General features: G+C 66.8%; 5 protein-coding genes across 5 annotated transcripts; all 5 read right to left on the reverse strand.

Annotated features, from left to right (window-relative positions):
• Positions 1–4,212: 4,212 nt before the first annotated feature.
• Positions 4,213–5,609, reverse strand: LOC142007541 (protein SPMIP1-like). Its single transcript, XM_074984217.1, has 2 exons — positions 5,185–5,609; positions 4,213–4,343 (listed from the first exon to the last, which is right to left on the reverse strand). Exons 1-2 carry the CDS (start codon positions 5,600–5,602, stop codon positions 4,234–4,236), a joined length of 528 nt encoding a protein of 175 aa, XP_074840318.1. The 5' UTR covers positions 5,603–5,609; the 3' UTR covers positions 4,213–4,233.
• A 2,990-nt stretch (positions 5,610–8,599) lies between these two features.
• On the reverse strand, positions 8,600–9,614 carry LOC142007542 (V-type proton ATPase subunit F). The gene is made up of 2 exons (XM_074984218.1): positions 9,409–9,614; positions 8,600–8,987 (listed from the first exon to the last, which is right to left on the reverse strand). The coding sequence occupies exons 1-2, from the start codon at positions 9,564–9,566 to the stop codon at positions 8,786–8,788; spliced, it is 360 nt and encodes a 119-aa protein (XP_074840319.1). The 5' UTR covers positions 9,567–9,614; the 3' UTR covers positions 8,600–8,785.
• A 24,693-nt stretch (positions 9,615–34,307) lies between these two features.
• On the reverse strand, positions 34,308–35,729 carry SPMIP1 (sperm microtubule inner protein 1). The gene is made up of 2 exons (XM_074976209.1): positions 35,280–35,729; positions 34,308–34,438 (listed from the first exon to the last, which is right to left on the reverse strand). The coding sequence occupies exons 1-2, from the start codon at positions 35,695–35,697 to the stop codon at positions 34,329–34,331; spliced, it is 528 nt and encodes a 175-aa protein (XP_074832310.1). The 5' UTR covers positions 35,698–35,729; the 3' UTR covers positions 34,308–34,328.
• Positions 35,730–38,700: 2,971 nt separating this feature from the next.
• Positions 38,701–39,782, reverse strand: LOC142001208 (V-type proton ATPase subunit F). The gene is made up of 2 exons (XM_074976221.1): positions 39,580–39,782; positions 38,701–39,089 (listed from the first exon to the last, which is right to left on the reverse strand). The coding sequence occupies exons 1-2, from the start codon at positions 39,735–39,737 to the stop codon at positions 38,888–38,890; spliced, it is 360 nt and encodes a 119-aa protein (XP_074832322.1). The 5' UTR covers positions 39,738–39,782; the 3' UTR covers positions 38,701–38,887.
• A 2,027-nt stretch (positions 39,783–41,809) lies between these two features.
• Positions 41,810–105,840, reverse strand: FLNC (filamin C). Its single transcript, XM_074976203.1, has 47 exons — positions 105,446–105,840; positions 95,745–95,993; positions 94,189–94,286; positions 93,201–93,351; positions 92,869–92,987; positions 92,484–92,561; positions 92,073–92,235; positions 91,590–91,790; positions 89,544–89,681; positions 89,179–89,305; positions 88,793–88,929; positions 87,963–88,156; positions 87,199–87,312; positions 80,884–81,027; positions 80,528–80,651; positions 79,918–80,078; positions 79,148–79,238; positions 78,305–78,474; positions 77,135–77,252; positions 76,425–76,687; positions 71,734–72,331; positions 70,504–70,677; positions 69,553–69,715; positions 69,228–69,388; positions 59,289–59,456; positions 58,942–59,065; positions 57,958–58,114; positions 57,575–57,764; positions 56,147–56,170; positions 55,621–55,868; positions 54,700–54,799; positions 54,341–54,481; positions 53,775–53,903; positions 52,589–52,762; positions 52,028–52,189; positions 51,119–51,322; positions 50,230–50,382; positions 49,406–49,528; positions 48,929–49,171; positions 48,086–48,355; positions 47,725–47,862; positions 47,071–47,186; positions 46,750–46,882; positions 44,620–44,796; positions 44,085–44,303; positions 43,591–43,800; positions 41,810–43,238 (listed from the first exon to the last, which is right to left on the reverse strand). The coding sequence occupies exons 1-47, from the start codon at positions 105,771–105,773 to the stop codon at positions 43,051–43,053; spliced, it is 8,055 nt and encodes a 2,684-aa protein (XP_074832304.1). The 5' UTR covers positions 105,774–105,840; the 3' UTR covers positions 41,810–43,050.
• Positions 105,841–127,315: the final 21,475 nt, after the last annotated feature.

The raw sequence follows: 127,315 nt of genomic DNA on the forward strand, positions 1-127,315 counted from the left end.
CCGGCTGCCCCCGGTGCTGCCCTGTGGGGGGACTGGGCGCCTGGCCCCCGCCCCCGGTGCTGCCGCAGCTGGGGGGCAGCTGGTGCCACCCCATGGCGAGGTGCTGGGCTCCCCACTGTGCCCCGCGCAGGCTGGCACCGCCGCGCTCCGCACCCCCTCGCCCATGGGGTCCCCCCACAGCAGGCAAGCGCCCTCCTGCTGCGGGCTCCGGCTCGGCGGGGGGCGGGGGGCGATCGCCTTAGGGGGCGAGGGGGGGGTCAGCTGCAGGGCTGGGGGGGATCTGGGGGTCTTCCCCACTCCGGACCCCCGGCCGCCCCCCACTCAGCCTGGCCCCTCCGTCCCCCGGCAGGAGGCCCGGGCGCAGCAGAGGGCGGCCCTGAAGGAGCACCTGGAGCAGGTGAAGCGGGAGCGGACCCAGGGCATGGAGGCCCGGCGCCACAGGCAGGTGGCCCAGGGAGCCGGGGGAGCCCTGGGGCCGGAGAGCCGCTGCAGGGGCTGCCCGAGGCTCTGGCTCCGTGCGGCGGCTGCTCCGGGCAGGGCTGGGGGGTGTCCCACCTCCCGCCTCCCCTGCAGCCTGCCTGGGGCGGAGCCGGGCGTGGGGGTGGGGGTCGAGCACAGCTGCAGGGCATAGGGCCAAGGGTGGGGAGCGACCCCCGGCTCTGGCCTGGCCCTTTCCACCCATCCTGCCCCCCAGCTCATTCAGGTCCCAGCGCCCCCCCGGCCCCACACTGACCCCCCCACTTCCATGCTCACCACACACCAGCCCCCCCGGCCCCACACTGACCCCCCCACTTCCACGCTCACCCCACACCAGCCCCCCCGGCCCCACACTGACCCCCCCACTTCCATGCTCACCCCACGCCAGCCCCCCCCGCCCCACACTGACCCACACTGTCCCCCTAGGAACATGCTGAGCTTCCAGGAGCTCTTGGAGCCGCTGGCGGTGCCGGGTGAACAGGACGGCGACCCGAGCTGGGCTGGGCAGGCCTGAGCCCGGGGGCAGAGGCGGGGACAGAGCGGAGCAGCCCCGGCCCCCAGCGCCCACATGGGCAGCGCCCCCCGCCGTGGCCGGCACTTGCGTTGTGCTGTGGGACTCGTGTGTGTGCCTCAGTTTCCCCAGGGTGGCTGATTAACTCAGCGCGGGACTCCTGCGCAGCCGGTCACTTCATAGCGCCCCCCCCCAACCCCGCAAGACGCCAGCGGGCCGAGAGGGGCAGTGGGGCCGGCCGCCTGCCCAGCAGACCCGCAGAGAAGAGCGGCGGCTGGGCAGGGCATGACGGGAGGCAGACGGCAGCAGAACAGTCACTGGCTTGGCAGGTGGGGGAGGGGGGCCTGGGCTCTGCCCCCCCCCCTCCCCCCAGCTGGACTTTGCTGCGAACTCCTGCTCACTGTGTTGGGCTGAGCCCCGCCCCGCCCCGCCCCCCCACTGGTGCCCCTAATTGTTTTCACACCCGAGTGGAATAAATTTTGTGGTGTGCACCGAGCCGCGTGCACCACCGACACACACAGGCTGCCGGCCCTGCGCACTCTGCCGACCCGCTGCGACGCGCCCACGCGCTCCGCTCACCGGGACACCCCCCCCCATATGCGCGGGGGGAAGGGGGGGCGCGGCTCCCGGGGTCCCAGCCGGGTGGGTTCTCCGGGGCCCAGGGGCCGAACACGCCCAGGTCGCAGCCAGGCGGCGCTGAGTGCTGCCAGCGGTCCTGGCCGACCCTCTCTGAGCGCAGAGCAGTGCCAGCCGCACCCGGAGCGCTGCGGAGTGCCGAGCCAGGCCAGCCCCATGGCCGCTGCCCCCCAGCTGCTCTGGCCATTGCCTGGGACCGGACTGACACTCGGCCGGGCGGTGCAGGGCCCCAGCTTTCCCCAGCGCATGGCTGGGACTGGGCCATGGGATGTGCGCGGCCCTGGCTGTGCAGGGGAAAGGGAGCGCGCGTGGGGATCTCCGCTGCTCGGGGGGGGGCGGGGGGCCCTTTGCGTGGCCCCAGGTGCCGCGTGGGAAGAACGGGCTTTGGCCTCCCACGGGGGCAGCCTGGAACGGGGCCTTGCAGCGCCGCTTTGCGCTCTGGCCCGGGGCGCGCGGCCTCACCCGCTCAACGCGCACCCCCCCGGAGGCTGACCCGGGCCGGGCCGGACGGTCAGCGCCTTCCAGGCCTCGGCGGCGCCCGCCGCTGGCTCCCCCACGGCTGTGGCCGGCCAAGGGGCCGGGGGGTGGGAAGGGAATCCCAGCCGGGGGCTGCGCGCGGCCGGATTTTACGCAGAGAGACCCGGGAGTGCTGCGTCCAGGAGCCCGTCCGCCTCCGCCTGCCGCCCACCCCGGCCGCGCACACGCGTGGAAAGGCAGCCGGCTCCGCGCACGCCTCTGGAGGGCTGCTCGGCCGGGAAGCCTGGCGCGGTCGCCGGGCGCCCACCTGGAACCAGCCCCGGCCGCGCACCGGAGCACCGCGCGTCAGGCCACCAAACCCCGGAAGAAGCAGCGCATAGCCCGGGGGACGGGCAGCCCTGCGGGCGAGGCAGCCGGCAGCCGAGGCGCGGACTGAGCGGGGACCCCCCCGCGCCCGCTCCCAGCGCCGGGCTCCGAGCTGTGTGGCCGGGCTGGGGGCGGCGATGTTCAGGCCGGGGCTGGAAACCCCGGGCCGGGGGTGCTGCGCAGGTCATTCCCGGCACACGCCCCTCATCCTCAGTGGCGTGGGGGCCCGCAGCCCCCTCACCGCCCCCTGCGCTGCCCGCCCCCGCCAGGAGCCGCCAGCAACCGGCACTGGGCTCTCCCCGCGTCACTTTCCGCCTGGGAACCGGCCGCCTGCGTAAGACGGCGCTTTTCAGCGCATACAGCTCCGGTCCCAAAGCGGGGCGCAGTCCCCAACTCGCCGGGCGCTGCTCGGGCCCTGGGGGGGGCCCAGCCCCCAACCCGCCGGGCGCTGCTCGGGCCCTGGGGGGGCCCAGTCCCGGGGTTATTCCTGCCCGTCTGGGGAAACATTGAGCTTTCTGGGCGCCGTGACGCGCCCTGGGGCCGCCTGGGACACCCCCCCCCGCCGCGGCTCTGGCGCTGAACGGGGCCTGGGGAGCGTCTCCCGGGGGCTGCGAAGGGCCCGCGCGCCGTTAGCGAGGCGGGCAGGGACGCGCGGGCGAAGGACGGGCCGGGCTGGCCGGGGCGCACCAGAGCCAGCGGGCAGGGCCCGGCGTCGGCGCGGCGCGCGTACCCAGCCGGCCCCTTGCTCCGGAGCGGGAGGGCCGGGCCCAGGCCTGGCGGTGACAGCCACGGGGGGGGGGGGGACCAGGAGCGGGCGGGAGGGGGAGGGGGCGGGGGACCGGGACCGGGACCGGGTTGCCCAGCGCAGGGCAGGTGCTCGCACCCCGCCGTGGCCCTGCGGCCGGTGTGAATACCCCAGGCAAAGTGCCGCAGGCCGGGTCGGTCGGTGGGACTAGCTCGGCCAGTCCTGTTCCGCCCCCAGGGCCGGGCGCCCGACCCTGCCGTGCCCCACGGCTGCAGCTGGGCTCAGGGTCCCACTGCGCCTCTCACAGGCCGCCCCCCGACAGTGCCCCCACATGCGCACTTTGGGGTCAGTCCCCGCTCCTGGAAGGCCTTGTGCCGCAGGGAGCCCCTGGACCTCTGGGGTGAACCCTTCACGGGCATTCATGCCCGACGGTGGCAGTGGGGGGACTGTGGGGCAGAGGCCTGAGGGCGCTGTGGGGCTGGGGGTACGGCGGAACGCTGTGGGGCAGAGGTATGGGGTGTGCCGCGAGACAGGGGCCTGCAGGCACAGTGCTATTGGGGTATCCAGGGACGCTGTGGGGCAGAGGCCTGAGGGCGCTATGGGGCTGGGGGTACGGCGGAACGCGGTGGGGCAGAGGTATGGGGTGTGCCGCGAGACAGGGGCCTGCAAGCACAGTGCTATTGGGGTATGCAGGGACGCTGTGGGGCACAGGCCTGAGGGCGCTATGGGGCTGGAGCAGGAGGCAGGGAGGGGCGCTGTGGCCATGCCCGGGGCCAGCGGGGAGGTTACGGGGTGCGGTGAGACCTCTCCCCCCTTGCACCCCCCGTATTCCCCAGCGGGTGAGCCGCGGGGAAGGGCGGGGCTGTGGGGCTGGCTGGGCCCGGCCGTCGCAGCCAGGCACCGCCAGTGAGGGGACCACAGCGGGCAGGCGGGCGCGCTGGGGCCGTGCGCGGCGGGTGGGCGAAGGACGCGCGGAGCCAGCCCTGGGCAGCAGCAGGCGGTCGTGTTCGGGGCCCCGCGCTCACACCGCCACGTCGCGCGGGTCCAGCAGCGAGAAGGCCCCGTTCTTGCGGAAGAAGCTCTCGATGCGGCACTTGGGGGCCGGGGGCGCGTACCCACGCGTGACGTCCCCTGGCAGAGACACGAGGGGAGGGGCTGTGAGTCGGGGGCGACCAGACCCCGGGGCCCCCCCGCAGCTGCCTCGCTGCCCAGGTCTCCCAGCACCTCGTCTGCGGCACAGGGGCGAGGCCGGGGGGGGACCCCGCCCTGCCTGGGGTAAGGGCTCTCCCCCCACCACACTGCATGCCCAGCCTTTACCCCAAAGCCTGCCGCCCTCCTGGGCTCGCAGCCGGAGCGCTGCCTGGAGCTGCTGGCATGGGGCGGGGGCACAGGCCGGGGGGGGGGCTACCATGGGGCAGAGGAGCGGGTGAGGGAGCAGCTGTGAGGCCAGTCCAGCCGGGAGCCCCCCCCGGAGCTGGTTTCAGCGCACGCAAGGTTAGGGGGGCACAGCAACTGCCATGATACCCCTGCGCCCCCCGGGACCCAGCTGCACGCTTGTGCGAAGGGGGAAGGGGCTGTCAGAGCAGGCGCTGGGCTACGTGCCAGGCCCCCCTGCGCTCCATGCAGTCCCAGCACTAGAGCCACCAGGCCAAAAGCCACATCCCCGCCGGCTGAGCCATCGAGGAGTCCCCATCGCGCCCCAGCAGTATAGGGGCTATGACACATAGCAGACTAGCGCTCATCGCACCCAGTAGGTGATGCTGGCCCACCTAGCTCATGGCAAGTCCGCCCTGTGCCGGCCGGGGAACCCAATCAGATGGCGCCAGCTGGTGCCACAAGACTAACGCCATGCAAATGAGCACAGGCCAGCTGTGCTGATTGGCCCAGCCCGCTGTGAAGTCACAGAATGGCAGCCCCGCCTCTCCCTGCCCCGGCCCGGCAGGGGGCTGGTGGGCAGCGGGGCCCAGCTCACCCAGCCGCCAGCCGTAGAGGAAGTTGGTGGTGACGGGGCTGTAGTACTTGGCCTCGGGCGGGCTGCGTGCGCGGCGCTGCAGGTACCGCTGGCGGCCCTCTCCGTCGTGGGAGATGCCCTGGTACAGCAGCTGCTGCACCTTCGGCGCCACCGGCTTCATCTCCGTGGCCGGGAGGCTCGCGGCGGGCCCGGCCGGCTCCTCGGGCGGCTTCTGGGGCTGGGGCCCGGGCGCCGGAGGGAGGGCGGGCAGCTTGAGGGGCTGCTCGGCAGCCTGGCGCCGCGGGCGCAGCTGCTCCTGGCGGGCCTTGATGGGCCCCCCGTAGCGCTGCCGCCAGCGGACGCGGAGCAGCAGCTCCTTGAGGAAGGCCTCCTTCCAGAAGTCCTGCTCCCGCGTGTCCATGCTCAGCTGGCGCGCCATGGCTGGGCCCGGCTCCCTCGGGGGCTCCCACTGCCGGCTGCGTCACGCCCTGAGCTCACAGAGGCCGGGGGAAGGGGGGCGGGGCTGGCGCCCCAGCGTAGGCCCCGGGGCTCCACAGCCCCCCCCGGCATCAGCAGCCAGCCGCCAGGGGCAGGGGCCTGTCTGTTCCTACGGGAGTGGGGGACCAGCTGCCCCCCTGGACTGGCTGGGCCACCTGCACTGGCACCCAAGGGAAATGGGGGTGCTGGGGAATCACCCCCTGCCCCCCACCCAGCTCGTTTCCAGGGAGGGCAACCACCAAACCTGAGCCTGGACAGGGTGGCTATAAAGCACCCCCCGAGGGCGCCTGGGCCCTGGCCAGCAAGTGCCAGCCTGGGCAGGCAGGTGTTGTGCCTAGGGGGACACTAGCAGCCAGGCCTCCTGCTTCCCAGCGCCACCAGCCGCCCTCTGGGGGTACCCGCCTGGCTGCGGGCTCAGGCCCAGGTGGGAACGTGGCTCTCCCACCCTGCTGCATTGCACGCAGGTGGGCGCCCCAGCCCTCCCGGGCAGGGCCCAGGACAATGAGGGACAGCTGCAGGCCCTCGGCGCCTGGGGCACGCTGAGGGCCCCTCCGGAGAAAGCAGAGACTCAGCCAGGGGCCACCACCTTGGGAAACAGTAGCAAACGTGAGCAAAACCAGCACTGCCGCCCGCAACCCCCAGCTGCTCCCGGGGCACTGGCCTGGGGACTGCAGGCTTGGTTGCCACGGCCCCTGGGAGCTCACCCTGGCTGCAGGAACCCGGGCCCCATCCGGCCCATTACAGCGAATGACCAGCACCCAGATGCGTGTAACTGCCACCCGCTTTCCCGCCGCAGGGTCAGTAAACGTGACACCTGACCCCTTGAAAACGATCCTGGGTGCTTCTTAGCACGACGCCCGCGGTCCCCATCTGCGCCCAGGAGGGCTGCGGGCTGCTCTGTGCGTGTGCCCGCCTGGGTCTGTTTGGGGCAAGGAATTAGGGGAGCACCGCTGCCCTCAGGCTGCATGTTTGCTTCTGGGAGGTGCCAGTGGGTATGCAGGTGGAGGGGCCCACAGAAGCTGGGGGAAATGCTGACCCACGTGGCCTGGGCCTCAGGAGTGTTCAGGCCGGCACGTGGGCCTAGGCATCCACCTGCCAAGAACTGAGCCGGGCTTGGATGGGACTGGACCCTGGCTTGTGGTCCTTGGGCCCATTTCTACCCCCTGTCCTCCTTCTAGGGGGGCCCTGTCGCCTGCAGCAGCTGCCAGGGCCGCTAGGAGCTGAGCCACATGCTGAACTGGGCCCATAGGGAGGCCGAGCCCGTTGGGAGAGGGGGAGGCAGGTTTTCCAAACCCCTCGGCTGGACTGGGGCACTGGGGGAGCTGGAGTAACCAGGGTGGGTGCTGATGTTTGGGGCTGGGCTCCAGGCTCTGCTGTGGGCATTGTGAGGGGCCGGCAGTGAGCTGGGCACAGGCCCTTGGACAAGTCGCTGGCAGCTAGGCACAGGGTGGGGGCCACAGCTCAGACACAGGGCTGGGGGAGCTCTTCCCTGTGAGGAGGATTCAGCGGGCGCTAGCACGAGGGACTGACCAGAGCTGCCCTCCAGGCTGGCCCTGAGCCAGAGCATAGACTGGCTGCCCAGCCCTTGAGGGGGCAGGGTGAGGGCAAGCTGCTACTCTCAGCACCCACCACTTGAGGGCCCTAGAACAGCACCCGCTGAGGGGCAATGCCCCTGTGCAGAGCATGGCAGCTGCTCCCGGCCCCAGGGAGGGAGACAGGCTGGCCACTGGACCAGGGCATCACAGCAGCCCCATGCAGGTGGGGGTGAGGGGGGTGTTCCCCTGGGGCAGACCCACAGCCCTCTCCCAAGCTCCAGCCAGCTGCCAGGGCAGAGTCCAGCCCACTGCTGGCTCCAGGCAGCCCAGCTCACCACAAAAACTGCCAGTAGGGGGCAGGGGGGAAGGACCAGGTACACGCAGGGCCCAGGCTGCTTACAACCCCCCTGACTCTGGGCTCCCAGCACCTTACCCACTCTCACTCCACTCTGTGACAGCAGCTGCCCCCTCCCACTAGCCCAGCCAGCAGCAGGGTCCCCACTTGGTCTGTCTCACCCCACACAGAGACACAGCCAGAGCCAGGCTGAGATCAGCTCTGACTGTCCAGCACTTCCCCCCTTGGACAGAAAGCCTGGCCTGGGCCTCCACCCAGCTCCACAGCCAGCTGGGACAGGGCAAAACTGATCCTGGACAGACCCAGCTGGGGCAGCGCGAGGAGTGGCCTGGGCCAGGGCCAGCCCCAGGGAAGGAGACAGCAGCACCCTGATCAGTGACCTTGGGAGCAGCACTATGAACTAGCCCGGAAGGGCACCGCCCACAGGGCAGCCGAGCCCCTGCCCAGCTCCCCAGCCTGGGGCCAGGACAACAGCAAGAGGCAGCTCCAGCCACAGGCACCTGGCAGCTGTGGTACAGGCCCTCCGGGCACCCCCCTTGGCCAGCCAGTAAGAGGCCCCAGCCAGGATCCCGCCAGCCCTGGGTGGGGCCACCAGCCCCGGGGCTGCTCCTGCCCACGAGGCAGCAGCTGGTTCCTCAGGGCCACGTGCGGGTGAGTTGCAGGCACTTCCTGTGGGGGCACAGGACAGCTGCCCCTGCGTCAGCCCAGGGAGGTTTGCTGGCTGTGAGTCACGGGGCGAGAGGGCTGCCGCATGCGGGGAGCCCCTCTGACTAGGGGGTGCACACAGGAGAGGGCTGGGGGGAGGGGAGTAAGGTCAGGCTGCCCCCACCCCACCATGTGTCCTGGGTGGCAGCAGGCTCCCAGCAGGCAGGGCGGGGCGGGGGGGGGGGGAGCCCAGCCCAGGCAGCCGCGGGGGCTCCCCAGCAACTGTTTTTAACGCAGGCCCTCCGGCTCGGTGCCCCCCTGGCAGCGCTGCACCCCGGCAACCCCCCGCCCAAAGGGGCCGGAGCGGCAGGATCCCGGCAGCCCAGCTCACCCTACACATCACCAGGGGGGACCAGGCTTTAATGGGACAGCGGGACCGTCACAGGAACACGGCGCGGCCGGTCCGCTGGCAGCCTGGGAGGTGGGGGGCGCAGGGCGGGGGCACAGACCAGCTCCCCCCCGCCAGCACGGGGCCGGGGCTCGGCCGGGGCATTCGGGGGGCTCTCCCCGCCCCCGGCAGGGGCGGGCGCTAGCGCAGGTCCTCGGCGGTGAACATGCCCTTGGCGCGGCGCAGGATGGAGTCCTTGGCGGGGTCGTAGGGGTGCTCCTTGGAGGGGATCTCCAGCACGGCGGGCAGCGAGCGCGTGTGCGCGTCGATGGCGTGTCGGATCAGCTCCGCGATGAACTGGTTGATCAGGATGATGCCGATGTCGTCCCGGCTCAGGAAGCTCCTGGGGCGGGGGAGATGGGGGTGGGTTGGGGGCTGCAGCAGTGACACCGCCCCCCGCACGGCAGCTTCCCCCCCCCCCCCGCCGCCCAGTGGTTTGCCCCACCTTTCCGGGCCGGTGGTCGCGCCCGGCTCCATTCCATCCCCCCCATGGTCCTGCCCGTATTCCCCCGCTTCCTACTCCGGTGGTCGCGCCCAGCTCCAACCCCGCCCCCCTCCGCCTCGTAGCCCTGGCCGGTTTCCCCCCTTCCCAGCCCGGTGGTCCAGCCCGGCTCCCCCCCTCCACCGGGGAGCTGTCTATCTCCCCCCGGACCAGTGGTCTCACCCAGCTTTTCCACCCCCTACGGCCCAGTGGTCCGGTCCGGTCCGTCCCGCCCGGCTCCACTCCCCCTCCCCCCAGCGCGGTGGTCCCGCCCGGCCCGCACCGGAAGGTCTCCTCGATCTCGGTGAGGCTGGTCTCCTTCTCCACCACCAGGAAGTTGGGCTTGCGGTGCTTGTTGAGCTCGCCCACCCCGCCCAGCAGGAAGCCCGTCACCGTGTCCTCGTCGCCCAGCACCGCGATCAGCTTCCCCCGCCCGGCCATGGCTCTGGTCCGCTACCGGCCACCGTCTGCGTCTTATAGCCGCGGCGCGCGGCACCTCACGCCGCCCCTCCCGCGCTCAGCGCATGCGCATCTCGCACACAGCGCTCGGACCCTGCGGGGCGCATGCGCCGCGGCTCCTGTCCATTGGTGTGTGCTGTGCCCTTCCCCCCCCGCCCCCAGCCGGGAGAGAGCCCAGGCGTCCTGCCCCGCCCCCAGCTGTAGCCACGCCCCTCCCCGGGCTGGCCTCGCCCACGTGGCCATGAGGTGTTGGGGTGGGGGGCCGGGTCCGTGGGGCTCAGCTGCTGCACACGTGGCTGTTTCGCACGAGGAGTCACGAGCGCTGGTGTGCGCCTGTTGCACGCTGTGCTTCTGGGAGACACCCCAGCTTGGCCGCCCACCCCGGCGGACGGTGCTCGGTGAATCACATCACAGGCCGCCGCGCTCTCGGCCGGCAGCCGGGGCCCCACCGGTGCCAGCCAGCGCATTCGCCCGCCACGGGAGGCTGACGTGGCCTGGCCCACGCCAACACTCCCGCAGGCGCCAGGGAGGGGTAGAGTGCAGCACCCAGCACCCAGAGCCCGGCCTGGCGCTGGAAACAAACTGTGGGAGCGTGAGAACCTTGGCCCCAGCCAGGCTGAGCGGGCGGCCGTTGGACGAGAAGTTCGACCGGTCCGTGGCTGGCACTGGGCCTTAGGAGGCACCGGTCCCTGCCTGGCGAGCCGTTCTGGGAACATCGGCCCAGTGGCGGCCTGCTGGGTACTGCCCGGACTCCGCTAGGCCACCCCCAGGCAGGGCGCTTGCTCGCGTGACAAGCTGCAGTTCGGAGCCACGCAAGACCAGTGGCAGCTCCACCACCGGGCGAGGACAGGGCAGGGCCTGGAGGCGGCTCTGGTTTGTCTGCACGCTGGCTCAGCCCATGGGGGGTCTGTGCTGTGAACCCTGCACCAAGCACTTGCTGGGTGGGTTGGAGTCCTATAGGCGCCGTAACTTTCCTTTCTGCGCTCGGCCTTGAGCAGCTCAGGGACAGGCCCCGCTGCTCTCTGGGGTAAGAGCCAAGGGAGGGATTGTCCTGTGGCTGGAAGAGCCTGTTGGGATTTGTTGCGCTGGGTTTTCAGACCCTCCCAGCTGTACAGGGTGTGGTGCCGGGGGGCTCAGGGAATAGCTGGGTGCCCACTGCTGGCCAGTGCAAGGACCAAGCTGCTCTGACAGGTTTGGGGCTGGAGAGGAGCAACCCAGCATTGGGCTGGAAGCAAGCCCTGGCTCTGAGCAACGGCCCCTGATCTGAGCCTCCCAGCAGGCCCCAGGACTCTCGCTGGATTACAGGGTGCTGAGCTCATAGGGCTCAGCTGCTGTGGGGGACGGTTGCGGAAGCTCCCTCACCTCAGGGCCCTGTCCTTCTGCCCTGGGTGACCCCCGGCTGACATGGCTCCCTAGCCGGACAGTGACCCTGCAGGCAGAGCTTGGGGGCCTGGCCCAGCCCCTCTGCCTGGGCTGGCAGCACTGGGAGACAGAAGAGTCGGGCCGGACGCCAGCGGAGGGGGAGCTGCAGTGATGGCGTCATGCTACGCAGCCGTGCCAGGAGGCCAGGGCTGGCGTAGGGGGCTGTGTGTGCCCTGGCTGGGCATCCCCCTGAGCTCAGCCCTTCCCTCCCCAGTGCCTGGGGAGCTGGGCCACGCTGTGCTGGGCACAGGGCCACCAGCTCCTGGGGGGAGGGGAGTGGCTCCAGCCCTGGCCCTGTGAGGCTGGAGCCCCAGCTCAGGCTTGGTCTGATTTAGCCCCCACACCCAGCCCCTGTGTTAAGGGGCCCATTGGGGGTTGGTGGCTGGGAATCCCCCCCACTCCTTGGCCTGGGCCTGCACCTGCTGTTTGAGCCAGGGGCGCTCAGGCTGCCAGCTCGGCCCAGGATCCCCAGCAAGCTGTGACTGGCTGCCCCGTCCTTGCCCCTGGCAGGGCAGGGCAGGGCAGGGCAGAGCCGGGCAGGGGCCCATCCCGGGGTCCCTGCAGGTGCACGGCGCAGGACACAGACGGCAGCACAAGGCACGTTGGCAAGTCACTTTATTTCCCGGGCAGGGCAGCTGCCCTGGCGCTCCCCTGGCACCTACAGACCCGGCGGCACCACAGCCCCTGCCCCAGGGACAGGCCCCAGCGGGGCTGGCCGGGGGAGGGCTTTGCTTTTTGAAAAGCAGAAGGCACTTTTGGCGGGTCGAGGCAGAGTAGCTCAGGCAGGCAGTGGGCGGCCCCGGAGGGGCAGATGGGCACAGTGGGCGCAGGGCTGGGCAGGGGATGAACAGCTGGAAGGCCTCCCAGCAGCTGGGCTCTCTGGGCTGTGGGTTTGGTGCTGCCAGCTCCACGGTGGCCAGTGGGGAGGGGATCACTCAGTTTTCTCGTCTCTGTGGCCTCTGCTCTGAGCTCGCCGAGCAGCTGCCGGACGAGCCATTTCCCCTGGGGCAGCACGGGTGGAACTGGGCCCAAACCTCCCCTGGAGCCCTGCATGGGGCCCAGCGACCAGGGCTGGGCTGTCCCTCCATGGCCCCCTATCCAGCCCTCCCAGCTCGAGACAGCAACTCCCTCCCTCTCACACAGCCCTTCCGCGCTCCCAACTAACCCATCTCTTCCGCCTCTGCCCTCCCGCATGCCCTTTAGCCCGGGCCTTACCCCTGCCAGTCTGTGCCCTGGCCATGGCCACCTCCCTGTCTGCCCCACGACCTTCCACTCTGTCATCCTGTGCCCCAGCCATGCCATCCTCTCTGTCTGCCCTATGACCTTCCACTCCATCATCCTGGGCACCGGCCACACCCTCCTCCCTGCCTGGCCCCTGCCCAGTCTGTGCCTGGTTTGTGCCCTGGCCATGCCCTCTGCCCCTCCAGGAGGGCTGGTGCCGGGGGAAAGAGAGAGAGCGGTGAAAAACAGCTATAAAAAGTTCCTCTTTCTTTCACCCAGCTCTGTGCCCACCTCCCAGCCCTGCCGCCAGGCATTGTGGGTAGTGGGGGGTGCCCCTGCTGCAGGGAATTGTGCATAGTGGGGGGGCTGCCCCTGCCGATGGGCATTGTGAGTAGTGGTGGGGGTGCCCCTGCCACAGGGCATCGTGGGTAGAAGGGGGGTGCCCTGCTGCCAGGCATTGTGGGTAGAAGGGGGGTGCCCCTGCCACAGGGCATTGTGGGAAGTGGGGGGTGCCCCCTTGTGGCGCCATTTGGCAAGAAGAGGAGTCCCTGTGCGGGGCAGGAGAGCTGAGTCCGTGGCGAGGCTGCACCCGGGGGCAGGAGGGGCGCCGGCGCCTGCCTAGGGCACGGTGACCTGGTAGGGGCTGCCCGGCACACCCTCGTCGCCCCACTTGAGGATGAGGACGTAGTCGCCCTTCTCCTTGACGGTGTAGGTGACATTGTAGACCCGGTTGCCCACATGCTTGACGTACACCTCCTCGCAGGGCGTCTTGGGGCCGTGCACGCCCACCATCAGCATGTTGGTGCCTGGGGGCAGAAGGCGGCTCAGCCGGGTGGGGGCAGCTGGGTCCCCGGTGCTCCCCAGTACAGCTGCCCCGACCCCCAGCAGTGCCCAGCCCTGGGGGCTGCGTTACCTCCTGCCCCCCAAGTTAGTGGGTCCCACGGCTGGGGGAGGAGTGCTAATTCCATCCCATATGTCAGGCCCCGCCCCTTGTGGACAAGCCCCTCCCATCTCCCCTTGGCCCCTCCCATCTCCCCTCAGCCCTGCCCCTTGTGGGCAAGCCCTTCCCATCTCCCCTCGGCCCCGCCCCGTGTGGGCAAGCCCCTCCCATCTGCCCTCGGCCCCGCCCCATGTGGGTAGGTCGCACCCCTCCCGTACCGGCCTTGCTGCAGTCCACGGTGAAGGTGTTCTTCTGGCCCACGAAGGCCTTGGTGAGCCCAGGCCCCCGGGCCACCACCTTGCTGGCATCAGAGGAGAACTTGGGCATGGCGCTGTAGCTGCCGCCCACGGAGGATGAGGACTTGGTGACCGTCTCCACCAGCACGGTGGACGTCTCGTGGAGGCTGTGGCCACCGGAGAGACGTGGCCCTGCAGAGGGGCAGGAAGTCACATAACCAGCCACCCCCCCAGCCGGCCCCATGCCCTCTGCCACACACCCGCCCCCTCACTAGAGCTTGGAGTGGCCAACCCGGCCCCCGGTGTGGCCAGGATCCTCCGCCACAACCAGCTGTTGGCATGGCTGGGACTCTGCCCAACCCCCACTACGGTCAGGCTCCACCCCCTGCCCCACCCCATGGCTAGGCTCCACCCCCACTGCACAACTTAGGCTCCTCCCCTCCTGCTGTGAGTCTAGGCCCCGCCCCCAGCTGTACCTGTGACCTTGGCTTTGAAGGGGCTGCCCACGATGTGCTGGGGGCCGCCGTATTTGATGGAGATGAGGTAGCTGCCGGGTGCCATGGGCGTGTAGGTGACGCGGTGGCCCTCGGGGCACTCCTGGCAGTCCAGCTTCACCTTGGAGGGGCCGTCGATGGTGACGGCCAGGGCGCCCGAGCCGGCGTTCAGCGTGTTGATGAAGAACTCCGAGGAGACGCCTGGGATGGGATGGGACGGGGGTCAGCAGGGGCAGGGACCCTCTGCTCAGGGGCTGGGAGCAGGGACAGCCAGGCCCTGGGACTGTGAGTGCCAGCCGCCAAAGGCAGAACCTCTGGGTGCGGGGAGAAGGGGACCGAGCCCCAAGTGCCATGGCGTGGCCGGGCAGCCCAAGGCACAGCACCCACTACCCACCCCAGCCCAGCCACCACCCCAGCTCTCCTGGACGGGCTTTCCACCACGGCCGGCTCCGGCGCCTGGTCCCTGAGGGTGGTGCCCCTCTGTGCACAGCAGCCGGGGCAGGGGCACGCGCCCCACCTGTGATGCCGCCCTCCAGGCCTGGGCCGTATGCGGAGACGAGGCCGGGGTCCGCGGCCTGGCTCTGCTCCCCCACGCGGATCTTGAAGGGGCTGCCGGGGATGTGACGCCCGTTGAACTTGACGTCGATGGAGTGCACGCCGTTCTCCCGCGGGATGAACCGGATGGTGGATTTATCTGCAGGGAACAGGGGGCTTAGACACCCTGTGCCAGCTCCTTGCTGGTGCCTGCCCTGCCCTGCCCTGCCCGGCCCAGCTGTGGCTCGGGGGACGAGGAACCTGCCCTGCCTGGCACAGGCTGCCAGGGCTGCTCACTCGCTACGGCTGAGAGGGCACCAACTATGAGCTCTGTCTTCTGAGCTCTGGCCAGCCCCAGGGCACCTCTTGCCTATGGCCTGACCCCCAGCGATGAAGTAGGGTCTGGGCCATTCACCTCCTTCCCTTGCATGCTAGTGCTGCTGTCCCATTCCAACCCTGTGCGTGCCTCAGTTTCCCCGGCCACGGCCCCAAGGGTGATGGGAGTTCGGGTGTGACTTCCCCCGAGGGTGGGAACCCAACTGCCTGCACATGAAGACCAGTGGTGGTCATAACCTGAGCCCAGGAGGGGATGCGGGCAGGGAAGCGAGAGAGGCTGGGGGAGCTCTGGGCGCATGGGGGTGACAGCGGGTGTGAGATGAATGTGTGAGTCACTGGTGTACGTTTGCACCCAGCGTGGGGCCCGGGGGGCCCGGGAAGTGTGTAAGGAAAGTGGGTGAGTCGCTGGACATTTCCACTGCTTGCCCGCAGGTCCCCTGTGGAGCTGGGGGCCGAGCGCTGGCTCTGTGCTTGTGTTGAACGTATTTGCTTCTGGGAGACACTGGCAGTCTTGGCCAAGCCATTGTGAAAGGGTGGGTAGTCGGTGACCAGCAGCTCTGGGGTGACAATGGGCCTCAACAGGGGCCAAGCCGGGTCTGGGGACCTTTGCTGTGGCTGTTCGGAGCAGTGCGTGAGCCGGGGCTGCCCTCTTCACTGGCCCGAGTCACATGCGGAGAGGTGACGCGTTCACATGGCGAACTCCAGGCGTGCGTCACGGCAAGGGTGACAGATTCCCACCACGTGAGCACGGCCGAGTCCTCCATTCATCTGCCTCCATCTAAGCACCAGTGACGGGTCCCAGCTAGGGGCTGACGCCTGAGGGACGTGTTCTCCAGAGATTTCTCTAACCCGAGGGAGGTGGTGGGATCTCCAGTCCTCGAGGTTCCTAAGTCCCGGCTTGACAGAGCCCTGCCTGGGATGACTGAGGTCCTGCTGTGGGCAGGGGGCCGGACCGGAGGACCTCCAGAGGTCCCTTCGAGGCCGAGGGGTCTGGGAGTCCAAGCCAGCGGTTCCTTCCATCCACCAAGAGCCTGCACCAAGCACGGGGCAGCTGGGGGATGTAATCCGGTTCCTTAAACAGTTCCAACTCACCCACTCTCTTTACTAATAACCCTTCAGACGTTGGGGTGTATGGGCCGGGCCTGGCGCTGGTTGGTGAGATTGGAGGCACAGGCTGACCTGGGGCTGGAAGAACCTGGCTGGATGTGGGGCGAGTGGGTTTCGGAACCTCTCGCTGCGTGCGGCGGGGACCGGTGCTGGGCCAAGGGAAGCTGGAGTGCCGGCGGGAACTGCTTGCAAGACTCCTTGCTGGCCGGCTGGCTGGCCCGCAGGGGCCCAGCAGCAGGAAGCGGGTCAGGCCGAGCGGGGAATGGGCAGGGGGAGGCCCAAAGCCGTGGCTCTGGGCTCCCCCTCGCCCCCCCAGGTGGAGTTGCTGTAACGCTGCTGGTTTCTGTGCTCACTGGCTGGTCCAGGCCGTGGCCTTGGCGGCTAACGGACCTTCCCGTTCACTCGCTGCCATGTCCTGGCTGGCACAGAGCTGGGGGGCAGGGCCCTCTGGCTGCCCCGGAGCCCTACCCAGGCGGGCTCACTGCTGGCAGTGTGGGGATGCTGAGTGCTGCTGGTCCTGGGGACCGTGCTCGGTGAGAAAGCGCTGCCCCAGGTCCTGCCTGGCCACCTAGGGAGCAGTGCCAGAGCATTGCCCGCCGGCGACCCAGCCAGCCCGGGGCCCTTCCCCTGCCCATGGCCTGAGCCCCGCAACCGCTGGGAGCCCGGGCCGGCGCCCTCACCGCTGTCCAGCTCCGAGACGTAGCACTCCTCCACCGTGCCCGAGGGCGTGTGCACCTTGGCGTCGATCACGCCCCGCGCCCCGTTGAGCTGCACCGCGAAGGACGCTGGCTGGTTGACCTTCAAGCCTGTCTCCTGCCAGGGCAAAGGGGGCAGCTGAAGGTCCAGCCCCTCTGGACCAGGCAGACGTTCTGGGGTCTGCCCAGGCTGCGGGCTCACAGCCCCTGCAATCACTCCCCCACTGGGGGACCGGCTGGGGCTGGGGGTGCAGAGGGGCCAGAGGGAAGGATGGACTCCAGGGCTGGGCAGGGGCCAGGCGGTACCTGGAGGCTGGTGACCGTCAGCCTGCGGGCGTCGTCGGAGAGCGAGGCCACTGGCACCACGAAGGGGCTGTCTGGGATGTGCTCCTCGTTGAACTTGATGGAGACCTCGTAGTCCCCTGGGAGCAGAGCCGGGCGACTGGTCAGGCAGGGGCCCAGCAGGCAGGGCACCAGTGCAGCTTCCTGGGCAGGCTGCCAAGATGGGCCAGGCGCCCGCGGCTGGGAGCAGAGGGGCTGGGCCCAAGGCCGAAGGGCATTGAGTCCGGCCACTTGCTGGCCAGGCCGGTTCCCAGGGGGCCCCACAGAGCTGAGCCAGGCCAGGCCGGTTCCCGGGGGGCCCCGCAGAGCTGAGCCAGGCCAGGCTGGTTCCCAGGGGGCCCCCACAGAGCTGAGCCAGGCCAGGCTGGTTCCCGGGGGGCCTACAGGCAGAGGCCGAAAGCAGCAGCTGATCTGGTGGGGGGAGGGCTCCTGTGACCTCCCTGCTGCGGGAGCCAGGCCGGTGGGACAGGGTGGGACCACACAGGGCTCTCCGGGGCAATGGAGCTGGGCGGCCGGCTGGCGACCAGGTGGCCCTGCACCTCCAGACCCCACAACAGGGCACGAGGGGTCCCACCTGGGCTGGGCAGCGAGGAGCCAGGGCCAGGCCCCCACACCCACCTGGCTCCTGGACGATGTAGGAGACGCCGCAGGACCCATCCTTCCTGTCCTCAAAGGCGATCTCGGCCTTGCTGGGCCCCTCGATGGCGATGGAGAGGCCCCCAGCGCCCGCCTCCCGCGTCCAGATGCTGAACTCGGCTGCGGGCAGACAGCAGTGTCGGGCGGGCCCTGGTGCCCGGGAGCCCCACCTGCCAATGCCCGTTTGCCCCCCGCAGTGCCAAGCAGCCTCCAGTGCTTGCCACACCCCCAGCACCCCAGCCACCCCTCCAGCACCCGAGTCGTCCCCAGTGCCCCCGCCTCTCCAGTGCCCGAGCCACCCCCAGCGCCCCAGCCGTCCCCGGGGCCCCCCAGTCTCTTCCCCACCCGTGGCGCAGCCCCTACCTGGCACTCCAGCCACGCCCCTCTCCAGGCCGGTGCCCCCAGCCCGCACCTTGTGGGCGCCGCCCTCGCCCAGGGGCCCGACGGTGAACTGGAAGGGGCTGCCGGGCACGTGCTGCCCACGGTACTTGACGTGGACGGTGTGGGCGCCCATCTCCTGGGGCACGAAGCGCACGCTGTAGGCGCTGTCCTCGCCCTCGATGATCTCCGCGTCGGCCATCTGCCCCGATGGGCTGGTCACCTGGGCCGTCATGGTCGGGGCGCTCGCCTCGCCTAGGCAACGAGAGACAGGCGGGCCCGTCAGCCAATCGCAGCGCTGCCCTTCCCGGCCTGGCAACCGCAGGCAGCCACCTCTGGGGTGGAGCACCGCCTGCCGGCCTGACACCCCCACATAACACTGGGGGCTGCAGCCCGACCCAGCCGCCAGGCAGCTGGGCAGGACACTGGGGCCAGTGCTCCCATGGGGCAAAGAGCCAAGGCAAGAATGGCCAGAGATGGGGCCAGCAGCAACTGGGGGAGTGTGTCCCCTGCTGAGTCCCCCCCCCAGCGCATTGCCCCTTAGTGCCACCCTGGAGCACCCGGGGCCGGCTCTGTCTGCAGGGGACATCACCTCCTGCCCCGCAGCCTGGCGCCCCCCCAGCCCCTCATGAGTCGCACACCCAGACGTGCCGAAAAGACACCAACACATCCGTGCGAGACACGTGTCCCCGTGACACCCCACGTGCCGGCCACACCAGGGAAGGGACAAGCTCCTGCTGCCCCGCGTGATGGGGGCCCGGCCAGCCGGGGCTCCAAGGGCAGGTCCCCTCCCCACGCCGGAGGCACTACCCCCCTGCACGCACGCACCCTCGGGGCTCCGGGTGATGCTGCCGAAGGTGCCGAGGCTCTCGCGGCCCAGGAAGTCTCCGAAGACGTTGTGGAAGGGGTCGCCGCCAACCTGCGTGGACTCCTCCACCCGCACCTCGCGCGTGGTCTCACCGCCCCGCGTCTTGCTGATCTCGGTGCGCTCTGTGCGGGTGTAGGTGTGGCTGCTGCGCGTGAAGGTCCGCGTGAGCCGCTCCTGCGCCGACACCATCTGGAACCAGTTCCCTGCGCCAGGCCGCGCCAGCTGTCAGAGCCAGGCTGGGCCGGGAGCTCGCCCTGCAGCAGCCCAGGCCGCCCCCCCCGCAATGCGGTGTGCTCCTCCCCAGAGCCAGCCGCATCTCACCGCCACTCCAGGGCCCTCCCTGCCCTTCCCACCCAGGCTCAGCCAACCCCCACTCCCCAGCATTCCTGGCCACCCGCTGTCCCAGTACCTGGGATCTTGAGGTTGAGGTCGCAGGTGCTGCCGATGGTGGCGATGGAGGGGGCCTGGCGCCGGCGTGTGATGCTTTCCTTCATGCGCCCCTCGCCCGTCACCTTCACTGTGAAGGGGCTCCCTGCACAGGGCCAGGCCCGGTCAGCCGTGCCCGCCCTCTCCCGCCTGCGGGGGGCGGCACAACGCAGCCCTGGCACGGCCACCCTGCTCCAGCCCGGGGCTCGCTGCCAGGGGGCACCCAGGCACCAACGCCGCTCCCCAAATGCCCAGGAGCCAACTGGGCAGCTTCTCGGCCTACAGCGGCAGAACCCCACACTCCCAGCACCACACCCACTGCTCTAACCACTAGGCCCCATTCCCTCCCAGAGCAGGGAACGAACCCAGGAGTCCTGGCTCCCAGCCCCTCCCCCACCCCCCCCCACCTGCTCTAACCACTAGGCCCCATTCCCTCCCAGAACAGGGAACGAACCCAGGAGTCCTGGCTCCCAGCCCCTCCCCCTCTCCCCTCACCTGCTCTAACCACTAGGCCCCATTCCCTCCCAGAACAGGGAACGAACCCAGGAGTCCTGGCTCCCAGCCCCTCCCCCGCCCCCCCACCTGCTCTAACCACTAGGCCCCATTCCCTCCCAGAACAGGGAATGAACCCAGGAGTCCTGGCTCCTGGCCCCTCCCTCCACACCATCCTAGCTGCCCCCCCAAGGGCAGGTCTCCGCCAGCCCGGCCGTGCCCGGCCACGCCCCCCACCTGGCACGTGCTTGTCGGCAAACTTGATGTTGATGATGTAGTTGCCGGGCTCGGTGGGGCAGTAGGTAACCTTGCAGGTGCCGTCCTCCATGTCCTCACAGTTAATGTCCACCTTGCTGGGGCCCTCGATGGACAGGACCAGCCCGCCGTAGCCTGGGGAGAGCCGTGGGCATGGAGCCTGCTGGGCCCCCCATGGGCACCCTGCTGGCCGGCCGGGCCCCACAGGCACACCGAGCACCAGCCGGAGCCCCTCACGGGGACGCTGCCCCCCAGCCAGGCCCCACGGTGCCAGCCAGAGCCCCCCATGGGGATGCTGCCCCCCAGTAGGGCCCCACGGTGCCAGCCAGAGCCCCCCACGGGGACGCTGCCCCCCAGCCGGGCCTCACGGTGCCAGCCAGAGCCCCCCACGGGGACGCTGCCCCCCAGCCGGGCCCCACAGTGCCAGCCAGAGCCCCCCACGGGGACGCTGCCCCCCAGCCGGGCCCCACGGTGCCAGCCAGAGCCCCCCATGGGGACGCTGCCCCCCAGTGCCAGCCAGAGCCCCCCATGGGGACGCTGCTCCCCCAGTAGGGCCCCACGGTGCCAGCCAGAGCCCCCCACAGGGATGCTGCCCCCCAGCCGGGCCCCACCGTGCCAGCCAGAGCCCCCCACAGGGATGCTGCCTCCCAGCAGAGCCCCACGGTGCCAGCCAGAGACCCCCCCAGGGACGCTGCCCCCTCCTTTATCCCAACCCACCCCCGGTTGGGACGTCCCCTGCCTGTCCCCTCCAGCCCAGCCCGACTGGGCGCGCGAGCCCCACCTGCGGTGCGGGTGTCCACGATGAACTCGGCCACCTCGAAGGTGCGCCCCTCCGCCAGGCCCTGGCCCCACACCTTCACCTTGCTGGCGTCGCCGATCTCCCACCAGGATCTTGAAGGGGCTGTTGGAGACGTGCTTCCCGCCCTTGCGCACGCTCACCACGTGCTCCCCCACCTGCCCTCTGCACCCCCAGCTCTGCCGTGTCCCCCGCCTGCTCCCCTGCACCCCCAGCTCTGCCACGTCCCCCCTGCCCGTCCCTGGGCATTCCCAGCTCTGCTGTGTCCCCTGCCTGCCCTCTGCACCCCTAGCTATGCCGCGTCCCCCCTGCCTGTCCCCCAGGCACCCCCAGCTCTGCTGCATCCCCCCCCCGCCCACTTCACCCCCCAGCTCTGCTGTGTCCCCTGCCTGCCCTATGCACCCCCAGCTCTGCTTTGTCCCCTGCCTGCCCTCTGCACCCCCAGCTCTGCCACGTCCCCCCCGCCCGTCCCTGGGCACCCCCCAGCTCTACTGCATCCTCTCCCTGCCCACTTCACCCCCCAGCTCTGCTGCGTCCCCCCCCCGGGCACCCCGCTGGCCCTACAGACACCACGTGGGCCCCTCCATGTCCAATGGGGATGGTAGAGCTGTGCTGGGGGCTCACACGACCCCTTGATCTCGTCTCCCCCGCACAGCGTAGTCCATCTCCCCCCACCCTCAACGGCCAGGCTGGGCGGGGCATTGCCCTCCCCCCCGGGAAAACAGCCCACTGCTGCTGCTGGCTGGCATTGAAGCAGTACACTGGGGTAGGGGACGGGGTCCTTTGGCTTCAGCCCCTTCCCTTGCTGCCGCCCAGCTTTACTGGGACTTCCAGCTGCTGGACTGGGATGGTGACGGCCACTTGCCCGCCTGCGACGCAGAGCTGCTGCTGCAGGAGGTGCCAGGGGCGCGTGCCAGCGGGCAGGCCTGGCACCATTTCCTGCAGGAGCACCGTCATGGCGTGACCTGGAGAGACATAGAGGTACCCAGCACCCCAGAGCTGCCCCCCGGCTGTGGGGAAAGGGCTCTGGGGGGGGCAAAGCACAGCAGTGGGAGCTGGGAGCCAAGACGCCTGGGTTCCCTTCCCCATGCCATGACTCGCTGTACGTCCGGCTGTGCCCAGCCTGACTCGTGGCCCTTGGCTCTGGGCATTCGGCTGCGATGGGGCAAAGGGGGTGGGTGCCCCTGGGGCCCTGCTGGCTGGGTTGATTCCAGGGGAGTGGCAACCAGGGCTCATGGGAGCCTGGCACTGCCCATGTGGCACTGGGAGCCCAGGGCTTGGTGGGAGCCTGGCACTGCCCACATGGCAGCAGGCGGCTCCAGGCTGCCCTGGTGCCGGCCCAGGGCAGTGTGTGTCTTCTGTCCCCAGGCCTGGCTCTCTGCTCACCTGCAGTCAGCCCGCGCCCCTGGGCAGGCCCACGGCTGGGGCTGGGGCTCGGGCCAGGCCCCCCCGGCAGGACGGTAAGGAGAGGGCGTTGCTGGGGCTCAGGGAATGTCTTGTGCCCGGGGGGCGGGAACCCCCTGCCCCTCCCGCCCCTCCCGGAGCTGAGCTGCCCACCCGTGCCAGGAGGGAGCCTCGTCCCCCGGCTGCCAGAGCCGCAGGCCACCCGGCAGGTGCGCTCGGCCTGTCGCCCCCATGCTGCGGGAACAGGGGGTGAGGGGGGCGCCCCTGGAGGAGCCAGTTCTGGGGTCCTGCTCAGAGCCGGGATCAGCACCAGCCCAGCCCAGGGCGAACGCCCAGCAAAGTGGTCACCCCCCACAGCCCCAGCACAGCTCGGCGAGCAGCACAGAGCTGGCCCCACACAGCCGTGCTGCAGGCAGCCCCCACCCCACCTCAGGCAGCCCCCCAGCGCAGCCAGCCCCGTCCCTGCCCCCCCCAGGCAGCTCCCCCAGCCCCCCCGCTGGGCAGCCCCCCCCCATCCACACACCCCCAGGCAGCCCCCCCCATCCCCGCCCCCCCCGGGCAGCCCCCCCGTCCCCACCCTCCTAGGTAGCCCCCCCCTCCCTCCCCTAGCCCCCCAGGCAGCCACCCTGTTCCCGCCCCCCCCCAGGCAGCCCCCAGCCCCCCTCCCCGCAGGGCAGCCTGCTCAGCCCCGCCCCCGCCACTGGGCAACCCCCAGCCCCCCCCCCCCCCCACCGGTCCCCAGCCAGGGCCCAGGTGCTGCACACAGTGGCCCTAGAGCCTGAGCCGGGGCTGAGCCAGCAGCCAACGGGGCCGAGGGGTGTGGGGCACCTGCTCCCTGGTCAGCCGGGGCACCCAGCGCTCACTGCCTGCGCCCCCGGGCCCGGGCAGCCTACAATGAGGCAGGAGCCAAGGACAATGGGCCCGATCCTGGGCGGGGGGGGGGGGGCGGGGCGGGGCAGTGAGCCAGCCAGGCCCAACCCAGAGCAGGGGGAGGGACACCAGGACTGACAAGCCCAGCGCAGGACAGGACCCCGGCCCAGAGGGGCCCGATCCAGGGCAGGACCCCAGACCAGATGGGCCCAATCCAGGGCAGGACGGCAGTGCAGAGAGGCCTGATCCAACACAGGGGAGAGGACCCTGGCTGGAGGCTGCCAGGGCAGGATGGACTGGAGCCCTAACACTGGCCCCTCCTTGGAAAGGGTCTGGGACACGGAGCCCATCCCGGTGGCGCTGTGGCCGGAGCCGCTGGCTGGGCCTACCCTGGCAGCAGGTCAACAAGCAGAGCCTGGGCAGCCCAGTGGGGCAGAGCCCCTGTGGAGCGGGTCTGTGCAGGTAGGAGGCGGGGGCGGGGGTGGGGGGTGCACCCAGAGCCCCTGACCTGGGATGAGCTGCCCCCCTCCCTCCCCTTTGCCAGGGGCTGGGCAGGTGGATTCCCCTGGGTCCTGGCTCACTGTCGGAGGCTCCCATCGGCACGGGGGGTGGGGCTGAGCCCTGCCTTGCTGCTTTGCCAGGCTCCAGACCTGGGGCAGGGCAGCCCTGCTCTGCCACCCCTTGTCTCCCCGTGGCAGGCGCTCCTGGACAGCCTGCTGCCGCCGCAGGATGGAGCCCGAACCGGCCCAGGCCCGCCCCTGCTCTGCAGTGCCCTGGGGAAGGTGCCTGCTGCGGGGGATCCCCCGGGCACAGCAGCCGCGGGTATGTCAGGTAAGGGGGCTGCAGCGCGTTGGCTCAGGCGGTGCCCAGCGGCCTCTGCTGGCCAGCAACCTGGAGGGGAAAGGCTGTAACACTGCTGCTGCCGGGGGCATTCTCAGGAGCTGGGCGGAAGGGTGTGCCCATGAGCAGGCGCTCCCTGGGCCAGCTAGGGGGTGCTAATGCTCCAGCAGGTGCCGGTCGCCCCAGGAGGGCTGCAACGCCCAGGTGACGGGCACGGTGGCAAACCTAGAAGAGGTGAGAATGCCCCTTGCTGGGCCGGACCCTTTGGACTGTGCAGCGCCTGGGCTGACAGCTCGTGTGGGTGGGCCTAGCCCAGCACAGCCGAAGTCCCAGCTCAAGTGTAATAGGGCAGGGTCTGTGGGGCACCGCTCAGGGGGCCAGAGCGGGGTGAATTGCTGAAAGCCGGGACAGACAGCCCAGCCCAGCCAGGGGGGTCCTCTGCTGGGAGGCACCAAACCCGTCACACCGACCAACTGCCGCCTCGCTGCCAGCCCGACTCACCCAGCGACGCCCTCCGGCGCTCCGGCTCCCCTGGTGCCACGGCCAGTCCCCTCCGCACCCAGGGAGAGGGGGTGGAAACCCACCTCCCCACATCCACCCAGGTTCTTCCAGCCCCAGCCCAGGTCAGCCTGTGCCTCCGATCTCACCCAGCCAGCGCCGGGCCCGGCCGTAGAACCCAACGTCTGAAGTGTTATTAGTAAAGAGAGGAAAGAACAGGGGGAGAGTAGGGTCGTTAAAGCAATCGAATTCCACACACCCATCAGCGAGCGCTTGGCGCCGGCTGCAGCAGATGGAATTAAGTCTCTGGAGATCCGGCCTTTGTCAGAGGGGCCAGTGGGACACCCAGGCTCAGCCCATGGCAGAGAGGTTCCTGCAAACCGCAGGCTGAGACTGGAGACAAGAGGGAACTTACAGCCTGGAGCCAACAGGCGACTGCCAGGTCCCTCTTACAGCCTTGCCCATGTATTGGGAAACCCCTGCCTGAGGGCACAGAGGCAATGGGGAACCCCCTGAGCAGGTTACCTGGCCATGTCCTCTCGTGGGGTACCCTGGCTTCCAGCCAGACCCTCAGCTAACTCCTGAGATGTGGCCTGGAGCCTGACGAGGCCTGGTAGCTGCTCAGTGCCAACTTCAGGGCCACACCAGCACCTGTACCCCCCGTACGAGCACGGCTCAGCCACTCCCACAGCAACGCCAGAGCCAGCTGCTCCCCAGCTCTCCTTAGACACCCCCTCAGCCCGCGATTTGGCACACACTTAGGCCAGTGGTTGCAATAATGGGTCTCGGGTGCATTCAAAACCCAGTGAGGTCACACTGCCCCCCCCCGCCCCCCGACAAAGGCGGTAGTCCAGCAACGGACCAGCTAGCAGCTTATTTCCCCTCTGCTGCAAACCTGCAAGAACGTCCTGGGGGCGCGTGCTTGGATTCCTCTCCCTGGGTGCGGAGGGGACTGGCTGCGGCACCAGGGGAGCTGGAGCGCCGGAGGGCATCGCTGGGTGGGTCAGGCTGGCAGCGAGGCGGCAGTTGGTCAGTGTGATGGGTTTGGTGCCTCCCCGTGGAGGACCCCCCGGCTGGGCTGCGCTGTCTGTCCCGGGTTCAGCAATTAGCCCTGGTTCAGCCCCCTCGCCGGTGCCCAGAGACACCTCCTGTCTATTACAGCCAGAACCTTCTGGGCCCAGCTCTGGGAGCTGCTCCCAGAGTGATGAGCTGGACTGGAGAGAAAGATGGCGGCGCCCTGGGGCCCCCTTTATCCCCTGGCCATGTGGAGGGAATTCTTTGTTCTCCCTGGCTAAGAGCTCGTGGGAGCCACCTGGCCACACCCACCCCAATCCTCAGCAGCCGCCTGTGGCTGCTGCGCTGGTGGGAGCATTCCCAGCAGAATCCCTCTGAGGTGGAGCAGCACCGCCTGGAGGCCGGTGCCCACGCCGGTGCCAGTGCAGGTGCCAATGTCGGTGCTGATGCAGGTGCCAGTGCGGGTGCGAGTGCCATGTCGGTGCCGGTGGCAGTGCTGGTGCTGGTGCCAGTGTGGGTGCCAATGTCAGTGCTGATGCAGGTGCGGGTGCCAATGTCGGTGCCGGTGCGGGTGCTGGTGCCAATGCAGGTGCCAATGCCAGTGCCACACTGCTGTTTGCCAGCTAGGGACTCTCTCACGCGGCCAACGTGCCTCCAGTGGGTGTCCCTAGGTGCAAACCTCCGCGCTAGGAGCCCTGCACCAACAGGCCTCGCCTCAGACGGAAACGGGACACTGGCCTGCGACCCAGCACTTCACCAGCTGCTGTGGGCCCCGCACTTGCCACTGGCACAGGGCTGGTGCCGGCGAGGCTGCTGGCGGCCGGCTCTGCTCAGACTGTTGTGACAGCCCAGTGGGTGGCAGAGCCGGGCCGGAGGCGCAGGGACTCTCCTGCCAGCCCTCAGTTCCCGCCTGCCACCCCGACCCCCTGCAGCCGGGCGCCGTACCCCGCCAAACTTCCTCCCGCCCAGCCCCTGTGGGTGCCTCTTGCTCTGCCCCGGGGCCAGCCCCTCCCTCCCCTCTGCTGGCTCCCTGACCCTGGCTCCTCCCCTGCAGGAGGGTTTGGGGCGCCAGCTGCCCCCCAGCCAGGCAGCAGGCGGGCAGAGGCGCCCTGGCAGGACTGTGCTGGTGCTGCCCTCCGGGAGGTACAGTGTCTGCAGGAGGCTGTGCTGGCTGACAGGCTGGTGGGCATGGTGAGTGGGTGGGGGCGGAGTTGTGGGGCACAGCTGGGGAGGGGTTGGGGGTGCAGTGCAGGGGGGCCGGGCACTGGGGGGTACAGCCGGGGGGTTGGCTGGAGGCACAGGGCCGCAGTGCAAAGACGTGGCATCAGGGGGCAGTGGGTTTCCCACTGGGCTGCACTCGGCCATGGGGGTCTTCTGAGCTTTGGGGCCAATGCAAAGCCTGTGTGTCTGCCTGTGTCCGGCCACAGCTCCCGGAGGAGGTGCCATGCGGCGAGCCGGGGGCCCTGCACGTCTGGGGGCTGCTGGAGCTGCAGGCGTGTGGGGCCCTGCAGAGGGACACAGGAGCCCGGCAGCCCCACAAGTGCAGGTGCCTGGAGGACCCCAGCGTCTTCGCAACCCACCAGAGGCAACAGCTGCTCTTCCCAGCCCAGACCGAGCGGCCGGAGCAGCAGCCAGTGGGAACGGCACCGACGGCACCAGAGACCCGGCAACGGGGCGAGACGGAAACCCGGCAGCCTCAGGGCTCCCTGCTGATGGCCCAGTCAGGGCTACGTGGGCAGCCGGGGGCCCTTGAGTTCCCAGGCCAGAGGCAACTAGGGCCCTTTTGGCTCCAAGGGGCTCTTGCAGCAGATCTGGTGGCTGTTGCACCCCAAGACCCAGAGGGCCTCCCCCAGGGCCAGGGGATCCCGCAAGGGCAGCTGGAACCCAGGCAGGTGCAGGGCACCCCAGAAGGGGACCCAGAGGCTCAGGAGGCCCTGGACTGGAGGGAGCCACAGACCCTGCAGCCCCAGCAGCGAGTGGGGCTGGACGCCCCGGAGCCCCCAGGGGAGCCGGACACACCTCCCGCCTGCAGGGCGCTGCGGGGGGCAGAGGTGGAGCTCTCAGAGTGGAGGGAGACTCGGGCCTCGGTGCTACAGCCCCTGGCCCAGAGGGAGCCCACGGCGCATCAGCCGAGGGGGTCTCCACAGGGGCCCCAGCAGGGCCCGGAGCTGCACCCAAGGGAGCCGGTGGCTGGCCAGGCCCAGGGCTTTAGTGCTGTCCAGGGCCCTCCAAGCTTTGCGCCTGCCCTGAGGCAGCTGGAGACCCGCCAGGCACCTGAGCAGCTGCAGAGGGAGCCAGGGGCAGCCACGCCCGCAGAGGCTTTGCTAAGGGGTCCCCTAGGCCAGCAGCTGCTGCACCCCCAGCAGCTCCAGGGGCCTCCACAGCCCGAGACTGCAGAGCCCCGAGATTCCAGTGCTCCACAGGGCTTTGAGCCCTGGGGCTGGAGGGAGGGGCAGACTGGCCACGGGGAGCCCCAGGAATCTCCCACAAGGGAGCTGGAGACACGACTACCCTCAGAGGCTCAGCCAGGGGAGCCCCAGGGGGCCCAGGAAGGGAGGGGGCCGGGGGGCCCAGCACCCCAAAGCCCGAGGGGAGCAGAGCCCCAGGGGGCCCAGGAAGGGAGGGGGCCGGGGGGCCCAGCACCCCAAGGCCCGAGGGGAGCAGAGCCCCGGGGGGCCCAGGAAGGGAGGGGGCCGGGGGGCCCAGCACCCCAAGGCCCGAGGGGAGCAGAGCCCCGGGGGGCCCAGGAAGGGAGGGGGCCGGGGGGCCCAGCACCCCAAGGCCCGAGGGGAGCAGAGCCCCGGGGCGCCCAGGAAGGGAGGGGGCCGGGGGGCCCAGCACCCCAAGGCCCGAGGGGAGCAGAGCCCCGGGGGGCCCAGGAAGGGAGGGGGCCGGGGGGCCCAGCACCCCAAGGCCCGAGGGGAGCAGAGCCCCGGGGGGCCCAGGAAGGGAGGGGGCCGGGGGGCCCAGCACCCCAAGGCCCGAGGGGAGCAGAGCCCCGGGGGGCCCAGGAAGGGAGGGGGCCGGGGGGCCCAGCACCCCAAAGCCCGAGGGGAGCAGAGCCCCGGGGCGCCCAGGAAGGGAGGGGGCCGGGGGGCCCAGCACCCCAAGGCCCGAGGGGAGCAGAGCCCCGGGGGGCCCAGGAAGGGAGGGGGCCGGGGGGCCCAGCACCCCAAGGCCCGAGGGGAGCAGAGCCCCGGGGGGCCGCCCCACTGGAGCTGGGGCCGCTCCGGGCCCCGGGGAGCCTGCACAGGGACCCCCAAGTGCTGCTGGCCCAGGAGCAGAGGGGGCCGGCAGGGCCAGGGGGCCTCCAGCGCCGGGCCACCCCACCGAGGGCTCCAGCAGCTCCGCCGCCGGCTGGGGGGCTGCCCCGGGAGCCGGGAGCCGCCGGGCCCGGGGACATGGAGGAACCGGAGGCCCAGAGCGGCCCCGGGGACCGTCCGCTCCTGGAGCCGCTGGACACCGCCGGGCCTGGCCGGAGCCCCTGGGACGGCCCGAGGGGGAAGCCGGCAGCTGAGGACCAGGACACCCAGCGCCCCCCGGAGCCCCGCTGGGTAAGAAGGGGCAGCGCTGGGGCGGGGGAGGGAGGTGGGGCCATGGTGGGAGGGGGCGTGGCCTGTTGGGGGGGCTCCTAGGCCAGGTGGGTGAGGGGGTGTGGCCATGGAGGAGGGGGCGTGGCCTGTGGTCTCAAGCCAGGCGGGGGGTGTGGCCATAGAGCGATGGGGCGTGGCCTGTGCTCAAGGATGGGGAATCCCCCCCAAGCCGGGGGAGCGGCTGGTGGCTGGGTAGAAAAGCTGCTCAGCGATGCCGTGTCCCCCGCGCCCAGCGCCGCAGCCCCTGCACCCCCCGCAGAGCCCTTGGGGGGGGCTGGGCTCTGGGAAGCACCGGGGCCGGGGGGAGGGCCTGGCTCCCCGGGGGGCTCATGGATCCTTTGGGGGGGGGGGGTTAGGAAGTGGATCTAAGAGCCCTTCCCTGGGCCTGAGCCCTGGGACTCCCACTGGTCCCCAAGGACCCCCCTTGAGCCTGATCCTCTGGTCTCCAGTGCCCCCGTCACCCCCTTCGACTTGGGTCGGGAGTTAACGCCCCCCTGCCTGAATCCCGCCCCGTCTCTGCACCTGCCCTCAGCGCACCCCCCCCCCCGCTGCTTAGCCATGCGCTAACTGGGGAAACTGAGGCACGTGTGGGGTTCGGACACTCCCGCAGCACCGGCCGGCCTGGGCGCGGGGCTGGGAGCTCGGCCCCGGGATGGGCCACGAGCAGGGGCCTGGCTCACAGCTGGGGGGCGAGCCCCACGGCGGGGGCCCCCCGGCTCCTCTCGCTAACGCCTCGGACACTGGCAGCTCGGGCCGAGCCGCTGGCCCCACGGCAGCCCCCTGCGCCGGGAGAAGGCCTTTATCCGCCCCTCCAGGGGGGAGCAGCAGGCGGCCCTGCACAGGCTGGCGGAGCTGCAGGTGGCGGAGGGGCGCGGGCACCAGCGGGACAAGGAGCGGCAGCTGCTGCAGGTGAGGCTGGGGCAGGGGGGTCCCGCCCGGGGGGGCCTGGGCCCTCTGGCACCTTTCTGGCTGTGTGGGTCTGAGCCCACTCGAGTGCCCAGGGCCCGGCTGCCCCCGGTGCTGCCCTGTGGGGGGACTGGGCGCCTGGCCCCCGCCCCCGGTGCTGCCGCAGCTGGGGGGCAGCTGGTGCCACCCCATGGCGAGGTGCTGGGCTCCCCACTGTGCCCCGCGCAGGCTGGCACCGCCGCGCTCCGCACCCCCTCGCCCATGGGGTCCCCCCACAGCAGGCAAGCGCCCTCCTGCTGCGGGCTCCGGCTCGGCGGGGGGCGGGGGGCGATCGCCTTAGGGGGCGAGGGGGGGGTCAGCTGCAGGGCTGGGGGGGATCTGGGGGTCTGCCCCACTCCGGCCCCCCGGCCGCCCCCCACTCAGCCTGGCCCCTCCGTCCCCCGGCAGGAGGCCCGGGCGCAGCAGAGGGCGGCCCTGAAGGAGCACCTGGAGCAGGTGAAGCGGGAGCGGACCCAGGGCATGGAGGCCCGGCGCCACAGGCAGGTGGCCCAGGGAGCCGGGGGAGCTCTGGGGCCAGAGAGCCGCTGCAGGGGCTGCCCGAGGCTCTGGCTCCGTGCGGCGGCTGCTCCGGGCAGGGCTGGGGGGTGTCCCACCTCCCGCCTCCCCTGCAGCCTGCCTGGGGCGGAGCCGGGCGTGGGGGTGGGGGTCGAGCACAGCTGCAGGGCATAGGGCCAAGGGTGGGGAGCGACCCCCGGCTCTGGCCTGGCCCTTTCCACCCATCCTGCCCCCCAGCTCATTCAGGTCCCAGCGCTCCCCCGGCCCCACACTGACCCCCCCACTTCCATGCTCACCCCACACCAGCCCCCCCGGCCCCACACTGACCCCCCCACTTCCACGCTCACCCCACACCAGCCCCCCCGGCCCCACACTGACCCCCCACTTCCATGCTCACCCCACCCAGCCCCCCCGGCCCCACACTGACACCCCCACTTCCATGCTCACCCCACACCAGCCCCCCCCGGCCCCACACTGACCCCCCCACTTCCATGCTCACCCCACGCCAGCCCCCCCCGCCCCACACTGACCCACACTGTCCCCCTAGGAACATGCTGAGCTTCCAGGAGCTCTTGGAGCCGCTGGCGGTGCCGGGTGAACAGGACGGCGACCCGAGCTGGGCTGGGCAGGCCTGAGCCCGGGGGCAGAGGCGGGGACAGAGCGGAGCAGCCCCGGCCCCCAGCGCCCACATGGGCAGCGCCCCCCGCCGTGGCCGGCACTTGCGTTGTGCTGTGGGACTCGTGTGTGTGCCTCAGTTTCCCCAGGGTGGCTGATTAACTCAGCGCGGGACTCCTGCGCAGCCGGTCACTTCATAGCGCCCCCCCCCCAACCCCGCAAGACGCCAGCGGGCCGAGAGGGGCAGTGGGGCCGGCCGCCTGCCCAGCAGACCCGCAGAGAAGAGCGGCGGCTGGGCAGGGCATTACGGGAGGCAGACGGCAGCAGAACAGTCACTGGCTTGGCAGGTGGGGGAGGGGGGCCTGGGCTCTGCCCCCCCCCCACCCCCCAGCTGGACTTTGCTGCGAACTCCTGCTCACTGTGTTGGGCTGAGCCCCGCCCCGCCCCGCCCCCCCCACTGGTGCCCCTAATTGTTTTCACACCCGAGTGGAATAAATTTTGTGGTGTGCACCGAGCCGCGTGCACCACCGACACACACAGGCTGCCGGCCCTGCGCACTCTGCCGACCCGCTGCGACGCGCCCACGCGCTCCGCTCACCGGGACACCCCCCCCCCATATGCGCGGGGGGAAGGGGGGGCGCGGCTCCCGGGGTCCCAGCCGGGTGGGTTCCCCGCGGCCCAGGGGCCGAACACGCCCAGGTCGCAGCCAGGCGGCGCTGAGTGCTGCCAGCGGTCCTGGCCGACCCTCTCTGAGCGCAGAGCAGTGCCAGCCGCACCCGGAGCGCTGCGGAGTGCCGAGCCAGGCCAGCCCCATGGCCGCTGCCCCCCAGCTGCTCTGGCCATTGCCTGGGACCGGACTGACACTCGGCCGGGCGGTGCAGGGCCCCAGCTTTCCCCAGCGCATGGCTGGGACTGGGCCATGGGATGTGCGCGGCCCTGGCTGTGCAGGGGAAAGGGAGCGCGCGTGGGGATCTCCGCTGCTCGGGGGGGGGGGCGGGGGGCCCTTTGCGTGGCCCCAGGTGCCGCGTGGGAAGAACGGGCTTTGGCCTCCCACGGGGGCAGCCTGGAACGGGGCCTTGCAGCGCCGCTTTGCGCTCTGGCCCGGGGCGCGCGGCCTCACCCGCTCAACGCGCACCCCCCGGAGGCTGACCCGGGCCGGGCCGGACGGTCAGCGCCTTCCAGGCCTCGGCGGCGCCCGCCGCTGGCTCCCCCACGGCTGTGGCCGGCCAAGGGGCCGGGGGGTGGGAAGGGAATCCCAGCCGGGGGCTGCGCGCGGCCGGATTTTACGCAGAGAGACCCGGGAGTGCTGCGTCCAGGAGCCCGTCCGCCTCCGCCTGCCGCCCACCCCGGCCGCGCACACGCGTGGAAAGGCAGCCGGCTCCGCGCACGCCTCTGGAGGGCTGCTGGGCCGGGAAGCCTGGCGCGGTCGCCGGGCGCCCACCTGGAACCAGCTCCGGCCGCGCACCGGAGCACCGCGCGTCAGGCCGCCAAACCCCGGAAGAAGCAGCGCATAGCCCGGGGGACGGGCAGCCCTGCGGGCGAGGCAGCCGGCAGCCGAGGCGCGGACTGAGCGGGGACCTCCCCGCGCCCGCTCCCAGCGCCGGGCTCCGAGCTGTGTGGCCGGGCTGGGGGCGGCGATGTTCAGGCCGGGGCTGGAAACCCCGGGACGGGGGTGCTGCGCAGGTCATTCCCGGCACACGCCCCTCATCCTCAGTGGCGTGGGGGCCCGCAGCCCCCTCACCGCCCCCTGCGCTGCCCGCCCCCGCCAGGAGCCGCCAGCAACCGGCACTGGGCTCTCCCCGCGTCACTTTCCGCCTGGGAACCGGCCGCCTGCGTAAGACGGCGCTTTTCAGCGCATACAGCTCCGGTCCCAAAGCGGGGCGCAGCCCCCAACCCGCCGGGCGCCGCTCGGGCCCTGGGGGGGCCCAGTCCCCAACCCGCCGGGCGCTGCTCGGGCCCTGGGGGGGCCCAGTCCCGGGGTTATTCCTGCCCGTCTGGGGAAACATTGAGCTTTCTGGGCGCCGTGACGCGCCCTGGGGCCGCCTGGGACCCCCCCCGCCCGCCGCGGCTCTGGCGCTGAACGGGGCCTGGGGAGCGTCTCCCGGGGGCTGCGAAGGGCCCGCGCGCCGTTAGCGAGGCGGGCAGGGACGCGCGGGCGAAGGACGGGCCGGGCTGGCCGGGGCGCACCAGAGCCAGCGGGCAGGGCCCGGCGTCGGCGCGGCGCGCGTACCCAGCCGGCCCCTTGCTCCGGAGCGGGAGGGCCGGGCCCAGGCCTGCCGGTGACAGCCACGGCGCGGGTGGGCGCCGGAGCCGAGCGGGCGGGAGGGGGAGGGGGACCAGAAGCGGGCGGGGGACCGGGTTGCCCAGCGCAGGGCAGGTGCTCGCACCCCGCCGTGGCCCTGCGGCCGGTGTGAATACCCCAGGCAAAGTGCCGCAGGCCGGGTCGGTCGGTGGGACTAGCTCGGCCAGTCCTGTTCCGCCCCCAGGGCCGGGCGCCCGACCCTGCCGGGCCCCACGGCTGCAGCTGGGCTCAGGGTCCCACTGCGCCTCTCACAGGCCGCCCCCCGACAGTGCCCCCACATGCGCACTTTGGGGTCAGTCCCCGCTCCTGGAAGGCCTTGTGCCGCAGGGAGCCCCTGGACCTCTGGGGTGAACCCTTCACGGGCATTCATGCCCGACGGTGGCAGTGCGGGGAGCTGTGGGGCAGAGGCCTGAGTGCGCTGTGGGGCTGGGGGTACGGCGGAACGCGGTGGGGCAGAGGTATGGGGTGTGCCGCGAGACAGGGGCCTGCAGGCACAGTGCTATTGGGGTATGCAGGGACGCTGTGGGGCAGAGGCCTGAGGGCGCTGTGGGGCTGGGGGTACGGCGGAACGCGGTGGGGCAGAGGTATGGGGTGTGCCGCGAGACAGGGCCCTGGAGGCACAGTGCTATTGGGGTATGCAGGGACGCTGTGGGGCAGAGGCCTGAGGGCGCTGTGGGGCTGGAGCAGGAGGCAGGGAGGGGCGCTGTGGCCATGCCCGGGGCCAGCGGGGAGGTTACGGGGTGCGGTGAGACCTCGCCCCCCTTGCACCCCCCGTATTCCCCAGCGGGTGAGCCGCGGGGAAGGGCGGGGCTGTGGGGCTGGCTGGGCCCGGCCGTCGCAGCCAGGCACCGCCAGTGAGGGGACCAGAGCGGGCAGGCGGGCGCGCTGGGGCCGTGCGCGGCGGGTGGGCGAAGGACGCGCGGAGCCAGCCCTGGGCAGCAGCAGGCGGTCGTGTTCGGGGCCCCGCGCTCACACCGCCACGTCGCGCGGGTCCAGCAGCGAGAAGGCCCCGTTCTTGCGGAAGAAGCTCTCGATGCGGCACTTGGGGGCCGGGGGCGCGTACCCACGCGTGACGTCCCCTGGCAGAGACACGAGGGGAGGGGCTGTGAGTCGGGGGCGACCAGACCCCGGGGCCCCCCCGCAGCTGCCTCGCTGCCCAGGTCTCCCAGCACCTCGTCTGCGGCACAGGGGCGAGGCCGGGGGGGGACCCCGCCCTGCCTGGGGTAAGGGCTCTCCCCCCACCACACTGCATGCCCAGCCTTTACCCCAAAGCCTGCCGCCCTCCTGGGCTCGCAGCCGGAGCGCTGCCTGGAGCTGCTGGCATGGGGCGGGGGCACAGGCCGGGGGGGGGGCTACCATGGGGCAGAGGAGCGGGTGAGGGAGCAGCTGTGAGGCCAGTCCAGCCGGGAGCCGCCCCCGGAGCTGGTTTCAGCGCACGCAAGGTTAGGGGGGCACAGCAACTGCCATGATACCCCTGCGCCCCCCGGGACCCAGCTGCACGCTTGTGCGAAGGGGGAAGGGGCTGTCAGAGCAGGCGCTGGGCTACGTGCCAGGCCCCCCTGCGCTCCATGCAGTCCCAGCACTAGAGCCACCAGGCCAAAAGCCACATCCCCGCCGGCTGAGCCATCGAGGAGTCCCCATCGCGCCCCAGCAGTATAGGGGCTATGACACATAGCAGACTAGCGCTCATCGCACCCAGTAGGTGATGCTGGCCCACCTAGCTCATGGCAAGTCCGCCCTGTGCCGGCCGGGGAACCCAATCAGATGGCGCCAGCTGGTGCCACAAGACTAACGCCATGCAAATGAGCACAGGCCAGCTGTGCTGATTGGCCCAGCCCGCTGTGAAGTCACAGAATGGCAGCCCCGCCTCTCCCTGCCCCGGCCCGGCAGGGGGCTGGTGGGCAGCGGGGCCCAGCTCACCCAGCCGCCAGCCGTAGAGGAAGTTGGTGGTGACGGGGCTGTAGTACTTGGCCTCGGGCGGGCTGCGTGCGCGGCGCTGCAGGTACCGCTGGCGGCCCTCTCCGTCGTGGGAGATGCCCTGGTACAGCAGCTGCTGCACCTTCGGCGCCACCGGCTTCATCTCCGTGGCCGGGAGGCTCGCGGCGGGCCCGGCCGGCTCCTCGGGCGGCTTCTGGGGCTGGGGCCCGGGCGCCGGAGGGAGGGCGGGCAGCTTGAGGGGCTGCTCGGCAGCCTGGCGCCGCGGGCGCAGCTGCTCCTGGCGGGCCTTGATGGGCCCCCCGTAGCGCTGCCGCCAGCGGACGCGGAGCAGCAGCTCCTTGAGGAAGGCCTCCTTCCAGAAGTCCTGCTCCCGCGTGTCCATGCTCAGCTGGCGCGCCATGGCTGGGCCCGGCTCCCTCGGGGGCTCCCACTGCCGGCTGCGTCACGCCCTGAGCTCACAGAGGCCGGGGGAAGGGGGGCGGGGCTGGCGCCCCAGCGGAGGCCCCGGGGCTCCACAGCCCCCCCCGGCATCAGCAGCCAGCCGCCAGGGGCAGGGGCCTGTCTGTTCCTACGGGAGTGGGGGACCAGCTGCCCCCCTGGACTGGCTGGGCCACCTGCACTGGCACCCAAGGGAAATGGGGGTGCTGGGGAATCACCCCCTGCCCCCCACCCAGCTCGTTTCCAGGGAGGGCAACCACCAAACCTGAGCCTGGACAGGGTGGCTATAAAGCACCCCCCGAGGGCGCCTGGGCCCTGGCCAGCAAGTGCCAGCCTGGGCAGGCAGGTGTTGTGCCCAGGGGGACACTAGCAGCCAGGCCTCCTGCTTCCCAGCGCCACCAGCCGCCCTCTGGGGGTACCCGCCTGGCTGCGGGCTCAGGCCCAGGTGGGAACGTGGCTCTCCCACCCTGCTGCATTGCACGCAGGTGGGCGCCCCAGCCCTCCCGGGCAGGGCCCAGGACAATGAGGGACAGCTGCAGGCCCTCGGCGCCTGGGGCACGCTGAGGGCCCCTCCGGAGAAAGCAGAGACTCAGCCAGGGGCCACCACCTTGGGAAACAGTAGCAAACGTGAGCAAAACCAGCACTGCCGCCCGCAACCCCCAGCTGCTCCCGGGGCACTGGCCTGGGGACTGCAGGCTTGGTTGCCACGGCCCCTGGGAGCTCACCCTGGCTGCAGGAACCCGGGCCCCATCCGGCCCATTACAGGCCAGCGAATGACCAGCACCCAGATGCGTGTAGCTGCCACCTGCTTTCCCGCCGCAGGGTCAGTAAACGTGGCACCTGACCCCTTGAAAACGATCCTGGGTGCTTCTTAGCATGACGCCCGCAGTCCCCATCTGCGCCCAGGAGGGCTGCGGGGCCGCTCTGTGCGTGTGCCCGCCTGGGTCTGTTTGGGGCAAGGAATTAGGGGAGCACCGCTGCCCTCAGGCTGCATGTTTGCTTCTGGGAGGTGCCAGTGGGTATGCAGGTGGAGGGGCCCACAGAAGCTGGGGGAAATGCTGACCCACATGGCCTGGGTCTCAGGAGTGTTCAGGCCGTCACGTGGGCCTAGGCATCCACCTGCCAAGAACTGAGCCAGGCTTGGATGGGACTGGACCCTGGCTTGTGGTCCTTGGGCCCATTTCTACGCCCTGTCCTCCTTCTAGGGGGGCCCTGTCGCCTGCAGCAGCTGCCAGGGCCGCTAGGAGCTGAGCCACATGCTGAACTGGGCCCATAGGGAGGCCGAGCCCGTTGGGAGAGGGGGAGGCAGGTTTTCCAAACCCCTCGGCTGGACTGGGGTACTGGGGGAGGTGGAGTAACCAGGGTGGGTGCTGATGTTTGGGGCTGGGCTCCAGGCTCTGCTGTGGGCATTGTGAGGGGCCGGCAGTGAGCTGGGCACAGGCCCTTGGACAAGTCGCTGGCAGCTAGGCACAGGGTGGGGGCCACAGCTCAGACACAGGGCTGGGGGAGCTCTTCCCTGTGAGGAGGATTCAGCGGGCGCTAGCACGAGGGACTGACCAGAGCTGCCCTCCAGGCTGGCCCTGAGCCAGAGCATAGACTGGCTGCCCAGCCCTTGAGGGGGCAGGGTGAGGGCAAGCTGCTACTCTCAGCACCCACCACTTGAGGGCCCTAGAACAGCACCCGCTGAGGGGCAATGCCCCTGTGCAGAGCATGGCAGCTGCTCCCGGCCCCAGGGAGGGAGACAGGCTGGCCACTGGACCAGGGCATCACAGCAGCCCCATGCAGGTGGGGGTGAGGGGGGTGTTCCCCTGGGGCAGACCCACAGCCCTCTCCCAAGCCCCAGCCAGCTGCCAGGGCAGAGTCCAGCCCACTGCTGGCTCCAGGCAGCCCAGCTCACCACAAAAACTGCCAGTGGGGAGTGGGGGGGGGGGGAAGGACCAGGTACACTCAGGGCCCAGGCTGCTTGCAGCCCCCCTGACTCTGGGCTCCCAGCACCTTACCCACTCTCACTCCACTCTGTGACAGCAGCTGCCCCCTCCCACTAGCCCAGCCAGCAGCAGGGTCCCCACTTGGTCTGTCTCACCCCACGCAGAGACACAGCCAGAGCCAGGCTGAGATCAGCTCTGACTGTCCAGCACTTCCCCCCTTGGACAGAAAGCCTGGCCTGGGCCTCCACCCAGCTCCACAGCCAGCTGGGACAGGGCAAAACTGATCCTGGACAGACCCAGCTGGGGCAGCACGAGGAGTGGCCTGGGCCAGGGCCAGCCCCAGGGAAGGAGACAGCAGCACCCTGATCAGTGACCTTGGGAGCAGCACTATGAACTAGCCCGGAAGGGCACCGCCCACAGGGCAGCCGAGCCCCTGCCCAGCTCCCCAGCCTGGGGCCAGGACAACAGCAAGCGGCAGCTCCAGCCACAGGCACCTGTGGTACAGGCCCTGCGGGCACCCCCCTTGGCCAGCCAGTAAGAGGCCCCAGCCAGGATCCCGCCAACCCTGGGTGGGGCCACCAGCCCCGGGGCTGCTCCTGCCCACGAGGCAGCAGCTGGTTCCTCAGGGCCACGTGCGGGTGAGTTCCAGGCACTTCCTGTGGGGGCACATGACAGCTGCCCCTGCGTCAGCCCAGGGAGGTTTGCTGGCTGAGAGTCACGGGGCAAGAGGGCTGCCGCATGCGGGGAGCCCCTCTGACTAGGGGGTGCACACAGGAGAGGGCTGGGGGGAGGGGAGTAAGGTCAGGCTGCCCCCACCCCACCATGTGTCCTGGGTGGCAGCGAGATCCCAGCAGGCAGGGCGGGGGGGGGGGGGGGGGGGAGCCCAGCGCAGGCAGCCGCGGGGGCTCCCCGAGCAACTGTTTTTAACGCAGGCCCTCCGGCTCGGTGCCCCCCTGGCAGCGCTGCACCCCGGCAACCCCCCGCCCAAAGGGGCCGGAGCGGCAGGATCCCGGCAGCCCAGCTCACCCTACACATCACCAGGTGGGACCAGGCTTTAATGGGACAGCGGGACCGTCACAGGAACACGGCGCGGCCGGTCCGCTGGCAGCCTGGGAGGTGGGGGGCGCAGGGCGGGGGCACAGACCAGCTCCCCCCCGCCAGCACGGGGCCGGGGCTCGGCCGGGGCATTCGGGGGGCTCTCCCCGCCCCCGGCAGGGGCGGGCGCTAGCGCAGGTCCTCGGCGGTGAACATGCCCTTGGCGCGGCGCAGGATGGAGTCCTTGGCGGGGTCGTAGGGGTGCTCCTTGGAGGGGATCTCCAGCACGGCGGGCAGCGAGCGCGTGTGCGCGTCGATGGCGTGTCGGATCAGCTCCGCGATGAACTGGTTGATCAGGATGATGCCGATGTCGTCCCGGCTCAGGAAGCTCCTGGGGCGGGGGAGATGGGGGTGGGTTGGGGGCTGCAGCAGTGACACCGCCCCCCGCACGGCAGCTTCCCCCCCCCCGCCGCCCAGTGGTTTGCCCCACCTTTCCGGGCCGGTGGTCGCGCCCGGCTCCATTCTATCCCCCCCATGGTCCTGCCCGTATTCCCCCGCTTCCTACTCCGGTGGTCGCGCCCAGCTCCAACCCCGCCCCCCTCCGCCTCGTAGCCCTGGCCGGTTTCCCCCGCTTCCCGGGCAGGTGGTCGCGTCCGGCTCCAACCCGCCCCCCCCGCCTAGTAGTCCTGCCCAGTTTCCCCCCTTCCCAGCCCGGTGGTCCAGCCCGGCTCCCCCCCTCCACCGGGGAGCTGTCTATCTCCCCCCGGACCAGTGGTCTCACCCAGCTTTTCCACCCCCTACGGCCCAGTGGTCCGGTCCGGTCCGTCCCGCCCGGCTCCACTCCCCCTCCCCCCCGCGCGGTGGTCCCGCCCGGCCCGCACCGGAAGGTCTCCTCGATCTCGGTGAGGCTGGTCTCCTTCTCCACCACCAGGAAGTTGGGCTTGCGGTGCTTGTTGAGCTCGCCCACCCCGCCCAGCAGGAAGCCCGTCACCGTGTCCTCGTCGCCCAGCACCGCGATCAGCTTCCCCCGCCCGGCCATGGCTCTGGTCCGCTACCGGCCACCGTCTGCGTCTTATAGCCGCGGCGCGCGGCGCGCATGCGTGGCCCGCACCTGCGGGCGGCACCTCACGCCGCCCCTCCCGCGCTCAGCGCATGCGCATCTCGCACACACCGCTCGGACCCTGCGGGGCGCATGCGCCGCGGCTCCTGTCCATTGGTGTGTGCTGTGCCCTTCCCCCCCCCCCCGCCCCCAGCCGGGAGAGAACCCAGGCGTCCTGCCCCGCCCCCAGCTGTAGCCACGCCCCTCCCCGGGCTGGCCTCGCCCACGTGGCCATGAGGTGTTGGGGTGGGGGGCCGGGTCCGTGGGGCTCAGCTGCTGCACACGTGGCTGCTTCGCACGAGGAGTCACGAGCGCTGGTGTGCGCCTGTTGCACGCTGTGCTTCTGGGAGACACCCCAGCTTGGCCGCCCACCCCGGCGGACGGTGCTCGGTGAATCACATCACAGGCCGCCGCGCTCTCGGCCGGCAGCCGGGGCCCCACCGGTGCCAGCCAGCGCATTCGCCCGCCACGGGAGGCTGACGTGGCCTGGCCCACGCCAACACTCCCGCAGGCGCCAGGGAGGGGTAGAGTGCAGCACCCAGCACCCAGAGCCCGGCCTGGCGCTGGAAACAAACTGTGGGAGCGTGAGAACCTTGGCCCCAGCCAGGCTGAGCGGGCGGCCGTTGGACGAGAAGTTCGACCGGTCCGTGGCTGGCACTGGGCCTTAGGAGGCACCGGTCCCTGCCTGGCGAGCCGTTCTGGGAACATCGGCCCAGTGGCGGCCTGCTGGGTACTGCCCGGACTCTGCTAGGCCACCCCCAGGCAGGGCGCTTGCTCGCGTGACAAGCTGCAGGTCAGAGCCACGCGAGACCAGTGGCAGCTCCACCACCGGGCGAGGACAGGGCAGGGCCTGGAGGCAGCTCTGGTTTGTCTGCAGGCTGGCTCAGCCCATGGGGGGTCTGTGCTGTGAACCCTGCACCAAGCACTTGCTGGGTGGGTTGGAGTCCTATAGGCGCCGTAACTTTCCTTTCTGCACTCGGCCTTGAGCAGCTCAGGGACAGGCCCCGCTGCTCTCTGGGGTAAGAGCTGAGGGAGGGATTGTCCTGTGGCTGGAAGAACCTGTTGGGATTTGTTGCGCTGGGTTTTCAGACCCTCCCAGCTGTACAGGGTGTGGTGCCGGGGGGCTCAGGGAATAGCTGGGTGCCCACTGCTGGCCAGTGCAAGGACCAAGCTGCTCTGACAGGTTTGGGGCTGGAGAGGAGCAACCCAGCATTGGGCTGGAAGCAAGCCCTGGCTCTGAGCAACGGCCCCTGATCTGAGCCTCCCAGCAGGCCCCAGGACTCTCGCTGGATTACAGGGTGCTGAGCTCATAGGGCTCAGCTGCTGTGGGGGACGGTTGCGGAAGCTCCCTCACCTCAGGGCCCTGTCCTTCTGCCCTGGGTGACCCCCGGCTGACATGGCTCCCTAGCCGGACAGTGACCCTGCAGGCAGAGCTTGGGGGCCTGGCCCAGCCCCTCTGCCTGGGCTGGCAGCACTGGGAGACAGAAGAGTCGGGCCGGACGCCAGCGGAGGGGGAGCTGCAGTGATGGCGTCATGCTACGCAGCCGTGCCAGGAGGCCAGGGCTGGCGTAGGGGGCTGTGTGTGCCCTGGCTGGGCATCCCCCTGAGCTCAGCCCTTCCCTCCCCAGTGCCTGGGGAGCTGGGCCACGCTGTGCTGGGCACAGGGCCACCAGCTCCTGGGGGGAGGGGAGTGGCTCCAGCCCTGGCCCTGTGAGGCTGGAGCCCCAGCTCAGGCTTGGTCTGATTTAGCCCCCACACCCAGCCCCTGTGTTAAGGGGCCCATTGGGGGTTGGTGGCTGGGAATCCCCCCCACTCCTTGGCCTGGGCCTGCACCTGCTGTTTGAGCCAGGGGCGCTCAGGCTGCCAGCTCGGCCCAGGATCCCCAGCAAGCTGTGACTGGCTGCCCCGTCCTTGCCCCTGGCAGGGCAGGGCAGGGCAGGGCAGAGCCGGGCAGGGGCCCATCCCGGGGTCCCTGCAGGTGCACGGCGCAGGACACAGACGGCAGCACAAGGCACGTTGGCAAGTCACTTTATTTCCCGGGCAGGGCAGCTGCCCTGGCGCTCCCCTGGCACCTACAGACCCGGCGGCACCACAGCCCCTGCCCCAGGGACAGGCCCCAGCGGGGCTGGCCGGGGGAGGGCTTTGCTTTTTGAAAAGCAGAAGGCACTTTTGGCGGGTCGAGGCAGAGTAGCTCAGGCAGGCAGTGGGCGGCCCCGGAGGGGCAGATGGGCACAGTGGGCGCAGGGCTGGGCAGGGGATGAACAGCTGGAAGGCCTCCCAGCAGCTGGGCTCTCTGGGCTGTGGGTTTGGTGCTGCCAGCTCCACGGTGGCCAGTGGGGAGGGGATCACTCAGTTTTCTCGTCTCTGTGGCCTCTGCTCTGAGCTCGCCGAGCAGCTGCCGGACGAGCCATTTCCCCTGGGGCAGCACGGGTGGAACTGGGCCCAAACCTCCCCTGGAGCCCTGCATGGGGCCCAGCGACCAGGGCTGGGCTGTCCCTCCATGGCCCCCTATCCAGCCCTCCCAGCTCGAGACAGCAACTCCCTCCCTCTCACACAGCCCTTCCGCGCTCCCAACTAACCCATCTCTTCCGCCTCTGCCCTCCCGCATGCCCTTTAGCCCGGGCCTTACCCCTGCCAGTCTGTGCCCTGGCCATGGCCACCTCCCTGTCTGCCCCACGACCTTCCACTCTGTCATCCTGTGCCCCAGCCATGCCATCCTCTCTGTCTGCCCTATGACCTTCCACTCCATCATCCTGGGCACCGGCCACACCCTCCTCCCTGCCTGGCCCCTGCCCAGTCTGTGCCTGGTTTGTGCCCTGGCCATGCCCTCTGCCCCTCCAGGAGGGCTGGTGCCGGGGGAAAGAGAGAGAGCGGTGAAAAACAGCTATAAAAAGTTCCTCTTTCTTTCACCCAGCTCTGTGCCCACCTCCCAGCCCTGCCGCCAGGCATTGTGGGTAGTGGGGGGTGCCCCTGCTGCAGGGAATTGTGCATAGTGGGGGGGCTGCCCCTGCCGATGGGCATTGTGAGTAGTGGTGGGGGTGCCCCTGCCACAGGGCATCGTGGGTAGAAGGGGGGTGCCCTGCTGCCAGGCATTGTGGGTAGAAGGGGGGTGCCCCTGCCACAGGGCATTGTGGGAAGTGGGGGGTGCCCCCTTGTGGCGCCATTTGGCAAGAAGAGGAGTCCCTGTGCGGGGCAGGAGAGCTGAGTCCGTGGCGAGGCTGCACCCGGGGGCAGGAGGGGCGCCGGCGCCTGCCTAGGGCACGGTGACCTGGTAGGGGCTGCCCGGCACACCCTCGTCGCCCCACTTGAGGATGAGGACGTAGTCGCCCTTCTCCTTGACGGTGTAGGTGACATTGTAGACCCGGTTGCCCACATGCTTGACGTACACCTCCTCGCAGGGCGTCTTGGGGCCGTGCACGCCCACCATCAGCATGTTGGTGCCTGGGGGCAGAAGGCGGCTCAGCCGGGTGGGGGCAGCTGGGTCCCCGGTGCTCCCCAGTACAGCTGCCCCGACCCCCAGCAGTGCCCAGCCCTGGGGGCTGCGTTACCTCCTGCCCCCCAAGTTAGTGGGTCCCACGGCTGGGGGAGGAGTGCTAATTCCATCCCATATGTCAGGCCCCGCCCCTTGTGGACAAGCCCCTCCCATCTCCCCTTGGCCCCTCCCATCTCCCCTCAGCCCTGCCCCTTGTGGGCAAGCCCTTCCCATCTCCCCTCGGCCCCGCCCCGTGTGGGCAAGCCCCTCCCATCTGCCCTCGGCCCCGCCCCATGTGGGTAGGTCGCACCCCTCCCGTACCGGCCTTGCTGCAGTCCACGGTGAAGGTGTTCTTCTGGCCCACGAAGGCCTTGGTGAGCCCAGGCCCCCGGGCCACCACCTTGCTGGCATCAGAGGAGAACTTGGGCATGGCGCTGTAGCTGCCGCCCACGGAGGATGAGGACTTGGTGACCGTCTCCACCAGCACGGTGGACGTCTCGTGGAGGCTGTGGCCACCGGAGAGACGTGGCCCTGCAGAGGGGCAGGAAGTCACATAACCAGCCACCCCCCCAGCCGGCCCCATGCCCTCTGCCACACACCCGCCCCCTCACTAGAGCTTGGAGTGGCCAACCCGGCCCCCGGTGTGGCCAGGATCCTCCGCCACAACCAGCTGTTGGCATGGCTGGGACTCTGCCCAACCCCCACTACGGTCAGGCTCCACCCCCTGCCCCACCCCATGGCTAGGCTCCACCCCCACTGCACAACTTAGGCTCCTCCCCTCCTGCTGTGAGTCTAGGCCCCGCCCCCAGCTGTACCTGTGACCTTGGCTTTGAAGGGGCTGCCCACGATGTGCTGGGGGCCGCCGTATTTGATGGAGATGAGGTAGCTGCCGGGTGCCATGGGCGTGTAGGTGACGCGGTGGCCCTCGGGGCACTCCTGGCAGTCCAGCTTCACCTTGGAGGGGCCGTCGATGGTGACGGCCAGGGCGCCCGAGCCGGCGTTCAGCGTGTTGATGAAGAACTCCGAGGAGACGCCTGGGATGGGATGGGACGGGGGTCAGCAGGGGCAGGGACCCTCTGCTCAGGGGCTGGGAGCAGGGACAGCCAGGCCCTGGGACTGTGAGTGCCAGCCGCCAAAGGCAGAACCTCTGGGTGCGGGGAGAAGGGGACCGAGCCCCAAGTGCCATGGCGTGGCCGGGCAGCCCAAGGCACAGCACCCACTACCCACCCCAGCCCAGCCACCACCCCAGCTCTCCTGGACGGGCTTTCCACCACGGCCGGCTCCGGCGCCTGGTCCCTGAGGGTGGTGCCCCTCTGTGCACAGCAGCCGGGGCAGGGGCACGCGCCCCACCTGTGATGCCGCCCTCCAGGCCTGGGCCGTATGCGGAGACGAGGCCGGGGTCCGCGGCCTGGCTCTGCTCCCCCACGCGGATCTTGAAGGGGCTGCCGGGGATGTGACGCCCGTTGAACTTGACGTCGATGGAGTGCACGCCGTTCTCCCGCGGGATGAACCGGATGGTGGATTTATCTGCAGGGAACAGGGGGCTTAGACACCCTGTGCCAGCTCCTTGCTGGTGCCTGCCCTGCCCTGCCCAGCTGTGGCTCGGGGGACGAGGAACCTGCCCTGCCTGGCACAGGCTGCCAGGGCTGCTCACTCGCTACGGCTGAGAGGGCACCAACTATGAGCTCTGTCTTCTGAGCTCTGGCCAGCCCCAGGGCACCTCTTGCCTATGGCCTGACCCCCAGCGATGAAGTAGGGTCTGGGCCATTCACCTCCTTCCCTTGCATGCTAGTGCTGCTGTCCCATTCCAACCCTGTGCGTGCCTCAGTTTCCCCGGCCACGGCCCCAAGGGTGATGGGAGTTCGGGTGTGACTTCCCCCGAGGGTGGGAACCCAACTGCCTGCACATGAAGACCAGTGGTGGTCATAACCTGAGCCCAGGAGGGGATGCGGGCAGGGAAGCGAGAGAGGCTGGGGGAGCTCTGGGCGCATGGGGGTGACAGCGGGTGTGAGATGAATGTGTGAGTCACTGGTGTACGTTTGCACCCAGCGTGGGGCCCGGGGGGCCCGGGAAGTGTGTAAGGAAAGTGGGTGAGTCGCTGGACATTTCCACTGCTTGCCCGCAGGTCCCCTGTGGAGCTGGGGGCCGAGCGCTGGCTCTGTGCTTGTGTTGAACGTATTTGCTTCTGGGAGACACTGGCAGTCGTGGCCAAGCCATTGTGAAAGGGTGGGTAGTCGGTGACCAGCAGCTCTGGGGTGACAATGGGCCTCAACAGGGGCCAAGCCGGGTCTGGGGACCTTTGCTGTGGCTGTTCGGAGCAGTGCGTGAGCCGGGGCTGCCCTCTTCACTGGCCCGAGTCACATGCGGAGAGGTGACGCGTTCACATGGCGAACTCCAGGCGTGCGTCACGGCAAGGGTGACAGATTCCCACCACGTGAGCACGGCCGAGTCCTCCATTCATCTGCCTCCATCTAAGCACCAGTGACGGGTCCCAGCTAGGGGCTGACGCCCGAGGGACGTGTTCTCCAGAGATTTCTCTAACCCGAGGGAGGTGGTGGGATCTCCAGTCCTCGAGGTTCCTAAGTCCCGGCTTGACAGAGCCCTGCCTGGGATGACTGAGGTCCTGCTGTGGGCAGGGGGCCGGACCGGAGGACCTCCAGAGGTCCCTTCGAGCCCGAGGGGTCTGGGAGTCCAAGCCAGCGGTTCCTTCCATCCACCAAGAGCCTGCACCAAGCACGGGGCAGCTGGGGGATGTAATCCGGTTCCTTAAACAGTTCCAACTCACCCACTCTCTTTACTAATAACCCTTCAGACGTTGGGGTGTATGGGCCGGGCCTGGCGCTGGTTGGTGAGATTGGAGGCACAGGCTGACCTGGGGCTGGAAGAACCTGGCTGGATGTGGGGCGAGTGGGTTTCGGAACCTCTCGCTGCGTGCGGCGGGGACCGGTGCTGGGCCAAGGGAAGCTGGAGTGCCGGCGGGAACTGCTTGCAAGACTCCTTGCTGGCCGGCTGGCTGGCCCGCAGGGGCCCGGCAGCAGGAAGCGGGTCAGGCCGAGCGGGGAATGGGCAGGGGGAGGCCCAAAGCCGTGGCTCTGGGCTCCCCCTCGCCCCCCCAGGTGGAGTTGCTGTAACGCTGCTGGTTTCTGTGCTCACTGGCTGGTCCAGGCCGTGGCCCTGGCGGCTAACGGACCTTCCCGTTCACTCGCTGCCACGTCCTGGCTGGCACAGAGCTGGGGGGCAGGGCCCTCTGGCTGCCCCGGAGCCCTACCCGGGCGGGCTCACTGCTGGCAGTGTGGGGATGCTGAGTGCTGCTGGTCCTGGGGACCGTGCTCGGCGAGAAAGCGTTGCCCCAGGTCCTGCCTGGCCACCTAGGGAGCAGTGCCAGAGCATCGCCCGCCGGCGACCCAGCCAGCCCGGGGCCCTTCCCCTGCCCATGGCCTGAGCCCCGCAACCGCTGGGAGCCCGGGCCGGCGCCCTCACCGCTGTCCAGCTCCGAGACGTAGCACTCCTCCACCGTGCCCGAGGGCGTGTGCACCTTGGCGTCGATCACGCCCCGCGCCCCGTTGAGCTGCACCGCGAAGGACGCTGGCTGGTTGACCTTCAAGCCTGTCTCCTGCCAGGGCAAAGGGGGCAGCTGAAGGTCCAGCCCCTCTGGACCAGGCAGACGTTCTGGGGTCTGCCCAGGCTGCGGGCTCACAGCCCCTGCAATCACCCCCCCACTGGGGGACCGGCTGGGGCTGGGGGTGCAGAGGGGCCAGAGGGAAGGATGGACTCCAGGGCTGGGCAGGGGCCAGGCGGTACCTGGAGGCTGGTGACCGTCAGCCTGCGGGCGTCGTCGGAGAGCGAGGCCACTGGCACCACGAAGGGGCTGTCCGGGATGTGCTCCTCGTTGAACTTGATGGAGACCTCGTAGTCCCCTGGGAGCAGAGCCGGGCGACAGGTCAGGCGGGGGCCCAGCAGGCAGGGCACCAGTGCAGCTTCCTGGGCAGGCTGCCAAGATGGGCCAGGCGCCCGCGGCTGGGAGCAGAGGGGCTGGGCCCAAGGCCGAAGGGCATTGAGTCCGGCCACTTGCTGGCCAGGCCGGTTCCCAGGGGGCCCCACAGAGCTGAGCCAAGCCAGGCCGGTTCCCGGGGGGCCCCGCAGAGCTGAGCCAGGCCAGGCTGGTTCCCAGGGGGCCCCCACAGAGCTGAGCCAGGCCAGGCTGGTTCCCGGGGGGCCTACAGGCAGAGGCCGAAAGCAGCAGCTGATCTGGTGGGGGGAGGGCTCCTGTGACCTCCCTGCTGCGGGAGCCAGGCCGGTGGGACAGGGTGGGACCACACAGGGCTCTCCGGGGCAATGGAGCTGGGCGGCCGGCTGGCGACCAGGTGGCCCTGCACCTCCAGACCCCACAACAGGGCACGAGGGGTCCCACCTGGGCTGGGCAGCGAGGAGCCAGGGCCAGGCCCCCACACCCACCTGGCTCCTGGACGATGTAGGAGACGCCGCAGGACCCATCCTTCCTGTCCTCAAAGGCGATCTCGGCCTTGCTGGGCCCCTCGATGGCGATGGAGAGGCCCCCAGCGCCCGCCTCCCGCGTCCAGATGCTGAACTCGGCTGGGGACAGACAGCAGCGTCGGGCGGGCCCTGGTGCCCGGGAGCCCCACCTGCCAATGCCCGTTTGCCCCCCGCAGTGCCAAGCAGCCTCCAGTGCTTGCCACACCCCCAGCACCCCAGCCACCCCTCCAGCACCCGAGCCGTCCCCAGTGCCCCCGCCTCTCCAGTGCCCGAGCCGCCCCCAGCGCCCCAGTCTCTTCCCCTCCCGTGGCGCAGCCCCTACCTGGCACTCCAGCCACGCCCCTCTCCAGGCCGGTGCCCCCAGCCCGCACCTTGTGGGCGCCGCCCTCGCCCAGGGGCCCGACGGTGAACTGGAAGGGGCTGCCGGGCACGTGCTGCCCACGGTACTTGACGTGGACGGTGTGGGCGCCCATCTCCTGGGGCACGAAGCGCACGCTGTAGGCGCTGTCCTCGCCCTCGATGATCTCCGCGTCGGCCATCTGCCCCGATGGGCTGGTCACCTGGGCCGTCATGGTCGGGGCGCTCGCCTCGCCTAGGCAACAAGAGACAGGCGGGCCCGTCAGCCAATCGCAGCGCTGCCCTTCCCGGCCTGGCAACCGCAGGCAGCCACCTCTGGGGTGGAGCACTGCCTGCCGGCCTGACACCCCCACATAACACTGGGGGCTGCAGCCCGACCCAGCCGCCAGGCAGCTGGGCAGGACACTGGGGCCAGTGCTCCCATGGGGCAAAGAGCCAAGGCAAGAATGGCCAGAGATGGGGCCAGCAGCAACTGGGGGAGTGTGTCCCCTGCTGAGTCCCCCCCTCAGCGCATTGCCCCTTAGTGCCACCCTGGAGCACCCGGGGCCGGCTCTGTCTGCAGGGGACATCACCTCCTGCCCCGCAGCCTGGCGCCCCCCCAGCCCCTCGTGAGTCGCACACCCAGACGTGCCGAAAAGACACCAACACATCCGTGCGAGACACGTGTACCCGTGACACCCCACGTGCCGGCCACACCAGGGAAGGGACAAGCTCCTGCTGCCCCGCGTGATGGGGGCCCGGCCAGCCAGGGCTCCAAGGGCAGGTCCCCTCCCCACGCCGGAGGCACTACCCCCCTGCACGCACGCACCCTCGGGGCTCCGGGTGATGCTGCCGAAGGTGCCGAGGCTCTCGCGGCCCAGGAAGTCTCCGAAGACGTTGTGGAAGGGGTCGCCGCCAACCTGCGTGGACTCCTCCACCCGCACCTCGCGCGTGGTCTCGCCGCCCCGCGTCTTGCTGATCTCGGTGCGCTCTGTGCGGGTGTAGGTGTGGCTGCTGCGCGTGAAGGTCCGCGTGAGCCGCTCCTGCGCCGACACCATCTGGAACCAGTTCCCTGCGCCAGGCCGCGCCAGCTGTCAGAGCCAGGCTGGGCCGGGAGCTCGCCCTGCAGCAGCCCAGGCCGCCCCCCCCCGCCATCAATGCGGTGTGCTCCTCCCCAGAGCCAGCCGCATCTCACCGCCACTCCAGGGCCCTCCCTGCCCTTCCCACCCCCAGGGCTGCCCCCTGTCCACCCAGGGTCAGCCAACCCCCCCTCCCCAGCATTCCTGGCCACCCGCCCTCCCGGTACCTGGGATCTTGAGGTTCAGGTCGCAGGTGCTGCCGATGGTGGCGATGGAGGGGGCCTGGCGCCGGCGTGTGATGCTTTCCTTCATGCGCCCCTCGCCTGTCACCTTCACCGTGAAGGGGCTCCCTGCACAGGGCCAGGCCCGGTCAGCCGTGCCCGCCCTCTCCCGCCTGCGGGGGGCGGCACAACGCAGCCCTGGCACGGCCACCCTGCTCCAGCCCGGGGCTTGCTGCCAGGGGGCACCCAGGCACCAATGCCGCTCCCCAAATGCCCAGGAGCCAGCTGGGCAGCTTCTGGACCTGCAGCAGCAGAACCCCAGACTCCCAGCACCACACCCACTGCTCTAACCACTAGGCCCCATTCCCTCACAGAGCAGGGAACGAACCCAGGAGTCCTGGCTCCCAGCCCCTCTCCCCCCACCTGCTCTAACCACTAGGCCCCATTCCCTCCCAGAGCAGGGAACGAACCCAGGAGTCCTGGCTCCCAGCCCCTCTCCCCCCCACCTGCTCTAACCACTAGGCCCCATTCCCTCCCAGAACAGGGAACGAACCCAGGAGTCCTGGCTCCCAGCCCCTCCCCCGCCCCCCCCCACCTGCTCTAACCACTAGGCCCCATTCCCTCCCAGAACAGGGAATGAACCCAGGAGTCCTGGCTCCCAGCCCCTCCCCCGCCCCCCCCACCTGCTCTAACCACTAGGCCCCATTCCCTCCCAGAACAGGGAATGAACCCAGGAGTCCTGGCTCCTGGCCCCTCCCTCCACACCATCCTAGCTGCCCCCCCAAGGGCAGGTCTCCGCCAGCCCGGCCGTGCCCGGCCACGCCCCCCACCTGGCACGTGCTTGTCGGCAAACTTGATGTTGATGATGTAGTTGCCGGGCTCGGTGGGGCAGTAGGTAACCTTGCAGGTGCCGTCCTCCATGTCCTCACAGTTAATGTCCACCTTGCTGGGGCCCTCGATGGACAGGCCCAGCCCGCCGTAGCCTGGGGAGAGCCGTGGGCATGGAGCCTGCTGGGCCCCCCATGGGCACCCTGCTGGCCGGCCGGGCCCCACAGGCACACCGAGCACCAGCCGGAGCCCCTCACAGGGACGCTGCCCCCCAGCCAGGCCCCACGGTGCCAGCCAGAGCCCCCCATGGGGACGCTGCCCCCCAGCCGGGCCTCACGGTGCCAGCCAGAGCCCCCCATGGGGACGCTGCCCCCCAGCCGGGCCTCACGGTGCCAGCCAGAGCCCCCCATGGGGACGCTGCCCCCCAGTGCCAGCCAGAGCCCCCCATGGGGACGCTGCCCCCCCAGTAGGGCCCCACGGTGCCAGCCAGAGCCCCCCATGGGGACGCTGCCCCCCAGCCGGGCCTCACGGTGCCAGCCAGAGCCCCCCATGGGGACGCTGCCCCCCAGCCGGGCCTCACGGTGCCAGCCAGAGCCCCCCACGGGGACGCTGCCCCCCAGCCGGGCCCCACGGTGCCAGCCAGAGCCCCCCATGGGGACGCTGCCCCCCAGTGCCAGCCAGAGCCCCCCATGGGGACGCTGCCCCCCCAGTAGGGCCCCACGGTGCCAGCCAGAGCCCCCCACAGGGATGCTGCCCCCCAGCTGGGCCCCACCGTGCCAGCCAGAGCCCCCCACAGGGATGCTGCCCCCTCCTTTATCCCAACCCACCCCCGGTTGGGACGTCCCCTGCCTGTCCCCTCCAGCCCAGCCCGACTGGGCGCGCGAGCCCCACCTGCGGTGCGGGTGTCCACGATGAACTCGGCCACCTCGAAGGTGCGCCCCTCCGCCAGGCCCTGGCCCCACACCTTCACCTTGCTGGCGTCGCCGATCTCCGACTGCCCCACCAGGATCTTGAAGGGGCTGTTGGAGACGTGCTTCCCGCCCTTGCGCACGCTCACCACGTGCTCCCCCACCTCCTTGGGCGTGAACGAGATGCCTGGGGAGACGAGTGGGGTCAGCCCCCCCCCGCCAGTACCCCTCCCCCGGCTAGCCCCCGGCCCCTCCTGCTGCTGGCCCCAGCCCTCCCCCCGCTGGTACCCCTCCCCCAGCCGGTACCCCTCCCCCCGGCTAGCCCCAGCCCCTCCCCCTCCCCCAGCCGGTACCCCTCGCCCCTCCTGCTGCTGGCCCTGGCCCTCCCCCAGCTGGCTCCCCACCCCCAGCTACCCCAGCCTCTCCCACTGCTGGCCCCAGCCCCTCCCCCTCCCCTGGCCAGCACCCCTCCCCCAGCTAGCCCCTGGCCCCTCCCACTGCTGGCCCTGGCCCTGGCCCTCCCCCGGCTGGTACCCCTCCCCCAGCCGGTACCCCTCCCCCGGCTAGCCCCTGGCCCCTCCTGCTGCTGGCCCTGGCCCTCCCCCAGCTGGCTCCCCACCCCCAACTACCCCAGCCTCTCCCACTGCTGGCCCCAGCCCCTCCCCGTCCCCCGGCCAGCACCCCTCCTCCGGCTAGCCCCCGGCCCCTCCTGCTGCTGGCCCCGGCCCCTCCCCCAGCTAGCCCCCTGCTGGCCCCAGCCCCTCCCCCAGCCGGCGCCCCCTCCCTGCCAATGGCCCCAAGCCCCCCCCCCCAGCCATCTCTCTGCCCCTCCCCCGGCCAGCACCCTGGGCCACGCCGGCCCCCAGCCCCCCGCAGCGACATGCCCCGGTACCGATGTGGCGGTTGGGCAGGCGCTTGAGCAGACAGGGCTCCTCGTGGCCGGAGGGTGCCCGGATGGAGGCCGTCAGCAGGCTCAGGTCGCTCTCGGTGATCTTCAGCGACACGTCGGTGGAGGTCCCCACGTTGAGCTGGGACGTCCGCATGGAGTCGTCCCCTGCGGCGGGGCGGGGGCAGGGGCAGGTCATGGGGGGCGGCCAGGAAGGGGGGTACAGCTGGGCCGCAGGGAGTGACCCACTGGGGGACAGGTCTTGGCAGGGGCAAGTGGGGACTCCATGGGTGGGTGGCTGGGAGGAGCCCAGGAGCCCGGCCAGGGTCAATGGGAGTCAAGCAGGGGGGTGGGGGGGGCTGGCTGTGGTCTAGGGGGCCGGTGGGGGCCAGGAGCCCGGCCAGGGCTGCAGGGGGATAAGGGGGCCAGCCTGTGGTCTAGGGGGCCGGTGGGGGCCAGGAGCCCGGCCAGGGCTGCAGGGGGATAAGGGGGCCAGGCTGCGGTCCAGGGGACCGGTGGGGGCCAGGAGCCCGGCCAGGGCTGCAGGGGGTGGGCGGGGGCTCTCACCAGTGATCTTGGCGGTGAAGGGGCTCCCTGGGACATGCTGGTCGTCGAAGCGGACGATGACGTTGTAGTCGCCGGGCGCGGTGGGCAGGTAGGACACGGTGCAGGTCCCGTCCTTGTTGTCCTTGCAGGTGATCTCAGCCTTGGATGGGCCCTCGACAGCCAGCGACAGCCCCCCTGGGGAGGCGGCCGTCAGCTGGGGCAGCCACCACAGCCCCTACCCCGGCCCTCCTCGCCTGTCCCCACTGCCCCCTGCCCGGCCCCGGCCTTGCGGGGACGTTACCGGCTCTTTAAATTAAACCCAAAGCCCGTTCCTGCACCCGCCGTCCTAGCCTTGCACCGACTCGGGCCAGGCGAGGTGCCCGCCGCAAGCTGGAGATGCCCCGACTCTGGCTACGCTGCCGGTGCGTGACGTAGACACTGGCTCTGCGGCTGCGGTAGAAGTGCTGCAGAGCTGAGGAGTCACCCCGGCAGGTGAGCTTGCCTGACACGGGCTGAACAAAGGCCCCAGAGGCCCCGACGCCGAATGCACCAGGACTGGGACGCGGTGCCTAACCCTGCGGCCAACGGCAGAACGCCCCACAGGCCAGCTGCTCAGGCGTTCCTCCGCCGACCACGGGCCAAGAAGCTTCCCTCCCCATGGCAAGGCTGTCCAGCCGAGCCTGGCCGTGGCCACTGGGGTCCTTCCGCCCTCGGGAACTCAGCCTACCCGGCTCGTGCCATCGGCTGTTCCCTGCATCGGGCTGTACCTGATGTTCGGGAGGTGCCACCTTCCCCCCGCTTCTCTCCCACCCCTGGTCTTTCCTCCTTTGGTAGCAAGCCTTCAGCTGTCAGATGGCTGAGACCGAGGTCTCTTGACCCGGGGAGGTGGCTGCTCCCTTCGGGGCCTGCAAGAACCTAACCTGCGTGGATGGGGTGAAACAGGCTTTCGCAGCCTCTCACCGGAGTCAGGGGAGTGACCAGGTTGGACCTTAGGGGCGGCTGGGCAGTCTGGGGTTTGCCCATCTGGCCAGTGGGGCTGGCAGAGGGACGTACGTGGTGGGAGAAGGAGACCCCAGTCTGAGCTGTAAGTGGCCCAGTTTCAAGCAATTTGCCCACGATTGGTTCTCTCAGCTTGGCCCAGAGCCCCCCGAAATATTACACCTGCCCCCTTCCCCCCGCCTGCCTCCAATCCCCCGCTGCCCCCTACCTTCGCCGGCGCCCTTGGTGACGATGGTGAAGGTGGCCGGCCTGTTGACCATGCCGTGGCTCAGGCCGGGCCCGAAGGCGCTGACGTGGCGGGTGTGGATGGCGTCCACGTAGAACTGCAGAGGGCTCCCTGGGGAGGCAGGGGCACCGTGACTGGGGATGGGGGGGCTGAGCCCTGGGGACCCCCGGCTGGCTGGCTGCTGGCAGCAGGGTCACTCGGAGCCCCGCTGGCTGGCTTGCGGAGGGGGCAGCGGCCGTGGGAGATGTGGCACTCGGTGGGCTGGGGTGGGGTGAATCGTTTGGGGCTGAGCGGGGCAGGGCTGTCTGGGGCCTTCTCCCCATGGGACCCGCAGCCCTGGGGGCCTGACACACATGGCAAGGCCTGTCCGGAGCAACCACCCCAGGAGCAAGGGGAAGAGATGGGGGAGCAGAGTCCCTCACCCGCCTGGAAGCCATGGCCAGTGGGTCCTCCCAACCCCCTGAGCTGTGGCCAGGCAGGTCCCAGGCCCCCCCCAAACCCTCTGAGCCGTGGCCAGGCAGGTCCCCGGGCCGCCAGCTGTGGCTCACCAGGGATGTGGTTGCCATCACATTTGATGTCCATCTCGTGCAGCCCCTTCTCCACGGGCGCGAACCTCACGGTCACCGTCCCGTCCTTGTTATCCGTGATGCTGGGCCGGGCTGTCTTCCCCGAGGGCATGCGCACCTCCCCTGGGGGCAGCACCGTCAGCGGGTCCTGGGGCGCTGCCCTGCGCCTCTGCCAGCTCCCCCACACCCCCAACCCCCCCCAGCCCCCACTCCCAGAGCCCCCCGGTCCCGCCTGGCCCGCAGCTGCAGAGCCTCCCGCTGCCCCCCCCCGCCCCCCACCCTGTCTGGTGCTGCCCTCGGCCTGGTGGGTGCCACGCCCGGCTGCCCTGCCCTGCACCTACCGGTGATCTCCCCTTTCTGCACGGTGAGCGGGATGACCAGGCTGAAGGGCCGCAGCATGGAGTCCAGGCTCTCGGCGGGCGCGACGGGCTGGTCGGTGGCCTGGCAGGGGGCGGGGGAGAGAGCACGAAAAGAGTTGGCCCAGGAGGCAGGCGCCCAGGCAGAGCAGGGCAGGAGCAGCAAGCGACAGGCCCAGGGCCTGGCGCGGGCCCGTGGGAGACAGAGCTGCAAGAGAAGGGGGGCCGGGCGGAGCTCCTTCTGGGGGGAATCCTGCAGCCGGAGATCTTGGGGATCCCCTCATCCCGCAGCACCGGGAACCCCTCCCTGAGACAGGCGGGGGCTCCCCGGCCTCTGCTGCCCCCCGGCTGCCTGGCAGGACCCCAGTGCAGGTACGAAGAGCCGGGGCCACGCCAGCGGGAACCGCACACAGCTGCATGCGAGAGGGGCACTGGTGCCAGCTCCGCGCAGCCGTGGCTGGCGCCCTGAGGGAGGGCAAAGACAGGCCAGGGGTGCCCTGCTGGGGCCGAGCGAGCCCAGAGCCTGGGGAGAGGCAGCAGAGAGCAGAGAAAGAGGCAGTGGGACGGGGGCTCCTGGTACCCAGCTCGCGGGGTAGCCGCCAGCCTGGCGCGGCGAGAAGGGCTGGCTCAGCTGGAGGGACTCGCAGGGCTCCTCGACGCGGGGGATGGTCTCGCACGCCTGGCGGGAGGGAGGCAAGGAACGCGTCAGCGCAGGGACCGCAGCTCGGCTGGCCCGGCACCAAAATGCAGCCACCTCTGGGGTGGGACGTGGCAGCTGGCTCACAGCCCCGCACACCAGCCAGCAAGGAGGGGTCCCCGCAGCTAAGGGAGCGCTCCTCTGCCCCGGCACAGCGCCCCCGGTGCCAACTGCCCCAGCCCCGCAGCCCCCGCCCCGCCCCAACTCACCAGCACGTGGAAGGGGCTGTTGGGGATCAGCTCGCCCCCGAAGCGGATGGTGATGACGTATTTGCCCGGCTCGGGCGCTGTGTAGTAGATGTCGAAGGTGCCGTCGTGGTTCTCCACCACGTCCACGTCCAGCTCGGCCCCGTCCGGCGTGGACACCTTGCAGGTCACCTTCCCTTTGCCCGCCGCCTTGGCGTCCACTGTGATCACTGTCTGCTCCCCGATCTGGATGGTGGGGCCCAGGCAGGCGCCTGCGGGGTTGACGGAGGTAGTGGGCAAGGGGTGTAGGCCCCACGCCGCACCCACAGCCCGGCCGTCCCCAGCCCAGCTGAAGGGAGCTGAGCCTGGCTGGAGCTGGTAGGGGCTGTGACCAGCCGCTGGAGGGAGGGTGGAGGTGGGTTCACACCAGCTCCCAGCGGTCTTCGCTGAGTCCCCCTGCTTAGCTCGGCCCTGAAGCTTTGGGGGCCCCCAGGCACCCCTCCAGCACCCAACCGCCAGACCTCCCCCGGCAGCACAGAACCCGACTCACCCAGTCCGTGGCCGCCAATGGACACTGCAAAGAGAAGGAGGGAAAAGCTGTGAGCTGGGGGGCAGGGCGTGGGGCTGGATGTCAAGATCGGTGGGGGGGCTGGAAATGGGGGGGCAGAAGCCGTGGAGGCCGCATGGGGAAGAGACAGGGTTTGTGTGTGGTGGCTGGGAAGATGGGCCCAGGTGGGGCAGAGTCCAGGACACAGAGATTGGGGGACATGAAGGTGGGGGGGACCGGGAGACAGGGGACATGTGGGGCGGAGTCTGGGTGGCACAGAGGCTGGGGGTGCAGAGGCTGGAAGACAGCGGGGCAGGGGCGGCCTGGGGCAGACCTGGGGGGCTGCAGAGATGGGAAAGTAGTGGAGGCTGGAAGGACAGGGGAGATGGGTGATGTACGGGGCAGAGCCTGGCAGTGGCAGATACTGGGGGGACAGAAGGCACGTGGGGTGCAGGCTGGGGGGCTTGAGGTGAGGGGGGCACCGGGGGTGCAGAAGTGAGTGGCACCAGGGGGTGGGACGAAGGTGAGGGGGGCATGGGCGGCGGGGTACAGATGAGGGGCACTGGGCTGGGGGGGACAGAGTTGAGGGGAGCAGGGGGGCTGGAGGTGAGGGGGACACTGGGGGGGCAGAGGTGAGCGGCACCAGGGGGTGGGACGGAAGTGAGGGCGGTATGGGAGGCGGGGTAGAGGTGAGGGGCGCCGGGCAGGGGGGAGCAGAGGTGAGGGGTGCGGGCGCCGGGATGCAGGTGAGGGGCGCTGGGGGGGGATGGAGGCGAGGGGAGCGGGCAGGTGGGGGGGTACAGAGGTGAGGGAGGTGCCGGGGGGGCTGGAGGTGAGGGGCACTGGGTGGGGGGAACAGAGGCAAGGGCTGCTGGGGTGGAGGGGCTGGAGGTGAGGGGCGCCGGGCGGGGGGGGGCGGCAGGGAGGGGGCGGAGGCGAGGGGCGCCGGGCGGGGAGGGGCTGGAGGGGAGGGGCGCCGGGCGGTGGGGGTGGAGGCGAGGGGCTGGAGGCGAGGGGCGCCGGGCGGGGGGGGGGAATGGAGGTGAGGGGGCTGGAGGCGAGGGGCACCGGGCGGGGGGGGGCGGCAGGGAGGGGGCGGAGGCGAGGGGCGCCGGGCGGGGAGGGGCGCCGGGCGGGGTGGGGCGGCAGGGAGGGGGCGGAGGCGAGGGGTGCCGGGCGGGGAGGGGCTGGAGGGGAGGGGCGCCGGGCGGTGGGGGTGGAGGCGAGGGGCTGGAGGCGAGGGGCGCCGGGCGGGGGGGGGGAATGGAGGTGAGGGGGCTGGAGGCGAGGGGCGCCGGGCGGGGGGGGGGGGGTGGCAGGGAGGGGGCGGAGGCGAGGGGCGCCGGGCGGTGGGGGTGGAGGCGAGGGGCGCCGGGCGGGGGGGACGGCAGGGAGGGGGTGGAGGCAAGGGGCGCCGGGCGGGGGTCCCACCTGTGAGCAGGCACTTGCTGGCGTCGCCGCTGGGCTGGGCGAGGGTGCGGAAAGGCGAGAAGGGGATCTCGTCGCCCCCGTACTTGATGGTGATGGTGTAGCGCCCCGTCAGGTCGGGCACGTAGGACACCGTGTAGGTGCCGTCCCCGTTGTCCCGGATGTTGGCCTTCTTGGGCTTGCCCTCGGGGTCCTGGCCGGGCACACACAAGGTCACAGCCAGCCCAGCCCCCAGCCCCCTCCTATCCTCAGGGTAGTGCCCAGGGCCCCGATCGGCGCCAGGGACACCCCCAGCCGGGTACCCCCCCCCCAGAGCCAGGCCCCCCCCAGCCAGGTCCCCCGGAGCAGAGCCGGGGCTCCCCCGCCCTGCGGGTGCCGGCACTCACCAGGATCTGCACGGTGAGCAGCCCCTCGCCAGCGTCGCGGGCGTCGATGGTGAACTCCACGGGCAGGCTGGCGGGGATGCCAGCAGCGCTCAGCCCTGGCCCGCTGGCCCGCACCTTGCTGGCGTCGTGAGCCGGCAGCGCCTTGATCTTAAATGGGCTGAAGCACAGAGGCTGGAGTCAGCGCTGGGCTGGGCTGGGCCATTCCCCGCCCCACACCACCCTGAGGGGCCGGCTGGCACCCACAGCCTGGCCAGACCTGCTCCCATCACCCAGAGCCAGACCCCGCAGCCGCGAGCAGGTCACAGGCTGGGCTGGGGGGCACCAGCCACTTTTGGGGTGAGGACTTTGCGGGGGAGCCCAGGGTTCTGACCCCCACCCCCGGGCTTTGCTGTAACATCCTGCTCCCAGCAGAGCAAGGTCTGGGCTAGGCTGCGCTGTGCCCGGCCCCATGCCAGCTGGGGGTCCCTGCGCCTGCAGGTGGGGACCGGCATCACCTTCACTGAACGAGGACCAGACCCATCGCCGGCCCGGCCACCGAGATGCCCAGGCCAGCTGGGGTGCAGGGGCATCTCTGGACAAGGCTGCCCGTTGGGGAGGGGGGCTGGGGGCTGCCGCAGCACGGCTGTGTGGGGCCGGCTCTGTGCTGATCACAGAGCTGGGCTCTGGGCCCGGGTCAGTAACGGCCCAGCCCTGGGAGCTGGGCAGCGGGGTGCCAGGGGGGCAATGGTGCGGTGGGCTGGGGTTGGGTGGGGAGGGCAGGCGGGCAGAGCTGGCGGGTTGGTGCCTTGCAGCAGCCTCCCTGGTCAGGCTGTGAGCTCTGTCCCGAGGCCGAGTGCCCTGGTGTGATGCTCCCCACAGAATCCCTTGTTAGACCCCCCCAGAGCCCCCCACCCGCTCCTCCCCCAGCTCCCCTTACCCCAGAGCCCCCCACACCCCACAAGCCCCCAGAGCCCCCCACCCCCACCAGCCCCTCCCCCAGCTCACCTGCGCGGCACCTCCTGGTCGGCGTACTTGACAGCCACGGTGTAGGGCCCCTCGCTGGCCGGGGTGTAGTTCACCTTGTGGATGCCGTCCCCGCTGTCACGCACGTCCACCGGCTCGGCCAGGCCTGCGGCACAGCCGGCGGCTCAGCGCAGCACCGGGGAGCCCCCCCCACCGCCTCCAGCAGCAGTGGCCGGCTGGCACGGCGCCGCACGGGGGCTGGACACAGGGACCCCTGCGTAGGAGGGACCCCCGCCCCCCTCCCATCCCCCACCCCGCCAGCCACCCCACTCCCACCCCACCCGTTTGATGGCCCGGCCCTGCGCGCCACGGGGCTCTGCTCCAGGTACCTGAGGGCCCGAGGACGGTCACCTCCAGGGGTGCCACCCCGGCCTTGCTGCAGTCGACGGTGAAGGTCTGGGGGACGCGGGCCCGGACGCCAGCCCCTAGCCCGGGGCCCGAGCACTTCACCTTGCTGGGATCCACCACGTCCTTCACAGGCACTCGGAAGGGGCTCCCTGGGGGGAACGGGGTTAGCAGCCAGGGCACAGCTGGAGCCCCAGGAGGGGCACCACATGCCCGCAACATGGCAGGGTGTGGAGGGGACCCTCAGCCCCAGCCCAGCTGGGCCCCGAAGCTTGGGCCAAGCGTAGCGTCGACTGAAAGCCGCTGCCTCTCCTCCTGCGCTGGGGGCATTGGATGTGAGCCCTCAGCATCTGCTCTGGGAGACCTCAGCCGGAGGGCGGCACCTCCTGGGAACGGTCCTGGCCAGGGGAAGCCAGACCTGACCGGCACAGGGGCGCATCAGTCCACACCACAGGAGGAGTTTGGCTGTGGAGGGGTAACCCAGCCGACAGGCCATGGCTGATTGCCCAAAAGGACACGGACAGGTGACCTGCTCCTGGGACAGGCTCCAGCTGGGACGTGCCTCCACCCAGGGAGAACCAGGAATTCCCTCCACGCAGGCCAGGGGACCAGGAGGTGCCCTGAGGTTCCTGCACCTTTGTCTCCAGCCCAGCTCATCACTTCAGGCGCAGCTCTGCTCTGAGCGGGGCCGGAAGGATCGCTGACCCGGCCTGACACAGGACGTTCTCCAGCGACTTGTGAGACAGCAGCGATCCCGCCCCTGCTGCAGCTGGCACCAAGCGCTCGCTGATGGGTGTGTGGAATTCGATTGCTTTAACGACCCTACTCTCCCCCTGTTCTTTCCTCTCTTTACTAATAACCCTTCAGACGTTGGGTTCTACGGCTGGGCCCGGCGCTGGCTGGGTGAGATCGGAGGCACAGGCTGACCTGGGCTGGGGCTGGAAGAACCTGGGTGGAAGTAGGGAGGTGGGTTTCCACCCCCTCTCCCTGGGTGCGGAGGGGACTGGCCGCGGCACCAGGGGAGCCGGAGCGCCGGAGGGCGTCGCTGGGTGAGTCGGGCTGGCAGCGAGGCGGCAGTTGGTCGGTGTGACGGGTTTGGTGCCTCCTGCAGTAAGCACAGGCCCAGTATGAGGCCTTAGGCCTGAACCAAAGTAATGGTCAAGGCTTTGCTAACAGAAGGCAAAGTGCAGCTGTGAGCTAAAGGGATGAATTGCTCACAGAAGCTGGCAAGAAGAGGGTTGATGGTGCATAAACATATTTACCCAGCATATTGAAGCAGGTACATGGTACCAGAACTCCCTACCCCGGAACATCCCACAGATCAGAAAGAACAGGCCGACCCATCCCAATGACAGAGGCAAAAGGGTAGTATGGCAGGTACATGGTACAAGAACTCCCTACCCTGGAACATCCCACAGATCAGAAAGAATAGGCCAATACATCCCAGTGACAGGGGCAAAAGGGTAATATGATGGATAGAGTTGTTTTGTTCAAACCAACACGTACAAAGGGGGAGGCGGCACCTAACTACGTAGAAGGGGTGTACCTCAATACGTCAGGAGTGATGTGTAAGTTGTTTGTACCTGTGTATAAGAATGTAATCTTGGGATGTGGTCTGGGTCCGGCCGAGGGGGCAGTGGAAAGTCCCGCCACTGACTGAGCTGAGTCCATTGACCGTGGGTGCATATTTGTAGCATGCCCTGACTTAGACTAAGAAATCTACAGGAACTACTATTGTATCCAATACGGCAATAAACCTGGCCGACGCACCTTCGCACCTTACTAGACTCTGTGGTCATTGGGGGTTCTCTTCGAGGCTGCTGTGTCGGCTATCTGCAGAGCTGGGGCAGCACACAGAGGGAACACACACGCAGCCAAGCGATACATTGGAGAGAGCAGAGCACCACACTGGTTGCAACTCTGACGACACTGGTGACCCCGACTGCTGATCTGGTGAGTAAGCGAGCTGCCCGCTGTAGGAATCGCGATCTAACATGGCAGAAAACCTCGAGCTAGGGAACCCCCTGATCCCTTCTCTTATGATCCCCACGGAGTTTGATAACTCTTGGAACCTCTGGATTGCCAGTAAAGGGGGCCCATATGAATTTAAAAAAGAGAGTGGGGAAACATGGACTGGCATATGTAGAGCGATGGTAGAAACCGAGGCTCTGAAAAATAGTAATAAAAGTAAAAAAGCAAGAACTTTGCAACTTATGTCTATGGCTGTAAGACGGCTTAGACAGCATGCTGGCCTGTTGGCCAAACAAGTAACAGAAAAGGCAGGGGAAGTAGAAGAGGTAACCCGGGCAGTCGAGCACTGGAAAGCCGAAGCTCTTTTAGCAGGGCAGCAGGCGATCCAGACTCATGATATGCTCGAGCAAGTAAAGCAGGAAAATAAACAATTGGAAACAGCCGTAGAAAACCTGCAGAAGCGGAAAGTGCCGTCCCCTGGGATTCAATGTAATTCAGGTGCTGTTCCAGTGCCTGAGGAACGGGGACAGAAATGGAAACAGGTGGCTCTTGCCAAATTAAGAGATGGAACTTGGGACAGCTGGGATCAGTGTTGCACTGGGTACCTGTGGAATGGCCCTGCTGACCCATCCTTTTGCGACCCATGGGCAGGGGCAACCGCACCACAACCGCCACCTTATGATGTAAGCCAGGTTTTGGATAAGCCCTCCCCAAAACCTAGATCAATTCCAGTAAAAACAGGAGAAATGGGTGAAAATGGGACAGAAATAGGACCCGATGATACCCCACGGTCACAGACCCCTCCTGCATTAAAGTTATGGGATGAAGTGGAAACTGTAACGAAAAATTTAACTGAGCATTTAAGGAAGCCCTGGCCCCGCCGTAACGATGCAGCCAGGGAAAGAGATCAGAAACCTGCTCCCCTCGCATGCGTGAGCGGCTCTGCAGCCAGGCTTGACGCTTTAAAGATTAATGAACTAACTGCGCTAGCTGGAGCTGTTAGACCTACCCCCTCTGAAAATTTCAATGAGTTTCTGGCGTGGCTCCCTAAAGGCTCTCGCAGTTACTCAAAGCAGTAGGGATTGACATGTTGCAGAAACCAATCTTGGTGCAAACCCTGTTGGGACCCCTGAACTGTCACACCCTCGGCTTTGATGATGATGTGGCACAAATGCTTAAACGTGTGGTCCAGAAGCACTTTAAGTTGTCCAGTGAGTTAGCTACTCTCAAAGGAATTGCAAGATTGCAGGGGGAGGCTCCAGCCAAACTGGCAGACAGAATTCAAACGTATCTCAGATTAACAGCAGGGTCTGCTAACGTGGAAGATTTGAGGCAAATTGTTTTGGAGGCGCTATCTCCCGGTGTGTTAGACTGGATGAATGCTTGGTGTGAGAATGGAGGTAAAGAGGTACCCTGGGATGAATGGATTGCAAAGGTGGAGACGGCAATTAAGCAGCAGGAAGGAACTCCTGTTAATGAGCTGCGTACTCAGTTAGGACAATGGAAGACAGAGGGTCCTGGATACTCTCCCCATGGTCGTGGCCGGGGTTGGAGAGGTCGTGGACCAAATAGAGTTAGAGGAGGTGATAGAGAGAGTTCGTGGGTACCTCCTGGAGTTCTAAAACAGGAAAACTTGAACTTGAAAGGAGAGATTGAGAGGCTGCAGGCACAGCTGCAGGCATGCATGTTTGGCAAGGAGTCTCAACAGGAAAAAGATAAGACGGGGACGAAGGTAGCCAGGGCGACGGTCCTGACTTCAGGACTGAACGACCCAATTGCTACCGATACCATAGCATAGGACAGCCCTATCCTCGACTCAGAATGCATCTTTCAGAAACCCACGACAGTAGATGTATGGGGACGCCCCCGTTTAAGCATTCGAGTCGGGGAAGGGCTAGTAGATTTTCTACTGGATACGGGGGCTGGAATTCCTATAGTAAAAGACAGTTTTGATGCATACCCAGTTGGAGAGTCTGTGCAAATACAGGGAATATCTGGAACTAACCAAACATATAATGTTAAAATCCTTCCCCTGCAGTTTGGGATGCATACCGTTCACGAGAAGTGCGCTATTGCAGGGAGAGAGAACCTAATTGGGGCAGAAACCATTAAACGACTGGGATTAATTTTGGATTTTCCAAACGTGTATTAGACAAACTCTCACTGTAATGCAAGGTACAACTGATACCATTTTAATCCCCATGGGACTGGCTACACAGACAGTAAAAGCAATAAAGCCTAAACAACCGCCTCCTGCACCAGAAGGCTGGGAGAGCTGGTGGACTGAAATTCAAACTGTCTGGGCAGCAGACTCCCTAGATACAGGTAAAATGCAGACCTCTGTTACACTGGAGGGAGATACACCCCCATTTATAAAGCAGTACCCAATACCTCAGGAAGCAAAGGACTCACTAAGGCAAGTAATAACAGAACTGGAAAAACGAAATTTAATCAGAAGGTGTTCAGCGCCTAACGCAGCACCAATTTGGCCAGTCAAAAAACCTGATGGTACATGGAGATTAACTATTGACTATCGAGGGTTAAACAAGACTGCCAAATGGGGGGCTCCTGTGGTGGCAGCTTACCCCGAAATGTTGGAGGTGGTCACCCCCGACATGAAATGGTTCTCAGTACTTGATGTGGCAAACGGCTTTTGGAGTCTACCTTTAGACCCAGAGTCTCAGTATCGAACAGCTTTTGTATTCCAAGGCATGCAATACTGCTGGAATGCTTTGCCAATGGGGTACTGTGACGCACCAACTATTTTCCATACAGCAGTGAGAAATATGCTGGAGAAAGAGGGGCTATTACAAATGGGAAGAATTGTTCAGTATGTAGATGACATAGCAGGAGCATCAAGCGTTACTGAAACAGCTGTTGACTAGCTGCCAAGCTTACAGCTTAAAACTTAACCCCTCGAAGTCTCAGATTAAACAGAGAGAAGTGCAGTATCTGGGAATTTGACTCAGTTCTGGGGGAAGGTCTGTTGATAAGGAAAGAGTAAAGTGCATTGTTAACCTGCCCATGCCGGTGGACACCAAGTCTCTGCAGTCCTTTCTGGGACTCACTAACTTTTGCAGAGAATTTATGGTAGGATACGCAGAAAAGGCAGGTCCCCTGTATGAGGTACTTAAAAGACCACAGTGGACCTGGACAGAAGAGGCAACTAAGGCATGGGAAAGTCTGAAACAGGGATTGATGGAGGCACCTACTTTAGCCGCCCCTAACAACGACTTCCCCTTTGTACTGTATCCTAGTGTTAAGAATTTCTGTATTGTTAGTATGTTAACCCAGGATACGGGCGCTGGGGAAAGACCTATTGCGTATGACAGCAGAGCATTAACTAGTCCAGAGAGCAAACTAGGGGCGTGTGAGCAAACGGCACTTGCTGAGTACTGGATGTTACAAAAATCCCAGGCAATTGTTGGAGCAAGCGAGGTGATTGTAAAAAGTCACCATGCACTGGGAAAGCTACTCAGTCAGGAAAATCTGTCTGAAGGACATGTGAGAGTTGATAAAGCCATTCAGTGGGTCTTTGCTGTCACGTCAGAGAATGTTCAGTTAGTCACACTGAAAGACCCAGAAATATCTGTGTGGGGATTAACTGTGAATGGTAAAGAACATGTATGTGAGCCTCAAAGAGAATCTAAGGCGCATCCTGTGTTTAAAACAGCCGCTGTGGATGGCAGGGCCGGGCATCTCGTGGATTAATAATGTACCTACCGTTCCCTTGGGAACAAGATTCCTGTTCATAAATCCACCAAGTGATCCGGTCATACTGTCTTTGTTAAATGGGGATTATACCCAGGAAGAGCCAGTGAAAAAGGAATAGATGCGGCTGATATGACTATATCAGGTACAATGGCTATGAAGTATTGCTGCTTAAAAAACAACCTTTCATATCTGTAAGGGAGAAGCGAGTGTTCTTCTGTATTTTTACAGGTTAAGATGCCAACATGGATATGGACCTTGGCAGACGTTTTGGTCATAGCCCAGGACTCGAAGGGATTGGTTGATGTCATTAAGATCAACCGAACACATTCAGTGACCAGGATCTTCCGAGTCGAGACAGCAGATAACCCTGACGGATGGGAGGCAGCAAGTCAGCAGCACCCTACCGGGACTGCATTAAAGCTGGTGTGTGAAACTCAAGGAAAGCGACAAATGGAAAACATCCTCAGGTTTTCGCCCTTCCTAATTCTGATGGCGTGGGGACGGACAGTTAAAAACAGCAGCCAAACTCAACACGTTCCCATCCCAAAGCTTGAAAATGAACGAAGACGAATTGAAAAGGAACTGACTTTAAGTACAGAGACACAGGGGGAGTATGCATGCTGCTGGAAGGTTGATGTTGTTGTTAACTGTAAAGCCATTGAGATTATGTCCCGTCCTCATCCAGGTAGTACACCACAACCCCATGAACATAATACAAATAAGGAAAGGAAACGAGCAACTCCGGATATGGAGCGTGCTCTGGTGGCGCCAAAGCAAATTATGGAGGTATATGTTACAGGTATGGTGGGGGAAGATCTTACTCTAACATGCATTATACAACCACACGTGCTTCAAACCAATACAATATATCTGGATTGGTTTCGAGCAGTAAGCCCAGTAATCAGTTACATTAAAGGACAGGTAAAAACTTATGGGGATTGGCTAAATAGGGTGGAATTTACAAATGTGCAAAATAAGTGGAGTGCATCTATTCGCATTCGCAATATACAATTAAGGGATGCAGGTACATACACAGGGACTTGGTCTATAACCCCGAGTACCAGTAAATGTATCTACCATGTGCAGGTCTGTGAGGATGCCTGTCCTACAACAGCCCCAACACCATCCCTTTCCCCCCCTCCACACATGGATACTACCCCAAAGGAAGGATGCCCATTTATACAACCATGGCCCACATCAGGAATCTTCCTACACCCCACAACGGAATATATGGTGGATAATGTAGGATGGCTTTATATGCCACTTAGACTGGATTTTACAGGTATGGACATGCCAAGGCAATGTCCCAGCCATTATAAGGACTGGTTTAACTCTGAGATGCAAATGCAGTTACAACTTTGGAAGGGCTCTCAAAATACCCCACAACAACATAGAGACAGACGGGATATATTGGGAACAGCCCTGGGAGGGTCTAGCCTTGGCATGTCCCTATGGAACTTGGCAGATATTGAAAATCTCAATTTAAAAATCAACACTGTGGTGAATGGAATAGGCAAAGCAGTTAAAACTGGGGGAGGAATTAGTAGTCTATTACTGGATCAGCATGCAATCACTATTGACAATATCCATTTAATTGCACAAGGGTTTAAACACCTAAATGCTACTATTCTGTCTCTTATCAATAGCATACAAAACAATGACGTTTCACTGGCAGTTGCCTGCACAGCCTATGGCAATAGGGTAATAGAGATTGTACAGCAAAGTTTGCTACAGTTACAGCTTCACAATTGGCCACGTATCTTAGACCAGGCATCCATCATGAACCAAATACAACAACAGGGCATAAATCGCATGAGGCCTATCTTTCTGCAATTTGCTGAATTTGATAAAATCCCAAGACAGAATCATGAGGAGGACAAGAGTATAAACCTCATGATGGCAGTGCCTAGATGGGTACAAGAGCCAGCTAAGGTTTACTATGCGAATAGTGTAGGGACGTTGGTAAATAAGACATATGTGCAACATTACCCCACTGTGCGCTTGTAACTGAAACGGGCTCAGAAGTTAATCAAGTGTGTTGCACGAAACATAATGGATGGTGGTTGTGCAAGTGCTGTGCCAAAATTGACATTAATGCCACTACAAAGGGCTGGGCACGATTAGTACAAAAGGAATTAGTTGCAGAGATGGTGCGAATTCAAGACATGGCTTGTGCCGTAGGGTTTCATAATTTCTCCATAAATGGCAATATCTGCCCCACAAGTGAGGCAGGATTCTGCGTGCCTGTGACCAGCACCATTCAAATAGGAGCCCCTGCCTTTTGGCCAACAAGAAAGGGTAATGCTGTCAGTGAAATGATCATCCCACGTGAACGCTTACAAAACTTGTTAATTGACCTGTTTCCCCCTGTGAAGTTCTTACAGCGAGAGATACATGACTTGGTTGCAAGAACTAAGGAATCCCTAATACCAATAGCCCAACTGATTCAACATCAGATAAGTGAAATTGATGCGGTGCACCAAGAGGTGGAAACACCCTGGTGGGCGATTCCAGAGGATGTGACTTTACATCCAGTGGTCCGCACTCTAAGCGTATTCCTAATGGGGATCCAGGCACTAACTGTTGTTGTGTTGATAGGAATGTGCAGCTACATGATCCGTCAGACCAAGAAAGCTAAGTTACAAGGTCGAGTAAACAAAGGAATGGAAACGGCAACCAACACTGCTGTGGGACACCCAGACAGTCATCTCATGGAGTGAGAAGTTAAAGCACAATAACCTACACTGGTAGACCACAAAGTTATAAGACTTATATATTCCTATATATCCATATACACTCCATATATATATCCATGTATACTCCATATACATCCGTAACCTACATTGGTATATCACCAAGTTATAAGACCTATATACTATATATTCCATATGCACATTTATTCCATAACACATATTTGTACCTTTGGGATAGTCTCTATGTCCCCATGAAGCCCTCAGTAGGACAATAGGTGTCTGACACCCCCCACGAACTCAAGGTCCCGGGCCTAACATTCCCAGGCCCATCATAAGGGACTAAAAAATAATTGGATAATAAAATCTGCCTAATAGTCGTACAAGGGAATGTGCAGACTAAAAAGACAGATGGGGCATGAATGTATGGATGGTAACTTAAGATAACCACACAAAAGTGTTTAGCCCACTGGGTTATCTTTAGTCCACACATTATGCTTTTCCGGGATGATGGGTAAACATCCTCCCCATAAAAAGACAAAAAGTGGGGGAATGTAGTAAGTACAGGCCCAGTATGAGGCCTAAGGCCTGAACCAAAGTAATGATCAAGACTTTGCTAACAGAAGGCAAAGTGCAGCTGTGAGCTAAAGGGATGTATTGCTCACAGAAGCTGGCAAGAAGAGGGTTGCTGGTGCATAAACATATCTACCCAGCATATTGAAGTAGGTACATGGTACCAGAACTCCCTACCCTGGAACATTGCACAGATCAGAAAGAATAGGCCAATCCATCCCAATGACAGAGGCAAAAGGGTAGTATGGCAGGTACATGGTACAAGAACTCCCTACCCTGGAACATCCCACAGATCAGAAAGAATAGGCCAATACATCCCAGTGACAGGGGCAAAAGGATAATATGATGGATAGAGTTGTTTTGTTCAAACCAACACGTACAAAGGGGGAGGCGGCACCTAACTACGTAGAACGGTTGTACCTCAATACGTCAGGAGTGATGTGTAAGTTGTTTGTACCTGTGTATAAGAATGTAATCTTGGGATGTGGTCTGGGTCCGGCCGAGGGGGCAGTGGAAAGTCCTGCCACTGACTGAGCTGAGTCCATTGACCGTGGGTGCATATTTGTAGCATGCCCTGACTTAGACTAAGAAGTCTACAGGGAACTACTATTGTGTCCAATATGGCAATAAACCTGGCCGACGCGCCTTCGCACCTCACTAGACTCTCTGGTCACTGGGGCTTCTCTTCGGGTCTGCTGTGTCGGCTATCTGCAGAGCTGGGGCAGCACACAGAGGGAACACGCATGCAGCCGAGTGATACCAGCATTGGAGAGAGCAGAGCACCACGCTGGTGGCAACTCTGACGACACCTCCCTGCGGAGGACCCCCCGGCTGGGCTGGGCTCTCTGTCCCGACTTTCAGCAACTTGCCCAGTTTGGCCCCCGCAGCGGTGCCCTGAAGCCCTGTAGCACTCCACTGCCCCCAGCCCCACCTGGCCGTGCCCCCAGCCCTGGCAGCAGCGGGGCGTGGCCCCACCTGGGATTGGGCGCCCCCCGAAGGTGATGTTCACATCGTAGTCGCCGGCCGTGAAGGGGATGTAGTCCACGCTGCAGCTGCCGTCCTTGTTGTCCTTGCAGGACATCTTGGCCTCCGAGGGCCCCTCGATGGCCAGGCCCAGCCCGCCGGTGCCAGCGCCCCTGCCAGGAGATCCCAGGCCAGTCAGAGCCATGCCAGGCCTGGGAAATCCCGGGGCTGTGTGCCATGCCCGCCCCACTAGAGGGCAGCACATCACAGGGGCGGCCCCCGGGAGCAGCGTGGGAAAGGTGACCCCAACCCCCGGCGGATCCCGGCGCGGGGGTACCTGGTCTCCACGGTGAAGCGGTTGGACTTGTTCACCAGCCCCCCTTCCAGGCCGGGGCCGTAGGCGCGCACACGGCTGGGCTCACAGCCCTCGGCCACAGCCACGCGGAACGGGCTCTTGGGGACGGGCACCTCGTCGTACGTCACCTCCACCCGGTGCAGGCCTGTCGCGCCATGCGGGAGAGGTCAGGAGCTGCCCCCAACTCCAAACTGCCCCCAAACTGCCCAGCACCTCAAACTGCCCCCAAACTACCCAGCACCCCAAACCATCCCCAAACCACCCAGCACCCCAAACCACCCCCAAACTGCCCAGCCCCGCAAACCATCCCCAAACCACTCCCAAACCACCCAGCACCCCAAACCACCCCCAAAAATGCCCAGCCCCCCAAACTGTCCCCAAACCGCCCCCAAACTGCCCAGCCCCCCAATACTGCCCATGCTCAGCCCCCACAACGTCCTCAGCCACGGGCAGGACCTGGGCAATGGAATTCCCCATCTGCCCAGCCCAGGGCACCTGCTCCCAGCAATAACATCTCCCTCCTCCCCACAGCCCCAGGCCTCCCAAGGGTGCCCCCCATGGCCTCCTGGCTTCTGGACGGTGCCCCCCTCCCAACAGCCCCTCAGCCTCCAGGCAGTGCCTGCCTGGCTAGCCAGAAATGGGTTCAGAACAGACTGTCCCAGGGAGTCTGCAAATAACCGGACTCCGCTTCTCTCCCACCGTTGAGGGAGGGAAGCGGGGTCCAGTGGTCACAGCAGGGGCATGGGTGCCAGGACTCCTGGTTCTATCCCAGCTCTGGGAGGGCAGTCAGGTCCAGTGGTTGGGGGCGTGAGCCAGGACTGCTCGGTGCTGTCTCAGTGGGTGTGGCCATGCCAGGCATGGGGGATGGCACGGCCTCGCCCAGAGCCAGAGGGCACCGGTGCCCATGGGGCTGAGCTGAGGCTGGCTCCTTACCCTCCTCGTAGGCCGTGTACTGGACGCGGTAGGTCCCGTCGCCGTTGTCCGTCAGGTAGGTGTCCGTCTTGGCGCCCGAGGGGTTAATGACACGTGCTTTGATGTGGCTGCCGCCGGTCTTGGTGAGCGAGCGGGCGTCCACCGTGAACTCGGTGGTGACCTCGCGCAGGACGCCTGGCAGGGCGAGTGGGCAGGCGATGAGTGCCAGCCGGAGGCACCGCTGCCCCCCGAGACCAACACCGGCCTCTCGGAGCACCGAGCCCAGGCCGTGCCAGCCAGCTGCCAGCATCGCAGGAGTGGGACCCCTTCCCGCCCCATAGAACTGCACGGCAAGCAGGGCCTGGCTCAGGCCCCAGCATCCCCCGAGCCCAGCAGAGCCTGGCAAAGGATCCCAGGCAGCAGCCTGGCCACTCCCACTGAGCAGAGGCTGGGGGCAGACATGGGGGGTGGTTGGGCACAGAGGGACAGAGATGGGGCATGTCTGGAGATGGATGGACAGATGATGTCTCAGGGCAGACACAGGGATTGTCTAGGGAGAGCTAGAGATATGTACAGGGATGGAGAGACAGACAAATGTGGGTTTCTGGGAATAGACAGGCAGATAGATGCACGGGTCTGGGGACAAACAGGCATGTTGATGAGGGTGTCGGGGGCCAGGGTGGACAGACAGATGAATGGGAGTGTCTGGGGACAGACAGATACTGGAATGGACAGACAGACGGATGGGGGTCGCTGGGAGACAGACAGACAGATGCATAGCAGCATGGACAGATGGACCAACGGGGGCTGCCGGGAGACAGATGGAGGTGTCTGGGGACAGACAGACACCGGAATGGACAGACGGACCAACGGGGGCTGCCAGGAGACAGATGGAGGTGTTTGGGGACAGACAGACACCGGAATGGACAGACGGACCAACGGGGGCTGTCGGGAGACAGATGGGGTGTTTGGGGACAGACAGACACCAGAAAGGACAGACGGACCAACGGGGGCTGTTGGGAGACAGATGGAGGTGTTTGGGGACAGACAGACACCGGAATGGACAGACGGACCAACGGGGGCTGTTGGGAGACAGATGGAGGTGTCTGGGGACAGACAGACACCGGAATGGACAGACGGACCAACGGGGACTGTTGGGAGACAGATGGAGGTGTTTGGGGACAGACAGACACCGGAATGGACACACGGACCAACGGGGGCTGTCAGGAGCCAGCCAGCCAGGCCCCTCACCTCGCGGCTCCACGCCGGGCCCAAAGACCTTGACGGCGCTGGTGTCGACGGCAGGCTGGACATTGACGCGGGCGGGGAACTTGGGCACGGCGTGCCCGCCGTACTTGATGGTGATGGTGTAGGTGCCGGGGAAGGCGGGGCTGTAGGTGATGGTGTAGGTGCCGTCGCGGTTGTTCTGGATCACCACCTCGGCTTTGACGCCTGCATCCGAGACGATCTCGATGGTGAGCGCGGCCTCGCCCGCTTTGGAGCAGTCCACCAGGAAGGTGGCGGTCTCACCCGCCGTGCCGCGCTCCAGCCCCGGCCCGCTGGCCGTCACCTTGCTGGGGTCGAAGAGCGGCTGGATGTCGGCCTTGAAGGGCGAGCCAGGGATGTGGGCCTCGGCAAAGAGGATGTTGATGGAGTACTCGCCCGGCTCCGTCGGCAGGTAGGACACGGAGCACGACCCGTCCCCATTGTCCTGGCACTCGATCTTGGCCTCGCACGGCCCCTCCACGGTCAGCCCCAGCCCGCCCGTGCCTGCGCCCTTGGTGTCGATGGTGAAAGGGGCCGGCTTGCCCACAAAGCCGCCCTTCAGGCCGGGCCCGTATGCGCACACCTGCAATGGGAGCGGGCACCCATCAGCTGGGGCGCGGCACCCACCGGGAACTGCTCAGGGCAGCCGCCAGCACCAGCTCCGCTCCCCGCTGGCTGGGGCAGGAGACTCAGAGGTGGTACCCTCTGTGGTGACAACCCCCTGAGTGGCACAGGCTGGTGCCTTGGCAGGCCCTGTCCCCCAGGTGATCCCGGATCCACCCCCGGGAGAGGTCTGTGGATAGAGGGGAAGCGGTAGGTGTTGTATATCTGGACTTTCATAAAGCATCCAGTGCAGTATCGCATGACCTGCTCGGTCAACTAGGGAAATGCAGCCAGGTGGGGCTATGGTCAGCTGGGTTGGGTGACCGCTCCCAGTTAGTGATGGTTCCCAGTCGGGCTGGAAGGGAACAGGTGGGGCTCTGCAGGGTCATTTCTGGGTCTGCTTCTGTTCAGTATCTTCATCAGTGGTTTAGATAATGGCTAGAGAGTCGGCTTGTAAAGTACCAGAGAGGTGGCCATGTTAGTGTGTATCTTCGAGAACAAGAAGCCCTGTGGCATCTTACAGACTATCTGTTCATCTATAAGGTGCCACAGGACTTCTTGTTACACTTGTAAAGTGCACGGGTGGTACCGAGTGGTGAGTACGTTGGAGGACAAGGTCAGAATTCAAAGTGCTCTGGGAAAACCGGAGAAATGGTCGGAGGTAACGGGGTGAAGTTCAGTATGGACAAATGCAAAGTGCTCCACTTGGGAAGGAACAATCAGTTTCACACATACAGAATGGGGAGAGACGGTCTAGGAAGGAGCATGGCAGAAAGGGATCTCGGGGTTATAGTGGACCACAAGCTAAATATGAGTCCAAAGTGTGATGCTGTTGCAAAAAAGGGAAACACGATTCTGGGATGTATGAAGAGGAGTGTGGTGAGCAAGACAGGTGAAGTCATTCTTCTGCTCTACTCTGCGCTGACTGGGCCTCAGCTGTGTCCACCTCTGGGCCCCACATTTTAAGAAAGGAGTGGAGAAACTGGAGAGGGTCCAGGGAAGAGCAACTAGAACGATTAAAGATCTAGAAAATTCAACCTAGGAGAGAAGATGAGAAGAACTGGGTTTGTTTAGTCTGGAGAAGAGACGGCTGAGGGGGGAGATGATAGCAGCTTTCAAGTACCTAAAACGATGGAGTATTGTGTCCAGTTCTGGGCACCGCAGTTCAGGAAGGATGTGGAGAAATTGGAGAGGGTCCAGAGGAGAGCAACGAGAATGATCAAAGGTCTAGAGAACATGACCTATGAAGAAAGGCTGAAAGAATTGGGCTTGTTTAGTTTAGAAAAGAGAAGGTTGAGGGGGGACATGATAGCAGTTTTCAGGTATCTAAAAGGGTGTCATACGGCAGAGGGAGGCAACTTGTTCTTCCTTGCCTCTGAGGATAGAACAAGAGGCAACGGACTGAAATTGCAGCAGGGGAGGTTCAGGTTGGACATTAGGAAAAAGTTCTGAACTGTCAGGGTGATCAAACACTGGAACGAATTGCCAAGGGAGGTGGTAGAATCTCCATCACTGGAGATATTTAAGAAGAGGTTAGATAGATGGCTTTCAGGGATGGTCTAGAAAGTGCTTGGTCCTGCCATGAGGGCAGGGGGCTGGACGTGATGGCCTCTCGAGGTCCCTTCCAGTCCTACTCTTCTATGATGTTACGAGGAGGAGAGAGCAAACTTGTTCTTCTTGGCCTCTGAGGATAGAACAAGAAGCAATGGACAAACTGCAGCAAGGGAGGTTTAGGTGGGACATTAGGAAAAAGTTCCTAACTGTCAGGGTGGGTCAAACACTGGAATCAATTGCCTAGGGAGGTTGTGGAATCTCCATCTCTGGAGATATTTAAGATCTAACAGGGCTGATCTACATGGTGGTTGGTCCTGCTGTGAGGGCAGGGGCTGGACTCGGTGACCTCCTGAGGTCCCTTCCAGTTCTAGTGTTTGTCCCCGACTCGAGTTTTACATTGGCTCCAGAAGCCGTTTGATGCACCCAATGTATCTATTGGCCCCAGATATTGTGCCGGGGGGCTGTGTGAGGTGTCTAAGGAAAGCTGAAGATGCCGTGATCCATGTGCGCTGCTTATATCTCTGGGTCATGTGGGTAGGTGAAGTTACAGATTTTAGCTTTGTAGCTGTAGTAGAAATATTCAGAGCCAAGCGCTCACCACGGGAGGTGTGAGCTCAGCCCCAGCCAGGACACTGGGCTAAACAAAGCGGTGGAAATGAGGGGTTCAGATGCCGAATACACATCACAGAGGAATACAGCCTGGTGGTCGGGCGACCTGGGCTGAGCAAGGAACTGAAACCAGATGCTCAGACATCCATCCCACCTGCCATGTAAGTGACGGGGGCGGGCTGGCCCAACCAGTGACCAATGGCATTTGGCCACAGCGGCTCACCTGGGTCAGGTGACTATGACCCCCAAGGGCCTGATGGGAAGGAAAAAGGGCTTTGTCCCTGGACTGAAGAGCACCATGAGGTGGACCTACCAGTGTCCATCTTGGACTGGAGCTTGCTTCTTTGTTCTGGGGCCTGGCTCCAAGGGTCCATGTCCCAGGGTGTGGACCCCAGGGGGCCGGATCTACAATTCTCCTGTAACTAAAACTATGTAACCTGAAATGAATGTTCAGAGACTTGCAAGAACCAGCAGATAACGTTGCTGGCTGCGGCAGTAGCTGTGATTGATGGATGTGAAGTCTGACTTTACACAATTCTTCTCTCTACCCCTGTTCTTCCTCCTTTATTAGTAATTTTTTAGATATTAGATCCAAAGAATGGGTGAGCATGTTTTGGGTAAGATCCAAGTCTATATTGAACAGGAACTGGGGCTGGGCCCTTTGGGGTCCAGAAGAATCTGCAGGGTGTTGGTGAAACAGGCTTAAGAACCCCTCATCTGAAGTTGGGGGTTGCTGGGTTGGGCTGGCAGAGCAGCTGGGCAGTCTGGGGGTTTGCTGGTGTGGCTCTGGCTGGCCAAGGGGCTGGCGGAGGTGAGGTGGTGGCTGGTTGGATTTGCCTAGGGGAGAAGGAAATCCCAGCCTGGGGCCGTGGGTGGTTGGATTTTAAGCAGAGAGACCAGGTCTCGTAACTGCTGTTCAGGAGCTGGAACAAGTGGGCCGGGCGAGGTGTCTCTGGAAGGGTTACCAGTGGCTGGCAGGGCTGTGCCGTTTGTAGGCGGGTGTTGGTTTGGATGTCGAGTTACAAGCTTTGGCGCTGTGTGCGTTTGCTTCTGGGAGCCCACCCCTGGCAGCTGCCTGGTGTCTCATGAAGGACTCTTTCCGCAGCAGGACTTGGCTGACAATGGGCCAGGGAGGTGCCCGTCCACAACAGAGAACTCCTCTGTGGCCGTTCAGACCCGTGCAGGGCAGCGGCTCCTACGGGCACAGGACTGAGCCAGGCACACGCAGGAATTCGCCCACGTGACTTCAAACGCCAGCTTGCTGCTGTACTTTTCTGCGGCAAAGACCATGGGATTCCCTCCCCAGGCAGCGGCTAGAAAAGGCCCTGGAACCCTCCGTGTTCCCTTCAGTCCAGCGTCTCCCCCCTACAAAGTGCTCTCCAACAAAGGGCCGAACGACCCGTCCGGGCCAGGGATGCACCTGAGACCTGATTCACGCCAGCCCTTCGTTCCCTCTCTGCCACACGCCTGAACCAGGACGTGGCAGCTTTGGGGCAGGTATTTCATTCCCGGGACCCTTTTAACGCTCACCCTTTCCCTCCTTTTATGCCCAGGCCTGTAGGATTTTGGTGCTGAAGGACTGGCCCAGTGTGCAGCTTGGCGGGCAGTTTTTTGGGAATGGCCTGAGCGACAAACGGAGCTGGGGACGTGGCTGGTCCCCTGGGATCGGAGGAGCCGGCCTGGAAGCATGAGACTCGTTCTCTGAGCCTCTCGTCTGCCCTGTCCGTACAATTAGTGGCGCTGGGAGCGATCCAGGGACCCCGGCAGGCCTGAGGGAATTGCTCGTGCATGTCCTCGCTGGCCGGGCAGCGGGACAGGTGTGTGCGTGGGCCCCAAAGGGGTACCAGGAACACGCCCCAGCCCCAGAGCAGACACGGCCCCGAGGGGCGCACCGGAGCAGCATCGCTCACCTTGGACGGGTCCGGGGGCATCACGCCCTCGACGGAGAAGGGGCTGCCCGGCACCGGGTGCCCGTCGTAGGCCACGTCCACCTTGTAGGGCCCCTCCTCTGGGGGCATGTACTTGACGGTGTGGATGTCGCTGGTGGTGCCCGTCTCCACCTTGCAGGGGATGGGCCGGCGGGAGGGGGAGGTGATCTTCACGTCCACCTGGCCCTGCCCCCCGGCACCCCGCGTGTTCACCGCGAACTCCTGGTCCCGGCCCACGTCCACCTCTGCAGAGCGACAGCATCCAGGCAATGGGGTCACACCCATAGTATCACCTGCAGCCCACCGCCGTGCCCCACGGCGCCAGTCCCTCGCCACCCGCAGCCCACCGCCGCCCCCTTGCCCACCGCGCCAGTCCCTCGCCACCCACAGCCCACCGCCGCCCCCTTGCCCACCGCGCCAGTCCCTCGCCACCCGCAGCCCACCGCCGCCCCCTTGCCCACCGCGCCCCACGGCGCCAGTCCCTCGCCACCCGCAGCCCACCGCCGCCCCCTTGCCCACTGCGCCCCAGGCATGACCCAATCACCCACCGCACCTCACGGCGCCAGTCCCTCACCAGCCCAACCCCCACACCTGCCACACCTCACAGTGCCATCTCCTCTGCCTACACCCCCCGCACCGCCTCCCAGCCCATCCCCCGGGCGCGTCCCCTCCCCCAGCCCTGCCCCACTCACTGTTGTTGAGTCCTTGCACTTTGACCTTGCCGAGGTCCAAGGGAGGGGCCACGCTGACGGTGAAGGGGCTCTTGGGCACCGGGTCCCCCCCGTACGTCACTGTCACCGTCATGTTGCCCTGTACGGGGAGATCAGCCCAGTCAGGTGGGATGGAGTGAAGGGGGGTGCGCGAGAGTCAGGCTGGGGGTGTGTGTGACAGGCAGAGCAGCTCCCAGCGGCTGGGGGTGACCCCTGGGGCTGTAACCTAGGCTGGCAGGTAACACCTCTGTCCTGGGCAAGGAGCAGGGAGGAGCCGAGCTGGGTTTGAATGGGAGGCGGCAGTTGGAAGCTGCGGGGACAGGGGAAGGCAGCCAGCCTGGCTGGGGGGAAGCTGCACCCCAGAGGGGCCCCCCGCGGGCTCCTCTCCCCAGAAGGGGTTGGAATGACTGTCTCTGCCGGCTGTACTGACACCTCTGTACCGAGCTGTGCCCTGTCGGCCAATGAACTCCCTGTTCTCCCTGCTGAGCGAGCGTCACTCCCGCCTGCGGACGGGCGCAGAGCTTGGGGACCCCCAAACCCATCACAGCAGGGAGCGGCCGGGCGGGAGTCTGTGCCCTGGGGACTGGGGAGACAGGGGGGTTATCTCCCTTTTCACGTGCTCGCCGGCAGTAACCCCGCGCGTGTGCTTCACTTTCCCTGGGCACTGCACCAACAGCTGGCTGGTGATGGGAGGTTCGGGTGTATCGTTTCTGCCTGTACGCAACAGCTGATGCCCTTTGTAAGCTCTGCCGGGGCCGGGGAGCTGTGAGCAGGTGACACCAGGGAAGCAGGACAAAGGCAGGCAGGGGGCTGCTGGTTGGGTTTTGACCCGGGCTGTGGATTGGGACAGGCTGGTCTGGCTGGAGAGGGAGGAAGGGGGCTAGGCCCCAGCTCGGGGGCCCCTCTGGGTCCCTCTCCCAAGATGGGTTGTACTGACGGCTGCTGGTCCCCGTGCTGGCAAGGCTGTTCTGAGCTGCATCCCCGGAGCCTGCTAACCTCCTGTTCTCCGGCCAAGTGAGAGTCCCGTCTGCCTGCGGGTGGGGCAGGGCAGGGCCGGGGGACCCCACGCCGCGACAGGCTGCCAGGCCCGGCCCGGCCCGGCCCGGGAAGGGGGCGGAGGCTGACGGAGGCGGGTGCCTGGGGATGTCACACCTGCTGCACGGCCGTGTACTTGACGGTGTAGGAGTAGTCGTGGTTGTCGATGACCTCGAAGTCCCGCACAGCCGGGCCCTTGGCCGCCCCGGCAAACTGCACGTCCAGCTTGGCCTTGCCAGCGCCCTTGGTGTACACGGTGAAGTGGGTGGGCTTGCCGACCTCCACGCCTAGCAGGAAGTGGGGGCGAGCCGGCGGGTCAGGGGCCTGTCCGCCAGCCTGCCACAGGCCCCCACACCCACCCGCTGCCCAGCGCCTGGCTGAGCCCCATCCTGCTCCCCCTACCGGGACCCTACCCCCTCCACCCCAGCGCAGAGCCTCACCGAGCCCCTGCCCCTCCCCCCAGCGCAGTACCCCCTGCCGAGCCCCATCCTGCTCCCCCTACTGGGACCCCACCCCCCTCCACCCCAGCGCAGAGCCTCACTGAGCCCCTGCCCCTCCCCCCAGCGCAGCACCCCCTGCCGAGCCCCATCCTGCTCCCCCTACTGGGACCCCACCCCCCTCTCCCCGGCACAGCACCCAGCCGAGCCCCATCCTGCGCCCCCGCCAAGCCCCTGCCCCCTCCCTTCCACCCAGCACCCTGCCGAGCCCCATCCTGCTCCCCTGCCGGGACCCCACCCCCTCCCCCAGCACAGCACCCCCCCGCTGCCCCATCCTGCTTCCCTACCAAGCCCCCAACCCATTCCCCAGCCCAGCCCTGCCCTGCCCCCCGGCAGTGCCCTGTTCTCCTCAGAGGTGCCGCGCCAGCCACCCCCCCACTCGCCAGGTGCCAGCCTGAGGGGCGCAGCCCCGGGAGAGGGAGCACTGCAGCCCCTCCCCTGTCCATGGGCCCCCCTCCCTTACCTGTCCGGTTGAGCCCGGGTCCCTCGGCCTTCACCTTGCTGGCGTCGTGGGACGGGTCCACCTTGATGCGGAAGGGGCTGGTGGGGATTTCCTGGGGGCACAGGAGAGGGGGTGAGGGGTGCCCAGCCAGTGGGGACTGGCTGCAACCTGGCGCTGGAAGGCCAGGATCCCCTGGAGGGCAGGGCCTGGCGTGATCCTCCAGCCTCTCCTCCCAGGGACCTACCCAGGGGCACCAGCCGGCCCCGCCACAGATGCCCTCGCGCCAGCCCTGGGGCTCCCATCCCCATCCCCATCTCCATCTCCCCAGCCTGGCAGAGCCCAGCCCCCCGCTCGCCTCCCACCCCCAAGAGCAGCTAGTGCCGCATGTCTGCCAGGATCCTGGCGCTCGGCTGAGAGGTCCCAGGAAGCCCCTGCAGGGCACCTCCAGCTGCTCCCCCGGGGCCACCTGAGGGCAGAGTGGTGGGGGGCCCTGCGGACCCCGAGTCAAGAAAGAAGAGCACCAGGAAGGTGCCTACCTGGCTGGCGAAGAGCCCCAGGCTGGCGTAGCGCCCGGCGCCAGTCCATACCTGGCTGGCGAAGGGCCCCAGGCTGGCGTAGCGCCCGGCGCCAGTCCATACCTGGCTGGCAAAGGGCCCCAGGCTGGCGTAGCGCCCGGCGCCAGTCCATACCTGGCTGGCGAAGGGCCCCAGGCTGGCGTAGCGCCCGGCGCCAGTCCATACCTGGCTGGCAAAGGGCCCCAGGCTGGCATAGCGCCCGGCGCCAGTCCATACCTGGCTGGCGAAGAGCACCATGATGGTGTAACGCCCGGCGCCCGGCGGCGTGTACTTCACGGTGAACGTGTCGTTGTCGTTCTTGATGATGTCGAAGTCGATGTCGGCCTCCACCGGCCCCACCACGCCCGGGGCGCACTTAATCCCGATGCTCACGTCCCCTGCAACACAGCCCGAGCAGCCCCATCACAGGAGCCTCGCATGGTGCCCGGGGGGGCACTGCTCACGGGGGAGGGGACGGCTGAGTCCCGGGGGGGGGCAGTGGGCAGGGGTCCGAGGGGCCTTCACTCTCCCCCCGGGAGAAGCCGGAAGGAGGAAGACGTGAGCCCCCTGGTACCTCGTAGCCCGGCCCCGAGAGACCCGTCATGGGCGCTCTCGTGCTGTGTGCTCCCCCCCATGAACCCCTCGGCCTCGCCTGCCAGACAGGGCGGCACTCGTGCTAGCGGGGGTGGTCCAGCGACGGGCTGGGCTGAGACCCCTTCCACTCGCTGCACAGAGCTCTGGGCCCTGGCAGCCGTGAGCCAGCAGGCAGCGGCGCCCTGGGCAAAGCAGGCGTCCTGTGGGGTTGGAGGGCCCAGGGGAGCTGGGACCTGCCCGTGGCCGGCCCTACCTTGCCCGGCCTCGCTGCAGTCCACGGTGAAGTAGGTGGGTTCGTTGGCTTTGAGACCCGTCTTCTCCACACCGGGGCCGTACACCTTCACCTTGTCCGGGTGGCTACCCTCGCCCACGGCCACCTGCGGGGGCAACACGCCACGTCCATGGGCCCTGCCCAGCCGGGGGCCGGCCCTGCGAGACAGAACCGGGCGAGCAACGGGGGCAGGGGATCTCCACTCCCATGGGAGGTTGGGCCCCCCGATCCCTCACCCCCTTCCCAGCACTCTGCCATTGCCTCGTGGGGCCAGTCAGACCAGCCAAGTGGCGGGTGCCAGGCTGCTCCGGCAGAGGCCCAGCGTGGGGGTCACTCACCCGGAAAGGGCTCTTGGGGATGTTCACCCCGCCCCAGGAGATGATGATGGTGTGTTTGATGGGCTTGTGAGGGACGTAGACACAGTGGAAGGTGTTGTCCCCGTTGTCCTTGATCTTGATGTCGATGGGGAAGCCTTCGGCATCCTGCAGACACAGCAGGGAGCTCAGCTGCCAGCCAGGCACCAGAGGGGAAGCCCACCAATGCCCCCTGCTGCATGCCCAGCTCGTGGGCCAGGAGGGAGCAGCCTCTCCTGGTGCCCAGGGCAGCCTCCGGTTCCCCCATACAACTGGCAGGTACCCTGGCTGCTGCTTTACCCCATGGGCCCCACTGCCCCGGTATCTCGCCCACCTGCTGCTCTGGTGGCTCCTGGGCTTGGCCACCGAGAGAGCAAGAGGAGACGCTTTTCTCAAAGCCGGTCAAAACCTCAATTCCAGAGCGGCACGGCTCCCGAGTCCCTGAATAAAGCACCTCGCACCGGGCTTCTATCACCGGTCTGCAGAGCGGCACACGGACTTGTAACGCAATTCGTGTTTACTGCAGGACGGCCACAAACCCTTTACGTATTCCATCTCCTCACGATTTACACGTCTGTTTTCACCACTGGCTCCCTGCCTGTCACTCCCGAGCCCACTTTAATGACGCCGATTTTGCTTCACGTTTAACTTCCGATTTCTTTCTTAAAATGCGTGTTGCCCTTCCCCGCCGGAACGCCGCCAGCCCCCTTCTCCTTTCCAAAACCAAGACTTTATTGGCAACACGATCCAAACACAGATACAGGGTCATACCCCCCAAGGCACTGCACGTGCTCAAGGGGAGTTCGCCAGCGTTTCGGGATCACGTAGCATTTGCTATTTAGATCTGAGCTGTTTCTTGCTGGACTTTCAGACTTTTGTCGAAAATAACCAGGAGGGGCTGTTGTTGGGTTCTTCACTTTGCAATCATAGCATCAGGAGCAGCAAAGAAATTCTCTAAGAGCCACAGGTTGCAGAGGCCACTTGCTCCCTGCCGCCTCCTGAGCCAGACCCTGGACCCAAAGTCTTTTACGGGGAAGATTTCAGAATTTTGCAGTAAAAATATCGCCAGGGAATCGAGCTGGGCCCCGGACGCTGGCTGGGAATCCCAGGCCGGACCAGTGGGAGCGCAGCTGGGGAGAGGGGTTGGTGGGAGACCCTGGAAACGCGCAGGGAGATCAGAGAGGCCATAAAATGGAAAACTCATTAACTCTCCCACCGACCCCTCGGAGAACGCGACTTCCCACCACAAAGGGCTGCTCTGGGCTCAGTCCTTCGTGGAGTACAGGAGCTGGCCTGGGAGGGGAACTGAGCTGGGCCGCTTGGTAACAACGACCATAATATAATTCAGTGGGGCGCCTTCGTGGGGCTGGGGGGCGGCTTGGGCCGGGTGGGTGCTGGTTGAAAGCTCCTGCTGCTCCCACCTGTGGGTCAGTTTATCTGCAGAGTTATCAGCATGGGCTCTGGGTTTGCATTTGAAATGTGAGTCTCTGGGAGGGCGGCACCTCCTGGGAACAGTCCGGCCGGGGGAGCCGGAGGTGACAGAGCAAGAACATCACCTGGCTCCTATCCACACCACGGGAGGAGTTTGGCTGTGGAGGGGTAACCCAGCCGACAGGCCATGGCTGATTGCCCAAAAGGACACGGACAGGTGACCTGCTCCTGGGACAGGCTCCAGCTGGGACGTGCCTCCACCCAGGGAGAACCAGGAATTCCCTCCACGCAGGCCAGGAGACGAGGAGGTGCCCTGAGGTTCCTCCACCTTTGTCTCCAGCCCAGCTCCTCACTTCAGGCGCAGCTCTGCTCTGAGCGGGGCCGGAAGGATCGCTGACCCGGCCTGACACAGGACGTTCTCCAGCGACTTGTGAGACAGCAGCGATCCCGCCCCTGCTGCAGCCAGCACCAAGCGCTTTGTTATTGCTGTATTAAATGTGATTGTTTTAACAACCTAACTCTCTGTTCTTTTTTAAAAAATCCATAACTCTTTAGATGCTAAAGGACTGGCCCAGTGCTGGCTGGATGAGATTGGAGGCACAGGCTGACCTGGGCTGGGGCTGGTCCATTGGGGCTGGAAGAACCTGGGTGGATGTGGGGAGGTGGGTTTCCACCCCCTCTCCCTGGGTGCGGAGGGCATTGAAGTCACCCAAAATGTATAGTTGACTGTGAGCAGGTATTTGTGCTATGGCAGCACTAAGCACATCATAGAACTTGTCTTTTACTTCCGGTGCGGCGTACAGGGTTTTGGCGTAAGCGCTGATCAGGTGGACAGGACCGGTGAAAGTTTGAAGTATGACCTGAAGGAGTCTTTCTGATCCGCCCATGACTAATTCCACCATTTGTAGAAGGGTGTTTCTGATGGCGAAGCCAACACCATGCTCCCTGGGCTCTTCTTGGGCTTCACCCTGCCAGAAAAAGGTGTAGTCCTTTTCCTTTAGAGATCCCAAATCTGCGAGTCGCGTCTCTTGCAGAGCAGCAATGTCAACTTGGAGCCTCTTCAGTTCCTCATCGATGACAGTGGTCTTTCGGGTGTCGCTGATGTCCTGAAGATCTTCAGTAAGACCTGTCAACATGGTCCGCACATTCCAGCAAGCAAGCTTAAAACTTTGATGGTTTCCTTTTCTTGTTGATTTTCTTATTGGTTTGCCTGGTGCTCAGATTTCAGGTCACTTGTCAGGTTTGGGAACCTTAAGCCTAACGCACCCAGTGAGGCAGGTGAACTGTGGTGGGACAGTACCCTATTGGCTGGGGGCTGCCCAGCTTGAGGCGAGCGGTGACTGTCCAGTGAGATGCGACGATCTCTCCCACCGTTGGAGGCAACCCCTGGCGCTCGTTCTCTACGCCAGTCGAGCAAGAGCTTATAACCGGTATCTGTTCCCTCCCGTGTTGGTTCAACACTGTTAGCGATGCAGGAGTACCTCTCCAGGCACGAGCTTGGGCGATTATTGGGACCCTGGGCTGCCCAGACACCAGTGTCCCCCTCTCGGCTTTACTGATATAGTCCAAAGGAGAGGACAACCTCCCCGTCTGGTACCAGCTCAGCTGCAGGAGTTGCTGGGTCAATGCCAGAAGTTGGCACAGAGCCGCCTTAGGACTCCCCTCCGGATTTTCTGTCAGGGTTTACTCCCTTAGCCTTGCTCCTTCCCAGGACAACCCACAAGGCATCTGAGGGATACAATTTGCAGCACGGCCTTGTCTGTGTTTGGAAGAAGAGCTAGAAACACAAGTGACTGGTTCGAAGCTACCTCCGATGAGATGATTCCAGCCATCGAAAAGAAGCGCGCTGCACTCCTGGAGTACAAACGTTCGCCGAGCCAGAATACCCTAAAAGAGCTCAGAGCAGCCAGAAAAACAGTACAGCAGACGGCCAGGCGCTGCGCCAACAACTACTGGCTTGAGCTATACGGCAGCATCCAGACCAGAGCTGACTTTAGTAACCTCAGGGGAATGTACGAGGGTATGAAGAAGGCATTAGGACCCACCCAGAACAAGATGGCACCTCTGAAATCCAAATCTGGTGAAGTCATCACTGACAAAGCCAAACAGATGGAGCGCTGGGTCGAGCACTACTCCGAGCTGTACTCACGCGAGAACATTGTGGTTGATGCAGCCCTCGATGCCGTCGAGCTCCTTCCAGTAATGGACGAACTGGATCAGGAACCGACTGTGGATGAACTGAAGAAAGCCATTGACAACATTGCAGCAGGAAAGGCCCCAGGCCAGGATGGTACCACCAGAGGTAATCAAGTGTGCGTTGGACACACTCCTGGAACCCCTACATGAGCTACTGTGCCTGTGCTGGAGAGAGGGAGAGGTTCCACAGGATATGCGCAATGCTAACATCGTAACCTTGTATAAGAACAAAGGAGACAGAAGCGACTGCAACAATTACTGTGGAATCTCCCTCCTAAGCGTCACCGGTAAACTGTTCGCTCGCGTCATCCTCGGCAGACTGCAGAAGATTGCTGAGAGGGTGTATCCTGAATCACAGTGCTCATTCCGCGCAGAGAGATCTACCGTCGACATGGTCTTCTCTCTGAGGCAGCTGCAGGAGAAATGCAGGGAGCAGAGGAAGCCACTCTATATTGCCTTCATTGACCTGACCAAGGCCTTCGACTTGGTCAGCAGGGATGGTCTGTTCAAACTGCTCCACAAGATAGGTTGTCCGCCACAGTTACTCAAGATGATCCAGTCGTTCCACGAAGACATGAGAGGAACCATCCAATACGACGGGACATTATCGGATGTTTTCAGCATCAGGAGCGGCGTCAAACAAGGATGCGTGCTTGCTCCAACACTGTTCGGGATCTTCTTCGCACTCCTCCTTAAACACGCCTTTGGATCTTCAACAGAGGGCATCTTTTTGCACACAAGATCTGATGGGAAACTGTTTAATCTTGCAAGGCTGAAAGCTAAATCTAAGGTGTGGGAAGTCCTCATCAGAGAGATGCTGTTCGCAGATGCTGCTGCTGTCGTGTCACACACAGAAGATCAGCTTCAGAAACTGCTGGATCAGTTCTCCAAAGCATGCAAGGACTTTGGGCTCTCCCTCAGCCTAAAGAAGACAAACGTGCTTGCTCAGGACGTTGCTGCATCCCCATCAATCAGCACTGACAACTATACGTGAGAGGTCGTCCACGAGTTCATTTACCTCGGGTCCACCATCACTGACACTCTGCCATTGGAGTCTGAGCTAAACAGGAGGATCGGAAAAGTGGCCACAACTCTGTTCAGACTCAGTGAGAGAGTGTGGAATAACAACAAGCTGTACACTCACACCAAAATGCAAGTCTACAGAGCCTGCATCCTCAGCACCCTCCTTTACGGCAGCGAGACTTGGACCCTGTATGCCCGTCAGGAAAAGAGGCTGAACGTCTTCCACTTGCGCTGCCTCAGGCGCATCCTTGGAATATCCTGGAAGGACGGAGTGACCAACACCGCCGTCCTTGAGCAAGCTGGAATCCCAACCATGCACACCCTCCTCAGGCAGCGTCGGCTCCACTGGCTTGGCCAGGTCCACAGGATGAATGATGGAAGGATTCCAAAAGACATCCTGTATGGCGAGCTAGCCTCTGGCAAAAGACCTCCCGGACGGCCCCAGTTGCGCTACAAAGATGTCTGCAAGAGAGACCTCAGGGAAGTAGACATCAAGCCAGACAGCTGGGAGGAGCTGGCAGACGATCGCAGCAGATGGAGGCAGGAACTACACAAGGGCCTTCAGAAGGGTGAGTTGAGGATCAGACAGCTAGCAAAGGAGAAGTGAGCCCACAGAAAGCACAGTAAGGACCTGCCAGACACCCACTACACATGCAACAGATGCAGCAAGGACTGTCACTCTCGTGTGGGCCCTCACAGTCACAGCTGACGCTGCAAATGATGATCCCAAATGGAACTACAAAGGGCGCGATTCATAGTCTACATGGACTGAAAGATGTTGCTACTACTACTACTACTATTACTGTGTAGAAACGGCCAAGGAGAACAGAAACAACTGGGGATTGGAACAACTTCTGTATGAAGCAAGATGAAAAAGACTGCAACTTTTCAGCTTGGAAAAGAGATGACAAAGGGGTGACACAATAAGGGCCTATAAAATCATGACGGGCGTGGAGACAGGAAATAAGGCCGTGTTATTTACTCTTCGTTATGCAGGAATCTGGGGTCACCCAATGGAGAGGCAGCAGGTTTAAAACAAGCTAGCTGAAAGTCTAGTGAAGACCAGAAGGATCGGCTCCATCCCTGGACATGATCTGCTGGGGAAGAATCAGCAAGGTTCCTGGAGAAGGAAATCGCGCCTCACCAATCTACCGGAATTCTCTGAGGGGCTTGACAAGCATGTGGCCATGGGGGATCCAGTGGTTATAGGGTACTTCAATTTCCAGAAAGCTTTTGGCAAGGAAGCATTACAACACACAGGCAACCTGCGGAGCTCCCTGCCACAGGGCGCTGTGAAGGCCAATGGGATTCAGAGAAGAATTGAGATCGGTTCCCAGAGGACAGACCCACCAATGGCTATTAGGTGGGATGGGCCAGGAGGGTGGCCGTGGTCTGTTTGCCAGAAATGAGGAGCAGGCGACAGGGGAGGGGTGGACCATTGTGCTGACCCAACGTGGCTGTTCTTATGTTTATCCAGCCTAGCGTCGCAGCCCCCGCCTGCATCGGCCCCAATCCTGGGCCCGTCTAACCCAGCCTCCCAGGCTCCCACAGCAGTGAAATGCCCAGGAATGCAGTGTGACCTGCCAGGAGGGATCCGTCCCCAGCAGGGATTGGTGCCCCACCCTGAGCACCCGCTGCAGCCCCCCCTACCTGGGCGTAGATCTTCAGCTCAGCTTTCCCTGCCCCCCGTGCGTCGATGGTGAACTCCGCCGGCTTGTCCACGATGCAGCCCATGGGCTCCAGGCCGGGACCGAAAGCCTTCACCTGTCACAAGAGCGCCAGGGCTCAGGTGGGCACCAAGGGATCCCTGGGGGAGAAGAGACCCCAGCCTCTCCCACCAGTCTCTGACGGACTGTGGGGGTGGGGGGTGGCTGGGACCCCAGGAATTGGGCTGGGACCCCCCCATCTCATTTCACACCAGCCTCAGTGAAGCTATGGGCTGGCACTGACCTTTATGCTGTGCTAAACTGCACCCCCTAGTGAGGAAAGACCTTGAACCCTACACCCTGCCCCACTGAGCCAGGCAGTCCTCTGCACGGGGGCTGGATGGGAACCGGCACCCCCCAGAGGGGAAGCCCCTATGCCTCATTCTCTGCCCCACTGAGCCAGCCAACCACAGCCCACAGATGAGCTCTAGCCTCAGTTTCCCTAGTCAAGTTCATACTTGTCCACCTAGCCAAAGCTTTTGAAAATTCCTGCCGAGAGCCTCATGCGCCAGAGCTGGACTCCTGGGGGAAGGAAACCCAGTGCCCAGGAAGCCAGGCAGAGAGAGACCATGTCAATGTGGGGGAAAGGTCCAGCTGCAGCTTACGTGTCCTAGGCCCCGTACTGCGCAGAGCTAGTGGAGAGCCTCCTCCAGCTTCAGTGCCAAGCGCAGGAGCTGGGAGGGCTGGGGGCCCTGGGAAGGGCCGTACCTTCTCGGGGAAGTACTCGGTGGTGGCTGGCTTGATGTGGGCGATGAAGGGGCTGTCCTTGATGTCCTCATCATCACAAATGACGTGCACGGCGTATTCGCCCGGCTCCGTGGGCCAGTACCGCACGTCACAGGACCCGTCTCCCTTGTCATCACACTCGATCTTGGCCTGTGACGGGCCCTCGATGGAGAAGCCTGCGACGAGCCGGGGGCGGAACCCGGACTGGCGTCAGCCACCGGCTCCGGGCTCTGCAGCAGGCCGGAGCCGGCACCCGAACGAGCTCAGCTCCACCGGCCCCCACAGCCCACGGGGCACCAGGACGATGGCCAGGGCAGCCGGAGCATGCCGGAGGGGGCTGCTCAGCTCCCTGCTGGCCCAGATCCTCTCCCCACCCCCCGGCTCCACTGCCCAACCCCCAGACCCCTTTCCCACCCCCTCCCAGCTCCGCTGCCCAGCCTCCCAGATCCCTTCCCCACCCCCTCCCAGCTCCGCTGCTCAACCCCCTAGATCCTCTCCCCACCCCCCTGGATCCGCTGCCCAACCCCCAGACCCCTTCCCCACCCCCCGGCTTCACTGCCCAACACCCTGGATCCCTTCCCACCCCCCTGGCTCCACTGCCCAACCCCCAGACCCCTTCCCCACCCCCCGGCTTCACTGCCCAACACCCTGGATCCCTCCCCACCCCCCCAGATCCGCTGCCCAACCCCCAGACCCCTTCCCCACCCCCCGGCTTCACTGCCCAACCCCCCAGATCCCTTCCCCGGCTCCGCTGCCTGGCCCCCCAAGATCCCTTCCCCTGCCACACAAACACACTTCCGCCCAAGTCTTACCCAGTGTTCCCACTTCGGTGCCAATTGCTTCCACCACGAAGTCAGCCGATTTGCCCACCATACCAGTCTCCAGGCCTGGCCCCCAGGCCCGGACTTTCTGGGTGCCCGGCTCCGGTGCCACCTGCACTTCGAAGGGGCTGTGGAGGACAGGCAGGGTCAGAGCCAGGCCGAGCTCTGGGCCCACGACACCACTAGTGCAATGAGCGTGACAGGGCTCAGACTGCTGCCTGGCTTAAGAGTGCCAAAGACATCAGAGTGGGAACTTGCCTAGGGTGTCGTCAAGGCGCCCCGAGCCTCTCCTTCCACTGCACGAGCACGTGCGAGGCTCTGGCACGAGCCCGGCCAGGGCTCCACCCCCAGTGCCACCCGCCTGGCTGGCCCCTTACCTGCGGGGGATGCTGTAGCCGCCCCAGGAGATGGTCACCACGTATTTGCCAGGCACCAAGGGGTAATAGTCACATTCGTACACCCCCTCGCCAGCGCCCCGCACCTTCACGGGCTCCTCCGCGCCTTCTGCAGAGAGAGGCGGGGCAGTGAGAGCCTGGAAGCTCCCAGCCCCGCCACATAGCAACGGCCACCTCGCCAGCCGGGGGCCTTCCGCACCAGGACCCCGAGCTGGGGAGCCAGGCCCAGGCGGGGGCAGTGGTGACCCCCAAACCCTCACTCAGAGACTGACTCAGTTTCCCCAGCCCTCTGGCCCAGGTGCTACTGTCCCTCCCCGCCGGCCTGGCTGGACACAGCCCACACTCACTTGGCCCTTTGACCACGACCTTCAGCTCCCCGCTGCCTGCGCCCTTGGTGTAGACCTTGAAGTCGGCCGCCTCCTTGACACGCACGCCCTTGGGCTGGAGGCCGCGGCCCGTGGCCCGGCAGGCGCTGGGGTTGCAGGCTGCAGAGACGGAGAAGAGAGAGCTTCGGGGGATGCCCGTGTGTCCCTGGCTGGGGCCGGGCACCAACAGGGCCGAGCGGGCACCTGGCACACGGAGCCCACGCCGGACAGGAGCTCAGCCGCTTTGCCCCCAGGGAGCAGCTGGGAGCCTGGGGCCCCTGGCCAGCCCCCAGGATGCAGTGGGGCAGCGGGGCTCCCGCCGGGGCCCTGGCTGTGGGGCGATTGGACTGCAAGAGGCTGCTACCAAACACAGAGGTAACCACTGCTCTCCCCCGGCCCCGGCCTGGGCTGGGTCAGTCGGTCGCTCTGCGCGTACGCCTGCCACCTGTGCCTGCGTCGCAGGAACTGGCCCTGGGCCGTACCGGGAGACCCCCGCGGGGGCTGGGAAGGAGGCCAGGGTGCACAGCCAAAGGGGCTGACCTGGGCCGTACCGGGAGACCCCCGCGGGGGCTGGGAAGGAGGCCGGGGTGCAGAGCAGGAGGGGCTGACCTGGGCCGTACCGGGAGACCCCTGCGGGGGCTGGGAAGGAGGCCGGGGTGCACAGCCAAAGGGGCTGACCTGGGCCGTACCGGGAGACCCCCGCGGGGGCTGGGAAGGAGGCCGGAGGGGCTGACCTGGGCCGGGGGAGGCACCATCCACCTGCGAGGCGCTGCCCTGGGCAGGGTGAGCCCAGCACGGCAGCGCCAAGGACAGAGCCCGGCCTGGCCGGGGGGGCTCGCCCATGGCACCCCAAGCGCCGTCTCCTGGCAGAGCTCCTCAGGGAGAGCCGGGGGGAGCCCTGCTCCGGGCGGAGCCCCAGGGGCCTGGACACCCCTGTGCCCTGCCTCTCTCCTGAGCCCAGCTCTGCTACCCGCCCAGGCTGTGGCATCTCCCGCCTGGGCTCCGAGCCCGAGGGCCCGATTCCTGGCACTCCCGCCTGCCGGGCCCTTCCCCTGCTAGGTGGTGGGGGCAGGGAGGTACTCGCTGACCCGGGGCCGGGAAGAGCCCGGTTGGGTTTGCTGGGACTAGCCAGGCGGTGCTGGGGGACTGCGGAGACCGTGGGGGGGAGGGGTCACTGCTGGCCAGTGCGGGGACCGAGGTGCTCTGGGGCGGGTTGGGCCAGAGAGCGCAGGACCCTGGCTGGGCCATCAGCAGCCCCGGCCCTGAGCAACGCACCCTCAGCTGACCTCTCAGGAGAGCCCCCCAGAGCAACCGCTGTCCCCCCTCCCCCAGGGGGTGTGATAGTGGGGGGCTGGCCCGAGGCTGGGGGGACGCACCGGGGGGGGGGCAGCTGCATGGCCCTGGGACCCGGCTGGGGATCCCCAGACAGCATCCAGCCAGCCCCCCGCCCCGCTCTGTCCCGCCGGCTCTGCCCTGGGCCGGGCTGGGGAGCGCTACACCCCCGCTGTGCCGGCCAGAGCCGCTCGGAGCAGGGCCGGGCAGCAGGAGGAAGCCATGGTGAGTCAGGGGTTCCTGTTTGTGCACAGGGCCGGGTGGGGGGCGTCGTCCAGGACTTCCAGGTCGCAGCGCAGGGCCACCCAGCTGGCAGAGGCTGGCGGGGCGGGAGACAGGCCCAGCACCCCAGTTTCTGAGCAGGGCCCCTGCTGCGGTGCCCCTAGCCCCATCGGCTCAGTCAGTCATTGACAGTGCCCCGGCGGGTGGGGGCTGGCTGGGGGTGCTGGGCCAGCAGCGGGGCTGGCGTTGGGGGGCGGGCGGGGGCCGGCTGGGGGCGCTGGGCCAGCAGCGGGGCTGGCGTTGGGGGGCAGGCGGGGGCCGGCTGGGGGCGCTGGGCCAGCAGCGGGGCTGGCGTTGGGGGGCAGGCGGGGGCCGGCTGGGGGCGCTGGGCCAGCAGCGGGGCTGGCGTTGGGGGGCGGGCGGGGGCCGGCTGGGGGCGCTGGGCCAGCAGCGGAGCTGGCCCAGGGCTCTCACCTTCGGAGACATTGACGGGGAAAGGGCTGCGGGGGATCTGGGCGCTGGCGAAGGTGACACAGATGGTGTGTGGTCCCTCCAGCACGGGCCGGTAGGTGCAGCGAAAGGTGCTGTCGCCTTTGTCCTCCAGCACCACCTCCACTGTGTCGCGCCGGCCCTGCGGGTCCACGATCACCACGCCTACGTCGCCCGTGCCCGCACCTGGCACAGATGGGCTGCATGAGCCGGGGCCTGACCAGCCAGACCCCCATCCTGCTCCTGGCCAGCTCCCCGCACCCAGCTCCCACATGGTCCCCTCCTGGCCTCACCCCCGCCCCACTCCTGCTATTTTTCCCATCCATGGGCGGAATACATTTTACTCCATGCACCGAGGCGTGGTGAGGTGCACCACCCCAGAAAGGTGCTGCCAGCTGCGGGGCTCAGCTAATCCGCGGGGCAGCCCCCGACTCTCCTGGGCCCGGTGTCCGGGTGGTGCTCCCCTACCTGCCGTGTAGATGTCGAAGTAGGTGGGCTTGTTGGCCACGTTGCCCACCGGCTCCAGGCCGGGCCCATGAGCCGTCACCTTGTTGGCGTCGCCCAGCGCCATGCCCACGTGGACGTTGAAGGGGCTCTTGTCGATGTTCTGCCCGGCAAAGAGCACCGTGACCTGGGCCGGGAGAGAGGGGTGAGCTCCCTGCCTGGCCCTGGGGGGAGATGCCAGTGGGGGAGCCAGGGAGGCGCCGGCCCCGGCAGCTGGGCAGTGTCTCTCAGCCTGCGTGGCCTGAATGCGGCCACCTCTGGGGGGGAACACAGCCGCCCAGCCACGGCGTGGCCCCTGGGACCTGCATGGCCCTCACTGGCCGTGGGCTGGGCGGAGGCACCAGCCCACGCCCTCCTGCCCACCAGACAGCTCACCTTGTGCAACCCGGCCACCTTGGGGACGTAGGTCACCGAGTACGTCCGCTTCTTGTCGTTGTTGGCCACCACCTTGGCCTGCGGAGGGAGAGAGGGAGGTGCCGGGGGTGAGGCGGCAGGGCGCATGGGGGGGCTATTCCCCAGCACCCCGGCCGAGCCCCTCGCGCACAGGGAGGTGGGGACGGAGCAGCGACGTGCAGGGCGTCATCGAGGGTCCAGCGAAGAGTCCTGGGTCCCAGCCCCTGCTCTCACCACTAGGCCCAGCTCCCCACCCAGAGCTGGGAGAGAACCCAGGAGTCCTGGGCCCCGGCCCTGCACTCACCACTACGCCTGCCTGCTCCCTACGTGCCTGGCCCTGCCCCGGCACAGGTGCCGGAGCCCCTACCTCCTCGGTGTGTCCCTCGGGGTCCTCGATGTAGACCAGCACCTCGCCCAGCCCCGCCTCCAGCGTCTCCACCGTGAACTGGGCCGGCTTCAGCACCGTGTTCCCCTGGGGCTCGATCCCTGCAGCACCAGCACAGGGTGTCAGGGGGTGGCAGCTGGGGCGGCTCCCCACAGACCTGCCCCAACTGCTCCGAGTCCCAGTTCCTCCCCCAGCCCCTTCCCCCACTGCCCCTGCCACAACCCGGGGGCCCTCTGGTCTGGGCAGGTGGTGTGGGGCAGTTCCCCTGCCAGGTGCCCACGGCTGCCCCTGGGGCAGGAGGCGCAGGGCCATACCGGGGCCGTAGGCAAAGGCTTTCTTGGGGTTCAGCTGCTTGGAGCGCAGGGGGGCCCCGGGCTTGAGCTTGGCCTTGGGGAACTGGGACAGGTAGGTCATGACGGAGTGTTCGTCCACGTCGGGGTCCACGATCTCCTCCGGGGCGATCACCTGAGGGGGGGGTGGGGCACTGTCAGAGCTGGGTGTGCCCCCCCCATGAGGCCCCCAGAGCTCCACTCTCAGAGACCCTCAAAGGGCCACCAGAGCTCCACCCTCAGAGACCCCCTCAATGGGCCCCCAGAGCTCAGCCCTCAGCAACCCCCCCACGGGGCCCCCCACGCTCCGCCCTCAGCGACCCCCCCACGGGGCCCCCAGCACTCCGACCTCAGAGACCTCCCCTGCCCCATAGGGCCCCCGAGAACCTCCAGCCCCAGTGTGCTCCCCCCAGGCCCCCTGTCCCCCATCCCAGGTGCGATCCCGACCCTGGCCCTACCGGGCCCTGGGGACACACTGTCCAGCTGGCTGGTGTGTCCCCCCAGCTTCACTCCCCAGCGTGGTGACCAGGCCTGGCTGTGCCCCTAGCCAGGCAGTGGGTCACAGGCCCAGGCACCCCGTGCACCCTGAGACGGGCAGCAGGGCCTGGCGGTTCCCGGGGGCTGGCTGAGGAGGGAGTACCCCACGCCTGGCTTCCCATCCGCTCCCAGCCCGAGAATGGGACCCGGGTGCCCAGGGGCTTCTCTGCCAAGCCCCAGCCCAGAGAACGGGACCCAGGTGTCCAGGGGAGTCCCTGCCCAGCCCCGGCCCAAGAACGGGACCCAGGTGCCCAGGGGCATCTCCGCCCGGCCCCGGCCCCGGCCCAGAGAACAGGACCCAGGTGTCCAGGGGTGTCTCCGCCCGGCCCCGGCCCAGAGAACGGGACCCGGGTGCCCAGGGGCGTCCCCGCCCGGCCCCGGCCCGAGAACGGGACCCAGGAGTGCCTCGCATGGCCCCTGCCCAGTGGGCCCATACCTGGGGCACGCCTAGCCAGTCGTCGGCCTGCTGCATGGCTTCGCGAGCATTCTCCACCGGCTGGTTGGGGTCCCAGGTCTCCCAGTCCGGGCACAGGCCTGCAGGCAAGGGATGGGGAGGGACGGAGTCAGGCTGGCAGCATGGGACGGGCACGACCTTGGCAGACACAGGGCTTGCCAGGAGATGCTGACAATGCGGCATTGTGGGCTTCCCTGGCCCCGTGCCAGCTCCCATCCAGGGGCTCCTGGTTCCTCACTGGGGTCCCCTTGGGCACAGGCGCCCCTCGCTGTGGGGGAAGGGGGAGAACCGGAGCTGGATTCCTGCCCCAGATTGGGCTAAGGATGGAGCCTTCCTCGCTCCTGTCCAGCTTGGACCTGCCTGTGGCCTGAGTGCCTAGTGGGGAGAGCCAGGCCTGGCCCTGCGTGTGCCTCAGTTTCTCCATCTGTGCCATGCTGTGGATCTGAGGAAGGGGAGCCTGAGGGGAAGGGGGTTACCAGGGCATACAGTGGTCCAGGGCAGGTACAGGAGATGGGAGATGCCAGGGTATGGCTGTACGGGACAGGTACAGACATTGGGGGCAGGTAATGGGGCATACGGTGGTACAGGCAATAGAGAAACCAGGCCATCCAGCTTTATAGGGGAGGTACAGGCGAAGGGGGTACCAGGGCATATGATGGCACAGGGCAGGTACAGGCAATGGGGTGTACTGTGGCATACGGGGTACAGGGCCCCCACAGGTGATGGGGGATGCCAGGGCATATGGCGGTACAGGGCAGGTACAGGCGATGGAGGGTAGCAGGGTATACAGCTGTAGGAGATAGGTAAAGGTGAAGGGGCTACTGGGGTGTGTGGCTGTACAGGAAAGATACAGGTGATGGGGGAGTACCACGGTGTACAGATGTACAGCACTAGAGAATACCAACGTGCAGCGGTGCAGGCCAGGTACAGGCAACGGGGATACCGAGGTGTCCAGCTGTACAGGGCAGGTACAGACAATGGGGGAGTATCGGGGTGTGGAGCTGGACAGGACTGGTACGGGCATGGGGGGTACCAGTGTGCGGTGGTACAGGACAGGTACAGGTGCAGGGGGGTATTAGCATGTGGCTGTACAGGACAGGTACAGAAGCTGGGGGGGAATACTGGGGTGTGCAGCTGTACAGGACAGGTACAGGCGCTGGGGGGCCGGCGTGCGGCTGTGCAGGACTGGTACAGGCGCTGGGGGTGCTGGTGTGCGGCTGTACAGGACAGGTACAGGCGCTGGGGGGCCGGTGTGCGGCTGTACAGGACAGGTACAGGCGCTGGGGGGGCCGGCGTGCAGCGGTGCAGGACAGGTACAGGCGCTGGGGGGCCGGCGTGCAGCGGTGCAGGACAGGTACAGGTGCTGGGGGGCCGGTGTGCGGCTGTACAGGACACGTACAGGTGCTGGGGGGGCCGGCGTGCAGCGGTACAGGACACGTACAGGCGCTGGGGGGGCCGGCGTGCAGCGGTACAGGACAGGTACAGGCGCTGGGGGTGCCAGTGTGTGGCAGCGCAGCGCAGGCTCGGGCCCCACTCACCAGGGGCGCAGTTGTCCACCAGCGCGCCGAGGGCTTTGCCGTCCTGCCAGTCACGGTGGAAGTTGGTGATGGGCAGCTGGGGCACCTTGTTCTGGATCCAGCCCAGCAGCCGCTGCTTCGGCGTCTGCTTCTTGGCGTCCTCCTCGTCCTCGTCCTCCCACATGGGCATGGAGATGGAGTAGTGCAGGATGAGCGTCCAGATCAGCCCCAGGATCAGCTTCAGGTTCCCGTCCACGATGGCTTTACTGTCTGCGGGGACGGGGGGCTCAGGGCGAAGTCAGCTCCCCCAGCCCCACGGCACCCACCCAGCCCTGCCGGTGCCCCTCACTCCCGGCCCCCCGCCGAGCCCTGGGCGCCCACCCAGCCCTGCCGGTGCCCCTTACTCCCAACCCACAGCCGAGCCCTGGGCGCCCACCCAGCCCTGCCGGTGCCCCTCACTCCCGGCCCCCCGCCGAGCCCTGGGCGCCCACCCAGCCCTGACGGTGCCCCTCACCCCCAGCCCCTCGCCGAGCCCTGGGCGCCCACCCAGCCCTGACGGTGCCCCTTACTCCCAACCCACAGCCGAGCCCTGGGCGCCCACCCAGCCCTGCCGGTGCCCCTTACTCCCAACCCACAGCCGAGCCCTGGGCGCCCACCCAGCCCTGCCGGTGCCCCTCACTCCCGGCCCCCCGCCGAGCCCTGGGCGCCCACCCAGCCCTGCCGGTGCCCCTTACTCCCAACCCACAGCCGAGCCCTGGGCGCCCACCCAGCCCTGACGGTGCCCCTCACTCCCGGCCCCCCGCCGAGCCCTGGGCGCCCACCCAGCCCTGCCGGTGCCCCTTACTCCCAACCCACAGCCGAGCCCTGGGCGCCCACCCAGCCCTGCCGGTGCCCCTCACCCCAGCCCTGCCCCACTCCCAGGCAGAAGGAGTTGACCTCAGGCAGGGAGGGGTGAGGGAACCCTCCATAGCCAGTGCCCCCCCACCCGGCTCCTAGAACTGGGCAGCTGGGGGGCTCCCCCCGGCAGTGACTTGGTGCCCCCCAGCCCATGCCTGGGGGTGCTGGGACTCGCCCCGCCCCTGCCCGGAGCTCTGGCAGGCGCCAGGCCCCGGCTGGCCGCCCCAGGCGGGAACAATGCACGGCCCTGCCCTTCCCGTTCTCACTCTTTCCATGAGCGCCGGCCGGGTGGTGCGGGGGCTGGGCCAGGAGCAGAGCGGGGGGGCTGGAGCAATGCCCCCCCCCCAGCACCAGGCTCAGCAGGGACAGGGGGGGCGGGCCAGGCACTGAACGTCTCTCGCACCCCACTGCTGCCCCTCCCCCAGGCACCCCCAGCCCTGCTGTCACAGCTGCTCCACAGTGGGCATCCGGCCAGAGAATCCCTCCTTGAGCTGGGCACTACAGAGCCTCTGACACACAGCCAGCCGTGCCCATTGCCAGCCAGCAGGGGGCAGCAGCGCCAGGCGGCCTGGCTGGGCCGAGCCCCAGAGGCCAACACTGGCGGAAGCAGCATCTCCTGGGCCCCGTGTGAGCAGCACCAGGTGGGGGTGGGGGGCTCTGCCAGCCTGGGACATTCAGTGAGGGGGGCTGGGCTGTGACCCTGGTGGGTGGGGGAGGGGAGCGGGGGGGCTCTGGGCTGTGACCCCAGTGGCTGGGGGAGGGAAGCGGGGCGGGGGCTCTGGGCTGTGACCCCAGTGGCTGGGGGAGGGAAGCGGGGGGGGGGCTCTGGGCTTCACCCCCCCAGCAGGCGGGGGAGGGGAGGTGGCCATGGAAAACGCAATTGGATTTGGCCCAGGGAGGAAATGGGCTGCAGATGTTCCAGCCGGGCTCCATTGATCCCCTGCGGAGAGGGGGAGGGAGCACGGGGGGAGGGGAGGGCAGTGGGGGAGGGGGACCCCCAAGGAAGCCTGGGGGACTTGGCTGTGGGGGATGGCCGGCGCGGGACTGGCTGAGACACCCCAGCCGCAGTGCCAGGGCTCAGAGGGGGTTGGCTCTGGTTGGGCAGGTGCGGGGGGGCCACACAGCTGCTACGCCCAGGCCCCGAGCGCCCCCCAGCCAGAGGCTCCGCTCAGCTGTTGGCTCCAGGCGGGCAGCAGCTGGCCGGGGGAGGGGGCACCGGCCCCTTTGTTCCCGGGGGGACAGCTCTGAGCAGAGCCACGTGGGGCCTGGTCCTGCGCCTGGGCCCTGGGGGTCTGTCCAGAGGGGTTGGAACAACCCATCCCCCGCCCCATTACTGCTGGGGCCCTTGTGCTGCGGTGACTCCCCCCCGGCCCACGCCCCTCGCCTGCCGAGGCACTGTTACTGTCAGCAGCTGCCGTGTTCCACCCCAGAGGTGGCTGCACTGCAGCCCAGGGAGAGGCGTGCTGCCAGGGGGCGCTGACTCCTTCCACCCCCGGCTGCTCCAGGCGCCTGCGCAGCCCAGCGTTAGGGGTTTAAATTCCTGGGGGACCCCCCCAACACCTGCCGTGGTCCGATCCCCCTTCCCACAGCGGCTCTGCCCTCCTCTTCCTGCCCCACCTGTCAGCGGGGGGGCTTGGCCCATCGCCCTGCAGCTGGACCCGGGGGGCCGGTGAGCACGGCTGGGCCCTGAACCACACCCTGGGGCAGCTGGAGACAGCCAACATCCGCACCCAGGCAGGGGTCCCCGCCAGCCCCCCGCTGGGCTCCTGACAGCTGATTTCAGCCGAGCGCGGCCCCCCATCAGCACACCCGCAGCACGGAGCCTCCATACGCTTCACGAGCGCGCAAGGCTCAGTCACACCAGAGGGCCCAGGGCCAGCCAGAGGCGCTGGGGCGGGCAGCTGGCTGGGGGCAGGCACAGGTTGGTCCCCCCCGGAGCTCTGTGGCTCTGCTGGGGCCCCACAGCCGCCGTGCGGCACAGCAGGGCTCTGGGGCCAGCGCCCGCCAGGCTTCGCCAGGGCGCCGAGCCAGGGGGAAGTGGGTGTCAGCCCCACCGGCTGGCCCCATTGCAGGGCCCTGGGGCCAGCACCTGCAGCCAGGCTCCTGCTCCAGAGAGGTGGGTGAAGCCCCCCGGCCCCCCGGCAACAGGCCACGGCAGGGAGCTGCCATGGGCCGGAGCTGCCACTGGGCCAACTGGCTGGCAGGGCCCTCGGCAGAGCCATGCGGGCACAGCCGGTACGGGCGTGGGCATCGAGCCAGCTGCATCCAACTGGGGGTCTCCAGAGCAGGGGGGCAGGGGCCCTGCGGGGGGCAGGGGCCGGGGCTGTTCACACCGGGGGCAGCACCCCAGGGCGGTGGCCGAGGGGTCTCCAGTCTCTGAGCGTGACCCGGCCCCTCCCCCAGCACCTGCAGCTGCCTGCCCCCGCCCAGGCTCGATAACCAACCCCGTGCAGCGCCTTAACGAGCTACGAGTTAGCAACGTGCTGATTGGCTAAGCTGCCTCTGACATCACACGCCCACCCTATTGTTCTCAACAATGCCTGGTGCCCACCTGTAACCCCACCTGTGCCCACCAGTGACCCCCCTCCAGTAACTGCTCCCAGCCCCACCCCTGCTGTCAGACCCCGCCCCATCCAGTGACCCCGCCCCACTGCCATACCCCGCCCCGTCAGACCTCACTTCATCCAGTGACCCCGCCCCACTGTCAGACCCCACTCCCTGTCATACCTCACCCCTTCCAATGACCCCACCCCCTGTCAGGCCCCACCCTCACTGTCAGACCTCAACCCATCCAGTGGCCCCGCCCCATCCAGTGACCCCACCCAGACTGTCAGACCCCGCCCCCTGTCATACCTCACCCCATCCAGTGACCCCGCCCCCACTGTCAGACCTCACTCCATCCAGTGACCCCGCCCCCACTGTCAGACCTCACCCCATCCAGTGACCCCGCCCTCTCTGTCTGTTCCCCTGTTGTCCCCAGTGACCCCACCCTGGCGGCTGGTTCATTTCTGCGCCCCCACCACACTGGCAGCTCCAGGCCCCTTGGCCATGCAGCACAGGGGGGAAGGAGCTGCCGGGGGTGGCAGCAGGCCCAGGGTGTCAGACCAAGCGCAGCTGCTCCCGGCGAGGGCTCGGTCTGCGCAGTAGGCGCAGGTGGTGGGATTAACCCAAGAATGTCTCCCTGCCCCCCACCGCCCCCCACCACTCCCGCCAGCTGCTGCCCCCCCGCCCCCCGCTGGGCTCCCACCTCTGCCAGGCACCGTCTGCCCCAGCAGGCTGTCGCCTCTGCCCCCCGCCCCTTCCAGCCACACCCCCAGCTCAGCCGCTCCCGTCCCTGGCACAGGCTGTCTGCCCACTCCCCGGCCCCTGCGCCCCCAGGCGCACATCCCCACCCGCCGCCGGTGCACTGGATACAGACCCTCTGCGTGATATGCCCCACAGCCAGTCACCCCCCAAATCTCGGCCCCCCATGGCCGCTGGGTAACCCTAGACATAGCTCCCCTGGACCCCGGAGCCCAGCAATGGGGCTGGGAGCTGGCTAGCCAGCCTAGGGGGAGCCCCACACTGGGGGGATAGTCAGGCTGCAGCAGCCCCCTGGGGTGTAACCCCCCCCGGGGCCCCTCGGCCCTCCCTGGTCCCTGCCGTGCAGCAGGGGGAGCACAGTCCAGACCCACCCACCCCCCGCTCAGGGAGCCCTTGCAGCCCTTTCCCCATGTGACCACTGCCTGGCTGGTCCCCGCTCCCCCCAGCATCCCACACTGCCCCGCCTGGCCTGCGGCCACCCGGCGAGTGCCTGGGCCAGCTGTGCAGCAGGGTGCGGAGCTGGGACAGGTGCCGGCGGATTCCTGGAATTCCAGCCCACAGCAGCTGTGCGAGCGCCAGGCCCCAGGCCAGCCCCCCGGGCTCCCTGCGAGCCCCAGCAGCACGAGAGAGGCCACTGGGAGGAGCATCAGGCCCCACGGGGACTGGAGAACAGCTGGAGAACAGCAGCAAACTCCTGCTGGTGCCCTTCAGCCTCAACCCGCGGCCCCTGCCAGCCCAGCCCTGCCCCAGCTCTGCCGGTGCCCCTCCCTCCCGACCCACAGCCCCTGCCAGCCCAGCCCTGCCCCAGCTCCGCCGGTGCCCCTCACTCCCGACCCGCAGCCCCTGCCAGCCCAGCCCTGCCCCAGCTCCGCCGGTGCCCCTCACTCCTGACCCGCAGCCCCTGCCAGCCCAGACCTGCCGGTGCCCCTCACTCCCGACCCACAGCCCCTGCCAGCCCAGCCCTGCCCCAGCTCCGCCGGTGCCCCTCCCTCCCGACCCGCAGCCCCTGCCAGCCCAGCCCTGCCCCAGCTCCGCCGGTGCCCCTCCCTCCCGACCCGCAGCCCCTGCCAGCCCAGCCCTGCCCCAGCTCCGCCGGTGCCCCTCCCTCCCGACCCGCAGCCCCTGCCAGCCCAGCCCTGCCCCAGCTCCGCCGGTGCCCCTCACTCCCGACCCGCAGCCCCTGCCAGCCCAGCTCTGCCGGTGCCCCTCACTCCTGACCCGCAGCCCCTGCCAGCCCAGACCTGCCGGTGCCCCTCCCTCCCGACCCGCAGCCCCTGCCAGCCCAGCCCTGCCCCAGCTCCGCCGGTGCCCCTCACTCACTCCCGACCCGCAGCCCCTGCCAGCCCAGCCCTGCCGGTGCCCCTCACTCCCGACCCGCAGCCCCTGCCAGCCCAGCCCTGCCCCAGCTCCGCCGGTGCCCCTCCCTCCCGACCCACAGCCCCTGCCAGCCCAGCCCTGCCGGTGCCCCTCCCTCCCGACCCGCAGCCCCTGCCAGCCCAGACCTGCCCAGCCCTGCCGGTGCCCCTCCCTCCCGACCCGCAGCCCCTGCCAGCCCAGCCCTGCCCCAGCTCCGCCGGTGCCCCTCCCTCCCGACCCACAGCCCCTGCCAGCCCAGACCTGCCCCAGCCCTGCCGGTGCCCCTCCCTCCCGACCCGCAGCCCCTGCCAGCCCAGCCCTGCCCCAGCTCTGCCGGTGCCCCTCACTCCCGACCCGCAGCCCCTGCCAGCCCAGCCCTGCCCCAGCTCTGCCGGTGCCCCTCACTCCCGACCCGCAGCCCCTGCCAGCCCAGCCCTGCCGGTGCCCCTCCCTCCCGACCCACAGCCCCTGCCAGCCCAGCCCTGCCCCAGCTCTGCCGGTGCCCCTCCCTCCCGACCCGCAGCCCCTGCCAGCCCAGACCTGCCGGTGCCCCTCACTCCCGACCCACAGCCCCTGCCAGCCCAGCCCTGCCCCAGCTCCGCCGGTGCCCCTCACTCCCGACCCGCAGCCCCTGCCAGCCCAGACCTGCCAGTGCCCCTCACTCCCGACCCACAGCCCCTGCCAGGCCAGCCCTGCCCCAGCTCCGCCGGTGCCCCTCACTCCTGACCCGCAGCCCCTGCCAGCCCACACCTGCCGGTGCCCCTCACTCCCGACCCACAGCCCCTGCCAGGCCAGCCCTGCCCCAGCTCTGCCGGTGCCCCTCACTCCTGACCCGCAGCCCCTGCCAGCCCAGACCTGCCGGTGCCCCTCACTCCCGACCCGCAGCCCCTGCCAGCCCAGCCCTGCCGGTGCCCCTCCCTCCCGACCCGCAGCCCCTGCCAGCCCAGCCCTGCCCCAGCTCCGCCGGTGCCCCTCACTCCCGACCCGCAGCCCCTGCCAGCCCAGCCCTGCCCCAGCTCCGCCGGTGCCCCTCACTCACTCCCGACCCGCAGCCCCTGCCAGCCCAGGGACCCCCCAGACTGGATTTTGGTGGGGGTGGACGGACGCTGGGGGCTCAGCCCCGCTGAAGGGCTGCTCCAGCCCTCTCCCGCTGCAGTGGGAGAGGCCAGCCTCTGTCCTGGGGCCATGGGACCCTCCCCCCTACCTTCGCTGGGGACCCAAGAGCTGGACGGGCGGCCCCAGGGCACAAGCAGGCATGGGTGGGTGGGGAGAAAGACCCTCAGCTCAGCCAGGGCAGACCCAGGCCCAGGAGGCAGCAGCAGAGCAGGGTAAGAAGGGGGCAGCCAGGCCTCCCCCTCCGCTTGCCAGGGCCTCTCCACCTCCCTGCCCAGGCAGGGCCCCCGGGGAAACCGCAGGAAGCGGGGACCAGCCAGGAGCTCCCCACTTCCGTGGCTGGCCCTGCGGCCCCTTGGGGTGTCCTTTGCAGCTGCTGCTGCCCCAGGGGCACTCGGCCCCCTTCCTGGCTGCCCCGGTCGCCCCCAGACAGGGCGCAAAGTTGCCCTTGGCCAGCCCAGAGCTCGGCTGGGGGAGCATTTGGGCACCGAAGGGTTAAGCCGGCGGCTGAGCCTCCATAGCCTTTTTTAGGCTTCGGCTCCAGGCACCGAACCCCCCCAGAACAATAAATCCGGCCAGGCCTGGCCTCCAGAGAGAGACAACAGCTGCTCTCCATGCTGCCTGGCTCTGCCCTGGCCAGGGCTGGGCTGAGCCGTCCCCTTGGCTGTGCCAGGGGAGAGGGAAGCCAGGGGGCAGCACAGGTCAGGTCTGGGCGCGGGGCCAGAGCTCTGGCCTGGCTCAGGCAGGAATGAAATCACCAGTGGACAATCGCCGGGCCGGGGGAGGCTTCTCGGCACTGTGCAAACAGCTGCACCAGCCCTCGGTGGCCGGCTGCCCCCGCTAGCGGCGCAGACCCAGAGGAATCGCTCGCCCCGCGCTGGAATGCGGCTGCCTCTGGGGTGGGATGTGGCAGCTCTTTAACCACCACACGCCAACACCACCAGGAACCAGCCCTGAGCAGAGCGCAAGGCCCAGAGCTGGGCTGGACCCACCCCACGCTGCATGGGGCCCCTTCTCCGCTCATGCAGCCAGGCTGGGCCGGGCCAGCCCCACACCCTGCTCCCAGCAGCGCCAGGGGTCGGATCTGCCAGCCCTGCCCCTCCCCTCGCTCTGGGAGGCAGACAGGGCGGCTGGGAGATGCCAGGGAACAAGTGTGGCGGGGGCCAGGGCGGGGTGGGGACAGGCTGCTTCCAGCACTCCTCTACGGGCGGATCACGTCAAACCCCCAGACAGCCCAGAGACCTCCCTGCTGCCCCCCAGGCGCAGAGCCCAGCCCCGGCAGACAGCAGCAGCCCCTGGAGGGGGCAGGCCAGGTCCCCTCCAGCCCTGCCTGTATCCCAGCAGGCGGCACCCAGCGACCCGCGGGGCTGGCCACTGATCGGAGGGCCACACAGCAACCTGGGGCCGGCTCCAGCAGGGCCGTGCGAACCGGGATTTCCTGACCACGGCTCCAGCCGTCCACCTCCCGGCACTGGCTAATACCCTGAACTCCTGCCCACCGCCTGCGTCTCCCAAGCTCCCCCATTCTGGGGAGTGGGGGGCCATGGCAGGTTCCCCCCACTCCCCTGTCAAGGCAAAGCTGGCCTGGCATGGGGAGGGGAGGGCTCCCCACCAGAAGGCACAGAACAAAACCAGCAGAGCAGACTCAGACACCTCTGAGCCGGCCTAGGCCTCTCTGCGGGAAGGCCCTTGGTTGCCCTGCTAGTGACCTGAGCATGGGGCTGTGAGCGAGTGTGAGACAGGGGTGCAAGTGTGCCCCTAGAGAGCGGTGTGTGTCTGTGGAGGGAAAGTGAGGTACGTGTGTAAGGGGCCATCAGCCTTAGTTTGTGGAGAGGCACAACCAGCGGGGGGGGTGGCAGGTGTGCCAGGGCCATGGGAATTGGTGAGTGTGCAAGAGACACAGCTCAGTCAGTGACAGAGCAGTGGGGGGGTACGAGTGGCGCCCTGACATGGGCAGATCACAGTGTGCGATGGGGGGAATGCATCTGGCACACAGATCAGAGCGTGCGAGGGGGCGGAACGGTCCCAGATGGGGGGGCGTGGCAGGGCAAAACGCAGCACGAAAGGCAAGTGTGTGCGTGAGAGGGTGACTGTGTGTGTGTGTGACAGGGAGAGTGTCAGCATCACACACGTGTCGGGTCGAACAGATCAGTGTGAGAGGGTGTGTCAGTCACATGTAGATCAGTGTGCAAGAATGATTGAGTGTTGGGGTGCATATGCAGGTCAGCGTGAGAGTAAGTGTGTCGGGGCATCTGCACGGGTCAGCGTGAGAGTGAGCCTGTCAGGGCCACACATGGATCAGTGTGTAAGAGCAAGCGTGTTAGGAGCACACACAGAACAGCATGTGAGTGAGTATGTCAGGGGCACGGATCAGGGTGCGAGAGCAAGTGTGTCGGGGCACAGATCAGTGTGTGAGAGTGAGTGTGTTGGGGTCATAGGTCAGTGTGCGAGAGCGAGCATGTTGGGGGCTCAAATCAGTGTGAAAGAGTGAGTGTGTCAGGGCCCACACAGAGCAGCGTGCAAGAATGAGCGTGTCAGGGGCTCGGATCAGCGTGCGGGAGTGAGCGTGTCGGGGGCTCGGATCAGCGTGCGGGAGCGAGCGTGTCGGGGGCTCGGATCAGCGTGCGAGAGCGAGCGTGTCGGGGGCTCGGATCAGCGTGCGGGAGCGAGCGTGTCGGGGGCTCGGATCAGCGTGCGAGAGCGAGCGTGTCAGGGCGTGGATCAGCGTGCGAGAGCGAGCTTGTTGGGGGCTCGGATCAGCGTGCGAGAGCGAGCGTGTCGGGGGCTCGGATCAGCGTGCGAGAGCGAGCGTGTCAGGGCGTGGATCAGCGTGCGAGAGTGAGCGTGTCGGGGCGTGGATCAGCGTGCGAGAGCGAGCGTGTCGGGGGCACTCCTGGCTCAGCCTGCTCGGGTGTCAGGGCGCCTACACAGCGGGTGTGACCGAGCCCGCCGGGGCACAGGCAGGTGTGAGCGAGCACACGAGGGGCACGCGCGGAGCAGCCCCGCCCCCAACCCCGCCCCCGCCCCCGGCCCCGGCCCCGGCCCGCGCTGACCGATGGAGACCAGCTTGATGCGCTCCCGCTCCAGGAACTCCAGCGCCACCGACACGTTCTCCAGCTTCATCTGGCGGAAGTTGGGCCGCGCGTGGTACTTGCGGTACATGCGCTTCTGGCTCAGCACCTCCAGCAGCGCGATGAGCCGCAGCCCGTCGCCCAGGTCGCGCTGCAGGTCGCTCAGGCGCTTGTGGACGCACTTGAGGTGCTCGTTGCACCAGCGGGTGAAGGTGTTTTGCTGGATCTTTTTCCAGGGCGCGTCCTCCGCCAGGTCCTTCTCGGTGGCCGGCATCTCCTCGGCCTCCTCGCTGCCCCCGTGGCTGTTCATCGCGCCGGCTCGCTGCGCCCCTCGCTGCGCCCTGGCTGCTCCGGCCGCGCTCCGGCTGCGCTCCCAGTGGCGCGGCCGCCCGGCGCAGGGGCTTTTAAGGGCCGGCCCCCGCCCGCCCCCGGCCGCGTCAGGACGCCGCGCTCCAGGAATGCCGGGCCCTGACCATATACAAGTAAGAGCCGAGCCGCAACTTCGGCGGCCGCCCCGCGGAGATAGCGCCCGGGCCGCCGATTGGGCGCTAAGGATAGCGGGGGGCGGCCATTGGCTCTGCCGCGCCCCCCCGCCGCCGCGCCCGGGACATCTGCCGGCTATTTTTAACCGGCCCGAGCCCGGCGGGGGGGGGTCCTCCCTTCTTGGAGACAATGGCGGGGGGCAGAAAAGGGGAGGTCCGTGTAACCCCCCAAACTGCCGTGGGACCCCAGTCTGGGGGGCAGTCCCTGTACCCTCCAACTGCCGTGGGACCCCAGTCTGGGGGGCAGTTCCTGTACCCCCCAACTGCCACCCTGTACCCCCCAAACTGCCGTGGGACCCCAGTCTGGGGGGCAGTCCCTGTACCCTCCAACTGCCGTGGGACCCCAGTCTGGGGGGCAGTTCCTGTACCCCCCAACTGCCACCCTGTACCCCCCAAACTGCCATGGGACCGCAGTCTGGGGGGCAGTCCCTGTATCCCCCAACTGCTGTGGGACCCCAGTCTGGGGGGCAGTTCCTGTACCCCCCAACTGCCACCCTGTACCCCCCAAACTGCCATGGGACCGCAGTCTGGGGGGCAGTCCCTGTACCCCCCAACTGCTGTGGGACCCCAGTCTGGGGGGCAGTCCCTGTACCCCCCAACTGCCACCCTGTGCCCCCCAAACTGCCATGGGACCCCAGTCTGGGGGGCAGTCCCTGTACCCCCCAACTGCCACCCTGTGCCCCCCAAACTGCCATGGGACCCCAGTCTGGGGGTGGCACTGTGGAGAGGGGGACCCACGAGGAGATGGCACTTGGCACCCTGGGTTCTGGCCCCGGCCCAGCTGCACCCTGCGGGGCTCAGCTCTGTGACGTGCCGGGCCTCAGTTTCCCCGTCGCTCCCGGGGTGTGGGGGGAGGCAGCCAGGGGGCGGGCCGCCCTTCATTCATGCAGGGTGCCCCGCGCTGGGGAGCTGGGTGGAAGGTGCTAGATCCTGCCGGGGGCGAGCTGTGCTGCTGGCGGGGGGCGGGAGCCCGGAGCTTCATATTTCTCTCATGATGCGCGGCTCAGAATAGCCGGTGAGCTCCGATCGCAGGAGCCCGGCCCCAGCTCGCGGCGTGACGCCACCGGCAGCCTGCCCCGCCCGCCCGCGTGTGGCACCCGGCCCCCACCGGCTCCCCTCCCCCCGGGGCAACTGCCCCCCCGGGGTGCCCGGCTCCCGGCCCCCACCGGCTCCCCTCCCCCCCGGGGTAACTGCCCCCCCGGGGTGACCGGCTCCTGGCCCCCACCGGCTCCCCTCCCCCCCGGGGTAACTGCCCCCCCCCGGGGTGACCGGCTCCTGGCCCCCACCGGCTCCCCTCCCCCCGGGGCAACTGCCCCCCCTTGGGTAACCAGCTTCTGGCCCCCAACCAGCTCCCCTCCCCCTGGGGTAACTGCCCCCCTGGGGTAATCTGTTCCCCCCCAGGTAACTGCCCCCCTTGGGGTAACCAGCACGGGGTGGGCAGCCCAGCACAGGTGGCCCGACCCCATGAGGCCAGTGAGGAGGGGGTGGGACAGGCGCCGGCTCCGTCCCTAGGGAGGGGCCTGGGGTCACCTGCCCGCGCCGTGTGGGCACCTCCCAGACTGGCTGCGTCTCCCAGCCAGGGGCGCCCGAGGCGTTGGGCTCATCCCTGGCACGTTACGGGCACTCCCCTGGGCCCGCCACTTGGCTGGCGGCCCCACTTCCCTGGCTCCCCCAACCCGCCTGGCGCCCCAGCAGGTCCAGTATCCGGCCACGTGCAGCCCGCCAGGCCCTGGCGTGCCCTGAGCCGAGCTCCTGGCAACAGGGAGGCCCTGGGCACCGTCCCTTCCCGCTCTCCGCACGGCTGAGCCCAGGAGCCCTATGGCTGGGCGCTGGGGTGATGGGCCCGGCAGGGGCACACAAGTGTGCGAGACACCACAGCTCTGTTGCACAGGACCAGAGCATCCCCCCGGCGCCCCAGGGCCCTGCGGTGCTGGCAGTGGGGGGCCAGGGCCACGGGGGAGCAGCAGCGCCTCTTGGGGGCAGCCCGGAGGCCCCGAAAGGGCAGGTGCCAAGGGGATGTCGGGGTGTGCGATCAGCACCAGTGTGGAAGACACGGATGGTCCCGCCAAATCCATCGTACCAGGCTCTGGCCAGGCCCCGTGTGCGCTGCCTGGCTCCCCTGGGGAGCGTGGCTGTGCCTGGCTGGCAGCGGCTCTGGCAGGCGGGCGCTGAACGTCGGGGGGGTCTCTGCCCAGTCCACCACCCCTCGCGCTAGCTGGGTACCTGCCCTGGTCTGTCAGCGCCCCCCAAGAGCCAGCGCTGGGCAGCAGGGGGCCAGGGCAGGGGCTGGAGAGCGAGGGGACGTTGGCAGAGGGGCACCAGCCTGTGGCTTGTCGGCCAGTGGAACTCAGTGCCACAAGTTGGCATAGGGCGCGGGGGAGGGGTTCTGAGCATTTCTGGGGCCGGGGTCCAGAGGCGAGGCCTGCGCCAGCCCCCCAGGCATGGGAGGGCACTGCCAGGACAGGGCTGCTCGCCGCGGCTCCTGGCAGCTCCTCTCATTGGCAAAGGGCCCTGGGCGGCCTGTGCCCCGGCCATGGGCAGGGCGGCCCGTGGGGTCAGGGGTCCCTGGTGGTTCCGGTTTCGCACTCGGACAGCGGCTCAGGTTTCAAGCAGCTCTGCTGACAGGCTGTGAATCATCCCCCGGTCATGCCTCGTTACCCAGCCCCTGCGATGCCCGGGCTGGCCGCCAGCCCCTGGAACCTTCCAGCCACGGCCAGCCACAGCACTGGGCCACAGCCGCCAGGCCGGGGGCCACCCACTGCCCCCCAGAGCTGGCGAGGGGCTGGTTCGGGTCAGCCGGGCCGGGGTCCACCCACTGCCCCCCAGAGCTGGCGAGGGGCTGGTTCGGGTCAGCCGGGCCGGGGTCCACCCACTGCCCCCCAGAGCTGGCGAGGGGCTGGTTCGGGTCAGCCGGGCCGGGGTCCACCCACTGCCCCCCAGAGCTGGCGAGGGGCTGGTTCGGGTTAGCCGGGCCGGGGTCCACCCACTGCCCCCCAGAGCTGGCGAGGGGCTGGTTCGGGTCAGCCGGGCCGGGGTCCACCCACTGCCCCCCAGAGCTGGCGAGGGGCTGGTTCGGGTTAGCCGGGCCGGGGTCCACCCACTGCCCCCCAGAGCTGGCGAGGGGCTGGTTCGGGTTAGCCGGGCCGGGGGCCGCCCACTGCCCCCCAGAGCTGGCGAGGGGCTGGTTCGGGTCAGCCGGGCCGGGGTCCACCCACTGCCCCCCAGAGCTGGCGAGGGGCTGGTTCGGGTCAACCGGGCCGGGGGTGATAGAAGGAATGGGAGGGGATAGAATTAGAAAACAATCCAGGCGCTGTACACGGTGTGAGGGGAGGCAGCGTGCTCTAGTGGTGAGAGCAGCATTTTGCTGGCGGTCAGGACACCTGGGTTCCATGCCTGGCTGCGAGGAGGGTGTGGGTCTGATGGGGAGCAGGCGGGGGGTGGGGGGCTCAGGACACCTGGGTTCCGTGCCTGGCTGGGGAGAGGGTGTGGGTCTGATGGGGAGCAGGCGGGGGGGGGGCTCAGGACACCTGGGTTCCGTGTCTGGCTGGGGGGAGGGTGTGGGTCTGATGGGGAGCAGGCAGGGTGGTGAGGGGGGCTCAGGACACCTGGGTTCTGTGCCTGGCTGAGGGGAGGGTGTGGGTCTGATGGGGAGCAGGCGGGGTGGTGAGGGGGGCTCAGGACACCTGGGTTCCGTGCCTGGCTGGGGGGAGGATGTGGGTCTGATGGGGAGCAGGCGGGGTGAGGGGGGCTCAGGACACCTGGGTTCTGTGCCTGGCTGGGGGGAGGGTGTGGGTCTGATGGGGAACAGGTAGGGTGGGAGGGGGGCTCAGGACACCGGGGTTCCGTGCCCGGCTGGGGGGAGGGTGTGGGTCTGATGGGGAGCAGGCGGGGTGGGAGGGGGGCTCAGGACACCTGGGTTCCGTGCCCGGCTGGGAGGAGGGTGTGGGTCTGATGGGAGTCGGGGGGGTCAGGACACCTGGGTTGCATTCCCCTCTCTGCCCCTCCCCCTGGGGGTGAACCCTGCACTCTTCATCCTGCTCTCAGGCTGGGGCCGGGATCCAGCCGAGGGAGGCGCTTGCTGCCCGGGGCGCTGAGCCCCTCGCCGGCGGATGGGATGCTGGGTCCTGGGCCAGCCAGTCGGTATCTCAGAGCCAAGGTGACCCCCCACCAGTGCCACAGGCTCCATCGACCCGGCCGAGCAAAGCCCGGAACAAGCCGGCGGCGCGAGGCCACAGCTCCGCTCACCCGGGCTGCACAGCTGGCAGGGCCCTGGGCTTGGGGGAAGGGCAGCCGGTCGCAGCACCAGCTCCCGGGACACGTGCCGGATGCGGATGGGCCTGGCTGGGCAGGAGGGGAGGTGCCCAGTGTGATGGGGTTCAGGGGTCCCCCTGCACTGCACCCCGTCCGCTGGCAGGAGTGACTCTCACTCAGCAGGTACAACAGGAGGTGTATTAGGCAACAGAAGCCCAGTTTCTCACAGAAGCGTCAGTGCAGCAGTCAGAGACAGTCCTTCCAACCCATCCTGGGGAGAAGACCCCGAGAGGTGCCCCTCTGGGGTGTAGCTTCCCCCTCCTCCGGCTGGCTGCCTCCCAGCTTCCTCTTCCCTATAGCCTCTAACTGCTACCCCCGATTCAAAACCCAGCTCGGCTCCTCCTTCCTCTTTGTTCAGGCAGAGGTGTTACCTGCCAGTTGTAGCCCCAGGGTCATCCTTAGCCACTGGGAGCTGATCTGCTTGTCTCCCACATCCAGCCTGAGTCTCGCATTTGCACCCCCCCACTCCATCACATCTCTCCCCCCTTCCAGACCGAACTGAGCGGGGTCACTCAGCCAGTGACCTGGGGAAGTTCGGGGCCCTCCCTGCGTGACAGGGCATCGGCTATGGTGTTGTTGTTCCCCTTGACGTGGACCACCTCCATGTCGTAGTCCTGCAGGAGCAGACTCCACCGCAGGAGCTTGGCGTTGGCCCCTTTCATGTGATGCAGCCAGGTCAGGGGTGAGTGATCGGTGTACACGGTGAAACGCCGTCCAAACAGGTACGGCTGCAGCTTCCCCAGTGCCCACACCATGGCCAGACATTCCTTCTCTATGGCCGCGTAGTTCTGCTCCCGGGGCAGCAGCTTCTTGCTCAGGTACACGATGGGGTGTTTCTCCCCTTTGTCATTCACCTGCATTAGCACAGCGCCCAGCCCCATGTCTGAGGCATCAGTAAACACGAAGGGTTTGTCGAAGTCTGGATTTGCCAGCACTGGGGCCCTGACTAGAGCCTCCTTCAGCGCGCAGAGGGCCTCTTGGCACTGCTCGGTCCAGACCACCTTGTCAGGCTTTCCCATTTTACACAGCTCCGTGAGGGGGGCTGCGATGGAGCTAAAGTGGGGCACAAACCTCCGGTAGTACCCTGCCATCCCAATGAAGGCCTGGACCTGTTTCTTAGTCTGGGGTGTTGGCCAATCTCTGACAGCCTCCACTCCAGCTGGCTCTGGCTTTAAGCAGCCGCTGCCCAACTTGTGGCCCAGGTAAGTCACCTCAGCCATCCCCACCTTGCACTTCCCTGCCTTGATAGTCAGCCCGGCCTTCTGAAGTCGGTACAGCACCCGCTTGACCTGGGACACATGGTCCTCACACATCTGGCTGAAGATGCAAATGTCTTCCATGTAAGCCAGGGCAAAGCTCTCCATCCCTTTCAGTAGCTGGTCCACCAGACGCTGGAAGGTAGCGGGTGCCCCCTTGAGGCCGAAGGGCAGGACCAGGAACTTGTAGAGCCCCACAGGGGTGATGAAAGCCGACTTGAGCCGGGCATCTTCGTCTAATGGCACTTGCCAGTACCCCTTGGTGAGGTCTATGGTGGTGAGGTAACGGGCTCCCCCCAGCTTGTCTAAAAGGTCATCAGGCCTGGGCATGGGGTAGGCGTCCGATACAGTGATGGCGTTAAGCTTGCGATAGTCCACACAAAACCGAACAGACCCATCTTTTTTAGGGACTAACACCACGGGAGAGGCCCAGGGGCTGGACGAGGGTTGGATCACCCCCAGAGCCAGCATGTCTTCAACCTCCCGCTCTATGTCCTGAGCCGTCCTCCCTGTGGCTCTGAACGGCACACACTTGATAGGGGCATGGGTGCCTGTCTCTATTCAGTGGACAGCCAGGTCAGTGCATCCAGGTCTGTCAGAGAACAGCTGTTGGTGTGAATGCAGCACCTCCTTGATCTCCGTCTGCTGGGCAGGGGTCAGCTGGTCTGAGAGGGGAATAGACTCCAGCAAGGAGCCGGCTCCAGTCCTTGTGAGTAACTCCACCAAGGGATCATCCCCCTGCCCCTCCCAGTGTCTGCACACGGCCAGCACCAAGTTCTCTCTGTCCCAGTAAGGTTTCATCATGTTCACATGATAGACCCAGTGGCTGTGGGCCCGGTTCGACAGTTCCACCACATAATTCACGTCATTTAGCTGTTTGACGACCTTGAAGGGCCCATCCCAGGCCACTTGCAGCTTGTTCCGCCGCACAGGTACAAGGACCATCACTTGATCCCCGGTGGCATAGGCTCGGGCCCTGGCGTTACGGTCATACCAGACCTCTTGCTTCCTTTGGGCCATGGAGAGGTTCTCCCTGGCCAGGCCCATGAGCTCGGTGAGTTTTTCCCGGAAGGTCAGTACATACTGTACCACTGACTCCCCTTCAGGAGAGGCCGTCCCCTCCCACTCTTCTCTGAGCAAGTCCAAGGGTCCCCGTACCCTCCTTCCGTACAACAGCTCAAACGGGGAGAACCCCGTGGATTCCTGGGGCACCTCCCTGTATGCAAACAGCAGGTGGGGTAAGTACTTGTCCCAGTCATGGGGGTGTTGATTCATGAAGGTTCTCAGCATCTGCTTCAGAGTCCCATCGAACCTCTCCCATTGAACCTCTCCCATTGGTCTGCGGGTGGTAGGCTGTGGCCCAGGTGTGCCAGACCCCACACTTGTCCCACAAGCTTTGCAGCAGGGCTGACATGAAGTTGGACCCCTGATCCGTGAGGACCTCCTTGGGGAACCCCACTCTGCTGAAAATGGACAGCAGTGCATCTGCCACGGTGTCAGCGTCGATAGAGGTCAAGGCCACTGCTTCTGGGTATCGCGTGGCAAAATCTACCACTACCAAAATATATTTCTTCCCCGAACGCGTTGCCTTGCTGAAGGGGCCCACTATGTCCATAGCCACTTTCTGGAAAGGCTCCTCTATGATGGGCAGTGGCCTCAGGGCAGCTTTCCCCTTGTCCCAGGTCTTCCCCACCCTCTGGCAGGGATCGCAGGACAGGCTATACAGACGAACAGCTGCAAAGATCCCTGGCCAAAAAAAGATCTGTAACAACCTTTTCCTGGTGCGGTGGATCCCCTGGTGTCCTGCGAGCGGGACATCATGGGCTAGGTACAGCAACCTGCACTGGTACTTTTGGGGAACCACCAGTTGCCTCTGGACCTTCCATGGCTCCGCTTTGCGTCTGGGAGCCCATTCCCGGTACAGGAATCCCTTTTCCCACTGGAATCTCTCCCTGCAGCCCTCCCCCAGCTGTGGAGCTGGGCTGAGACTGGCCAGTTCCCTCAGCTTCTGCAAGGAGGGGTCTCTCTGCTGCTCTGCCTGGAACTCTTCGGCCGGGGCAGGGGCGGAAGCCACTTCCCCTTCCCCTGCCTGGCTCCAGCACCACTGGCCTGTGAGATCTGGTTTTTGGGGACCACCTTTCTCTCAGGGTTGGCCCCTGTGGCTTCTGTGTCTTTGGCTGGGCATGTACCCCCAAATCTGGGGAGCGCACCCCTCGTTTTCTTTGGCTACGGGTCAGGACCAGGGCACGAGGGCATTCACCTGGCCAGTTCTCCAGGTCAGCCCCCATCAGTACATCCGCTGGCAAATGGCTGTGCACACCCACCTCCCTGGGGCCTTCCTTATCCCCCGTAACCCTTCTGTTAACACCAGATGCCTGCCAGAAGGGCCAGGTTTAACTTTTGTGGGGTTTTCCTATTAAGGACACAATTAACCGGCTCGAGCCCCCACCCAGTGGCCTGGGACAATTTTACCCCCATGCTGGGTGCCTGTAAGGCGGTTCTCACAAGCACAGAGTCTGATAGAAATGGCTTGTTTAATGACCGTAACCTACCCCAAGGTTACAGCGACAGATGCAGTATATCTCAGCACAGAAGAGACAAAACCCCTTTTACCCAGATCCCATCCCCATATGCAGTAGAACCCAGTCTCTTGCTGGGGCTCTTGGCCCTTTTCCACACACACACAGTTACAGGGTGTACCCTCTGCGGGGCAGTCCCAAACGCAAAGCCCACAGGTTCATCACCAGGGCAATACTAGCTGTCCACTTGTCTGTAGCCTCCCCTTGCTGTCACCAGCCGTCTGCCAGTCGCCGTTGTCCGCCGCCGCCGCCGCTCCTACCGGCCGCTGTCGTCTACCGCCGCTGCCGCTCCTACCAGCCGCCCGCCCGCCGCCGTCTACCGCCGCCGCCGCCACCACCACCGGCTGCCCGCTGGTCCTGCTGTTGTCCGCCGGTCCTAACCCCACTGCTTGGGACTGCCCTAAGGCAGAACCCAGTGATTTCAGCTCTGTGTGGCCTCACCTGCCACTCTGTGATTTCAGCTCTTGGTATCTCTAGTGTGGGGTTTCACAAACACCCTAGTATCCAGCTCTATCTTTTAACAGGTGGGGAGGGTTAGTCAAGCCAGGCTTATAGCTATGTGGCCAAGGCATAGGCAGGGCCAAGGCACCCAGCAAGCTGGCTCAACCAGTACCCCTCCCCTCTCTCTCACAATGCGTTAAACCAGGGAGCCCTGTGTAATCAATGTCTTATACAGCTAAGGCGACTGCCCTGTCCCCCACAACAACCCAGAGCATTGGTGAGATCTCACAACTCCCGCATTAAGTGTCAGCTTAAATTGTGATTTTACAACTACATGTTTACAATAGACCAAATCTCATGGCTGACTTGCTACCCATTAGGCTTTGCCTGAAAAGGTATCACACATGCACCCCTTTGCATTCTCATGCAGATGACCTCTGGGAGACTCATTCCTCCCAGCCTTCAGCAGCGCTGCGTTCCTTCTGCCACATTCCCTACACCCCCATTTCAGGTGCACCCTCGCCATGGGCACCTTGAAAGGGGTCCCGTCAATTCCTGTTACCGTCAGGTGGGAATTGGGTATCATGTGGCCCGGTGCCACCACCCCAGGTCGGGCCAGCGTCACGTCAGCGCCTGTGTCCCAGAACCCCGTGACCTTTCTCCCATCTACCTCAAGGGGTATGAGACACTTGCTCCACAGAGGTAGTGCCGCCCCCACTCTGTAAACTGACTTCTGAGCATTTGGTCCCCCTGAGGAGCTGGTCTGTGGGGCGGACTCGGCCCAATCCGAGTACCCACTGTCAGTACCACCCCCCTTGGCCGCCAGCCCCTCTGGCTTCTGGGACTCCACCCAGTTGACTCCATGCCCCCCCGGCCTGCTCAACATGTCTGGGAGCTTGGGGCACTGGGCTGCTCTATGCCCCTTTCGCCCACAGCGATAACAGCCTGGGTCTTGTTGTGTCCCTCGGGCCGGCTGCTCTGTCCAGGCTCTGCTTGGCTCTCTGCGGGGTGGGTGGCCGGCCCCTCTTTCCTGGGCTCACCCAAGAGGTGGTCCCCTCTGTCATACGGTCAGGAACCGGTCTCTTTGGGACTCCCTCTCTTTCCGACTCTCTCTCCGGGACTCCCTCTCTCTCTGGGGCTCACTTTCAAACCTGGCCCGGCTATTTGTGAAGTCATCTGCCAGTTTCCCTGCATTGTGCGAATCCCCAGGCCTCCGGTCCACGAGCCACACCCTCAGGTCAGGTGAGCACATCTCGTAGAATCGCTCCAGGACCACCAGCTCGACCAGGTCCTCTACGGACTGGGCTCCCATCCCGAACACCCATTTCTGGTAGTATTGCCTCAGGAGGGAGGCCACATCTACATAGGTTTCCTCTGGCCTCTTCTGTGCTTCCTGGAACCTCTTCTTGTACATCTCCGGAGTCAGCCTGAACTTACGCGGCAGGGCCTGTTTGACCCGTTCATAGTCCCCAGGCTGCAGCCCCTCCAGCTGGCTGAGCACCGCTGCGGCCTTCTGGCCCAGCAAGGGGGTGAGGTGCCGGAGCCACTCCTCTGGGGGAACCTCATGCAACTCACAGGCTCGCTCAAAGACAGTAAGGAACTCGTCCATGTGCCCTGGGTCCTGACACTGGGCCAGCACGCGCGTCTCCAAGTGACTGGCCACCCCGAGCCGTCTGGACCTCTCCCCGCTTACCGCAGCTGGGGCCTCTTGGCGTCTCGCCTCCGCCATGGCCCACTCATGCTCCCGCTCTCGCTCTCTCTCCTCCCGCTGTCTCTCTTGTAGCTCGCGCTCTTTCCCATTCCTGGTGCTCTCGTTCCCTCTGCCATTTCTAGGCTTCCAGTTCCTTTAATCTCAGCTCAAGCTCCAGCCGTCGCAGCTCTGCGGCAGGGGACTCTGCCCGCGATGGACCACCGCTAGCTGAGCGCGACCTGGTGGGCACCGTGTCTGTGTGACGGCGTCGAGCCCCAGCTCCTGTCGGAGAGTCTGAAATGCTTCCTGAGGGTGACCGGCCACTTGCTGCTGGGACAGGATCTGGCCCCCTGGATCGGTCATTCTCTTCCAGCTGGGCAATCAGCTGGGCCTTGGTCGCCTTCCCCTTGGTCAGGCCCCTCTCTCTGCACAGCCCCACTAGCTCTGCCTTCAGGAGTCGGGTATAATCCATCTCCCCACTGTCTCCCAGGGTATCCACTCACCAGCAGCAGCTGCAGGAATTGCTCTGCTCCCCCTCTAGCTCTTGTGAGGCTCCTTCCTTCTCTTGCGCTCAGTCAGCCACTGCTGGGAGCTCATCTGTGGGTGCAGTGCATCCCACTACTGACACCAGTGTGATGGGGTTCAAGGGTCCCCCTGCACTGCAACCCGTCCGCTGACAGGAGTGACTCTCACTCAGCAGGTACAACAGGAGGTTTATTAGGCAACAGATGCCCAGTTTCTCACAGAAGTGTCACTACAGCAGTCAGAGACAGTCCTTCCAACCCGTCCTGGGGAGAGGAGCTTGAGGGGTGCCCCTCTGGGGTGTAGCTTCCCCCCTCCTCAGGCTGGCTCCTTCCAGCTCCCTCTCCCCCTCACCTCTAACTGCCACCCCCAATTCAAAAATCAGCTCGGCTCCTCCCTCCTTTTTGTTCTGGGCTGAGGTGTTACCTGCCAGCCTGGGTTATAGCCCCAGGGTCATCCTTAGCCACTGGGAGCTGCTCTGCTTGTCTCTTACATCCAGCCTGGGTCTCACACATGCACTGCCCCCACTCCATCACACCCAGTGCCAGGGGTCAGCCAGTCCTGGGCACTAGGCACATGGCAAGACCCCTGCAGCAAGCAGACAGTGCCTGAAGCCTGAGCCTGACTGTCCTGCTGCAAGGAGTTCCCCAGATCACCTGCATGCAAGCGGGGTGCCTGGGGCGTGCTCTGTGCCTGCTGCCGGGAGCTGGACCAGCTGCTTCCCCCGACTCAGCATGGGGGGAGGCTGCCTGGCAGTACCCCAGAGCCAGGCCCTGTCTCCGGCCGGGGGGAACCCACCTCTGCGAGTAGCCCTGGGGCCTCAGCGGCGCCTGGTGCTGGGGTGAGCACCCTGGGGTGGAGGGCTCGGGGCCCATCAGTTCTGAGCGCCTGCGTCCCAGGCTGGCACGTTTCACCCCAGCCTGGTGCCCATCCCTTGGGTGGGGCTCCCCGAGAGGCCTGTGTCCTGGCAGGGAGCTCCCCCCAGCTGCCCGGCACCACTCCCTGGTCACAGCGCAGGCCTGGCTTCAGACGCCTGGGGGGCTCCTCAGGGGGGTGCCTGTGATCCAGCCACCACTCGCTCGCCTGGGGGTGAACCGAGCCCCTCGTCTGCCCCCAGGGGTTTTCCCCGGCCAGGGGTCGCACCCATGGCTCTGCTCTGCACCCTGAGCCCTGGCCCCACGGCCTTCTGCCCACCAGTGTGGGACACAGCGTTCTCCCCGGCAGCACGGGCCTGGCCCTTGAGAGGCCACAGGGGCCGGTCAGCTGCTGAGGGGACCCGCAGGCAGGAGCTGGGACCAAAGGTGGCCAGGACTCCTGGGTCCTTTCCTGGCTGGCGAGGTGAGCTGGGGTTGGTCACCTCCCTTGCCCTGTGCCTCAGTTTCCCCCATGGGGAGCTTGGCCTGGCTGGCCCCCTCCAGGGCTGGCTATTGAGGCTGGGGGAGGGGGATGTCTCCTGGGGGGCGGGGGGCTGGGCAGGGAAAGACCAGCAGGTTGCACTGGGTCGGTCAGGGCGAGTCCAGTGGGGGCTGGGGGAGGGGAGGGGAGGAGCGCCTGCAGCCGGCCGCCTGGGATTCCTGAATGGCCGGTGCAGAGGAACCCGAGCCGGGGCCGCTATTAATAAAGGGCCGAGTCAGAGCGGGCCGCCCTCAGCAGCCAGAAATACCCCGCGCCCTTTGCACATTCACGCCGGCCCTGGGGACCAGCACACGCCGGGGGCTGCTGCCAGCTGGGTCTGCCTGCCAGAGCCCAGCAGAGCCAGCCGTGCCCAGAGCCCAGCAGAGCCAGCCGTGCCCAGCCACCCGCACTCACTCTGCCCACCCAGAGCCCAGCAGAGCCGGCCGTTCCCAGCCCCCCCGGTCTCAGCTCTGCCCAGCCCCCCAGTCTCAGCTGCTGGGTTGCAAGGGGCCATGGCTGGGGCAGCGGGTGCCCACAGGCCCCAGCAATGCGGGAAGCGGGGGTGCCAACGGCAGTGTTAAAGCAAGGCCCCAGGAGCGCGGTGTGCAGCGGGTAGGGGTGTGTTGTGGGATGGGGTGTGTGGCAGTTGTAGGGGTGTGCGGGGGGATGAGGTGTGTTGTGGGATAGGGGCGTGCGGTATGATGGGGTGTGCAGCAGTGATGGGTGTGTGGTGGTGACAGGTGTGCAGTGTGATGGGGTGTGCGGGGGGCTGGGGTGTGCAGCAGTGATGGGTGTGTGGCGGTTGTAGGGGCGTGCGGTGTGATGGGGCGTGCAGCGTGTCAGGTGTGCGGGGGTGTCAGGCGTGCGGTGGTGATGGGTGTGCAGTGTGATGGGGTGTGCAGCGTGTCAGGCGTGCGGGGGTGTGAGGCGTGTGGCGGTGACGGGTGTGCAGTGTGATGGGGCGTGCAGCGGTGTCAGGTGTGTGGCAGTGACGGGTGTGCAGTGTGATGGGGCGTGCGGCATGTCAGGCGTGCGGCGGTGGTGGGGGTGTCAGGCGTGCGGCAGTGACGGGTGTGCAGTGTGATGGGGCATGCAGCGGTGTCAGGCGTGTGGTGGTGACGGGTGTGCAGTGTGATGGGGTGTGCGGGGGTGTCAGGCGTGCGGCGGTGACGGGTGTGCAGTGTGATGGGGCGTGCGGGGGTGTCAGGCGTGCAGCGGTGACGGGTGTGCAGTGTGATGGGGCGTGCGGGGGTGTCAGGCGTGCGGTGGTGACGGGTGTGCGGTGTGATGGGGTGTGCGGGGGTGTCAGGCGTGCGGCGGTGACGGGTGTGCAGTGTGATGGGGTGTGCGGGGGTGTCAGGCGTGCGGCGGTGACGGGTGTGCAGTGTGATGGAGTGTGCGGGGGTGTCAGGCGTGTGGTGGTGACGGGTGTGCAGTGTGATGGGGCGTGTGGGGGTGTCAGGCGTGCGGCGGTGACGGGTATGCAGTGTGATGGGGCATGCGGCGGTGTCAGGCGTGCGGCGGTGACGGGTGTGCAGTGTGATGGGGCGTGCGGGGGTGTCAGGCGTGCGGCGGTGACGGGTGTGCAGTGTGATGGGGCGTGCAGGGGTGTCAGGCGTGCGGCGGTGACGGGTGTGCAGTGTGATGGGGCGTGTGGGGGTGTCAGGCATGCGGCGGTGACGGGTGTGCAGTGTGATGGGGCGTGTGGGGGTGTCAGGCGTGCGGCGGTGACGGGTATGCAGTGTGATGGGGCGTGCGGCGGTGTCAGGCGTGCGGCGGTGACGGGTGTGCAGTGTGATGGGGCGTGTGGCGGTGTCAGGCGTGCGGCGGTGACGCGTGTGCAGTGTGATGGGGTGTGCGGGGGTGTCAGGCGTGCGGCGGTGACGCGTGTGCAGTGTGATGGGGCGTGTGGCGTGTCAGACGTGCGGGGGATGGAGGCAGTCGGTGAGGAGCAGCGCCGGAGCCCGTTGCCCGCCCACAGGGGCCCCCACGCTCAGAGGGGCTGCGTGTGCTTTGGGGGCAGGGCTAACACCCCCGGGCGCTGGCGGTAACCAGGCTGCCCTTCCCTGCGGCCGGGTGCCCAGGACTCCGCACAGGAAGGCTCAGGGCGGGTGGCTGGGGTCGGGGTCGCAGGCCGAGGGGCGTCGGGGGACAGCGCTGCAGGAGAGGCGAGGGACTTGCCCGAGGTGGCGGGAGCAGGACACACGTGGCCTCAGCCGGCGCCGGGGGCAGCGGTGCCCTGCGGCTCGGGAAGGAGGTGAAGATGGTGGAGAAGGCCCATGGAGGCGCCACACGGCGGCTGAGGGTCTCAGGAACCTGCCCTGGCGGGAGCCGCGCACACTGGCGGTCGGCTCCACCTGGCAAAGAGCAGGCGGGCGCTGGGGCCTGGCGGTTGGAAGGAGCCGCAGCCGGAGCCCTCCACAGGGAGGTTCCGGCTGCACGTGGGGTGGCCCCTCGGGTGGCTGAGCGCCGGGCTCGGGCCCAGGGAGGCAGCGGCTCCGCCGTGGGTGGGAGTCTCTAGGGGCGGGTTGGGGAGCAGGACACCCAGCTGACAACGCCGAGCGTGCCAGGCGCGCAGGGCCTGGGCGCAGCCATCGCCTGAGGCCCCCTCCCCTCCCCTCCCCTCCTGTGGTAGGTTGGGGGCCTGTGGGGACAGACGGACGGATGGACGGCTCAAAGCAGGGAGGGATAGGACTGTGGGGGGCTGGGCGGCTCCTCTCTGGGGGCCCACCATGCCCAGCCGCTAGGCCGCACCAGCGAGCAGGGCACCCTCTGGCCTGGCCTTCGGCTCGCCCCACTCCCGCCTGGCTCCTGTGAGCCTGGGGTGGTGCTGGGCTGGGGGCCGGATGCTGGGGCTGCACGCCTGGCCGCAGACTTGGGCCCTGGCCTTGTGGGGGGTGGCCAGGCGATGCGCCCAGGGGGTGCTGTGCTGGGGCACCCCGGCTCGGTCACTGGGGCACCCCAGCCTGACACCAGCGCGGGGCCCCGGGGGGATGTGCGCCCGGCCAGCACGATGCGGCCTGGGCTCACCCACGGGGCGACCACCGCAGGCTGCTGGCTGGGATGGCACAGCCTGGGCCCCCCTTGGCTCCAGCGCTGGGAGGGGGCTGCGAACCTCCCTGCCCCATCTGGCTGGGCCTTGTCTGCCTGGAGTGACCCCCAACACCCCCCCCCAGGGGCACCCAGCAGCTCTGCCCACCTCACTGCTCATGCAGCAGCACCCAGGTCCTCCCCACCAGCTCCCCTCACTTTCGCCCCTGCCCCTCCCGCCCCACCAGCCTGGCCAGCCCAGGGGCACCCACTGCCCGCACGCCCGCCTTGGCGCATCACACCCTCCAGGCAGGCCGGGTGCTCGCTACGTGCAGCATCCGGTGCACAGGCCTGGGCCCGACCAACACCACGGCACGGAGGGCAAGACGGGGGGAGCCGAGTGACGGTGGAAGAAGACAGGCCTGGGCTGGGGGTGCGACCTCCGCCTTCCCCTGCCTCTGCCCCACAGGACTGGGTCCCCAGCCCCTTCGGGACACGGCTCGGGCGGCTGCTGGACGCGCTTCTCTGGGAGGCAGCTGGGATCCAGTGTCCCCTGGGTGGGCAGGTGCTCCTGGGGCTCGGCCTGCGCCAGCCCCTTGGGGAACCTGCAGCCGGCGGGGGCTGAAGCCTCACACAGTCCCCCCTCCACAGGACCCCCACCACTCTCGCCTGCCTGCCCCCCCCAGCCCCTTAGGGAGGGGCCAGCTGCCCTGCCCAGAGCCCAGGCACCAGCCCACCACTCTGTGCTGCCCTGGGCACAGGGCGCTCCCTGGGCCTGGTATCCGCCCAGCCACCAGCTCTGACTCAGCCTCCCTCTGCCGGCTCCTGGAGTGCCCTGCTTCCCAGCGCCCGGCCCCAGACCTCTGGACAGGAGACAGCTGCCAGCCCCCTGCGCTGGGGTAAGCCTGGCCCAGGGGTGCTGTGGGTGCCCTGTGAGTCCAGCAAGATGCAGGGAGGGGAGCCCCGGGCCAGAGGGGGGCATTGGGGGGTGATTATGGGGCAGTACAAGCACCCAGCGTGTCTCTTAGCATTGCCACTGGGTGCCTGTGGCCTGTGGGGGCAGCTGAGAGCAGACAGTCTGGCTGGGGCGGGCAGCATGGTTCGGACCCTCCAGTTGTGGGGAGACCAGCCCCGGGAGTAGCCAGCTCCGCTGGAGCAATCCACCACACAGGCCCGGGCGCCCTGCCTGGCACCGTCAGAGTCACACTCTGTGCCTGACCCTGACAGCTCAATATAGCAGCTGAGCGCTGGCCCCAGGCACCTGGCTGGCGTGGCTGGGGGGAACACGCTCCCTGCCAGCCGGTGCAGGACACCGTGTGCTCGGCACGGGGGCCAGGCCAGCGCAGGGGCAGCGTCAGAGCCCGGAGGCAGGGCACACGGGGGTGTTTACAGCCAGCCACGTGGGGAGGAGTGGAGCCCCTGGCCCCCTGCCAGCATTTCGCACCAGCTGAGCTGGCCCAGATGCGTGCAGAGCCCTGCCTGGCTCTCTGGGCTACAGGCTGCTCCCCCACTGCAGCCGATCGCCAGAGCGCCCGCGGCCGGCAATGCGTCCCTGGGTGGTGCACAGCCGCACCTCGGTGCCCATAGCAAAATGTGTTCCCCACGGGGGCGGAAAGAATTAGCGGGCCCCTGTCCGGCAGGGCCTGAGGCATGGCTGGGAGTCCTGGGCCCAGGTCCCAGTGCAGCGGTGCCAGCCCAGGCGGGGGAAGGAGCCCCCTGCTCTCTGACGCCAGGCGAGAGGGCCCAGCTCCGCGGCCGGGTGGGGAGAACCCAGCCAAGGGCGTTCCAGCGGGCGAGGGGCTCCTCAACCCCGGCGGTCGTGGCCGAGTCATTGCAGGGCGCTGGGCCTCTCCCGGCCATGGCAGGGTGGGCGCTCTGCCTGCAGGGCAGTGACCTGTGCCTGGAGTACAGCGCCGGGCGCCACCGGCTACATCACCCTGTTGCAGTCGGCGAGGTGCAGGACGTGGGCCCGGCCCGGCCCAGCTCAGCTCAGCAGGGGACACAGCTCACCCCTCGCCAGCAGTGCAGGGGAAGGGAAGGGCTGGGAGAAGCCCCCAGCCCTGGACACGGCCTGGGACGGGGGAATGGCTGCCCGGCTCAGAGCAGCGTGGGATGGAGTGAAGGGGGGGTGGGTGCGCGAGTCAGGCTGGGGGTGTGTGTGACAGGCCCAGCAGCTCCCAGGCTGGGGGTGACCCCTGGGGCTGTAACCTAGGCTGGCAGGTAACACCTCTGCCCTGGGCAAAGCAGGGAGGAGCCGAGCTGGGTTTGAATGGGAGGCGGCAGCTGGAAGCTGGGGGGACAGGGGGAGGCAGCCAGCCTGGCTGGGGAGAAGCTGCACCCCAGAGGGCCCCCCTCGGGCTCCTCTCCCCAGGAGGGGTTGGAACGACCGTCTCTGCCGGCTGTACCGAGCTGTGCCCTGTCGGCCAATGAACTCCCTGTTCTCCCTGCTGAGCGAGCGCCGCTCCTGCCTGCGGACGGGCGCAGAGCTTGGGGACCCCGAACCCATCACACGAGGTCCAGCCAGCCCAGTCACCAGCCGCCCGCCAGCGCCCAGGGCAGCGACCAGCCCGGGACTCCTCCAGGGACCCCTGTGCAGCCCTGCTCGCGGCTTGTGAGTGACAGGCCAGGGACGCCCTCCCGCCAGCCCGGCCAGCCACCAGCCAGGCATGTACCTACTGCAGTGCTGCCTGCTAGGGCCTTCCCGATTGCCACGGGCACCCCCGCAGAGCCGGGCACCCGCTCCTCCCCCCCGCAGAGCCGGGCACCCGCCCCCTCCCCCCCGCAGAGCCGGGCACCCGCCCCTCCCCCACACAGCCGGGCACCCGCCCCCTCCCCCCGCAGAGCCAGGCACCCGCCCCTCCCCCACACAGCCAGGCACCCGCCCCTCCCCCCGCAGAGCCGGGCACCCGCCCCCCCCCTCACCTAGACAGCCAGGCACCCGCCCCTCCCCCACAGAGCACCGGGGAGGGGCGGGGTGAATGAATGGGGGTCAGGCCCTAGGCACCGGGGGAGGGGGCAGGGTGAATGAATGGGGGTCAGGCCCTAGGCACCGGGGGAGGGGGCGGGGTGAATGAATGGGGGTCTGGACCTAGGCACCGGGGGAGGGGGCGGGGTGAATGAATGGGGGTCAGGCCCTAGGCACCGGGGGAGGGGGCAGGGTGAATGAATGGGGGTCTGGACCTAGGCACCGGGGGAGGGGGCAGGGTGAATGAATGGGGGTCAGGCCCTAGGCACTGGGGGAGGGGGCAGGGTGAATGAATGGGGGGTCTGGACCTAGGCACCAGGGGAGGGGCAGGGTGAATGAATGGGGGTCAGGCCCTAGGCACTGGGGGAGGGGGCGGGGTGAATGAATGGGGGTCAGGCCCTAAGCACCGGGGGAGGGGCGGGGTGAATGAATGGGAGTCAGGCCCTAGGCACCGGGGGAGGGGCGGGGTGAATGAATGGGAGTCAGGCCCTAGGCACCGGGGGAGGGGCGGGGTGAATGAATGGGGGTCAGGCCCTAGGCACCGGGGGAGGGGGCAGGGTGAATGAATGGGGGTCAGGCCCTAGGCACCGGGGGAGGGGCGGGGTGAATGAATGGGAGTCAGGCCCTAGGCACCGGGGGAGGGGCGGGGTGAATGAATGGGGTGTCACACGCTAGGCTCTGAGTAAAGGTTTGTGTCCCTGGGGAGAAAGTTTTGCAGGTAACATCGGGCAGCTGGTGCACGACTGGATTTTTACATCGGGTCTTGGTGTCATTTGAATGCCCCCCGTGGCCATTGGCCCCACGTATTGTGCTGGGGAGGGCGTGTGGGGAGTCCAAGGAAAGCTGGGGCTGCCCTGTCTCTGTGTCATGCCTTTGGGCAGAGATAGATGTGTCAGCGCTGCCGTTGCCTTCGCAGGAGGGGGGAGCTCAGCCCCAGGCAGGACGACTGGACTCCAGACAAGTGCTCAGACCCCAAACCCATGTCCCGGGCGCAGGGGGCCTGTCAATGGGACGCAGCCCAGGGCGGGGCAGGTGACCTGGGCTGGGACGAAGGAACAGCTCCGGTTCAGAACCTGGAGCTGGGCTCCTGTGATTCAGCCAGTGGCAGTTTGCCAAAGCAGTGGGGTCAGGCGGGGCCGGGCGTCGAGTGACAATGGGAAGCCGAAAGGGCTTGGTGGCGGGACACAAGACAAGAAGAGAGCCATGCTGCAGCCTTAACAGTGTCCCGCTTGGACTGGCATCTTCCGGTACCTCTGCCTGTCGCCAAGGGTCCGGGTCCAGCATGTGGCCCCAGCCTGACGGATCTACAAAGGTCCAGCGACTGAATCCCGTTAACCTGAACTGAACGGCCCAGGACTTTCAAGGGTCAGCACGTAAGGTCGGCAGCTGCACTAGCAGTTGTGGCGGATGCATGTAAAGTACGGCCTTACCCACCCTTCGCGCCAGCCTAAAATCTTCAGCTACTTAGCTCTAAAACATGGGTGAGCTGCTGTCTGGCTAAGAGCCAGGTATACAGTGACCAGGATCCGGGGCTGGGCCCTTTGGGGTCTGGAGGAATCTGGGGGGTGTTTGGGAAACAGACTTAAGAGCCCCTCACCTGTGTTTGGGGGTTGCTGGGCTGGCAGAGCAGCTGGGCAGTCTGGGAGTTTGCTGGTGTGGCTCTGGCTGGCAGAGGTGCGGTGGTGGCTGGTTGGATTTGCCTTGGGGAGAAGGAAATCGCAGCCTGGGGCTGGGAGCGGCTGGAAGGGCCCCTAGACTGATGTCTCTAGGTGTGCCCGGATCCCTGTCCTATCACAGAGGAGCAGGGTGGGGGTGCAGGCTCCAGGCTGTGCTGGTTCTGGGGATGAGCGGGGGCCTTCTTGCACCAGGCAGGAGCTCTCCCCCCCCACGGCAAAGCAGGGGACACAGGCATGCCACCGCGTAGTGCTGCCCTGTGCGGTCATGGCGGGGACCCAGCAGCACCCCCAAGCCAGGAGCTCGCATGTGCACCTGGCTTTCCACTGCCCTTGCAGGTGCCCATCCCCATGGCATCTGGGCCACAGCTCACGCTTGCCATTGAAGGTGAGTTTCCCATTAACCTCACCACCGCTGGCCCCTGGCCCAGGGCTTGGAAGCAGCTGGTGGCTCCGTCTCCCAGCAGCACAAACCCTTGCCCAGCGGCGGGGCCTGCTCAGGCCCGGATCTCAGCCTGGGAGCCTGGCTTTGGCCCTGCCCCGGCCCAGCACGCCCCGGCTCCCAGGACAGACGCAGGGCTCGGTGCCGTTAGAACGCTCTTTTACCAAGTTCCAGCGGAGAACAGTCACACAGAGGGAGAACCCCATGGCCACGCGCTGGGGGCCCCGCCCCGCCCTGGGCAGGGCTGGGTGGGGCAGTGTGGGAGCTGGCAGTGGGGGTCAGCCCCACAGCCCGAGGGCAGGCCCTGCCAGAACATATGCCCAGGGAAAGTGGTGACAGCCCCCAGGGCCCCTTCCCTGCCCACCAGGGCCAAGGGCTCAGGAGTGTTCCCGCACCGCCCTGGTGCCAGCGCCCCACCGACTTCCAATGGCGAGGCAGGGCAGGGTGTCGTGGGGGCCCTCGGGTGAAGGGGTGAGCGAGCGCTGCAATGCCCGGGTGAGGCGGGGGGCTCCCCCTTCCTCAATACATACATCCACAGGGCACCTCTCGCCCTGGGCCCCTCCAGCCCTGGGCCTTCACTGCCGAGCGAGTGGCGCCATGAACCTCGAGCCCTCCCAGACAAGGCCGTGCGGGGAAAGAGATTTTAAATATTGCAGCTAAACCCTGCCCAGCCTCGGCCACGGCGTCAAGCACCACGGCAGCCCCGGCCTTCAGCTGATTGCAGTGCTCCATGCCGAGGTCAGGCCGGAATGGGAGTGCCGGACCGGCCAGGGGGCGGGGGTGGATGGGAGTGCCGGGCCGGCCAGGGGGCGGGGGCGGATGGGAGTGCCGGGCCGGCCGGGGGGCAGGGGAGGAATGGGAGTGCCGGGCCGGCCAGGGGGCAGGGGAGGAATGGGAGTGCCGGGCCGGCCAGGGGGCGGGGGTGGATGGGAGTGCCGGGCCGGCCAGGGGGCGGGGGCGGATGGGAGTGCCGGGCCGGCCGGGGGGCAGGGGAGGAATGGGAGTG

This window comes from Carettochelys insculpta, chromosome 1, assembly GCF_033958435.1.
Source record: "Carettochelys insculpta isolate YL-2023 chromosome 1, ASM3395843v1, whole genome shotgun sequence".
NCBI lineage: Eukaryota > Metazoa > Chordata > Testudines > Carettochelyidae > Carettochelys > Carettochelys insculpta.

Bases quoted from the DNA above. Each gene is read 5' to 3' on its own strand.
- LOC142007541 (XM_074984217.1), bottom strand. From the start codon at position 5,602: ATGGCGCGCCAGCTGAGCATGGACACGCGGGAGCAGGACTTCTGGAAG. The intron at 4,344-5,184 runs GTGAGCTGGGCC...TGTCTCTGCCAG, and splicing joins CCTCTACGGCTGGCGGCTGG to GGGACGTCACGCGTGGGTAC.
- LOC142007542 (XM_074984218.1), bottom strand. From the start codon at position 9,566: ATGGCCGGGCGGGGGAAGCTGATCGCGGTGCTGGGCGACGAGGACACG. The intron at 8,988-9,408 runs GTGCGGGCCGGG...CCCCCGCCCCAG, and splicing joins GAGATCGAGGAGACCTTCCG to GAGCTTCCTGAGCCGGGACG.
- SPMIP1 (XM_074976209.1), bottom strand. From the start codon at position 35,697: ATGGCGCGCCAGCTGAGCATGGACACGCGGGAGCAGGACTTCTGGAAG. The intron at 34,439-35,279 runs GTGAGCTGGGCC...TGTCTCTGCCAG, and splicing joins CCTCTACGGCTGGCGGCTGG to GGGACGTCACGCGTGGGTAC.
- LOC142001208 (XM_074976221.1), bottom strand. From the start codon at position 39,737: ATGGCCGGGCGGGGGAAGCTGATCGCGGTGCTGGGCGACGAGGACACG. The intron at 39,090-39,579 runs GTGCGGGCCGGG...CCCCCGCCCCAG, and splicing joins GAGATCGAGGAGACCTTCCG to GAGCTTCCTGAGCCGGGACG.
- FLNC (XM_074976203.1), bottom strand. From the start codon at position 105,773: ATGAACAGCCACGGGGGCAGCGAGGAGGCCGAGGAGATGCCGGCCACC. The intron at 78,475-79,147 runs GTAAGGGAGGGG...ACTTCCTGCTAG, and splicing joins ACCCGGGCTCAACCGGACAG to GCGTGGAGGTCGGCAAGCCC. The intron at 49,529-50,229 runs GTGGGGGGCGTG...GGCCCTGTGCAG, and splicing joins TGCCGACAAGCACGTGCCAG to GGAGCCCCTTCACGGTGAAG.